This window comes from Indicator indicator, chromosome 4 (assembly GCF_027791375.1).
Source record: "Indicator indicator isolate 239-I01 chromosome 4, UM_Iind_1.1, whole genome shotgun sequence".
Classification (NCBI taxonomy): Eukaryota; Metazoa; Chordata; class Aves; order Piciformes; family Indicatoridae; genus Indicator; species Indicator indicator.
The window spans coordinates 13,508,439-13,647,876 of NC_072013.1; the positions used below are offsets into that span (position 1 = coordinate 13,508,439).

At 53.7% G+C, this 139,438-nt stretch overlaps 2 protein-coding genes across 3 annotated transcripts; one reads left to right on the forward strand and one right to left on the reverse strand.

Annotated features, from left to right (window-relative positions):
- The first annotated feature begins 20,745 nt into the window (after positions 1–20,745).
- PRR5L (proline rich 5 like) lies at positions 20,746–56,665 on the forward strand. 2 transcript variants are annotated; one of them, XM_054400585.1, is made up of 9 exons: positions 20,746–20,915; positions 22,636–22,716; positions 27,036–27,084; positions 41,085–41,142; positions 45,741–45,832; positions 50,555–50,695; positions 52,629–52,762; positions 55,378–55,406; positions 56,283–56,665. In XM_054400585.1, the coding sequence occupies exons 1-9, from the start codon at positions 20,746–20,748 to the stop codon at positions 56,663–56,665; spliced, it is 1,137 nt and encodes a 378-aa protein (XP_054256560.1). The 2 variants fall into 2 exon arrangements, with proteins under 2 accessions (XP_054256560.1, XP_054256561.1); XM_054400586.1 differs by lacking the exon at positions 55,378–55,406 and having other exon boundaries at positions 52,629–52,755.
- Positions 56,666–75,050: 18,385 nt separating this feature from the next.
- On the reverse strand, positions 75,051–100,189 carry CD82 (CD82 molecule). The gene is made up of 9 exons (XM_054400272.1): positions 100,186–100,189; positions 100,027–100,128; positions 98,104–98,228; positions 95,246–95,320; positions 82,646–82,681; positions 81,967–82,050; positions 77,435–77,626; positions 75,890–75,973; positions 75,051–75,128 (listed from the first exon to the last, which is right to left on the reverse strand). Exons 1-9 carry the CDS (start codon positions 100,187–100,189, stop codon positions 75,051–75,053), a joined length of 780 nt encoding a protein of 259 aa, XP_054256247.1.
- Between the last annotated feature and the right edge of the window lie 39,249 nt (positions 100,190–139,438).

A 139,438-nucleotide genomic window follows, 5' to 3' on the forward strand; every position in this document is an offset into this window, starting at 1 on the left:
AGTGCCATGGCCTATTAAAAGTGAAGGGCTCTTTAAAACAGAATTGATTTTCCATTATTTATCTGCTGTTGCCCTGGTGGCTTCCTGGGGCATAAGTAGTAAATCCCCAGTGAGGTGTTTCATGGGCCCTATAAATGTAGCTGAGATTCTTTGCCTCTGGCTTTTTAGAACAGCACCACTGCAGCTGTGTTTGTGCATCTGTGATCTCAGGACATGAGCCAGCCTCTTAGAGAAGCTTCCTCTTGGCAGCCTTCTCTTCACTGCCTTATAGAATCACAGAACCATGGGATCCTTTCCGTTGGAAAAGACCTTTAGAATCATGAAGTCCAACCATTCTCTAACTCTGCCAGGGCTGCTGCTGACCTCTGACCCTCAGCACCACGTCTCTGCCTCTTTGAAGCACCTCCAGGGAAGGGGATTCAACCACATCAACAGGCAGTTGAGAACCCTTCCAGTGAAGAAGTTTCTGGTGTACTGTTTCCAGTTGTGGTGTCCCCAGCATAAGAAGGACACAGAGCTGTTCGAGAGTGTCCAGAGGAGGCCACAAAGAGGCCAGAGGCTGGAGCAGCTCTGCTGTGAGGACAGGCTGAGGGAGCTGGGGGTGTTCAGACTGAAGAAGAGAAGGCTCTGGGGGGACCTTAGAGCTGCCTTCTAATACCTGAAGGGATCCCACAGGAAGGCTGCAGAGCGACTTTTCCTGAGGGTGTCCAGAGACAGGAGAAGGGGGAATGGTTTGAAGCTGAGGGAGAGCAGGGTTAGACTGGAGCTGAGGAAGAAGTTCTTTGGTACGAGGGTGGGGAGACTCTGGAACAGGCTGCCCTGGGAGGCTGTGGATGCCTCCTGCCAGGGGGTGTTCAAGGCCTGGCTGGATGAGGCCTTGAGCAGCCAAGTCCAGTTGAGAGTCCTCCCTGCCCTTGGCAGGATGTTGGAGCAGATGATCTCTGAGGTCCCTTCCAACCTGAGCCCTTCTATGATTATGATTAATAGCCAACCCACACCTCCCCTGCTACAGCTTGTCCATGTTGCTCTTCTCCTACAGGAGGCAGCACAAGTTCCCTCTTGCCTGAGAAACAGAACAGCCTGACAACAGCAAGGTGCAGCAAGATCAAAGCCTCAACATATCCTCAGAGCTGCCAGGACCTTAACTCTGCAATGGCAACCAGCATGGAGTGGTAAGGATGAGAGAGGTGCTGTCTGGAACTGGAAACAAACAGAAGTGTTTTCCAGCTCTCCTTTGGTGGTGCTGTGGCACACACAGCTGTGTTGTGCCAGTGTCCAGCAGCTCTGCTTCTGTGCAGGATGCAGAGCTGTGGCAGGGATGCTGAGCACATGAGGTGTGAACCCAGCTGTGGTGTGGCAGCAAGGAGCTGTCACTGCTGTGACTCTCACACCCCAGCACATGAGGTGTGGCAGTTCTGGTTTGGAGGAAGGCAGGATAATGACAGGTGCTGGATACTAGGAGGAAGTTCTTCACAGAGTGATTTGCCATTGGAATGTGCTGCCTAGGGAGGTGGTGGAGTCACCATCCCTGGAGATGTTAAAGAAAAGCCTGGATGAGGCACTTAGTGCCATGCTCTAGTTGATTGGATAGGCCTAGGTTGGACTGGATGATCTTGGAGGTCTCCTCCAACCTGGCTGATTCTGTGATTCTGTGGGCAAGGGCTGACAAGCCACCACCCTGGGCAAGGAGACAGAGGCAGCTAGCAGCTGAACTGCCCTCTGCATTGGCTGCTTACCTCTGAAAGCACAGAGATCTTGGGTTTGCATCCTAGGTACTCCATTGTTCAGATTAATTTAATTTAACTGATTTTATGGCTCTGGTGATTTGTGGTTGTTGCTGAGCAATAAACTGCAGAATGGAGCTTGCAATCAATCCTCAGCCCCTTAGGGCATGCTGTAGTTAACGCTGGCACCCAGGACAGAGTAGCTTGATGTGTGAGCTGACTCTTTCAGCAGGTTGAGAAGATCACCTAAGCACTGGCATCCCTCTTGTTTTGTTTCCTCCTGACCAGCACAGCCAGCACACGGAGTGACTTCATTCCTTGTCCCCACAATGACAGCATTGTACAGTGCCACAGAGCACTGTCAGCTGGTGCCTCATGGTACCAGAGGCTGAACTGAGATTCAGACATTCACAGAATGGGTTGGGTTGGAAGGGACCTTAAAGACCATCTAGTTCCAACTCCCCTGTCATGGGCAGGGACATCTCCTACTAGCCCAGGTTGCTCTTTGCGTGAGGCTATTTTTTTGCTGCATTGAGCAGCTGGACCATCACAGGATGCAGTCTCCCTATACAGAAAAGGCATCAGGAGGGAGTCCTTTGAGAGAACTATCACAGGCCAGATGAAGCAAAATATAGACCCAGAGACTCATAGAATGGTTTAGGTTGGAAGGGATCTCAAAGGTCACAGAAGGGTTTGGGTTGGAAGAGATTTCCAAAGCTCATCCAGTCCAACCCCCTGCAGGCAGCAGGGACATCCTCCACTACAGCAGGTTGCTCACAGCCTTCTCCAGCCTCACTTTGAATAGCTCCAGGCATGGGGCCTCAACCAGCTCTTTGGGTAGCCTGTTGCAGTGTCCCAGCACCCTCCTGGTGCAGAACTTGTTCCTCACATCCAATCTCAATCTGCTCTGCTCTCATTTCAAACCATTGCCCCTGGTCCTGTCCCTGCAGCCCTTTGCAAACAGTCTCTCTCTAACCTTCCTGTAGCCCCCTTCAGGTCCTGGCAGGCTGCTCTTAGGTCTGCCTGGAGCCTTCTCTTCTCCAGGCTGAACACCCCCAGCTCCCTCAGCCTGTCCTCCTAGCAGAGCTGCTCCAGCCCCTGATCATTTTCAGGGTACAACTGGTAAACACTTCAATTGTTGCTGAAAATGCAGCCACTTACAGAATGAAATATGTCAGCTGAGTCAGCACACAAAATGACAATGCAGCTATAGGAAGAGGGTCAGGAAAGGGGAATTGTGTAAAGAATCCCATTTCCTAGGTAAAAATCAGCTCACTGCAGTTCCCATTGGACTTGGACTAGCATTTGCCTCTGCTTTTATGCTAAGATCCAATGTGATTTTTAAGTTCTCATCTTTCAGCTACATTTTATTGAAAAATAGAGTACAAAAATTACAGAATGTCAGAGGTTGGCAGGGACCTCCAGAGATCCTCCAATCCAACCCCCCTGCCAGAGCAAGAGCACCCAGGGCAAGTCACACAGAACACAGCCAGGTGGGGTTGGAAAGTCTCCAGAGAAGGAGACTCCACAACCTCTCTGGGCAGCCTGCTCCAGGGCTCCAGCACCCTCACAGTCACAAAGTTTTCCCTTCTGTTCCTGTGGCACCTCCTCTGCTCCAGCTTGCCCCCAGTGCCCCTTGTGCTGTCCTTGGACATCCCTGAGCAGAGCCTGGCTCTGTCCTCCCCTCACTGCCCTGCACATCTTCATCCCCAGCAATGAGGGCAGCCCTCAGGCTCCTCTGCTCCAAGCTCCAGAGCCCCAAGCTCCCTCAGCCTGTCCTCACAGGGAGATGTTCCACTGCCTGCAGCAGCTTTGTGCCTCTGGGCTGGACTCCCTGAGGTCCTTCTTGAACTGGTCACAGGACACAATATTCCAGATGTGGCCTGACCAGGGCAGAGTAGAGGGGGAGGAGAACTTCTCTTGCATGCTCTAACTCAGTGAACTGAGGCAGGGACAGAAGTCAAGAGAAAAAGGGTTTCTACAGCTAAGCAAAAAAGAGTTCTCAGACCATCCTTGATGTTCTCCCTGTCTGCATTTCTAAAAAGAAAGGCATTTGAGATGTTTCTTAATGTCATGGCTTGCACTGATCAGTAGATATTACACAGCCTTTGGAGAAAGTGGGGTGTGAATTAGCTACAAAAAAAGTGATGTTGCATTTTCAACAGTTCATGCTAAAGTTTTTTTTTCCTCCTGAGGAGAAGCAAACAGGAAGCATAACTCTTCCAGTATCACCACTGATTCAGATTTGATTGAACTAGGAAAGAAAAGCCTGTAGTAAGAAAAAATAATTTAAAAACCCCTCTTTCCTTCCTGGACCAGGAAATGTAAAAATAGGAATAATCTGCTTCCAAATCCTGCTCAAAGAGGTGAAAATATCTCTTTTCTTGGCCAAGAAAAGAGCTCTACCTTTGTTTTGAAAAGGCAAGTATCATAGAATCATAGAATTACAGAGTGCCAGGTTGGAAGGGACCCCAAGGATCACCTGCTCCAAGCTTTCTGGGTGACAGTACAGCTGAAATGAGCTGACCCAGTGCCCTGTCAAGCTGAGTTTTCAAACTGTCCAATGGAGGGGACCCCACTGCTTCCCTTTGGAGAGGATTCCACTGTCCAGCTGTTCCCATGGGGAAGCTTTTTATTCTGGAGTCCCATGGGAATCTCCCAGCAGTCACTTGTCCCCATCCCCCCTTGTCTTCTCCATGGGACTCCTTGTACAAAGGGAGTCTCCATCCTCCTGGTAGCCATCCTTTATGTCCTGCTTCATGGCAGTAAGGTCTGCCCTAAGCCTTCCTTTCTCCAGGCTGAACAAGCACAGCTCTCTCAGCCTCTCCTCACGTGGCAGGGCTGCCAGCCCCCTGACAGGACCAGGGGCAATGGCTTCAAACTAGAGCAGAGCAGATTTAGATTGGATGTTAGGAAGAAGTTCTTTACTCTGAGGGTTGTGGAACACTGGAAGAGGTTGCCCAGGGAGGTGGTTGAGGCTCCTTCCCTGGAGATATTCAAGGTGAGGCTTGACAAGGCCCTGAGCAACCTGATCTAGTTGGGGCTGTCCCTGCTGACTGCAGGGAGGTCAGACTGGATGACCTCTGGAGGTCCCTTCCAGCCTGGAGTTACGATTCTATGATCACTCAAGTTGGCCTTTTTCTGGACTCTTTCCAGCCTGTCCACATCTTTGGGGTTTTTTTGCACAGCAGGGACCAAAACTGCACTCAGTGCTCAAGGTGTGTTGTGACCAGTGCTGAGCAGAGAGGGACAATGACTTCTTTATCTCTGCTGGTGATGCTCTTGTTGATGCAGCCCAGCATCCTGGTGGCTTTCTCTGCCCCTGCAGCTCACTGTTCACTCATGTTGAGCTTGTCCACCAAGACCCCCAGGTCCCTTTCCACAGAGCTGCTCTCCAACCAGGTGGATCCCAGTCTGAGCTGCACTCCTGGGTTATGTATTCCCAGGTGCAAGACCCTGCACTTCTCCCCATTGAACTTCATAAACTTCTTGCTAAGTCACTCCTGCAACCTGCCCAGATCTTCCTGGAGGGTGGCTCTCCCTCCTGGAGTGTCAGCCTGCCCACTCATCTTGGTGTCATCTGTTGTGGAAGATAATCAGACACCTTTCCCCTCAGATCCTGGGCCATGTGGTGCATCCATGACTCCTGTGCTGGTTTATTCTCAGTCTTCCATGGCTCTCCTTTCTCCAGCCCCCTGTGTGGTGTGCTCTGTCTGGCTATTCCAAAGCACATCTTTCTGATGTCCTTTTGTTCCATCCAACCCCTCAGCTGTTTCTTTATTTCAGGTATGAATATGTCACTTTCTGAAGTGACATTAGAAACACTAAAGCACACCACAGATATGCTAACCACCTGGATTTTCACCACTTCTATCACAGAATCCAAAACACTTTTAGGGTTTCACCCCCTCCCAGAAAACTATTTGTTCTGTTAATTACAATAGGCTGAGAACCACTTTTCTAACAGCCCAGGTCTGGCCTTGGATATTAATTCTCAGTTAGAAACTTCCTGTCTCAACCCTCTCTTCTCTTGGTCAGCTTAAATTCACAGCTTGAAAAATGGATGCCTTAGTTTTTCACAGGTTGAAGAGAAGCTTCACTTTCAGAAAGCTCACAGACAGGGAAACCTCAAACATGATGCAGCTCAAACCTCAGGCATCTCAAAGTGAGAACTTCAGAGTCTAAAAGTCTCTTTCTGCTAGAGTCTTGAGAACTTGGGTGAGTCATGAGGTCTTGGGTGACAGGTTGGACTTTGATGATCCTTGAGGTCTTTTCCAACCATATTGGGTCTGTGATTCCGTGAACTGCTGTGCTGGCACAACCATGCCCATTCCCCAGGAGAAGGAGGCTAGAGAAGAGTTTTGAATTTCTTAGGTCTGATGCATGGCTGTCGACTTGAATCACATTCAGGCAGACTTGAACAGGAATACAGAATGTTAGGGATTGGGAGAGACTTCGAAAGATCATCCAGTCCAGCTCCCCTGCCAGAGCAGGATCACCTGGGACAGGTCACACAGGAATGCATCCAGGAAGGTTTTGAAAGTCTCCAGAGAAGGAGACTCCACAACTTCCCTGGGCAGCTTATTCCAGGAGTCCAAAACTGGACACAGTATTCCAGGTATGGTCTCAGCAGGACAGAGTAGAGGGGGAGCAGAACCTCCCTAGCCCTGCTGGCCACACTTTGCTTGCTGCCCCCCAGGATGCCATTTTCCCTCTTGGCCACAAGGGCACATTGCTGTCCCATGCAGAACTTGTCCACCAGGACTCCAAGGTCTTTCTTCGTGGAGCTGCTTTCCAGCAGGATGACCCCTGGTCTGTACCAGTGCCTGCTGTTGTTCCTGTCCAGGAGCAGGACTCTGGACTTGTCATTATTGAACTTCATGAGGTTCCCCTTTGTCCAGCCCTGCAGCCTGTCCAGGTCACCCTGGATGCCAGCACAACCTGACAGGGTGTCAGCCAACCCCAACTGTTTTGTATCATCAGTGAACTTGCTGAGGGTCCTCTCAGTCCCCTCAGCCAGGTCCTTGATGAAGATCTTGAGGAAAACTGGACCCAGTTCTGATCCCTGGGGAACACAGCTGACCACAGGCAGATGAACCTGTCTCAAAATGCTGAGACCAACTTTCATCTAGAGTAGGGAGGTTTCCTCCAGCAGACTTTCTTGGTTGCACCCAGCAGCCTCCTCCTCCAAATACGATTAGCTGGAAGCGAGTCAGCACCCCCAGCCCAGGGCACAGGATACAGGAGGATTTTATTGCGAGCTGGGCTTCCTGGAGGGAAGTCCAGCAGAAGAGGAGGCTCACATTCTCCCCACTCTATTGTTCAGACAGACCTGGACCCTGGCCTTTTCTGGTTCTTTATTCAGCCAGCCCATCTCCTTGCACACCACTCTGGATGTGTACAGTAAGCACTGGCAGCGTGCTGCAGTAGCAATAACTCCTTGCAGCTACAGGAACCCACATCTTCCTGGAGCAGCTGCTCAGCTGGCTTCTTTCTGCCCTCTTTTCTCTGCTGCCAGGCTCACACAAGAAGGTAGCTGTGGGCAGCCTGTATCCTCTGCACACAGCTGGCATTCCCCTGAGCAGTGCTGCATGCCCACAACAAAAATACCTCGATCTCAGCAAAGTGTCTTTGTCAAGGGTGGTGGAGGTGTCAGTGTTTTGTTGCTTACAATCACATATTTATAACAGAGCAAGGCTTTTTCTTTGGTTAATTTGATGACCACTGTGTGTAGAGAACATGGAATCAGATTATGGCTAATTAGGATTGACTTCACCAGCTCTGCAGCTCAAGCTGTGGCTACATATCTGGCAGCAGCTACGGGGACAGGCTGAGGGAGCTGGGGTTGCTCAGCCTGGAGAAGAGAAGGCTCCAGGTAGACCTAAGAGCAGCCTGCCAGGACCTGAAGGGGCTCCAAGAAGGCTGCAGAGGGACTGTTTGCAAAGGCCAGCAGGGACAGGACAAGGGCCAATGTTTTGAAATGAGAGCAGAGCAGATTGAGATTGGATGTGAGGAACAAGTTGTGCACCGGGAGATGGAATACTGCAAGAGGTTGCCCAGGGAGGTAGTTGAGGTCCCATCCCTGGAGATGTTCAAGGTGAGGTTGGCCAAGGCTGTGAGCAACCTTCTGTAGTGCAGGATGTCCCTGCTGCCTGCAGGGGGGTTGGACCTTTGGAGGTCCCTTCCAGCCCAAATCATCCTGTGATTGTATGATTCTATGAAATGACAATGACCTCTTCTTCAGCTGCAGCCCTCAGCTCTTGGAAAATTAGTCCCAGAATGAGGAAAACTCTTCAGAAATGATAACAACTCTCCTCGTTGTCCTCTTCATAGACCACTCCGTGGGTCTTCTCCCACAGCTCATTTCTGGGAAGCAGATGGTGCTGAGGACCTCTTGGCTCATGCAGCCAAAGCAGAGGTGCTGTGTTGTGGATTCCCCCACCATGGAGTGCACTATGAAGCAAACCAAGAAAAGGTCACATCTGTTAGTCATAGCTCTTGTGGTTTGGCTCTTCTTGAACACCAGGCTGTGTGAGAGCAGGACCTGCGTGTGCTCGGGGCTGCCCTGCTACCAAGTGGGCTGCAGAGAGGATGTGTGGGGTTGAGACAGTGTCAAAAGCCAAGTTAAGGCCCTAGCTATGTTTGACACAGAATTCATTGCACAGATATCTGTAGCAACATCCTTGGGGGTGTCAATCTGCCTGCTTTCCAGTTCTCTGAGACCACGTTGTGGGCTTGGGCACAGACATGGAAGAGTGGATTCCTCTCATGCAAAGCTCACAGCAGTCTATTTGCACCATGTTTTGGCTTTGGTGCTGAGAGCAGATGTCTGTAAATTATCACTTGCCTGTGCAAGGCAAGGAGCTTTCTTTGGAAACCACAGGCTTCTCTTTTTGCTCTAACCACAGCTAAATGGGGAGAAAAAAAAAAGAGCTACCAAAGGTCATTTTTCTCATCTGTCAACCTAAACAAAACTCTTTCCTCTTCATATGCCTTCAGCTGCAATCCTGTTCCACCCAGTTAAGATTTAGGGTAGGATTTGCCTCACCTAACTTTGAGAGCAGGTGTGCTTTGCACAGATAGCAGATAGCTACAGCCAAGTAAGATGAATCCCACCTGAATCCTTTATCTCTTTCTGCTGGGCCAGTGCTTCAAATTGTCTGTCTTCTCTGTCCCTGCTCTGTGTTAAAGTCTTCCCAGCACCTATGCTGCTGCATAATGGGGCCCTCACTCCCAGCACCGTGCTGAGACCACACCTGGAATACTGTGTCCAGTCTTGGACTTCCCAGTTCAAGAGAGACAGGGATCTGCTGGAGAGAGGACAATGGAGGCTATGGACGGGGGATGGAGGATGATTGGGGGACTGGAACATCTCTGCTATGTAGAAAGACTAAGAGACCTGGGGCTGTTTATTCTGGAGAAGAGAAGGCTGAGAGGTGGATCTTACCAAGGTTTATGAATACCTGAGGGGTGGGTGTCAAGAAGAATCACAGGATGTTAGGGGCTGGAAGGGACCTCTAGAGATCTTGGAGTCCAAACCCCTGCCAGACCACAGAATCTAGTGCAGGTAACACAGGAACACATCCAGACAGGGGTTGAAAGGCTCCAGAGAAGGAGACTCCACAACCTCTCTGGGCAGCCTGTTCCAGTGCTCTGTGACTCTTACACTAAAGAAGTTCTTCCTCATGATGAGGAGGAACTTTCCTGTGCTGGAGTTTCCATCCATTGCTCCTTGTCCTATCACATGGTGCAAGTGAGCAGAGCCTGTCCCCTCCCTCTTGACCCCCAGCCCTCAGATATTTATAAACATTTATTAAATCCCCTCTCAGCCCTCTCCTCTCCAGACTGAACAGCCCCAGGTCTCTCAGCCTCTCCTCCCCAGGCAGTGCTCCAGGCCCTTCAGCATCCTTGGAGCCCTCCCTTGGACTCTCTCCAGCAGATCCCTGTCCCTCTCGAACTGGGGAGTCCAGAACTGGATGTAGTATTCTAGGTGGGGCCTCACCAGGGCAGAGTAGAGGGGGAGGAGAACCTCCCTGGCTCTGCTGGACACACTCCTCTGAATGCACCCCAGGACCCCACTGGCCACATTGCTGTCCCATGCAGAACTTGTTGTCCACCAGCACTCCCAGCTCCTTCTCCTTGGGGCTGCTCTCCAGCAGATCCCCTCCCAGCCTGCCCTGCTGCAGTTTATTCTTCCTTCCCAGGTGCAGGACTCTGCACTTATCCTTGCTGACCCTCATGAGGTTCCTCTCTGCCCAGCTCTCAGCCTGTCACAGTCTCACTGAATGGCTGCACAGCCTTCAGGTGTCTCAGCCAAGCCTCCCAGTTTGGTATCCTCAGCAAACTTGCTGAGCAGACACTCAGCAACTCTGCCTTCTCTGCATCCTGAACTCTCAGGTTGCCACCTTATTCAGCAGTGGGCCCACAGGTTCCCTTTTCTTCCTTTTCCTACTGACAGATTTGAAGAAGCTCTTCTTGTTCTCTTTAAATTCCTTTGCCAGTTTTAGTTCCAAGAGGGCTTTGGCCTTCCTACATGCCCTGGCAACTACTGTATAGTTCTCCCATGTGACAAGTCCCTCATGAATTTCAATAAGGACAAGGGCAGGGTCTTGCATCTGGGGAGGAATCACAGCAGGCACCAGGACAGGTTGGGGGCTGCCCTGCTGGAAAGCAGCTCCATGGAGAAAGACCTTGGAGTGCTGGTGGGCAGCAAGTTCTGCATGGGACAGCAATGTGCCCTTGTGGCCAAGAGAGCCAATGGGATCCTAGGGTGTAGCATGAAAAGTGTGGCCAGCAGGGCTAGGGAGGTTCTGCTGCCCCTCTGCTCTGCCCTGCTGAGACCACAGCTGCAATCCTGTGTCCAGTTTTGGGCTCCCCAGTTCAAGAGAGACAGAGGCCTGCTGGAGAGAGTCCAAGGGAGAGCCAGGAGGATGCTTAGGGGACTTGAGCGTCTCCCCTGGGAAGAGAGCCTGAGAGCACTGGGGCTGTTTAGTGTGGAGAAGACTGAGAGGGGATCTAATAAATGTTTAGAAATGTCTGCGGGCTGGGTGTCAAGAGGGAAGGGGCAGACTCTTCTTGGTTCTACCCTGTGATAGGACAAGGGATGTAAACTGCAGCACAGGAAGTTCCACCTCAACAGGAGGAAGAACTTTTTTACTGTAATGGTCACGGAGTACTGGAACAGGCTTCCCAGAGAGGTTGTGGAGTCTCCTTTTCTGGAGACTTTCAAGCCCTGTCTGGATGTGTTCCTGTGTGACCTGTGCTGGATTCTCTGGTCCTGCTCTGGCAGGGGGGTTGGACTCGAAGATCTCCAGAGGTCCTTTCTAACCCCTAACATCCTGTGATCCCTTAACCAGTGTCTCTCCACAGGTCAGCATCACTGGCTGGGTTACACGTTCCATGCCATTGCTTGCTGATTGCAACTAATTACAGCCTTTAGCTCTCTTTCAGCATCCTGAATTCCTGATGATTTTGAGGTGTTGGGGTTTTTCTTCTTCCCCTCCACCCCCTCCCCCCCCCCCCCCCCCCCCCAGTTTCCTGATACCTGCTGCAGGCTGTGACAGCTTAAAGAGAGAGAACTGGCACTGGAATGGAGCTGCCAGAGGAACCTTGAACCATGACATCAGAATAATATGAGCCCTGTCTTAGAAGCATGAAGTTGTTTGGGTTGTAAAAGCCCTGCAAGATCACCCAGTCCAACCATCGACCTAACCCCACCATGGCCATTAAACCAAGTCCCTAAATGCCACCCTCCATACGTTTCTTGAACACCCCCAGGGACGGTGACTCCGCCACCTCCCTGGGCAGCCTAAAAAGGATTTAAGGGGCAACCCTCCTGCCTCCGTCCCGTCCCTTTCCCGTTTCTGTATCTCGAAGCGCGGAGCCGGCGGCAGGCCCAGCATCTCCCGCCCGAGCCGGCGAGACCCCGGGCCGGCCTCCCTGGCCCGGGAAGGGCCTCTGCAGCTCCCCTATCCCTTCCCTTCCCTTTCTTGCGCTAAAGGTCAGAAGAATTTAAACTTCCTGACTCTCCGCGACGGGACGGGGAACGCTTCCCCCACCTCACTGCGGGGGCGGGAGGCCCTTGGGAGGGCAGCCCCCAGCTCGGCTCGACTGGGCTGTGCCCGGCCGCCTTTTGTCTCTGCTGGGAGGAGCCAGCGAGAGGCAGTTTGTAAACGAGAGAGGCTGGCGGGGGCCCGGCAGCGCCAAACCGCGGCTCTGGCCAGGCTGGCGGGGTGGCTGCAGAGCGGCAGCGCGGAGAGCCGAGCCGAGCGGAGCAGCCGGCCCGCAGCAGCCCGGAGGGGTGAGTGCGGGCAGGCTCTGGTGGAGGCTAGCTCCGCTGGGTAGCCGGCGGCGGGGCTTGGGCGGAGATGCTGGCAGCAGAGGGGTGGTTTTGGCTGTGCCCGAGGGGATGTTTCCCGGGGTGGGGGGGCTTGCGAAAGGGTGAGCCGGCTCCTCTCGCGGTGCCTCCGGGGCGAAGTGCAGGCATCGAACCCGGGTGAGTTCTGCATTTGAAAATATTAAAAATAGACCCTTCGGCTCCCTAGCGCTGCCGAGTGAGTCATTTCTAAAGCAAATGGCTCGGTCTAAGCCTTCCGCCCCCTTTCAGGAGACACGGTAGTTCTGAAGGAGGAGGTGAAGGGAAAGGGGTTTTTCTCCCCGCGCTCTCGAAGTACATCGCATTAGTGCGGAGCTGCTGCAGCAGGAGACAAAAGCTGCGAGGAGCAGGCCCCCCGCTCAAAAAACTGAATTGTAGCCCCATGGAATCACAGAATGGTTTTGAGTGGAAAAGACCTCTAAGAGCGTTGACTCCAACCATTCTCTAACTCTGCCCAGGCTGGTGCTAACCCACGTCCCTCAGCACCACATCTGTTTCTCCGTGAAACACCTCCAGCCGTGGGGATTCAACCACTTCCCTGCGGTGCCGTCCTCTTCCCTCTTCCCCCTTCCCCTCAGGTGTTTTCCCCGTGCAGATGCCACCGGTGTTCCCTCAACCAGCGCTCAGAGCTCTGGCAGTATTTACAGTGCTTTCCATTTGCATGACCATCATCTGGTGTTCGAGCCCTTTGACTGCCAAAAGTGTCCCCTTGCCACCTTCTTCTCTACGAGACAGCCACAGCCACGTGTCATGCCAGCAGTGACCCCCCCAAAGTCAAGGCAGGTGCTGGCTGGCAGTGCTGAAAAGAATAGCTCAAAGCACAGCTATTTATTTATTTTTTTACCCCCCCCTCTGCCCTTTTCCAGTCATATGATGATTTGGCTGTCTCGACAAGAGGGATATTTTTGTTTGTCAGCAACAAGTGTTTAGAAGCAGCGCTGCAGTTTGCGGTAGGGATGGTTTCGGTTGCTGCAGGCTCCTGGGTAGCTGCAGCAGCCTGCAAGAGCTGCCTCCAGCTTGGCCCCCTTGCTCTGTGTGTGTGTTTGATGTATACACCCACTGATCTTCGTGGGGGGTGCAGCACACACGAGCTGAGGTGTTTGCTACCCAGTGTTTTTTCCTAAGCCCACAGCCCAAGTGTGCAGTAGGCCTTCGTGGTATAGGTAGATGAGTGGGATGTGAGTTTGTGCTTGCCCCAACTTAGGAAACTGCCTAACTGGGGATAAAATCCTGCCCTCTGACCCCTACCAAGAAGTTTGATAGTGTTTTGGCAACAAAAAAAGCAAGACCTGTTGCTGAAAATAATGTGCAGGAAGTTATGCCAGCTGTTCTACAGCCGTGGCAGTGAATCATTTCAATTGGAAAAGACCTTTCAGGTCATCCAGTCCAACGAGGACCTAACTGTGCCAAGACTGGTAGAGTACCATGTCCCTCAGCACCACATCTCTGCCTCTGTGAAACACCTCCAGAGACGGGGATCCAACCACCTCCATAAGCAACCTATGCCAGCCTTTGAGAACCCTTCCAGTGAAGAAATTTCTTCTAATGTCCAACCTGTTGTAACTTGAGGCCATTTCCTCTCTTCCTATCACTTGTTAATAGAAGAGACCAACCCCCACCTCTCTCCAGCTTCCTTTCAGGGAGCTGTAGAGAACCAGGTCTCTGCTCAGCCTTCTGTTTTTTCTCCAGGCTGAACAACGACAGCTCCCTCAGCCTGTCCTCATAGCAGAGGTGCTCCAGCCCTTGGATCATCTTTGTGGCCCTCCTCTGGATTCTCTCCAACAGCTCTGTGTCCTTATAATTGATGAACTTTAAAGTGCTACCTGAGTACTAGATGGAAAAAAAACAAAAGAGGATTCTCCTGTGTTCCAAAACACAAGAGACTGCACATCCCAAGGCAGGGAAGGCTTCACAGCAATCTTAAGCCAGTGCAGGCTCTTGGTACACAGCTCATAGACAACACGTGTCATCCTTGCTGAGACTGGAGTGTCATGGACTTCTGTAACCCACCAGAGGGAGGAAAACTCTTGGGCTTGGATCAAAAAGCAGCTGGTTATTGCTTGAGTCAAGAAGAAACTTTTCCAGCCACAGATTATTTTGTAGTTTCTCTAATGGAGTCGTCCTGAAGCTGACTGAAAGAGCTGTCAGGTCAGGCAGGGTGTGTCACACAGGGTTCTGTGTGGATGGTCCCTCAAGTTGGCAGTGCCAAGAGTGGGCAGGGAAGTCCAAGCGACCTCCAGGCCATACAGGAATCTGGTTTGCTATTTCAGGTTCATAGCCATACTTCCTTGTGACAGTTGACAGCAGTGCTAAGGTGGCAGTTTCACGTTTGTCTTCGGCCTTCAAGATAAAATTCCTTGTCAGTGTTTCCCTGTGGTGTGCTCCTGTCTGATGTCACCTGAGGCTGATAAGATTCCCAGTGTGCACTTTCAAAGTCCAGCTGGAGCACAGGTACTGTTTACTGCCTCCTCAGTCCCTTCTGGAAGAATTCAATTCCTTACATTTCCAGTAACCAAAGCCACAGAATTCAGTGATGTATTTAACCTTTGCTTTGAGAAATAAGTCCCCAGGTAGCTTCCATTCTTATGGAAAGAGTGGAGGAATGGGACTTGAGTGCATCACCAGTGGCATAGAAGGAGCAAGGAAATAAACACTAGAATGTTATCCTTTTTGTATCTGCTTTTCACTGAGTTCAGTTTCCATATGTGACTGTTGCAGGCACCTGTACTATTTGTGGGGGCTTAGCACAAGTACATGAAGGAGGCTGCAAGAAAGCTGGGAAGGGACTTTTTACAAAGAATTATAGTGATAGGATGAGGGCAATGGCTTGAAGCTGGAAGAGGGGAGATTGGTACTGGAGGTGAGGAAGAAATTCTTGACAGTGAAGGTGGTGAGGCACTGGAACAGGTTGCCCAGGCAGGCTGTGAATCTCCCTCCCTGGAAGTGTGGAAGTTGAGTGACCTGGCCTGGTGGGAGGTGTCCCTGCCCATGTCAGGGCGGTGGGAACAGGATGATCTTTAAGGTCCTTTCCAACCCAAACCATTCTATGTTTACTTACAGTGTCTGGCCTTTTGTGCTCCTTGTTTCTGCTGATGTGAATTCAAGCCTAAGTATACCCTGAAAGAGCACGTACTGGGTTCCAGGCCTGATGCAGTAGGGCATAACAACCTGTTCTTACTATGCAAGACAGGGCTGAGTGCAGCTCAGGGGGTGGAAAACTGTGCTGAGGACTTCAGCAAAAACCAACTTGTATTAGAACTGGCTAAGGCTGGCTCCTGAAGTGTAAGCAGACCACTTAACTGCCCTGCTTTGTAGCCCCAGGGTTAAAAACCCGGGGTATGCTTTTGTTTGTAATAGCAACAAGGGGGCTGTGAAAACAGAAAGCAAGTAAAGGAGAAGAAGTGTGAAATGCAGGACAGCACAAAGATGATCTCCTGCAAGGGCAATGGGTGGAAGCTGAGGCATAGAAAGTTCCATGGAAACATGAGGAAAATTTTTTCACTGTGAGGGTGATGGAGCCCTGGAACAGGCTGCCCAGGGGGATTGTGGAGTCTCCCTCTCTGGAGACCTGCCTGGATGTGTTCCTGTGTTCCTGTTCCTGCTCTGGCAGGGGGGTTGGACTGGATGAGCTTTCGAGGTCCTTTCCAACCCCTAACATTCTGTGGTTCTGTGATTCTGTGACAGGCTGAGGGAGCTGGGAGTGTTCAGCCTGGAGAAGAGAAGGCTCCAGGCAGACCTAAGAGCAGCCTGCCAGGACCTGAAGGGAGCTCCAAGAAGGCTGCAGAGGGACTGTTTGCAAAGGCCTGCAGGGACAGGATGAGGGCCAATGGTTTGAAATGAGAGCAGAGCAGATTGAGATTGGATGTGAGGAACAGGTTGTGCACCAGGAGGGTGCTGGGGCACTGCAACAGGGAGTTTGCCCAGGGTGGTGGTTGAGGCCCCATGCCTGGAGCTATTCAAGGTGAGTCTGGAGAAGGCTGTGAGCAACCTGCTGTAGTGGAGGATGTCCCTGCTGCCTGCAGGGGGGTTGGACTGGATGCCCTTTCAACCCAAACCAGTCTATGATTCTATGATATTACAATGTATTCCTTTTTCTGCATGTTCTTTACTCCAACCTATCTTATTTTGGTCATATTTAATGGGCTTGCTCTGGTTCTTTGCTGATTTCTCACCATGCAGTTGTGCAGTAGCAGCCTCATTTCAAACTGGCCATCAACTCCAAAGGGTTTGAGGTGGTCTCTGAATTGCAGAGAAGCTTCTCAGACCATGATGGTAAATAATCAGAGGTTTTTTCCCCCTCTTCATTTATTTCCTCTTTCTCTGAGCAGAACTTTGCTATGAGTTTCAGGTTTGCTTTCTCCTCAGGAACTCAAAGCATAACTGAGGGGAAACCACTGAGTTTTTTTTTTCCAGAGGTTATATGTAAACTTGTTGGAGATGTATTGTGAATAAACACATGATATGGGGCTAGTTTGAAGAGAGAACAGGCAAGAGGTGGAGAAGAAAGGCAAGGATGATAGGCTCTCCTTGATGGAGGTGGGTATGTACTAGGGAAGGTGGCATCATGTTTTGGGAATCCAAGAGCATCAGTAAAATTTTTGGATATACAGAACCATAGAAGGTGGTGTCACATCTTCTTTACAAATTTCAAGCAAATTCCTCCTTGACCTTGGGCAAGCTCCCAGCAGCCTTCCATCAGTGCTGAGGAAGAACATCCTTCATTTAGCACACCCCCCCCCGGACTGTGATGGCTGCTGAGGCTGCATGGCACACATTAACAAGGCCCAGTGCCTGCATCAGCTTCTGCAGAGAAACAAACCTGAATCACAGAACAGTTTGGGTTGGAAAGGACCTCCAAAGGTCACCCAGTCCACCCCCCTGCAGTCAGCAGGGACATTCTCCACTACAGCAGGTTGCTCACAGCCTTCTCCAGCCTCATCTTGAACAGCTCTAGAAATGGGGCCTCAAACACCTCCCTGGGCAACCTGTTGCAGTGTCCCAGCACCCTCCTGGTGCAGAACTTGTTCCTCACATCCAATCTCAATCTGCTCTGCTCTCATTTCAAACCATTGGCCCTGGTCCTGTCCCTGCAGGCCTTTGCAAACAGTCTCTCTGCAGCCTTCTTGGAGCCCCCTTCAGGTCCTGGCAGGCTGCTCTTAGGTCTGCCTGCAGCCTTCTCTTCTCCAGGCTGAACACCCCCAGCTCCCTCAGCCTGTCCTCACAGCAGAGCTGCTCCAGCCCCTGATCATCTTGGTGGCCTCCTCTGGAGCCTCTCCAATCAGGTCCATGTCCTTGCTGTGCTGAGGGCTCCAGAGCTGGACACAGCACTGCAGGTGAGGTCTCAGCAGAGGGGAAGAATCCTCTCTGTCCATCTGCTGACCACACTGCTTTGGATGGAGTCTTAATATTAGGAGAAGGAGTCTTTAGATGTGGGGGAGTGTGGTCTGCAGGATTTTGGGAGGACAATTTCTGTTTTTGATCATTTCTGTGTAGTTCTCTCTGAAATTTCACAGCAAAATGGAAACTGTGCCTTGCTGTACTCAGCATTTACCTCAGTGCTGTTCATTCCCAAATAGCTACAACAGCCTGAAGACCACCAGGACTCCGTACCAACCTGTAACCACAGTCATGCTTTTCTTACCACAAGGGCAGTTTCTCTCAGAAGCTGCTGACTGCAGGGAGGTTGAGCTAGATGACCTTTGGAGATTGCTTCTGGTCCAGACCATGCTATGATTCTATGGTAAAAGCCCAAACTTTACACCCTGCAGAATGCAGGCCATGGGCGTTGCCAGCAAACTGCCAATGCAGCTTCCCTGCCAGAGCAGGGCCTTGTTGGCAAGGCTGCCTTGCCTTGGAGAGAGCTTGGAGTGCAAAGCAGTTGTTGGGAAAGGCCAATCTGCTCTGATGGAAGTGCTCAGGTTGAGTTTTGGTGCTTTGTTGCTCACCTTCCCCTTGTGCAGGATCTGCAAACTAACTGTGCCTGAAAAGGTTTCTAGCTTTACTCTTGCTCTGTTCCTGTGAGGTTTATGAAACTCAGGAAATAGGGTGTGGGCATAGGCAGAATCTCACAGACTTTGGCGTTTGGAACAGGTTGCCCAGGGAGGTGGTTGAAGCCCCATGCCTGGAGATGTTCAAGGTGAGTCTGGAGAAGGCTGTGAGCAACCTGCTGCAGTGGAGGATGTCCTTGCTGACTGCAGGGGGGTTGGACTGGATGCCCTTTGGAGGTCCCTTCCAAACCCAAACCATTCTGTGATGGTATGATTTCCAGGTCTGATAAGATGAGGGTCTGCTATATTTGGACACCATTTGGTGGCTAGCCTGCCTTCAGAGCAGCAGGTGGCTGAAACTTCCATTCAGTACTTGCCTGCTTAGATAAGACAGATTTGTGTCTCTGAATCCCCAAGAAGTGAAAATAAGACTCTGAGTCTGAAGTGGAAGATCTTATCCTAAATTCCTGATGAGGTTGACTTGACAGTAACAGAGGATTGCAGGCTGGGGTAGGGGGAGGAAGGACAACAAGGGATGTCTTATCTGCTCTTTACAGACAAGAACCTGTTGATTTTCTGTCTGTGTGCCTTTAACAGAGATTAAGGAGAAAAGCTGTGTTTCCATGAGCAGAAACAAGCCCATTCCATTGGTGAGATGTGCTCAGGACCTTTGTCCTGGGGCCTTGTGTAATGCCATGGTTCTACTGCTGTGGAATCGGTCTTGTAAATCCATAGCTCAAGCTCAGGAGACATGAACAATGCCATGGACCTGATGGAGAGGGTCCAGAGATAGGTCCAGGCCACAAAGATAATCAAGGGGCTGGAGCACCTCTGCTAGGAGGAGAGGCTGAGGGAGCTGGGGGTGTTCAGCCTGGAGAAGAGAAGGCTGCAGAAAGACCTAGGAGCAGCCTGCCAGGACCTGAAGGGGGCTCCAGGAAGGCTGCAGAGGGACTGTTTGCAAAGGCCTGCAGGGACAGGACAAGGGACAATGGTTTGAAATGAGGGCAGAGCAGATTGAGATTGGATGTGAGGAACAAGTTGTGCACTAGAATGGTGCAGGGACACTGCAACAGGTTTCCCAGGGAGGTGGTTGAGGCCCATTTCTAGCGCTGTTCAAGATGAGGCTGGAGAAGGCTGTGAGCAACCTGCTGTAGTGGAGGATGTCCCTGCTGCCTGCAGGGGGGTTGGACTGGATGCCCTTTGAAGGTCCCTTCCAACCCAAACCATTCTATGGTTCTGTTTGTAGAAAAAAGAAGGTTTTGCTCTGCATCTTTTGCATGCAGTTCAGTTACTCTTTTTTGTTTGGTTGGGTTTTTCCCTCCTCCCTCCTTTCTCCTACATCTCCATTCTCCAAACTGCCAGCTACATCTCCTCCTTGTAGTCGTCTCTAGAGGGATGATTTCGAAGTACAGAAGCTTTGCCAAAGCTGTGGGTTTTTTGTTTTATGTTTTTTTTTCTTTCTTTTTTTCTGGTGGATTTTTGTCCATGTTAAGTTCTTCTATTTCTGTGGTTTCCTTGGGACTCCATATCCATATGGAGATGATGGCCAGAGTGGAAAATAAAAGCATTTTGGTTTTGGCCAAGCAATTACTTCTCATTCTGTAGCAAATAAGACCAAGATAGAAGTCCTGTTTACCCTCAAAATATCTGGTTGTCAGAGCTCTTTTGCAGAAGCTCTCCCTGGTAGATCCTTTTTGTTCTGGCCTTGTAAAGTGTGGGGTTTGTTCTCTTGCACAACACAAAAAAAACATCCAAACCATGTTGTGTTTGTTCATCTTTTCTTCCACTGTTCAGCCTTTGCTCTTCTCTGCTGAAGTAATTTTCTTCCCCCCCACCAAGTTTCTACTCTTTTATACAGGCTGAGTGGCTTGCTGGATTTAAAGGTAATTGTGTATTTCCTCTACCAGAAGCTTAGGCACCTCCCTTCTTGCTTCTCTGCTCATGGCAAAGGAAAGAGAGACCATGCTTGTACTTCTGGCTGGTGGTGTGGCTCATTATTTAATGGGCATGTTGAGATAGGAGGCTGCTGTTGAAGAACTCTGGAAGATAGCCCAGAGAATCATAGAATCATAGAATCAAGAAGGCTGGAAGAGACCTCAAAGATCATCGAGTCCAACCTGTCACCCTAAACCTCATGCCTATCTAAACCATGGCACCAAGTGCCACGTCCAATCCCCTCTTGAACACCTCCAGGGATGGTGACTCCACCACCTCCCTGGGCAGCACATTCCAATGGCCAACCACTCTCTCTGTGAAGAACTTTCTCCTCATTCCTGGAAGCATGCATGGATGGGGCTCTGAGTGATGTGGCATAGTTGAGGATGTCCTTGCCTACTGCAGGATCCCTTCCAACCCAAAGCATTCTATGCTAAGATTTGCCAAATTTGCTCTTAATGGGATAGGATATTTTTTACCCCTCTCTTCTCAGTCTTCCTCTTCTCCTTTCTTTTTGCTTTGCAGGGCTGTTTCAGTTCCATCATCGTCTTGCAGTGCATGTCCCTGTCACAACTTGGTCCTGCTGGGAACGTACTGGTCCAAGCCTGGCTCTGCTTTTGCAGCAGTCTGAGCCCTTGGCTTTGAAGACTCATCACTGAGGTTGATCCCTGGATCTTCAGGAGAAGAGGTTTTCTGACGGCCCTGGCCCCCTCCACTTGACCCTATGACTGGAGGGTTCACCGTAGCTCCATCCTTTGCTCTCCAGTCCCACAAGATGGGTTCCTTCCGAAGGCCCCGACCTCGCTTCATGAGCTCCCCGGTCCTCAGTGACCTGCCACGCTTCCATGCAGCCCGCCAGGCCCTGCAGCTGAGCTCCAACTCTGCCTGGAACAGGTGAGCACCACCACATCTTCCTTTGGAGAGGAGACTGAGGCAGCTGGGGCTCTGTGGCTTGGAGAGGAGGAGCCTGAGGGTTACCTCATTCATATTGATCAAGATGTGCAGGGTGAGTGCCCAGAGGCTGGAGCCAGGCTCTGCTGGGTGATGCCCAATGACAGCAGAAGGGGCACTGGGGGGAAGTTGAGGCATAGGAAGTTCCATGGAAACAGGAGGAAAACGTTTTTCCCTGTGAGGGTGACAGAAGACTGGAACAGGCTGCCCAGGGGGGTTGTGGAGTCTCCCTCTCTGGAGACATTCCAAACCCACCTGGCTGTGTTCCTGTTGATCTGCTCTAGGTGCTCCTGCTCTGGCAGGGGGGGTGGACTGGGTGAGCTTTGGAGGTCCCTTCCAGCCCCTATAACATTCCATGATTCTGTGATTTAGGAAAACACATTCCTCATACCCTACCCAAGGGCAGCTTCTTACTGCCTGGCCAGCATTTCCTTGCATATCACAAAGCTTTTACCACATGCAGGTTCCTCTGAGGACTGCTAAGCTTGTGGCTTCTACCAGCATTTCCTATTGACAGCCAAACCCTGCCTGCAGTGATGTCATGCAGCAGTAGCAACTGGAGAATCAACGTGAAAGGCAGAGAGTGAGGTGTCCTAATCTGATCTAATGGCCTGCTGCTACCAAAAAGTGGCTGCTTCCAGCCTCCTTTCTGCTGCTCTACACCAGCTCTGCACTCTGCAGCCCCCTCTTCCTTGCTGACCTAGCTCAGCTTAGTGATGACACACAAAAGTAGCCCTTCAAAAACATCAGAGCTTTGTGGCAATGAGTGAGCTGAGGTCCATGAGGTGTACAGATGCCGTAACTGGCTCACAAAAGGGAGTCAGAGAATCCCAGCATGGTGAGGCTTAGAAGGGACCACTGGACATCATCTGATCCAGCAGGGTCACCCACAGCAGCTTGCCCAGGATCACAATGTCCAGGTGGGTTTTGAATGTCTGCAGAGAAGGAGGCTCCACAACCTCTCAGGGCAGGCTGCTCCAGGGCTCCAGCACCCTCACAGGAATGAAGGGAATGCCTCTTAAGAGGATAACAGCTCCTCTTATTAGCCATGGCAAGCCTTCAAACCTGCTAAATCAGCTTGTGTGCTGTCACTTTGTGACTTCCTCTCTGGTGGTGAGCAGAGTATGAATTAGAAGATCCTCTGACAGCATCTTACAGGCATCAACGAGGCTTTAAGTTGAGGCTGTTTGAGGTGATGCTGGCTGCAAGAACATCTTCCAGCATCCTGTCAGAGGCTGCAGATTAGGTGGTTCCTGCCAGCACCTCTAGATAATGCAATGTGGTGTGCTTGGCAGATACTGCCCAAAATCTGCCTCCAGCACACAGCAGAGATCCCCTAAACAGTTGTGTTGAAGACCTATCTGGTGTGAATGTGTTGTGTGCAACCAGTGCCCCTGCAACAACTTCCCCTCTCTGGGCACAGCTTCAGGCTGGTTCTGCTCTGCCTCCCATGGCAGATGTAGGTAAATAAGGGGAGGGGATGATTTCCAAGGGGAGAAAAAAGGAGTGGAAGTATTTAAAAGCAATTAACCTCTCCACCCCATAACAACTACTGAGCTCTCAGCAGCTCCCTCACGTTGTGCTCTGTGTTGCATCACACTGGTGGCTGTTATTTCTGGGTGTTGCAGTGTCTTATTTCTGGGTTTGTTTTTGTTTTTGGCAGTGTTCAAACAGCAGTGATCAATGTGTTCAAAGGGGGAGGCCTGCAGAACAATGAGCTTTATACCCTCAACGAAAATATCAGGTGGGTTGCTGGAAACAGGAGTTTTTTGCTGCTGCTCATTCAGGTTTTGCTTGCCTTCATTCCCCCCTCCCCCAAGAACTGTAGTTAGGTGCTGGTGGGATATTGGTGGGAGGAGCAGGGCTCAAAGTTATGTTAAGCACAGCTTTGAGGTTTCAGCCTGGCTAAGTTTGTGCTTCTCAGAACTGTGGAGGGCTTAAAAGGAAAGGAGAATGCAGCAATGCCTTGAAAAGCTTCATCCTCATGTGACAATTGCAGAGCAAGGCCTGAAAATACAAATCCCCAGGACAAAAAAACATAAAAAGCCTCAGAAACATTTTCTAACACTGATGCTAGTGGTGACTGAAAGTACCTTTTTTTTTTGTTGTTGTTTCATGGTCATCTGTGGTTTCATTCTGATTATTTGGAAAGTTTTGGTTAGCAACAGATAGGGCTGCAGAGCAGACAAAGAGCAACTTTTTCTCACCTTGTTTCTCAGTGCTGCTAAGAGGACTGTTGTAGGGTCTCCTCCCTTTCTTTCCCACTACATCACAGAATCACAGAGTGGTGGGGGCTGGAAGGGACCTCTGAAGATCATCCAATCCACCCCCTGCTGCTAGAGCAAGATCACCCAGGGCAGGTCACACAGGAACACATCCAGGTGGGGTTTGGAAGGAGAGAAGGAGACTCCACAACCTCTCTGGGCAGCTTCCTCCAGGGCTCCAGCACCCTCACAGTGAAGAACTTCTTCCTTCTGGTTCCCTGGCCCCTCTGTGTTCTAGTGTGTGTCCCTTGCCCCTTGTCCTGTTGCTGGACAACCCATCTGTATTCATTCCTCATGAACACAGTCACATAAGTCTCTGTTTCTCCTTTAATACACTCCCCCCACCCCTGTTGCATTTGTCCTGTGTGCCAAGATTGCAACAGCAATCAGGGCTAAGCATGTCCTAAACAGAACCACCCCTTCCCCTACTTTCCAAATCCAAGCAGCTTGCAGGGCAGGAGCCTGCTCTGTTTGATTTGCTCATGAAGGTGAAAGTTTAGCAGAATTCCTCTGGGGAGCTGGCTGAGGGCAGTGTCTGTGCTCTGAGGGTATTTTAGTGTGCTCAGGCTGGCAGGCCTCAAGGCTCCAGGGGGGACCTTATTGTGGATTTTCAGTACTTAAATGGGGGGCAATAAGAATAATAGGAGCAGGCTTTTGGGGAGAACCTGTTGGACAGGACAAGGGGTGGTGGTTTGAAACTAAAAGAGGGAGATTGGAGCTGGAGAGAAGGGAGAATTTGTTTCTGCAGTGAGGGTGGCAGAAGCCCCATCTCTGGAAACATTCCAGATCAGGTTGGATGTGACTCTGAATAACCTTTTCTGGCTACAGGGGGGTTGGACTAGGTGGCCTTTAAAGGTCTCTTCCAATCCAAACTACTCCATGATTCTGCTGGAGCAGTGTTAGTTTTCCATGGGATGAAGTTTCTGTACGTGAAAAGTTTTAAGTCCCCTTACCCACCACCTGCTGCAGACCTAGGGACCAGCTTTGTGTTTTGTGACTTAGTCTGCCAGGCTGTTGCCTACCGTGGGATCTGCTAGAGAACAGCCATATGGAGAAGGAGCTGGGAGTGCTGGTGGCCAACAAGTTCTGCGTGGCACAGCAATGTGCCCTGGTGGCCAAGAGGACAATGGGGTCCTGGGGGGCATTCAGAGGAGTGTGTCCAGCAGAGCCAGGGAGGTTCTCCTCCCCCTCTACTCTGCCCTGCTGAGACCTCCACTGGAATATTGCATCCAGTTCTGGGCTCCCCAGTTCAGGAGGGACAGGGATCTGCTGGAGAGAGTCCAAGGATGCTGAAGGGACTGGAGCAGTGCCTGGTGAGGAGAGGCTGAGAGCCCTGGGGCTGTTCAGTCTGGAGGGAGAAGACCGAGAGGGGATTTAATAAATGTCTATAAATCTCTGAGGGCTGGGGGTCAGGAAGGAAGAGACAGGGACAGGCTCTGCTCAGTCACATCCTGTGATACGACCAGGGGCAATGGATAGAAACTGCAGCACAGGAGGTTCCACCTCAACATGAGGAGGAACTTCTTCCCTGTGAAGGTCCCAGAGCACTGGAACAGGCTGCCCAGAGAGGTTGTGGAGTCTCCTTCTCTGGAGCCTTTCCAGCCCTGTCTGGATGTGTTCCTGTGTGCCCTGTGCTGGATTCTCTGGTCCTGCTCTGGCAGGGGGTTTGGACTCGATGATCTCCCTAGGTCCCTTCCAACCCCTAACATCCTGTGAGGCTGTGAAGAGCTGGGTGATGGAGCAGGAAATTATGTGTGAACTGTGTCCCTGCTTGTAAGCAGTGCTGGTGGTGGTGGGAGGGAAAATGCCATCTTCCTCAGAGCAGCATTCCCAAGCAGCATTGGATCCACTCACCTTGAAATGCATGATTAATGTTGCCACAGGTGCCCTGGGCATTGGTTACATCTCCAAATGTCAAGCTCTAAATAGGCCACTTTAACATTCAAATAGCTCATTCCTGTCCCTCTAAGGAGCAGGGGACATACATCTGCATGTGTGTGTGTGTCTGCACACCTGCAGCCTCCCCTTTGTCCCTTGCAAGAGCTCCCAACACAGCGTTGGCTCTGTGTGCTCTAGCTTGACCCTGGGCACCAAGCCAGAGCCGTCAGCCAGCCAACTCTTGTGGTGCATCTTCCTTGTTTGTAGCTCTCCACTCAGCTCCCTGGGTGGAAGCTGGTGAGTGCAGTGCTTGAAGAGACTCCCAGGCTTTGCAGGAGGTGGTAGTGACAGGAGCAGGGGGTGACATTCTGTGCTGCCACAAAGTTTTCACCTTGCTGCGATTGGATATCTCCTGACTGGAGACTGCTCTGGCAGGCAGTTGTCACAGCCAGAGGGAATGTAAGGAATGCCACTGGGAGATGGGATTTCAGGAAGCAGGAGGTGGTCAGGCTGTGATTAGGAGGAGACCCTTTCCTTGGGTTCTCTCGAGGGTGGTTTTCAGGGTTGGAACTTGTTCAGTGTAAGGTTGATTAACAACAAAAAGCGGGTGGCTGCTGAAGACCAGAAGGGTTTGCTTTGAGAAGAATAGGGTGATTGGAGGAGAGGTCAGGATGGATGAGACCTTGAGCAACCTGATCTAGTGGGAGATGTCTTTGCCCATGGCAGGGGGCTGGAACTAGGTGATCTTTAAGGTCCTTTCCAACCCAAACCATTCTGTGATTTTCTGAATCAAGGAATCATCCAGTCCAACCATTCTCTAACTCTACCCAGGCTGGTGCTAACCCTTGCCCCTCAGCACCACATCTCTGTCTCTTTGAAACACCTCCAGGGATGGTGAAATGCATTTCTTAGAGTGGCATGGATTTAAAAGACCTCTGATGGTATTTCTGTTAGATCTTTCTGGAAAAAATGTGACTTTTTCTTAATTTTATTGTTGTTGTGGTAGTCTTGGGGAAGCCACAGCTTCTGCTTGTTTGCTTACTTCAGAGACCTGCAGGGACAGGACGAGGGGCAGTGGTTTGAAATGAGAGCAGAGCAGATTGAGATTAGATATGAACAACAAGTTCTGCACCAGGAGGGTGCTGGGACACAGCCACAGGTTGCCAGGGAGGTGGTTGAAGCCCCATGCCTTAGAGCTATTCAAGGTGAGGCTGGAGAAGGCTGTGAGCAACCTGCTGTAGTGGAGGATGTCCCTGCTGCCTGCAGGGGGGTTGGACTGGATGGGCTTTGGAGATCCCTTCCAACCCAACCCATTCTATGATTTGTTTCTGCTCTGGTTATCCTCCTACCTTCTACTTAGAAGAGAAGAAGTACAGCCTTAAGGAGACAGACTATTGCCAGTGAAATGAGTGGGGATTTCACAGAATCACACAGAATCAACCAGATTGGAAGAGACCTCCAAGATATCAAGTCCAACTGTTAAACAAAAAGAATGAAAAAAAAAAAAAAAAGAGGGATTGCCAACTAAACACTTGAAGTCTTCTCCCCAGCTTTCTGTGCCTTCAGGGGGGTAAATACTAGGCTGGTTGTTTTGGTTGGTTTGTTTGTGTTTGGTTTGGGGTTTTTTTGGGGGTTGGGTTTTTTTTTTTTTTTCTTTCCTGCCTGTCCTAGATGTATGTTTTCTAACTAGAGGACTTCATTCCTGTTTCATGGGAACTTCAGGAAACTTGCAGTTGTTGCCTTCATTCATCAATTGAGAATAGCCTCTGTGAGCATTTTTAAAGCACTTACCTAAAGGCAAGGGCAGTGTAGGTGTGGGCAGAGTGACTCTGTGGTGTGATGGGCAGCAAAGTGTGACTGTACCTGTAAGTAATGACCAGCACCAGCTGTTACTTCATGGCTGCATTCCTTCTGTCTACAGACGGCTGCTGAAGAGTGAACTGGGATCCTTCATCACAGATTACTTTCAGGTATTACATGATTTGCTCACTTTCTTTGCAGGGTTGCTCTCTTCAGCTTTTTAAGCTATTAAAAAAAAAGATTAAAAAATGAGGAGACCTTTTTACATGCTGTGGTGGTTTGGCCCTGGCCTGGAGGCCAGATGCCCACCAAAGCCGCTCTATCACTCCCCCTCTTAAATGGACAGGGGGAGAGGGGAGGAAGAAAAAAAAAAATTGACCAAAGCTAATAATAAGATAGAAGCGAATTTAATAACAATAATAGTCAAAAGCAATAGACCGCGCGGAAGCAAGAGAGAGATGTTAGTCTCTACTTCCCATCAGCAGGACGATGGTCGGTCTCGGGAAGCAGGGCTCTCTAAGCTTGGTAGTTGCTTGGGAGGATAGACGCCATGGACCAATCCCCCAGTGCCTGCAGCTATAGAATCGCCGCTGCCGCTTCGGAACAGCAGGAGGGATTCCACGCCACGGCTACGCACCAGGGTGTCCCCTCGGAACCCATAAAACGCCCACACGGTCGCCCCAGCACAAAGCCTTGAGCCCAGCCACCAAAAACCAACAACGCCCAGATACCATTTTAACTTTTCCATCTCTGCACTTCTCCAATCCAATTCACAGAGTTCAGCACAGGAACCATCCTCTGCTACCAAAAAATCTGTGCTGGTTTGGGGCCAGACAGATCCTCTCTTGCCCCGAAAGGGACAAAAGAATGAGACTCACACAAATGGATTGGAGAGTGATGGAAAGTTTAAATGGAAAAGCAATTGGTGAAGCTACAGAGAACTACAAGCTACAAAGCATAGTGACAAAGAGTATCCCAAAGCGTACAGAACCCCTCACAGAATTCCCAAAGGCTTCCCAATCCTTCCCTTCTTCCCACCTGAGGGTAAACCCAAACCCCCCAGGGCTCTTTCTTCCCCCTCCCGCTGCGAGGCAAGTCTCAGGCTGGCCAGGTCTGAGACTGCCCCCCCTCCATTTTCCTCCTGGCATTAGGCCTAGACAGGCCTAAGAGGCCTTGAGGATACTCCCCCGGCATTACCCGATAAGAGAGGACATCTCCCATGGGAGCAGAGGGAAGAAAGAGGAAGAGAATGACTTTGCAGATGGCCTTATAGGGTGCAGGATTTATGGGTAGAAATACGTCGTTTCCTGTGTCCACCCCTGTGGGTGGGCACCCAGGACACCAGAGGTGTATCTCCTGCGGCAGTGGCAGGGGGCACCCAGCCTAAACTGCCACACATGCACACAGCCAACAAGCTTCATTTTGTATCTCTCAAGGCTCTGTCCTGGGACCAGAGCTGTTCAATGTCTTCATCAGTGACACAGAGAGTGGGATTGAGGCACCCTCAGCACGTCTGCAGATGACACCAAGCTGAGTGCTGTGGTTGCTAAGTCTGAAGGACAGGATGGGTGCAGCCAGAGGCACCTGGACAGGATGAGGAGAACCTCCTGAGGTTCAACGAAGCAAAGTTGTGATGGTTTGAAACTGTCTCTTTTTCACCCAATAGTGGCTTATTTACACTCTTTCACTTTCTCTGCTTGAACTTTGAGAAGAAAAATTAAAGAGACAGTTTCAAACCATCAAAAAAGTGCAAGGTCCTGCACCTAGGTCAGGGCAATCCTAGAGATCAGTCCAGGCTGGGGGTGATGAGAATGAGAGCAGCCCAGCAGAAAAGGACTTGGGGTGCTGGTGGGGCAGAAGCTGGACAGGAGCCAGCAGTGGCTGGCAGCCTGGGCTGCATCCAAAGCAGCATGACCAGAGATGGGGAGGGAGGATTCTGCCCCACAGCTCTGCTCTGCTCTGCTGAGACCTCACCTGCAGTGCTGTGTCCAGCTCTGGAGCCCTCCACACAGCAAGGACATGGACCTGATGGAGAGGCTCCAGAGGAGGCCACCAAGATGCTCAGGGGCTGGAGCAGCTCTGCTGTGAGGACAGGCTGAGGGAGCTGGGGGTGTTCAGCCTGGAGAAGAGAAGGCTGCAGGCAGAGCTAAGAGCAGCCTGCCAGGACCTGAAGGGGGCTCCAGGAAGGCTGCAGAGGGACTGTTTGCAAAGGGCTGCAGGGACAGGACCAGGGCCAATGGTTTGAAATGAGAGCAGAGCAGATTTGGATTGGATGAGAGGAACAAGTTCTGCACCAGGAGGGTGGTGGAACACTGCAACAGGTTGCCAGGGAGGTGGTTGAGGCCCCATGCCTGGAGATGCTCAAGATGAGTCTGGAGAAGGCTGTGAGCAACCTGCTGTAGTGGAGAATGTCCCTGCTGCCTGCAGGGGGGGGTGGACTGGATGGCCTTTGGAGATCCCTTCCAACCCAAACTGTTCTGTGATTCTGTGATTCAGGTTTGTTTCTCTGCAGAAGCTGATGCAGGCACTGGGCCTTGTTAATGTGTGCCATGCAGCCTCAGCAGCCATCACAGTCCTGGGGGGGTGTGCTAAATGAAGGATGTTCTTCCTCAGCACTGATGGAAGGCTGCTGGGAGCTTGCCCAAGGTCAAGGAGGAACTTGCTTGAAATTTGTGAAGAAGGTGTGACACATTTTCATAGCTGTCTTTCACCCTGTTTCTTAAGTCCAGAGAATTCAGGAGTAGGTTTTCTGTCCCAGGGTCCAGCAAAGGGGAAGAGATAATGAATGGCCTTCAGCGTGGGGCGGGAGGGGAGAGAAGGAAGTCCCTTATCAGCAGGAAATCAACCTGGCTACTGTTTGCCTGTCAGCCCCATGGATTTAAATGCAACCTGTGAAAGAGTGAAAGTTGAAGGGTGAGGGAAGACCTGCTCCATCCCCAATGTGCATAATTGTCATTGCCTGCTGCTGATACTGTCCAGATAGGCCAAGCTCCAGAAGTCAGCACATCAAGGTGTGGTGGATGGGTTGGCGAGCACTGATGGCTTTTGGTCTTGGAACTCGCTCAGTGATTCACAGAATCATAGAACTGTCAGGGTTGGAAGGGACCTCAAGGACCAGCCAGGTCCAACCCCCCTGCCATGGCCAGGGACACCTCACACTACAGCAGGTTGCTCACAGCCACATCCAGCCGGCTGCAAAAACCTCCAGGGATGAGGCTTCCACCATCTCCCTGGGCAACCTCTGCCAGTCTCTCACCACCCTCATGGGGAACAACTTCTTCCTAACATCCAATCTGAATCTCCCCACTTCTAGTTTTGCTCCATTCCCCCCATTCCTATCACTCCCTGACACCCTCAAAAGTCCCTCCCCAGCTTTCTTGGAGCCCCCTTCAGATCCTGGAAGGCCACAAGAAGGTCTCCTGGGAGCCTTCTCTTCCCCAGACTGAACAACCCCAACTCTCTCAGTCTGTCTCCAGAGCAGAGCAGCTCCAGCCCTCTGCTCATCCTCATGGCCCTTCTCTGGACACCTTCCAGCACCTCCAGATCCTTCTTGTAACAGAGGCTGCAGAACTTGACACAGTACTTTAGGTGGGGTCTGAGCAGAGGGGGAGAATCCCCTCCCCGGCCCTGCTGGCCACACTTCTCTTGCTGCAGCCCAGGCTCTGCTTGGCTCTCTGGGCTGCAAGTGCTCACTGCTGGCTACTGGTGAGCACCAGCATAGCATTGATTGCAAACAAAAGAAGGAGGCTGCTGGAAACAAGAGGGTTTGCTGTCCTGTGAGTAACAGAGAGAGGATTTCAGTGCTTTCTGAAACAGCTGATGGTGCTGTGCACTGTGCTTGGGAAGGGGAAACAGAAGAGTTGTGGTGTTTGTTTCCTATCTGTGTTACATGACATGGGTTAAAAACAATTCCCCTTGCTGTGCTATCAAGAGAGAAGCAAACTTGTGCCCCAGGGCTTGTTCTGTTTCACTTCTTGAGACTCTGTTTCCTGGACAGAGGCAGCTGCTGGTGCTGAGTGGTGTGGTGTTTGCTAGATGATGAGTGGGGTCTGGTGGCAACCTGGCAGAGAAGCTGTCAGCCTGTAACACAGAGTGCTTGGCTGCAGCTGGGAACCTCTTGCTGCTCCTGCTGGCTTCAAAGCTGCCAGTGAAAGTTTGGGCTAAATGTATGTGGTGAGTTGACACTGGGAAGGTCTTGATCAGGCACCCAGATGGGCATGGTGGGCAGGGCTGGAATGAGCAGAAAGTGTCATTGCATCACAGGATCCTTTTGGCTGGATCTTTAAGTCCAACCATTGACCCAGCACTGCTAGGACACCACTAAACCATGTCCAGAGGCAACTTCATGCACCTGTAAGCCTCAACAAATGTGGACCTGAGCAGGATCTTGAGGGATGTGAGGTGCCCATGTGTGACTCTGGTCTGGCTCTGAAAATGCAACCCCGGGTGGGTTCCAGAACCAAGTGGCACTGCTGCGTTGTGTCACTGAGCAAGATGGCTCCCCTTTGGATGTGCTCTTCTCCTCCCCCAGACTGCAAACCTCAGGCCTGTCATAGTCACACTGGAGCTAGTGGCATTAGCTGAGGCTCCTTGGATCTCTTGGAAGGACAGCTGATGACTCTAGTAGCAGAGCAGCTGGTCACAAGTGGTGCTTCTCCAAGCTCCCTCCTGAGCCCAGGCTTGTTTAAGGTCTGTACCAATGATCTGCAGGAAGGGACTGAGGGCACCCTCAGTAGTGGCAGTGTTGATCTGCTCACAGGTAGAAACACTCTGCAGAAGGACCTGGCCAGGCTGGATCACTGAGGTGAGGACAACTGCATGAAGCTCACCAAGGCCAAGTGCCAGGTCCTGTACTTGGATCACAACAACCCCATGAATGCTCCAGGCTTGGGAGAGAGTGGCTGGAAACTACTCAGCAGAAAAGGAGCTGAGGGTGCTGGTTGAGAGCAGCTGAACATGAGCCACGGTGTGCCCAGGTGGCCAAAAAGGCCACCAGCAGCCTGGCCTGGATCAGCAGTGGTGTGGCCAAGCAGGACCAGGATAGGGATTGTCCCCCTGTGCTCAGCACTGCTGAGGCCACACCTTAGAGTCCTAGGTTCAGTGTTGGCCTCCTCACTCCAAGAAGGACATTGAGAGGCTGGAGCAGGTCCAGAGAAGGGCAACGAAGCTGAGGAAGGGTCTGGAGAACAGGGCTGGGGAGGAGCAGCTGAGGGAGCTGGGGGTGTTCAGACTGCAGAAGAGGAGGCTGAGGAGAGACCTCATTGCTCTCTGCAACTCCCTGAAAGGAGGCTGGAGACAGGTGGGGGTTGGTCTCTTCTCTCTAGTAGGAGGTGATAGGAAGAGAGGAAATGGCCTCAAGCTGCCCCAGGGGAGGTTCAGGTTGGATGTTGGGAAAAAAATTTCTTCACTTCAAGGGTGGTCAGGCTACCTAGGAAGGTGGTGGAGTCCCCATCCCTGGAGGTGTTCAGGAAACCTGTGGCCATGGCACTTGGGGAATGGTTTGCTGGCCATGGTGGTGTTGGGGTGATGGCTGGACTCAGTGATCTCAGAGGGCTCCTCTGACCTTAATGATTCTATGAACCTGTCACTGCTTAGGTGGCTGCCTGGGGGAGGCTGGATATCTGTGTTGCATCCTTAGCAAGCCAAGGGGATCTGCTCTCATCCTGGGAGGAGAATCTGCTCTCCAGCAGCAGGAGCAAACCCTGTGCTGCCTCAGCCTGCTGGCAGGGCCAGGCTCCTTCAGGCACAGCCTGCGATCGATAGCTCAGTGCAGGGCTACTGCTTCACCTCCAGCTGCTCTGCTCCCACTGAAGCTCCTGGGGCTCAGGTTTAATTCCTGGGATTTTGTTTCCTCTGTGATGAAAGGAATAAGTTGGCATCCATCAGACATAGCCTGAAGTCAAACTCCTGGTGCTGGCAAGCCATGAGACAGAGTGGGAGATAAAGGCAGCTGGAGGAAATGGGCTCTGCTTCCCCCCTGTGAGCTAAGGCACAGGCTCACTGCAGCTTTTAGCCTGACAGCACATGGCAGTGACCACAGTATCAGAGTATATCAGAGGTTAGAAGGGACCTCCAGAGATCACCCAGTTCAACCCCCCTGCCAAAGCAGGAGCACCCAGGGGAGTCTGCACAGGAATGCATCCAGGTGGGTTTGGGAAGTCTCCAGAGAAGGAGACTCCACAACCTCTCTGGGCAGCCTGCTCCAGGGCTCTGTCACCCTCACACCAAAGAAGTTTCTCCTCATGTTGAGCTGAAACCTTCTCTGTTCCAGTTTGTCTCCATTGTTCCTTGGCTTATTGCTGTGCACCACCCACAAGAGCCTGGCCCCCTCCACTTGACCCCCAGCCCTCAGCTCTTGATAGACATTGATCAGATCCCTCTCAGCCTTCTCTTCTCCACACTAAACAGCCCCAGGGCTCTCAGGCTCTCTTCCCAGGGGAGATGCTCAAGTCCCCTAAGCATCCTCCTGCCTCTCCCTTGGACTCTCTCCAGCAGGTCTCTGTCTCTCTTGACCTGGGGAGCCCAGAACTGGACACAGGATTGCAGCTGTGGTCTCAGCAGGGCAGAGCAGAGGGGCAGCAGAACCTCCCTAGCCCTGCTGGCCACACTTTTCTTGATGCACCTCTCCCTCCTGAAGGTCTTTGCTCAAAACTCCTTTGGTCATGGCTTGGAGAAAGACTATCCCATGTGCCAAAGAAAGGCTCACAGCATCATTTCTTTTGTCCATGCCCTCAGTGTGGCTATGGATGCTGTTTATGGGCAATCCTGCTACCAGCAAAAGGAGCAGAGGTGAACCAGGCTGCTGACTTGGCTCAAAAATAACCTTGACAGAGAACCCAAAAGTTTTCAACTGACTTGTGCTCATCACCTCTGACAAGGGGGAGGTGATGGGAGCGAGGCAGCAGGGTTGGAAGTGGAGTGGAAGTTGCTTCCTTTGGCAGCAGCTTCCCCCTCCATCTGTTAAAGGCCATGGAAAAGCCATCACAAGATCCAAGTTTGCTGTTCTTGTAGGTTGAAGTGGACTCTGAAGGATCTGTTCCCATGTGTAACCAGGCAGTGCTAAATATCCTCACAGCAATTAGAGCAACTAAATTGGGTCATAGAACCACTGAATCGTAGAATAGAATGGGTTGGGTTGGAAGGGACCTTCAGGATCATCCAATTCCCACCCCCCTGCCATGGGCAGGGACACCTCCCACCAGCCCAGGTTGCTCAAGGCCTCATCCAACCTGGCCTTGAACATCTCCAGGCAGGGGGCATCCACAGCTTCCCTGGACAACCTGTTCCAGTGTCTGCTCACCCTCACTGTCAAGAATTTCTTCCTCATCTCCAGTCAAAATCTCCACTCTTCCAGCTCAAAAACCATTGCCCCCATTCTGTTACCCCCAGCCCTTGTTCAGAGCTGCTTGCTTTGTGTTTATTGACTCCAAACTCTCCTGAGGTCACAGACTCACAGAATGTTAGAGCTTGGAAGGGAGCTCTGAGTCCAATCTCCTTGCCAAAGCAGGATCAGCTAGGGCAGGTCAGCCAGGAACCCATCCAGACAAGGAGACTCCACAAGCTCTCTGGGCAGCCTGCTCCAGGGCTGCAGCACCCTCACAATGAAGCTTCTGCTCATGTTGAGGTGGAATTTCTTGAGTTCCAGTTTGTGTCTATTGCCCCATGTCCTATAACAGGACACCACAGAAAAGAACCTGGCCCCTTCTTCTTGCCCCCCACCCTTCAGATATTTATAGACATTGCTCAGCTCCCCTCTGGGGCTGCTCTTCTCCAGGCTCACCAGCCCCAGGGCTCTCAGCCTTCCCTCCTGTTCCAGGCCCTTCATCATCGTTGTCACCTCTGTGGGACTCTCTCCAGTTGATGCCTGCCCCTCTTGAACTGGGGAGCTCGGAACTGGACACAGTACTCCAGACGTGGTCTCACCAGGGCAGAGCAGAGTGGGAGGAGAACCTCTCTTGACCTGCTGACTACACTCTTCTTAATGCACCCCAGGAGACCATTGGCCTTCTTGGTGACTGAAGCACATGGCTGTCCCATGGATAATTTATTAACCTCATGGAATCACTTCCTCACCCTGCCTTAAGAGACCAAGTCCTTTAAGTCTGGCACTCCAAGGACCTTTCATTGCAGCCTAATTAGTTCTTAAAGTTCTGCATGGAACCTTGTTGGTGCCCTTCAGCACTCTGTGACCTGCCTGATGTCATCAGTGGAGGCAGCACCATTGTCCTCCTGGATATTCAACCTGTTGTAGTAAACTCATTAGGGAGAATTTTCCCATAGATTTGGATAGCTACAAAAGGAAGAAGCAGCAGCAGCAGTAATGAGGCAAGCCTGGGTCCATGCCAAGACTGCTTGTTGTCCTCTCTTTTCAGAGCAGTCAGGAGTGGGACTGGTGAAACCTGCTGTGGTCAGGGTTCCTGCTGCTGTGGTGGGGGGGAATGTGCACTTCTCCCTTCACTGTGGCACCCTAAAACTTCTGTTAAAGTCCCTGCTGCATGTGCTTCTGAGATATGTCTGCCTGGGTGATAGGACAAGGGGCAATGGGCACAAACCAGAACCAGGAGGTTTCATTTAAAGAAAAAATTCTTTGGTGTGAGGGTGCTGAAGCCCTCCTGGAGCAGGCTGCCCAGAGAGGTTGTGGAGTCTCCTTCTCTGCAGAGATTCCAAACCAGCCTGGGTGTGTTCCTGTGCAGCTTAATCTGGGTGAACTTCCTGGAGCAGGAAGGTTGGCACTGGATGATCCTCAGAGGTCCCTTCCAACCTTGTGATTCTGTGACTCCAGCCTATCCACCACTTCACACGACACTCTCCATTGCCCCACTGCTTTGTAAAGCCATCCCAACAGCTGAAAGGATCCTCTGCCCCATTTCCTGCCTGCTCAAAGAGAGAGACCTGCTGTGAGTGACATTTCTTTCCTTGGCACCAGGTTTCGCCTTCTAGTTGTGTAGGATACTGGGGTGATGGACAGTGGCATTGAGTGCACCCTCAGTAAATTCAACAACCACACCAAGCTGTGTGGTGCAGCTGACAGGCTGGAGGGAAGGGATCCATCCAGAGGGTCCTGGACAGGCTGCAGAGCTGGGCCCAAGCCAACCTCATGAAGTTCAACAAGGCCAAGGGCAAGGTCCTGCAGCTGGGGCAGGGCAATCCCAAGCACTGATATAGGCTGGGCAGGGACTGGCTGGAGAGCAGCCCTGAAGAAAAGGCCTTGGGGGTGCTGGGGGAGGAGAAGCTCACCAGGAGCCAGCAGTGAGCACTTGCAGCCCAGAGAGCCAAGCAGAGCCTGGGCTGCAGCAAGAGAAGTGTGGCCAGCAGGGCCAGGGAGGGGATTCTCCCCCTCTGCTCCACTCTGCTCAGACCCCACCTGAAGCTCTGGGTCCAGTTCTGGAGCCTCTGTTCCAGGAAGGAGCTGGAGGTGATGGAAGGTGTCCAGAGAAGGGCCATGAGGATGAGCAGAGGGCTGGAGCTGCTCTGCTCTGGAGACAGACTGAGAGAGTTGGGGTTGTGCAGTCTGGGGAAGAGAAGGCTCCCAGGAGACCTCCTTGTGGCCTTCCAGGATCTGAAGGGGGCTCCAAGAAAGCTGGGGAGGGACTTTTGAGGGTGTCAGGGAGTGATAGGACTGAGGGGAATGGAGCAAAACTAGAAGTGGGGAGATTCAGATTGGATGTTAGGAAGAAGTTGTTCCCCATGAGGGTGGTGAGAGACTGGCAGAGGTTGCCCAGGGAGGTGGTGGAAGCCTTATCCCTGGAGGTTTTTGCAGCCAGGCTGGATGTGGCTGTGAGCAACCTGCTGTAGTGTGAGGTGTCCCTGGCCATGGCAGGGGGGTTGGACCTGGCTGATCCTTGAGGTCCCTTCTAACCCTGACAATTCTGTGATTCCATGATGGTTGTTGGTGGCTGAGGACAAGCACTGTCTGATGCCTGCAGCCAAGGACTGCAGCAGCTGAGCTGCTGCACAAGGGCACAGGATTCACACTTGTGTGCCATGCAGAACTCTGCCGGGTGGCTGCCTTCCTCTTTTGGGTCAAGCTGCTCTTGGTTGTTGCATTTCTCTCCTCACTGGCTGGGATCCCAGGTTCATGCAGGTCTGCTAATGATTTCTGCTTCATCTGGCACTTTCTAGGTCTGAGCATTCATGGAGCAGCTCCAGAGACTCCATGGCAACTGCCCAGCTTCATTCTCACACAAAACATCCCCAGTCAGCTCAGCCCTGTTACTGTGAGCCCAGCAGAGGACCCAGCCCTGGGTGGCAGCAGCAGCAGCAGCAGCAGCAGCAGCAGCAGCAGCAGCAGCAGGGACACCTGCTTCGAGGCTCTGCATGCATCAGCGCTGCAGAGGTGTAGGATTCACCTGAAATGGTGCCCTGGTGCTCCTGTTTCAAAGCATAGCTTGGAATAAGGTGTCAGGCCCTGGCTAGGGAGCAGTGGCCTCAGCAGTGCAGAGCCAAGGGGCCCAGCCTTGGGGTGTTCCCACAGCTGCTGCGGTGCTGGCTCCTTGGTAGAGTCACAGGGGCATTGGTTTGGAGAAGACCTTTCAGATCATTGAGTCCAACTAGCACCCTCCTGCTGCAGAACTTGTTCCTCACATCCAATCTCAATCTGCTCTGCTCTCATTTCAAACCATTGTCCCTGGTCCTGTCCCTTCAGCCCTTTGCAAACAGTCCCTCTGCAGCCTTCTTGGAGCCCCCTTCAGGTCCTGGCAGGCTGCTCTTAGGTCTCCCTGGAGCCTTCTCTTCTCCAGGCTGAACACCCCCAGCTCCCTCAGCCTGTCCTCACAGCAGAGCTGCTCCAGCCCCTGATCATCTTGGTGGCCTCCTCTGGAGCCTCTCCATCAGGTCCATGTCCTTGCTGTGTGGAGGGCTCCAGAGCTGGACACAGCACTGCAGGTGAGGTCTCAGCAGAGCAGAGCAGAGGGGCAGAATCCTCTCTCTCCATCTCTGGCAATGCTGCTTTGGATGCAGCCCAGGCTGCCTTTGGCCTTCTGTGCTGCAAGCTCACACTGCTGACTCATGTCAGGTGTTTGTGTGCCACTGGCAATAACTTTGTAGAAAACATTTGCCAGCAAAGTTTCAGTGATGCTTTTTCAGTTGCTGTGACCCAAGTGCACTTGGCCTTGTTGAATCACATGCAGTTGACCTCAGTCCATGGATCCAGCCTGTAGAACCCTCTGTAGAACCTTCCTGTGCTCAAGCAGGTCAGCACTCCCTCCCAGCTTCATGTCATCTGCAAACTTCCTGAAGGATCCCCCTGGGGACCCAGGGAAAACTAATTTGGGGGTGGGAAGGATTTGCAGCCTCCTCAGGCACCCAGTTCAGCAGCAACTGCAAAGAGGTGGAAGGTGGCAGCTAAACTTCTCTCAAGTGACTGTGCCCTTCAGACTCACTTGCTCTGCCTTTATCTGGTCTTGCTTGCAAATAAAACACATTTATTTCTCCTCTCCCCTCTGTGTTGCCTCTGGCAACCAGGGGAAAGCAGTAAAATGAGACTTGTAATCTAGATAAGATCTGATAGAGAGCTGCACCACAAGCTGCCTTTATTGGATTGTATTGATTTGTCAGCAATCCCTGTGGGGCTTGGAAATGAAAATGGAGCTGTCTGGCTTCATCCAAGAGGGCAATGTTCAGACTGAATCCACTTCTAAGCCTGTGACTTTAGCAGGAAAGACAAGGGGGTGGCATTTCCAGATGTTTTCAAGCTGGAGGACAGGGGAAATGAAGTGTGCTTGTTGGATTGTTTGGTGGTTTTTATTCCTTAAGAAGTTACTCTGTTCCATGAGAAAAGGGGAAAAAATTTGGAGAGGGAAATGAAAACATCTGCTGCAACTTTGTGGAATGAGGCCTTCATTTATTTATTTATTCCTTCATTTAAAATCTTTAGGATGAGGTGATGCAATCTGTTTAGCAGAAGCACATTGCTGATAACACATTTGTGGGAGCATTGGGAAAATCTTGACTGCAGGGTAATGATTAATATATCTCTTTTTAATAGGTAGAACTGTTCTGCCTGCTGAGTGCACAAAGGAGTGTGCTGCCAGAGCTGTAAAACAGAATTCCTTCCCCCAGCCTGAAAGCAGAAGCCATCAATAATAGCCATTTATAAGCAAAGTTGCAGTGCTCAGGAAGCTTCTGTAAATTCATTCAATCATGGATTCATTCACAGAATGGGTTGGGTTGGAAGGGACCTTAAAGATCATCCAGTTCCAACCCCACTGCTGTGGACAGGGACACCTCCCACCAGCCCAGGTTGCTCCAACCTGGCCTTGAACACCTCCCTGGGCAAGCTGTTCCAGTGTCTCTCCATCCTCACTGTAAAGAATTTCTTTCTCATCTCCAGTCTCATTCTGCTCTCCTCAAGCCATTCCCTCTTGTCCTTGGGTTCCTGTCTCCACGTGGTCACCTGTGTCCAAGCAGTGACTTCAGCACGTTCCTTCAGTACACAGGACTGGTCAAGTCAGCTCTGATTGCTATGCTGAAGTTCCTAGGCTTGATTAATAGTGGAGTATTGATATTTGTTTGCAGCTGGATTGAACTGGAGAGGGTCCAGAGGAGGCCACCAAGATGATCAGGGGGCTGGAGAGGCTCTGCTAGGAGGACAGGCTGAGGGAGCTGGGGGTGTTCAGCCTGGAGAAGAGAAGGCTGCAGGCAGACCTAAGAGCAGCCTGCCAGGACCTGAAGGGGGCTACAGGAAGGCTGCAGAGGGACTGTTTGCAAAGGGCTGCAGGGACAGGACCAGGGATAATGGTTTGAAATGAGAGCAGAGCAGATTGAGATTGGATGTGAGGAACAAGTTCTGCACCAGGATGGTGCTGGGACACTGCAACAGGTTGCCCAGGGAGGTGGTTGAGGCCCCATGCCTGGAGACATTCAAGGTCAGATTCAATGTGGCCCTGGACAGCCTGATCTAGCTGGAGGTGTCCCTGCTGACTGCAAGGGGCTTGGACAAGATGACCTTTGAGGGTCCCTTCCAACCTGATGCAATCTGTGAACCTGTGAACTGCATGGACAAGATGACTTCTACCTTCTGCTAGAGCTAGGAAAGGTCAAAGTCTTGTGCCTTGGATGGGTGGGTCAAGCAGTACTGTTCCATCCTGCCTGTTGACCTTAAAATGCTCTGCCCTTTACCATGTGCCTTGTTTAAAAGGAGCCTAAATGTTGTGTTATTTTGGGGCCCAGACCCTGTATTTTTGGGGTTGGATTCTGGAAACAAAGCAGTCACCTAGTAGGGCCAAATTCCCTTCATTACAAGCCTGGCACTTAGTTATTTCTGCCTGGCAAACACCACACAGTGTTTAACTCTTACTAACACTGGATGTGAGGAACAGGTCCTGCACCAGGAGGGTGCTGGAACACTGCCAACAGGTTGCCCAGAGATGGAGTTGAGCCCCAAACCCTGGAGCTATTCAAGGTGAGGCTGGAGAAGGCTGTGAGCAACCTGCTGTAGTGGAGGATGTCCCTGCTGACTGCAAGGGGTTGGACTGGATGCCCTTTGGAAATCTCTTCCAACCCAAACCATTCTATGATCTTTGAGGTCCCTTCCAACCTAAACCATTCTATGAGTCTCTGGGTCTATATTTTGCTTCATCTGCTCTGTGATATTTTTCTCAAAGGACTCCCTCCTGCTGCCTCTTCTGCAGGTGGAGACTGCATGCTGAGATGATCCAGCTGCTCAATGCAGCAAAAAAATTAGCCTCATGCAAAGAGAATAGATAGGAAAAGAGAAATAAGGACTAGGGAGCTGAGCTGGCTTATTGTGCAACCCCTGAGGTAGTGCAAAAGAAGAGAAGAGTGGGGATGTTGTGGTAGCATTTGGCCTTTGATCACCTCCATCCTATGGCTGAGGTATAGCTTGCAGGGCTGCACTTATGGGAAGAGCCATTTCATTTTCTTGATGCCCTCCCTGAGACCCAGGACAGGTCCATTCTTCCCACTTCTGGCAAAAGGGTTTCAGCTCTCTGCCCTGTCTGTGGTGTGCTCGTGTCTGGCTGAGCAAGAGGGGAAGGTAACAGCTGCAGAGCACTCCTGGTGAGCCCAGGTCTGATGGTGGTGCTGGCAGAAAGGGCTGTGGCCTGACTCATCTTTAGGTCTCTGCATGCAAGGTGGCTAAGGCCTGACAGAAACTCTGCTGCTCTGCTTTGTTGAAAGGCCAACTCACCTCTCTCTTCTCTCTTGGCAGAACCAGCTCCTTGCCAAAGGCTTGCTGTTTGTAGAGGAGAAGGTTAAGCTGTGTGAAGGCAAGTATAGTAAGAATCCCATTTTGGAAGGGAGCTGTGCTTTGGTGCTTGGCCAGACCAGAGGCTTTGCGTGCCTGGCAAGCACACAGCCCTTCCTGCTACTGTCTCGGAGTGCCACACAGCCTCTGGGGAGCCAGCTTGTGCTGCAGCCCTTGGGACCCTTAGGGGATGGAGCACTGTTGGAGTAGCCACATAGCTGCCCCACTCTCACCAGTCACCTCTTTGTGGGGAGAATGGGAAGGGAGGGCTTAAGCCTGAACCCCCGGGCTCACAGGAGTTGAGGGCTGGATGTGCATCCTGTTGCAAAACAGCTGAGAGCTGCCTTCTGCCTTCTGTTTCTCAGTGTGATTTGCAACTCCACACAAGCACAGTTCTGGTTACCAGTTCTGCTTCTGGAAGCTGAACTGAGAGCTGTGTGTAAACCTAAAGGAAAACCAGGCACAGGAGTGGGAAGGAAATCCTTCAGGGAGGCAGCTGAGCACATGTGAAGCTGTGTTTTAAACTACTGGGGTGCAGACACTTGGTGCTGCAGAGGCTGTGCACAAAGGGCAGCATGGCACAAGCAGCTCTTGAGCCTTGTATGGGGTGGGAGGAAGTTAGTCACATTTCACAGAAACACAGAAAGGTAGGGGTTGGAAGAGACCTCCAGAGATCATCCAGTCCAACCCCCCTGCCAGAGCAGGAGCCCCCAGGGCAGGTCACACAGGAACACATCCAGGTGGGCTTGGAAGGTCTCCAGAGAAGGAGACTCCACAACCTCTCTGGCCAGCCTGCTCCAGGGCTCCTGTACCCTCCCCATACAGAAGTGTCTCCTCGTGTTGAGGTGGAACCTCCTGGGTTCCAGCTTGTACCCTGTTGTTCTTTGTCCTGTCACTGGGCACCACCAAACAGAACCTGGCTCCTTCATCCTGACCCCCACCCCTCAGCTATTGATAGACATTGATCAGATCCCTCTCAGCCTTCTCTTCCCAGCAGCCTGCTCAAGCAGAGTGAGCTGTCTCCAGCACAGGTCTTTATTCCAAGCTAGGCTGATTTGACCCAGCCTGGGAGCCTGTAGGGAAGCTCCCTTGCTAATCACTACCCTGCTGGATCTGGGGCATTAAATGCCAACAGGCACTCACTGTGTTGTGCCATTGTTGGCACTGGATTCCCCTGCACTGTCCTTCACCAAGTGGTTTCTCCACTCAGCCAGCAGGCTGTAGGACTCAGAGCCTGAAGGAGCTGGGCAGTTGGCAGCCTCCTGCTTGGTGCAAGCTCCTTCAGCACAGGCCCTGTAAGGGAGGAACAAAGGCAGACTCATGTGTGTTTCCCCACATGTGGGGGAAAACCTCTCTGCCAGCCCTTTGCATCTCTTGGAGTGCTGAGCAGTTTGTCAAAGGGTTTGGGTTCTGTAGTCATAGCATTGTAGAGCAGCTTGGGTTGGAAGGGAGCTTTAGAAGTCCCACCCAACCCATCTAGTCCACTACTGTGCAGTCAGCAGGGACATCTTCAACTGGAGTAGGTTGCTCAGAGCCCCAAACAACCTGCTCTGCAGTGGTCTCAGGGATGGGGCTTCTACCACCTCTCTGGGCAACCTGGGCTGGGGTCTCACCACCCTCAGTGTAAAGGAATTTCTTCCTTATGTCTACTTTAAATCTTCCTGTAGCTTTAAAACCATTGCCCCTTGTCCTGTCACAACAGGCCCTGTCTCCATCTTTCTTGCAGGCCCTCTCTAAGTATGGATGTCAAACTGTTCCAGCAGCTGGTTTAGCATTGTGGAAGTCAAGTCTCAGTCTGTAACAAGCTGAGAGCTGCCTGGCAGTACTTTGCAAGCTGCTCAGGGGGTTTGGGTTAGATGACATTCACTAAACAGACAGCACAAACTCTCTTCCTGTGCCTTGCTTTTTTCTCATCCCTAGTTTGAAGTGACACTGGAGCCACCTTGCCCATGCAGGCTGAAATCCCTGCAGGAGATGACTTGTGGACATCTTTTCTTTCATAATGTGTAGGCTCCTTGCAGGTCACAGGCTCACAGGATGTTAGGGGTTGGAAAGGACCTCCGCAGATCTTCCAGTCCAACTCCCTGCCAGAGCAGGAGCAGAGAATCCAGCACAGGTCACACAGGAACACATCCAGACAGGACTTGAAAGTCTCCAGAGAAAGAGACTTCACAACCTCTCTGGGCAGCCTGTTCCAGTGCTCTGGGACCCTCACAGGGAAGAAGTTCCTCCTCATGTTGAGGTGGAACCTCCTGTGCTGGAGTTTATATCCATTGCCCCTTGTCCTATCACAGCTGTGACTGAGCAGAGCCTGTCCCTGTCCCCTCCCTCTTGACCCCCAGCCCTCAGATATTTATAGACATTTATTAAGTCCCCTCTCAGTCTCTTCTCCAGACTGAACAGCCCCAGGGCTCTCAGCCACTCCTTCCCAGGCAGTGCTGCAGTCCCTTCAGCATCCTTGCAGCCCTCTCTTGGACTCTCTCCAGCAGATCCCTGTCCCTCTTGAACTGGGGAGCCCAGAACTGGATGCAATATTCCAGGTGAGGTCTTGCTAGGGCAGAGTAGAGGGGGAGGAGAACTTCCCTGGATGTGCTGGACACACTCTTTGAATGCACCCCAGGACCCCATTTGCCCTTTTAGCCACAAGGGCACATTGCTGTCCCAGCAACAGTCACAGTAAGAACTCCTCTTGCGTGCTTCTTGCTTAGCTCTGCCTTCCTGGAAAATTTCTGCTGCCCCAGTACTGAGAGACAGAGCAGAGTTCCTGCTGCAGGGCATGGCAATGCTTTACTTTTCACATCCCAGCCTCTTGCTGCAACGTGACTTTTTTCTTCACACAGGCTGTCACAATCTCTTTAATGCCTCCTGTGGGATTTCTGTTTCCTTGAAGAAACAAACCATTCCTCCTTTCTCTTCAGAAGGAGAAGTGATCTGTGACATTTCATTCTGGCTCCACACACCCCAAAGCCTTGCAGTTGTGGGGAGGAGGCAGAGGAGGGAAAACTTTAAGCATTCAATTAATCCATTTCCTGTTGTCTTTGTCACTTGCAACTGGCAGTTTCTGATAATGGGTAGCTGTTACGGAGGTGTTGGGTAGGTGCTCACCTGCCCCTGCAGTTCCTCTTTGGAAGCTGGCATCATACCTGACACCGTGAAGTCTCCCTCTGAACCTTCCTCTGGCCATCAGTGGGTTCCCTGCTTAGAAGGAAACCTCCACAGGATCTGATCTGATCTGATCTTGCTGGCTTCCTGCTCTCTGGCTGTCCTAAGCAGCACACTCCAGGAGCAAGCATAGTGAAAGCCCATGGGGAAGTGTTCAGATGGGGAAAGCACTTCAGTCATGGTGATGAGGCTCCTTGGAGTTGCTATTTCATGCATGTTCCAGTTTCTCATAGAAGGGTTTGGGTTGGAAGGGACCTCCAAAGGTCACCCAATCCAACCCCTCTGCAGTCAGCAGGGCCATGCTCCACTTCAGCAGGTTGCTCACAGCCTTCTCCAGACTCAACTTGAACATCTCCAGGCATGGGGCCTCAACTCCATCCTTGGGCAACCTGTTGCAGTGTTCCAGCACTCTCCTCATGTAGAACATTTTCCTCACATCTAATCTAAACCTGCTCTGCTCTAGTTTGAAGCCATTGTCCCTGGTCCTGTCCCTGCAGGCCTTTGCAAACAGTCCCTCTGCAGCCTTCTTGTAGCCCCTTCAGGTCCTGGCAGGCTGCTCTTAGGTCTCCCTACAGCCTTCTCTTCTCCAGGCTGAACACCCCCAGCTCCCTCAGCCTGTCCTCCTAGCAGAGCTGCTCCAGCCCCCTGATCATCTTGGTGGCCTCCTCTGGAGCGTCTCCATCAGGTCCATGTCCTTGCTGTGTGGAGGGCTCCAGAGCTGGACACAGCACTGCAGGTGAGGTCTCAGCAGAGCAGAGCAGAGGGGCAGAATCCTCTCTGCCCATCTCTGGCCACGCTGCTTTGGATGCAGCCCAGGCTGCCATTGGCCTTCTGTGCTGCAAGTGCCCATTGCTGGCTCATGTCCAGCTTCTTCCCTACCAGCACCCCAAGTCCTTCTCTGCAGGGCTGCTCTCAATCTCATCATCCCCCAGCCTGACATGGGATCTAGGATTGCCCTGACCTAGGTGCAGGACAGAGGCTTTGATGCTTGTCAGGATCCTGTTGCTGTGTCTGTGCTTGGGAGATGCCAGAGTGAGCTCAGCTCCTGTAAGTGGTCTCCCTGACACTGCTGCTACAGAGCACTTGCTGTTGGCTGTGACCTGCTGGCTTTCAGACTCAGCTGTGCCCCTGTGCATTTGAGCTGTGAGATCACACATCCTTGTCCTGTGGAGCTGAAGCCTCCAGTGGCAGAGGGGCTTTGCTCCTCTCTTGGAACTGCTCTCCTGTTTCGCACAGAGCTCTCTTCTTCACAGCACAGAGCAGTTCATCACCACAGCCTCCTGTCTCCATCAGTTAGGGCAAAGCTTAGCTGAGGGATGTCCAGTTTTGGATGGGATTGTGACTGTGGAGGGTGGGGTTGTGTCCCTTATTAGGGAATTAGAGAGAAATGGGAAAATCTCAGCTGGATTTGTAGTGGCCCTGGCACTAATGCTCTCTTACCATGCTCTGTTCTCACAGGTGAGGATCGCATTGATGTCCTGTCTGAAATCTGGGATCACTATTTTACAGAGACTCTCCCTACACTCCAGGCAATATTCTACCCAGTCCAGGTAATCTCAGTGTTACAATTCAGCCTTCAATCAGCTGAGGCAATGCAGCTGCTAATGGCACATGGAAACCTCTGTTCCAGCAGTGCTGTTCCACCAGCAGCTCAAAACCTTCAAACTGAATCTGGGGGGGAAGCAGAGTTTGCCCAACTCAGTATTACCTGTGTGTGAAGGGCTGCTGAGATCTACTGGGCAAGCACACTGCCTTGGGCTGACTTTATTCCTACTTGGCTGCCCCTCTGTCAGTGCCCAGCTAAGCTGAAGCTGTTGCCCTGTGACTTGTCCATGCTGAACCTCTGAGCCCTTTGTGTTTCTTGTTCTTCCGTTTCTCAACACTTGGGACTCCTGGTGCAGGTGGCAGTGCTGACAGCTTGTCTTCAGAAGGATGAATCTGAAGACCAGATCAGAAGCAAATGTGTTTTAACTTGCCCTAACCTACTTATAGAGGGTTTATATCCCACTTGTGCCTTTGGATAATCCTCTGCTGGGTTTTCTTTGAAGCTTTAATAAGGGGGGGGTGGGGGCCAAGTAAATGAATGTTTGTGTGGTAGCTGAATGAACAGGTCTGTGGAAGCCTTGTTTGCCCAGGGTGTTTTGAAAGCTGCATATCCTATCAGAAGTGCTGAGCTGAAGCTTTTTACTGATGCAGTTTAAGTCAGGGTTTCCATACAAGCAGTCTCATTACCTCCCCAGCCTATTCTGATCTTCTCTTCCATCAGAGGAAAAGAAAAATGCACCTCAGGAGGAGACTGACAGTCTTGGGCATGCTCCTCTTGACTTTTGCCTCTTCCACAAAACACTTTCCAGAGCCTTTTAGAGCTATTTTTCCCTTGCATGATTTGAAAGGCAGCAGGTAGAACTCAAAGGCTGCCTTTTTTCCTCTCCTCCTGCTAAAGTTGGCATTTCCCAGCAGAGCAAGGGCTCCTTGCACTGACAAGACACTAACTTTTCTATTGTGTTTGTTTTTTATTCTTTCCTTGCTGCTGCAGATGCTCTAAGGTAGGTGCTGGGCAGGTAAAACTGCCCAATTATAACATCCTCTCTCTGTCTCCTTTGTACCAGTTCATTTTCAGTCAGGCAGTGACCTTAATCTTAATTAGCAGGGGTTTGTCTGCACTGCAGCAGCTCTGTGTGCTGAGCTGGCTGTGTGTCACACACCCACTGATGATAATAATCCTGCCACTAAGCAGAAAATAAAAAATCTCAACCCTTGCTCTTAAATGCCCCTGCTGAGAAAAGGAACACAAATTACTGCACAGTGGGGACAGTTCTTGGCAGTGACCTGGTGGCAGTGGTGGAAGCACGACTGTGGAATGCTGAGGTTCTTTGAAAGCATAACTTTGGTACTGTGGGTGCCTGGTTGTGGTGCCTCAGTCACTCAAAATCATTTCAGAGAAGCTGTGGAGTTGTAGGGAAGTGTTGACATTTTGTAGATGAGGAACTGAAAGGTGACAGGCAGTGTGTTTAAAGCTCTGTAGGCACCCAAGTCCTACTCAAATGGATTTAAACCACTAGCCTGGAGAGAAGAGAGGAGAAAGGAGAAAAGAGAAGGCAAGGCAAGGCTCCAGGCAGACCTAAGAGCAGCCTGCCAGGACCTGAAGGGGGCTCCAAGAAGGCTGCAGAGGGACTGTTTGCAAAGGCCTGCAGGGACAGGACAAGGGACAATGGTTTGAAATGAGAGCAGAGCAGATTGAGATTGGATGTGAGGAGCAAGTTGTACACCAGGAGGGTGCTGGGACACTGCAACAGGTTGCCCAGGGAGGGAGTTGAGGCCCCATGCCTGGAGCTGTTCAAGGTGAGTCTGGAGAAGGCTGTGAGCAACCTGCTGTAGTGGAGGATGTCCCTGCTGAGTGCAGGGGGGTTGGACTGGATGCCCTTTGGAGGTCCCTTCCAACCCAATCCATTCTGTGGTTCTAAATGCTGCCAAGAACTTTCCTGTGCTACAAGAGAGAAAAGGAAGAAATAAGGAGTTGCTCTAATCCCAGGCCAGTCCCCTAATAACAAGACTGTGCTCTTCCTGCACATAGGGAACTGTCTGTGCCTATCGCTGTGGTGTGTCACCACATGTGAAGAGAGCTCACCTCGCAGATCTCTTACCCAGCTGTAGCTCCTCATGCACTGCTGTGCTGGATGGGAAAGTCAGTTTGTGGTGGGTCCCTCATCCTGTGCTGCAAATGCCACCATGATGATTTAGCTGTGCTTTTCTGTGACCCCCCCCCACCAAAAGTCAAGTGTCCATAAACCTAGCAGCCCCACTGAGGCAGCTGGAAGAGCTGGTCAAGCAGGTGGTCTCCCCATACCTGGGCCTGTGTGAGGATCACAGCTTCTCTGGTAGCACCTGCTTGCTTGGTAAGATGCACACAGTGCACAGGAGCTTTGGTGGAGTGACTCAGGACTGAGAGGACCATTGCTGCCCCAGCACTGCACACACACACACACAAAGCCTCCCCTCTCCCTGGATTTTAGGACTTTCTGGTGGGGGAGAAGCTGGACATGAGGCAGCAGTGTGAGCTTGCAGCACAGAAGGCCAATGGCAGCCTGGGCTGCATCCAAAGCAGCATGGCCAGAGATGGGAGAGAGGATTCTGCCCCTCTGCTCTGCTCTGGCAGGCAGAGTGTGGGAGCAGCTCACCAAAGCTAGCAGCTAGGAGCAGCCTCCTTGCTCAGCTGAGTGCAAACCTCAGGCTCTGAGCTGCTGCAGAAACACGACCTTTAAGCTGCCATTTGGTTAAATTGCTGTACAGAGGGGAACTATGTAAACAGGTCAGTGGCTTTTATATAGCTGCAGCTGTTGATGCAAGTACTCAGTGTGGAGGAAGGATAGCAAGTCTTGTTTTGTTTGGCACAGGGAGAGGTCTGCCTTTGGAAAATATGGATTGTGAACTGGGTAGATTTTAGGTAATGTATCTATGGGGAGATTCAGATTAGATGTTAGGAAAAAGTTCTTCCCTATGAGGCTGGTGAGAGACTGGCAGAGGTTGCCCAGGGAGGTGGTGGAAGCCTCATCCCTGGAGGTTTTTGCAGCCAGGCTGGATGTGGCTGTGAGCAACCTGCTGTAGTGTGAGGTGTCCCTGGCCATGGCAGGGGGGTTGGAACTGGCTGAGCCTTGAGGTCCCTTCCAGCCCTGACAGTTCTATGATTCTAAGTTAACAGGACTAAACTGCGTGACAGAAACAAAGCCTGGAGCTGCTGCCAGAGAGTGTAGGGACCTGCACTGGGGCTCTGCTGCACCTCCACCTTTCTAACCACACAGCAAAGGTTTGAGAAAACTAGCAAAGTGCTTTTGCTCATAGCCAAGCTGCTCTCCAGACTGTTGCCTTCTGTTTGTGTTTATGTGTTGATGATGCTGCTAATTATGGCATTAAACCTGTTAGGATTTAATGATTAACTGTGGTCAGTTCCATCCAGCTGAGTGTTTCCATGGGGAGTGTGTTATGGAGACCATGAAATGGTTCCTGAACAGAGATTAACATGCTGGGAAGAACAAGGGTAACTCTTCAGCCTGGAAAACTCTGGGCAGGGCTGAGGAGGAAATTTTTTGCTGTTAAACTGTACTGGGACAAGGGAAAGCCATGGAAACATTTAGCATAGAAGGGAGGAAGGTGGGAACACTTGCATGGCAACTGGAGTCCAGCTGTGCTTAAATGTCTTAAAATATGTCTTTAAATCATAGAATGGCTTAGGTTGGAGGAGATCTTAGAGATCCTGTGTTTAAATAGAAGTGTGGTCAGAGATAGGGAGAGAGGATTCTGCCCCTCTGCTCTGCTCTGCTGAGACCTCACCTGCAGTGCTGTGTGCAGGGCTGGAGCCCTCAACACAGGAAGGACATGGACCTGATGGAGAGGCTCCAGAGGAGGCCACCAAGATGATCAGGGGCTGGAGCAGCTCTGCTAGGAGGACAGGCTGAGGGAGCTGGGGGTGTTCAGCCTGCAGAAGAGAAGGCTGCAGGCAGACCTAAGAGCAGCCTGCCAGGACCTGAAGGGGGCTCCAAGAAGGCTGCAGAGAGACTGTTTGCAAAGACCTGCAGGGACAGGACCCCAGGGGCAATGGTTTGAAATGATAGCAGAGCAGATTGAGATTGGATGTGAGGAACAAGTTCTGCACCAGGAGGGTGCTGGGACACTGCAACAGGGAGGTGGTTGAGGCCCCATGCCTGGAGCTGTTCAAGGTGAGTCTGGAGAAGGCTGTGAGCAACCTGCTGTAGTGGAGGATGTCCCTGCTGCCTGCAGGGGGTTGGACTGGATGAGCTTTGGAGGTCCCTTCCAACCCAAAGCATTCTATGGTTCTATGAAAAAGGGATCCAACACAGACCAGAGGCAGGCTTAGGAATACTCTGTCCCAGTCCCTTTGCCTACCCAATCCTCCCTGGTTTCTCAACTCTGTGTGGCAAAACCCCATAACTTGCATCCATCCTGGGCTTTGGAGGCTTGTGACTGAATGGGATGGCAGTTGGGCTTCATGATTTCAGACTCTGTTGGTGAAATGCAGGCCCATTTCTGGCTTCCTTCCAAACCTAGGAGTGCCTCAAATACGATGTTACTCATTCCAGAGTTTGTGTGAGACAGAGACTGAGGGCAACAGGCAGAGAGTGCCATGAATCCTTTCAGCCTGAGCAGTTAGGGGGGTGCTGTACCACAGCAGCAAGGGGTAAGATGGACCTTTTCTGTCTCTGTGATGCTCACATGGCCATTTACCAACTCCTGGGTTTTGCCTTCTGTGTTTTCAGGGTCAGGAGCTGACGATCCGTCAGATTGCTCTCCTTGGCTTCAGGGACTTGGTCCTGCTGAAAGTGAAGTTGGAAGAAATTCTCCCCTTGGTGCAGACAAAGCTCCCAGCTTCCATTGTCCAGATGCTGTTGATTCTGCAGGTGGGCAGCCTCTTCCTTCCTTCATCTGACTCCACTTGGGTACCCCAACCTCCTCACCTCAATCCAAACCCTGGAGAGCAGGAAGGGTGCAGGGGGTGATGTGTGCTTAGCTGAGCAGCAAATGTAGGCTGAGAGCTGCATTGGAATGTGCTGAGCTTTTGTGGGAACAGGGGAGGATGTCACTGTGAAAGGGCTGGGTTCTGCTCTTCACTCTCTGTGTCAGATTTTCCAGGCTCACAGGATGTCAGGGGTAAAAGGGACCTCTGGAGATCATTGAGTCCAACCCCCCTGCCAGAGCAGGACCAGAGAATCCAGCACAGGTCACACAGGAGCACATCCAGACAGGGCTGCCAAGGCTCCAGAGAAGGAGACTCCACAACCTCTCTGGGCAGCCTGTTCCAGTGCTCTGTGACACTTAGAGTAAAGAAGTTCTTCCTCATGTTGAGGTGGAGCTTCCTGAGCTGCAGTTTACATCCATTGCCCCTTGTCCTATCACAGGGCACAAGTGAGCAAAGGCTGTCCCTTCCTTCCTGACCCCCAGCCCTCAGATGTTTATAGACATTGATCAGATCCCCTCTCAGTCTTCTCCAGACTAAACAGCTCTCAGTCTCTTCATAGGGGAGATGCTCAAGTCCCCTAATCATTCTCATGGCTCTCTGTTGGACTCTCTCCAGCAGATCTCTGTCTCTCTTGAACTGGGGAGCCCAGAACTGGACACAGGATTGCAGCTGTGGTCTCACTGGGGCAGAGTAGAGGGGGAGGAGAACCTCCCTGGCTCTGCTGGACACACTCCTCTGAATGCACCCCAGGACCCCATTGGCCTTCTTGGCCACCAGGGCACATTGCTGTCCCATGCAGAACTTGTTGTCCACCAGCACTCCCAGCTCCTTCTCCTTGGGGCTGCTCTCCAGCAGATCCCCTCCCAGCCTGTCCTGCTGCAGTTTATTCTTCCTTCCCAGCTGCAGGACTCTGCACTTATCCTTGCTGACCCTCATGAGGTTCCTCTGTGCCCAGCTCTCAGTCTGTCCAAGTCTCACTGAATGGCTGCACAGCCTTCAGGTGTCTCAGCCAAGCCTCCCAGTTTGGTATCCTCAGCAAACTTGCTGAGCAGACTCTGTCTGTCTGTCTGTCTGTCTGTCCCCTCATCAATGTCATTGATAAAGATGTTGAACAGGACTGGGCCCAGCACTGGTCCCTGGGGACTAGTTACAGCTCTCCAGCTGCACTTGGCACCATTGACCACCACAGAGACAGTTCCTGCTAGAGCTGCTCTGCTGGAATGACTTTACTGTAGGCATCAGCACAGCAACAGTATGATGCCAAATCCTCAGTGCAGACCCTCAGTGGGATCTTACCTTCTACCTTCCTACCCCCTGATCAGAAAAAAAGACAGCTTAGCTCTGCTCAGAATTCACAGGGTTCTGGCTATGCCTTGGACAAGGAGGTTGACTTGGATGGCAGCTGAACCTCTCTTCAGGCTTTTCAGCTGTGCTCATCCAAGTGCTCTACTGATACAAGAAAGAAATTTTGTTCCTGGAGAAGGGCACCCAAGCTGGTGAAGGGTCTGGAGAACAGGGCTGGTGAGGAGCAGTTGAGGAAACTAGGGCTGTTTATTCTGGAAGAGGCTGAGGGGAAACCTCATTGGTCTCTACAGCTCCATGAGGAGGAGGTTGGAGCCAGGTGGGGGTTGGTCTCTTCTCCCTATTAACAGGTGATACAAAGAGAGACATGGGTTAGTCCCAGCCTTGGCAGAGTTACAGAATGCTTGGACTCAATGACCTTAAAGATCTTCTCCAAGCAAACTGAAGCTATGGCTCTGTGATATGGTTGGGATATTCCAGTGCAGGGAGATTTGCCAGACCTCAGGCTTCACTCAAAACCCTTCCTCAGAACTACCTAAGGCTGATGTTGACTTTTTCTGTTTGAATTTCAGAGTGTCCATGAACCTAGCGGCCCCACCGAGGGCTACCTGCAGCTGGAAGAGCTGGTCAAGCAGGTGGTCTCCCCATACCTGGGCCTGTGTGAGGATCACAGCTTCTCTGGTAGCACCTGCTTGCTTGGTAAGATGCACACAGTGCACAGGAGCTTTGGTGGAGTGACTCAGGACTGAGAGGACCATTGCTGCCCCAGCACTGCACACACACACACACAAAGCCTCCCCTCTCCCTGGATTTTAGGACTTTCTGGTGGGGGAGAAGCTGGACAGGAGCCAGCAGTGTGAGCTTGCAGCACAGAAGGCCAATGGCAGCCTGGGCTGCATCCAAAGCAGTGTGGCCAGAGAAGGGGAGAGAGGATTCTGCCCCTCTGCTCTGCTCTACTCTGCTGAGACCTCACCTGCAGTGCTGTGTCCAGTTCTGGAGCCCTCCACACAGCAAGGACATGGACCTGATGGAGAGGCTCCAGAGGAGGCCACCAAGATGATCAGGGGGCTGGAGCAGCTCTGCTAGGAGGACAGGCTGAGGGAGCTGGGGGTGTTCAGCCTGGAGAAGAGAAGAGAGGCTCCAGGCAGAGCTAAGAGCAGCCTGCCAGGACCTGAAGGGGGCTACAGGAAGGCTGCAGAGGGACTGTTTGCAAAGGGCTGCAGGGACAGGACCAGGGACAATGGTTTGAAATGAGAGCAGAGCAGATTTAGATTGGATGTGAGGAACAAGTTCTGCACCAGGATGGTGCTGGGACACTGCAACAGGTTTCCCAGGGAGGTGTTTGAGGTCTCATGCCTGGAGCTATTCAAGGTGAAGCTGGAGAAGGCTGTGAGCAACCTGCTGTAGTGGAGGATGTCCCTGCTGCCTGGAGGGGGCTTGGACTGGGTGACCTTTGGAGATCCTTTCCAGCCCAAACCATTCTATGACTCCAGCTTGGTGTGGCTTGAGCTGCAGATGGCTTCTCAAGGACGTGGTTACCATCATAAGCCTCAGATATTCTTTGTACATCCTGCTGAACACCAAATGAACCATTCTGGGTGAATGTGCTCCTGGCAGAAGCAAGCTGAAGTGTTGTCATAGTGTGGCTGCTGCCAGTGATGGAGTTTTGGCTGCTCCTCAGACCCTGCCTAAAACAATCTAGGGTTTGTTTGCTGCTTTTCTGACTGATGCAAGCTTCCAAAACTCTTTTATCACCCTCAGTGATGACTGCTTTGTGTTGTGTTGCTCTGTTTTTTATGGTCTGCATAGAATCAGAGAACCACAGAATCAGTTTGGTTGGAAAAGCCCTTTCTGATCATCCTGTCCAACCATTCTCCAACCCCACACAGGCTGGGGGTAAATCATAGCCCTCAGCACCACATCTGTGTTCTTTCAAATACCTCCAGGGATAGGGATTCAACCATCTTCCTGGGGAGCCTCTTCCAGTGCTTGAGAGCCCATCCAGTGAAGAAGTTTCTTCTGATATCCAACCTCAACCTCCCCTGGTGAAATTTGAGGCCATTTCCTCTCATCCTATTGCTTGCAACTGAGGAGAACTACCTGGCTCCAGCCTCCTTTCAGGGAGTTGCAGAGAGCAATGAGGTTTCTCCTCAGCCTCCTCTTCTCCAGTCTAAACACCCCCAGTTCCCTCAGCTGCTCCTCACCAGTCCTGTTCTCCAGACCCTTCACCAGCTTCATTGCCCTTCTCTGGACCTGCTCCAGCACCTCCATATCTTTCTTGGAGTGAGGACCCAAAACTGAACCCAGGACTCAAGAGCTGAGCACAGGGGGACAATCCCTATCCTGGTCCTGCTTGGCCACACCACTGCTGATCCAGGCCAGGCTGCTGGTGGCCTTTTTGGCCACCTGGGCACACCGTGGCTCATGTTCAGCTGCTCTCAACCAGCACCCTCAGCTCCTTTTCTGCTGAGTAGTTTCCAGCCACTCTCTGCCAAGCCTGGAGCATTCATGGGGTTGTTGTGATCCAAGTACAGGACCTGGCACTTGGCCTTGGTGAACTTCATGCAGTTGTCCTCACCTCAGTGATCCAGCCTGGCCAGGTCCTTCTGCAGAGTGTTTCTACCTGTGAGCAGATCAACACTGCCACTACTGAGGGTGCCTTCCTGCAGATCATTGGTACAGACTCAAGGCCCAGGAGGGAGCCTTGGAGAGTACCACTTGTGACCAGCTGCTCTGCTCTTCTTGGAGTGAGGGGCCCAAACCTGAGCCCAGCATTCAAGGTGTGGCCTCCACAGGGGCAGTCATGGTGAAAATACTTAGTATTGTTAGGGTTGGACCAGATATTTTCTGTAAGGGCTTCTGACTTTCTGAAATGAGCCCCTGCACTCCTTTGAAGGTGGAGAGAAGCAGAGAGGCAGGGAAGAGCTTTATCAGCTGCTTCAGGATAGAGCCCATCAGATGTTCAACACCATCTGGCAAGGCTGCATGGTAGGAGAGAGCAGGTGAGGACTAATACTGCCTGCTTGCCCCTGCAGCAAGCCAAGGCACAGCCTTTAGCCCCTCACTGTTCTTGAAGCTTCCAGTGTCAGGTGGAAATGGTGCTTGGTGACCTGGGGCTGGGGACTGCTCCTGCACTTGCAGTTTGAAGCCAGATAAGTTTTCCCCTTTGTGCAGACCCTGCACCCTTCAGTGCTGTGCCACCACCTTCATCTGTGCTCTGCAAGCACTTCCTTCCCCTTCTGCAGCTTTCCCCTGGGCTCTTAGGTGTCCAGCCCCAGAGCCAGCTGTGTGTCCCAGTGGGTAATGCTGGCACCACTGGAGATGCAGTGCCACACCAATTTCCTGTTGGTGCCAGCTGGTGGCACCTCCTGAGAAAAGATTTCCAGAGAAAGGGATGGGAACTCAGGTCCTCACTGAATGTTTCTTGGAGGATTTGTGCCACTTCTATGTCACTGCTTTGAGTGAACCTGCACATGAGACATCCTACTCACTTCTCACTCCTCTGGGCAAGAGAAGTGACCATCAGGATGCTGAAGAAAGTCACAGAATCACAGAATATTAGGGGCTGGAAGGGACCTCCAGAAATCATCCAGTCCAACCCCCTGCCAGAGCAGGAGCACCTAGAGCAGATCACACAGGAACACAGCCAGGAGGGTTTGGGCTATCTCCAGAGAGGAAGACTCCACAACCCCCCTGGGCAGCCTGTTCCAGTCTTCTGTCACCCGCACAGTGGAAGAAATTTTCCACATGTTTCCATGGAACTTCGTCTGCCTCAGCTTCCACTCAGTGCCCCTTCTGCTGTCACCGGGCGTCACCCAGCAGAGCCTGGCTCCAGCCTCTGGGCACTCCCCCTGCACATCTTCAGCACCAGCAATGAGGTCACCCTCAGGCTCCTCCTCTCCAAGCTCCAGAGCCCTCAGCTCCCTCAGTCTCCCCTCCTGAGGAAGATCTTCCACTCCCTTAATCACTTTTGTGGCTCTGCACCGGACTCTTCCAAGTCCTTTTGCTGCTCTCATTACTTTGTGGCTCACTTCTCTTGCAGGTGGCAAGCAGGCTGGGAAGTGCCTCCTGGCTGGGGCAGGGGCAGAACTCCTTTCCAACCCCCCCTGGCAGCGTGCACGACCGTTCCCCGGTGGGACTCTGTGCTCCCCGAGGCCAGCCCAGCAGTTCAGCCGAGGCTCTGCCGGTGACCTCCTGCTCACCGCTGCTTTCTTTGTCTCTTGCAGACCGGCGGCACTCCAGGTCCCGCCCGAAGCCCGGGGCGCTGAATTACTCGTCCCTGGCGGTGGCCAGCAGGCAGCCCGGCGAGATGCCCCTGACCCCGCTGACGGAGCAGGAGGGGGAGGCCTACCTGGAGAAGTGCGGCAGCGTCCGGCGCCACACGGTGGCCAACGCTCACTCGGACATCCAGCTGCTGGCCGTGGCCTCCATGCTGCACACAGCAATGGTGGCCGAGGAGGCCGACAGCCCCGACAAACGCCTGCTCTTGCCCCCCAGCCTGAGCCACAGGCAGTGCTCCAGCGAGCCCAGCATCGCTGATGGGCCAGAGGCAGCGGTGGCAGCGGGCAGGCAGGAGCCTGCAGAGCTGAGCTGCACCTCCGTCAGCTAGGAGAGGGCCTGTGGGGAAAGGACTGGACGGTGTGGCGGCACGGAAAGGGAGACAAACGGGAGCTTTGCTCCTGGCATGGGAATGGCTTTGAGGGGCCTCATGTCTTTTGGGGAATGCTCTCCATGTTTCTTTTTCTTGCCTGTTTGGGCTTGTTGTGGATGGGAGGTACCCAGGCTGCTCCCAGAGGAGAGCTGAGGGCTGCAAAGGTTCCACTCTTGAGCAGCAGCATGCTGTCTTCTCTGAGCTTTCTTCCTCTACTAGTGCAAACCCTGACAGCCTCAGGTTTTCTTCTCTTTCCTTGGTAGCATGGAATTGTTAGGGTTGGAAGGGACTTCAAGGATCCAATCCCCCTGCCATGGGCAGGGATACCTCACTCTAGAGCAGGTTGCTCACAGCCACATCCAGCCTGGCTGCAAAAACCTCCAGGGATGAGGCTTCCACCACCTCCCTGGGCAACCTCTGCCAGTGTCTCACCACCCTCATGGGGAAGAACTTTTTCCTGACATCCAATCTGAATCTCCCAACTTCTAGTTTTGCTCCATTCCCCCCAGTCCCTGACACCCTCAAAAGTCCCTCCCCAGCTTTCTTGTAGCCCACTTCAAACACTGGAAGGCCACAAGAAGGTCTCCTTGGACAAATTAGCCTCTTTCTGCTTTTCTCTGCCTTTTCCAGCTTTGTGCTGCTTGTTTGCTCTTGGTTCCTGCCACAGAGAGCTGTGTGCTAAATGTTCTCTTTGCTTCTGGGGTCGTTGTGGCTGAGGGGGCTGCATTTTTCTCTTTTGAAGTTGAACTCAGGGAGGAAAGCATTTGCATCCTGCAAAAAGATCTGCTCAAGTGGCCTGTGAGAGAAGATCCTTGGGTTTTTCCTCCCATGGACACGGATGGAAAGTCCCAATCTGAAGAAATCAGACTTGGTTTTGTTCCCCAGACCTGAAGAGGACTGAGTACAGGTGGGGGTCCCAGCTGAGGACTTAATGTGTGCTTGGTGTGTAAATTGGGTGCAAAGGAGGGGTGGATCTTTAAATTGAGGACAAAATACAGTCCTGAGCATCCTGGCATTTGGCATCAGTTTGCTTTCAAATTTTCAGTGGTGGTAGGGCTACAGTGAAAGGAAAAGTCTCAATGGATTCCCTTGGGAAGGAGACTCTAGGCAGAGTCTGCAGGTGTGCAGGAGACATAAAGGTGCTTCTCAGCACTGGGCCATCACAATTCCAGATGGGAGGTGCCAAGCACGATTTCATCCTTGGGCTGTCCTGACACTTGTGCATTTTATAGAACCATAGAATGGTTTGAGTTGGAAGGGACCTCCAGATGTCATCCAGTTCAACCCCCCTTCAGTCAGCAAGGACATCCTCCACCTGCTTTGTCCACCCTCACCTTGAATAGCTCCAGGCATGGGGCCTCAAACACCTCCCTGGGCAACCTGTTGCAGGATTCCACCACCCTCCTGGTGCAGAACTTGTTCCTCACATCCAATCTGAATCTGCTCTGCTCTCATTTCAAACCACTGCAAGGACAGGTTCTGCTCCCCAGCTGTGCTTAGTGTTGAAAAGCAGAGATTGAGCTGTGTGGCTGCCTGCCTCTGAGAGTCCAGCAGAGGCTCCAAGCAGTCTTCCCTTCAGATGGATTAGAGGAGGGAGGTTCTCCTCCCCCTCTACTCTGCCATGGTGAGGCCTCCCCTGGAATATTGCATCCAGTTCTGGGCTGCCCAGTTCAGGATGGACAGGGATCTGCTGGAGAGAGTCCAAGGGAGGGCTCCAAGGATGCTGAAGGGCCTGGAGCACTGCCTGGGGAGGAGAGGCTGAGAGCCCTGGGGCTGTTCAGTCTGGAGAAGTCTGAGAGGGGATCTGATCAATCTCTATCAGTATCTGAGGGTTGGGAGTCAGGAAGGAAGGGACAGGGACAGGCTCTGCTCAGTTGCACCCTGGGATAGGACAAGGGGCAATGGATATCAACTCCAGCACAGGAGGTTCCACCTCAACATGAGGAGGAACTTCTTCACTGTGAGGGTCCCAGAGCACTGGAACAGGCTGCCCAGAGAGGTTGTGGAGTCTCCTTCTGTGGAGCCTTTGCAGCCCTGTCTGGATGTGTTCCTGTGTGACCTGTGCTGGATTCTCTGGTCCTGCTCTGGCAGGGGGGTTGGACTCGATGATCTCCAGAGGTCCCTTCCAACCCCTAACATCCTCTGATCCTGTGTGACAAATTCCCCTCCTATTCATAAACTGGACTGGCCAGGCCCACTCATTCATTGTCACCTGCCCCAGGGGGGGCATGGATTCTGCTGGAGCTTCAGAATCACTCTGGTGACAGGCAAAGCTAGCAGCCCACGCTGATCTCACCTCGGTACATGCCCTCTCTGTGGGGGCAGATGATGGCAGCCTGCTCAAAAGGAAGTTCTTGCAGAATCCCAGAATGGTTTTGGTTGGAAAAGCCCTCTCAGAGCATCGAGCCCAACCTTTACCTCTGCCAAGGCTGCTGCCAAACCATGTCCCTCAGCACCACATCTCTGCCTCTTTGAAACCCCTCCAGGGATGGGGATTCAACCACCTCCCTGGGCAGCCTGTACCAGTGGTTGAGAGCCCTTTTTAGCAGCCCTTTGCAATGATCTAAAGCTTTCTCTTGCTCACCGTGAGGCCTGTGGAGAAATGATCAACCTGCAGCATTTCAGTTTGCTCTCACCAGTGCTTTTCTTCTTCCTCTTTCTCCTGTAACCCATCTGCCTGCTGCAAAAGCTCAAACTGCTTAGTGAGCAGTGCCCTTATTTTAGGGTGAAAATCAGAATGATTTCTTTATTTCCTGACCTATTCTTGGATTGCCTCTAGGGCTGACAGGCATCCAGTCCTGGTTTTGACTTGAATGTTGTTTTCCACAGATGCATCATTGGAATGATTTGGGTTTTGTGTCTGTTCCTTTGCAAAACTTTGCACCGAGCCACTTCTGAACCCTGCACTTCCCCAGCTGTTTTGGGTTTGGAGGAGAATTAAAGCTGCTGACTTTACTGTTGTTAACTGAAGGAATCAAAACCTCTGCTGTAAGCCACACACTGAAAGTCTTGCTCATGAGCACCACTTCTACAGACCTGGGGGGCCACTCTCTGCTGCTGCTGTTCTCAGCTTGCTGAGGCTTAGGCCTCGGGAAGGGAAGAGCAAAACCTCTGTCCCCAGGGCAAGAGCTGCAGTGAGACAAGTTTGGATTTTTGTAGAGTCATGGAATAGTTTTGGTTGAAAAAGACCTCCTAGATCATCAAGTGCAACCATCCACCCACTACCACCATGGCCATTAAACCATGGCCCCAGGTACCATGGCCACACACTTCTTGAACTCCTCCAAGGATGGAGACCCAACCACCTCCCCGGGCAGCCTGTTCCAATCCCTGACCACTCGTGCAGTGAAGATACCTTTCCTCATCTCCAACTTTACCCTCCTCTGGCATAATTTCAGACCATCTCCTCTCGTCCTGTCCCCTGATGCTAGGGAGAAGCTGCCCTGCTTTAGCTTTCTGCACTGAGGCAGACAGGGAGCTTTGCTAACAGAGGTGCCACCTGCACTGAACAGACCAGAGCAACACAAGGTGATGGCATCCTTGCTGAGGAGGACCCTTGGCAAAGGGGTGAGATTCCTAGGAAGGCAGTAGGATGCTCCTTGCAGGTGCATCTCCAGCAGTGTCAGCCTGTGGTGGGTTGAAAAATCAACCCCCAAATAAAATTGCCAGACCAGCTCAGATGGAAGCAAATGAAGCTGTATTTACAAGCAAAACTACAATCTAGAAATAGGAAATGCAATGAATATGCACAAAATAAACAATGTTTATATGTAAGTACAAGTTACAAACAACACAAGCGATCCCCAGCCCCAGCAGCGGTGTCCAGGACAGCATTTACCAGCCCCGCTCCGCTTGTGCTGAGGGCAGCCCGCAGCAAACATGGGGCTGTCCTGCGCGCCGTCTGTGCGTCACTTCCGCCCTGACTGCAGCGGCAACCCCCCAATTCCCTGCGCATGCGCTGTGGGGACCTTGCCGGAGCCGCCGGGGCGGCTCTTTGCGGACCCTGCAGGCGCTGGAACCGGCGCCGAAGGGCTGGGGTCTCCGTGCTGGGAGCCGCAGTTGCTGTCAGCCCCCAGCCAGCCAGGAGCCGTTGCGAGCCGGACGGGGCTGTGCCTTGCACACGGAGGCTGCAGGTGCCGGGTCCCGCAGCCAAGAGCCGCCGTGGGCAGAGCTCCGCTCTGGGTGCACCCCGCGACCGCTCACCGGTCCCGGCGTGGTTCTGGCTGCCCCGCGGCAGCTCCCCTGTCACACGGGGCTGCATCAGCTGCGCCCTGCTGCCTGCCGGGGTTTTGTCTGGGTGTTTTAAGGCCCTAGCAAAGGGAGTTTGCTCCAGCTGGGGCAGGGGTTAGGTTTGGGAAGGGTTGCTTAGGCTCTTCCTCCAATGCTGGGCACAGCAGCGGGGCTGAGCCAAGGGGTAGAGCTGGGGCCCTCTGCGTGCTTCGTGAGCCTAGGTGGCTGAAATAAACTCTTGCAGATGCTCCTGGCAAGTGGTGACCCCTTGAGTGCTGTAACTCGGAATTTGCACAGCCCCAACTCCTGCTGCTAGGTGTGCTGGTGTGGCTCCCTCCAGCTGATGGAGTTGGCTATGTCCAGCTCAGAGCCTGGCAACAGCAGCTGGAGATCAGCCTGGAGCTGAAATATGAGAGTTGGGATGCAGGGTGTGGAGCCAAGGAGAAAAAGGCTTTGGAGTCAAGGCATGAGCACGAAGAAACCTCAGCCTGGGTTTCTCCCTGGCCATCACATTTTGAGCTCCCCTGGGCCAGGCTCATCCTGCACAGTGAACTTATGCTTTGCTTTGGAACAGCTCTGTCTAGGAAAAAATGCTGCCTGTGCTTGGTGCAAGGTCTGAAATCTTGCTGGGTCTTACTCTAGATGGGAAAGCAGAGCGAAATAAGCACATGGGAATTGTCTCCCTGGGGAGATGGGGGCTGAGCAAGCTGCTCTTTGTCTGCTGATGAAGGGACTCAATGGCTGGGAAGAACTGCAGGTCCCACCTTGCCCTGCCGTTCCCTCTCTCAGTTAATGACTGTCCCAGCTCTGTAGCACTGTAAGGAGCATAAGGGGAAAAAAAACAATCAGATTGCAGCTGTGAGTGGGAGGAGGAGGAGCCCAGGTGGTGCTCATACTGAAGGCACCCCAGAGGGAGGCACCCCAGGGTGACTTTTTATTGTGTGCACCTGGATCTTGTTGCTCAGCCCTGGGTAGAGGCAGAACACTGAGCTGCTGGCAAACACCTGTGAGGAACCATTGCTGTGGCACAGGGTGGGTCAGCCTTGCCCAGAAGCTTGCTGCTGCCCAGGAGCACAAGGGAGGTGGTAGAAATGTCATCCCTGGAGGCTTTTAAGGCCAGGCTGGATGTGGCTGTGAGCAACTTGATGTGGTGTGAGGTGTCCCTGGCCATGGCAGATGGGTTGGAACTGGATGATCTTTGAGGTCCCTTCCAACCCTGACAGTTCTGAGATATTATGGCCACGCTCCCAAGGGAAGTACCCTGGTGACTGTGGGTCTTTGGGCTAGATGGTTAGGCTGAAGCCTTGTGGTTTGAGGGGAAGTGTGGGGAAGATGAACAGACAACACAGTCTTCTAGAGAATCATATCACACTTTGCCATCCCAAGGTATTGACCCAAGGCTCAGCTGGAGGTGTCCTGGCTGGACTGGAGTACTGCATCCAGTTCTGGAGCCTCTATTACAGGAAGGATCTGGAGGTGCTGGGAGGTGTCCAGAGAAGGGCCATGAGGATGAGCAGAGGGCTGGAGCTGCTCTGGAGACAGACTGAGAGAGTTGGGGCTGTTCAGTCTGGAGAAGAGAAGGCTCCCAGGAGACCTTCTTGTGGCCACTTCTGGTTTCCTAGCTGCAGAAGCATCTCTGGCCTTGAGATGAGTGTCTTGGGATCCGAGCAAAACTCAGCAAGCAGCGAGCTTGCCTTCAGCCCTGTGTCAGAGGGGCAGCGCTGGACGGAGGCACTCAGGTGAACTGCATCCAGACCACAGCCCAGCTGGAGCTCCTCACGGCGGGAGGGAAGGGAAGGAGCGGGAGCCTGGGCTCAGCAGCGAGCTCAGAGCTGGGTCTGCAGGGCTGTGCTGACAGGGGCTGGCTTCTCACGGTGCTGCCCTGGCACTGCTGTGGCTGGCAGCCCTGCCAGGGGAGCGGTGAGGTGCCCAGGTTCTGACACAGTGAGCGGGAGAGAAGAGCAGAGAAGCAGCATAATCACAGGATCGACCGGGTTGGAGAAGACCTCAGAGATCATCAAGTCCAACCTATTACCTAACACCTCCTGACAACTAAGCCATGGCTCCAAGGGCCACATCCAGCCTGGCACTTGGCACCTCTGGGGGTTGGTTGCATGCGACTCGATTTTTACCACATCTCGGAGTAAACCCTGCAGGAATTCCAGCCTCTTCCTTGCTTTCCAAAGAGGTGAGATGATTTTGTGTTGGGTTTGTGTTGGGTTTGTGTTGGGGTTTGTGTTGGGGTTTGTGTTGGGTTTGTTGGGTTTTGTGTGGGGTTTGTGTTGGGGTTTGTGTTGGGGTTTGTGTTGGGGTTTGTGTTGGGGTTTGTGTTGGGGTTTATGTTGGGTTTGTGTTGGGTTTGTGTTGGGTTTGTGTTGGGGTTTGTGTTGGGGTTTGGGTTGGGGTTTGGGTTGGGGTGTGTGGTGGGTTTGGGGTGGGGGTTGTGTTGGGTTTGGGTTGGGGTTTGTGTTGGGTTTGTGTGGGGGTTTGTGTTGGGGTTTGTGTTGGGTTTGTGTTGGGTTTTGTGTTGGGTTTTGTGTTGGGTTTTGTGTTGGGTTTGGGTTGGGGTTTGTGTTGGGTTTGGGTTGGGGTTTGTGTTGGGTTTGGGTTGGGGTTTGTGTTGGGGTTTGTGGTTGGGGTTTGTGTTGGGGTTTGTGTTGGGGTTTGTGTTGGGGTTTGTGTTGGGGTTTGTGTTGGGTTTGTGTTGGGGTTTGTGTTGGGGTTTGTGTTGGGTTTGTGTTGGGTTTGTGTTGGGTTTGTGTTGGGTTTGTGTTGGGGTTTGTGGTTGGGGTTTGTGTTGGGGTTTGTGTTGGGGTTTGTGTTGGGGTTTGGGTTGGGGTTTGTGTTGGGTTTGTGTTGGGGTTTGTGTTGGGTTTGTGTTGGGGTTTGTGTTGGGGTTTGTGTTGGGGTTTGGGTTGGGGTTTGGGTTAGGGTTTGGGTTGGGGTTTGTGTTGGGTTTTGGGTTGGGTTTGTGGTTGGGGTTTGTGGTTGGGGTTTGTGTTGGGGTTTGTGTTGGGGTTTGTGTTGGGTTTGTGTTGGGTTTGTGTTGGGTTTGTGTTGGGGTTTGTGTTGGGTTTGTGTTGGGGTTTGTGTTGGGTTTGTGTTGGGTTTGTGTTGGGTTTGTGTTGGGGTTTGTGTTGGGTTTGTGTTGGGTTTGTGTTGGGTTTGTGTTGGGGTTTGTGTTGGGGTTTGTGTTGGGGTTTGTGTTGGGGTTTGTGTTGGGTTTGTGTTGGGGTTTGTGTTGGGTTTGTGTTGGGGTTGTGTGGGGTTTGTGTGGGGTTGTGTTGGGGTTGTGTTGGGTTTGTGTTGGGGTTTGTGTTGGGGTTTGTGTTGGGGTTTGTGTTGGGGTTGTGGTGGGGTTTGTGGGGGTTTGTGTTGGGGTTGGGTTGGGGTTTGTGTTGGGGTTTGTGTTGGGGTTGTGTTGGGGTTGGTGTTGGGGTTTGTGTTGGGGTTTGTGTTGGGGTTTGTGTTGGGGTTTGGGTTGGGGTTGTGTGGGGGGTGGGGGGTGGGGGGTTGGGGTTGGGTTGGGTTGGGGGGGTGGGGTTTGTGTGGGGTTGGTGTTGGGTTTGGGTGGGGTTTGTGTTGGGGTTTGTGTTGGGTTTGTGTTGGGTTTGTGTTGGGGTTTGGGTTGGGGTTTGTGTTGGGTTTGGGTTGGGTTGTGTTGGGGTTTGTGTTGGGGTTTGGGTTGGGGGTTGGGTGTGGGGGGTGTTGGGTGGGTGGGGGGGGGGTGTGGGGTGGGGGGTTGGGGGGGGGGGTGGGGGTGGGGTGGGGGGGTTGGGGGTGGTGGGGGTGTGGGGGGGTGGGGGGGTGTGGGGGGGTGGGGGGTGGGGGGGGGGGGGGGGGGGGGGGGTTGGGGGGGGGGTGGGGGTGGTGGGTGGGGGGGGGGGGTGGGGGGGGGGTGGGGGGGTGGGGGTGGGGGGTGGGGGGGGGGGGTGGGGTGGGGGGGTGGGGGGGGTGGGGGGGGGTGGGGGTGGGGGGTGGGGGGTGGGGGGGGGTGGGGGTGGGGTGGTGGGGGGGTGGGGGGGGGGGGGTGGGGGGGTGGGGGGGGGGGGGGGTGGGGGGTGGGGGGTGGGGGTTGGGGGGGGTGGGGGGGTGGGTGGGGGGTGGGGGGGGGGTGGGGGGGGGTGGGGGGGTGGGGGGGGGGGGGGGGGGGGGGGGGGGGGGGGGGGGGGGGGGGGGGGGGGGGGGGGGGGGGGGGGGGGGGGGGGGGGGGGGGGGGGGGGTGGGGGGGGGGGGGGGGGGGGGGGGGGGGGGGGGGGGGGGGGGGGGGGGGGGGGGGGGGGGGGGGGGGGGGGGGGGGGGGGGGGGGGGGGGGGGGGGGGGGGGGTGGGGGGGGGGGGGGGGGGGGGGGGGGGGGGGGGGGGGGGGGGGGGGGGGGGGGGGGGGGGGGGGGGGGGGGGGGGGGGGGGGTGGGGGGGGGGGGGGGGGGGGGGGGGGGGGGGGGGGGGGGGGGGGGGGGGGGGGGGGGGGGGGGGGGGGGGGGGGTGGGGGGGGGGGGGGGGGGGGGGTGGGGGGGGGGGGGGGGGGGGGGGGGGGGGGGGGGGGGGGGGGGGGGGGGGGGGGGGGGGGGGGGGGGGGGGGGGGGGGGGGGGGGGGGGGGGGGGGGGGGGGGGGTGGGGGGGGGGGGGGGGGGGGGGGGGGGGGGGGTGGGGGGGGGGGGGGGGGGGGGGGGGGGGGGGGGGGGGGGGGGGGGGGGGGGGGGGGGGGGGGGGGGGGGGGGGGGGGGGGGGGGGGGGGGGGGTGGGGGGGGGGGGGGGGGGGGGGGGGGGGGGGGGGGGGGGGGGGGGGGGGGGGGGGGTGGGGGGGGGGGGGGGGGGGGGGGGGGGGGGGGGGGGGGGGGGGGGGGGGGGGGGGGGGGGGGGGGGGGGGGGGGGGGGGGGGGGGGGGGGGGGGGTGGGGGGGGGGGGGGGGGGGGGGGGGGGGGGGGGGGGGGGGGGGGGGGGGGGGGGGGGGGGGTGGGGGGGGGGGGGGGGGGGGGGGGGGGGGGGGGGGGGGGGGGGGGGGGGGGGGGGGGGGGGGGGGGGGGGGGGGGGGGGGGGGGGGGGGGGGGGGGGGGGGGGGGGGGGGGGGGGGGGGGGGGGGTGGGGGGGGGGGGGGGGGGGGGGGGGGGGGGGGGGGGGGGGGGGGGGGGGGGGGGGGGGGGGGGGGGGGGGGGGGGGGGGGGGGGGGGGGGGGGGGGGGGGGGGGGGGGGGGGGGGGGGGGGGGGGGGGGGGGGGGGGGGGGGGGGGGGGGGGGGGGGGGGGGGGGGGGGGGGGGGGGGGGGGGGGGGGGGGGGGGGGGGGGTGGGGGGGGGGGGGGGGGGGGGGGGGGGGGGGGGGGGGGGGGGGGGGGGGGGGGGGGGGGGGGGGGGGGGGGGGGGGGGGGGGGGGGGGGGGGGGGGGGGGGGGGGGGGGGGGGGGGGGGGGGTGGGGGGGGGGGGGGGGGGGGGGGGGGGGGGGGGGGGGGGGGGGGGGGGGGGGGGGGGGGGGGGGGGGGGGGGGGGGGGGGGGGGGGGGGGGGGGGGGGGGGGGGGGGGGGGGGGGGGGGGGGGGGGGGGGGGGGGGGGGGGGGGGGGGGGGGGGGGGGGGGGGGGGGGGGGGGGGGGGGGGGGGGGGGGGGGGGGGGGGGGGGGGGGGGGGGGGTGGGGGGGGGGGGGGGGGGGGGGGGGGGGGGGGGGGGGGGGGGGGGGGGGGGGGGGGGGGGGGGGGGGGGGGGGGGGGGGGGGGGGGGGGGGGGGGGGGGGTGGGGGGGGGGGGGGGGGGGGGGGGGGGGGGGGGGGGGGGGGGGGGGGGGGGGGGGGGGGGGGGGGGGGGGGGGGGGGGGGGGGGGGGGGGGGGGGGGGGGGGGGGGGGGGGGGGGGGGGGGGGGGGGGGGGGGGGGGGGGGGGGTGGGGGGGGGGGGGGGGGGGGGGGGGGGGGGGGGGGGGGGGGGGGGGGGGGGGGGTGGGGGGGGGGGTGGGTGGTGGGGGTGTGGGGTGGGGGGGTGGAAGGCTGGGGATCAGTTCTCTTCCTAGTTCCTCCCGTAGCCCACGTAAGGCTGAGAGGTGTCTGCCGAGGTCTTGGAGGGTCTGCTGGAGTTCTTCAGGGATCTGCTGGGGTTTGGAAGGGGCTGCAGAGGTCTGCCAGTGTTCTGCTGGGGTTTGGAAGGGGCTGCAGAGGTCTGCCAGTGTTCTGCTGGGGTTTGGAAGGGGCTGCAGAGGTCTGCCAGTGTTCTGCTGGGGTTTGGAAGGGGCTGCAGAGGTCTGCCAGTGTTCTACCGGGGTCTGAAGGGGTTTCCAGGTGTTTGTAGGGGTCTGTAGGTCTTGGCCAGGCTCTGCCAGGGTCCTGTAGGGCTCTGCTGGGGTCCACAGGGTTCTGTAGGTGTCTGTAGGGGTCTGCAGGACTCTGCAGGGGTTTCCAGGTCTTTGTAGGGGTCTGTAGGGGTTTGCAGGGCTCTGTAGGAGTCTGTTAAAGGTCTGCAGAGGTCTGGAGGGACCTTTTAAACTTCTGCAGGGGTCGGGAGGGGTCTGTAGGGGTCTGTTAGGGTCTCTAGGGGTCTGCAGAGGTCTTAAGGAGTCTGTAGATGTCTGTAGTGGTTAGTAGGGGCCTGTAAAGGTCTAGAGGGGTCTATAGAGGTCTGTAGGGGTCTGCTAAATGTCTGGAGGGGTCTGCAGGGGTCTGGAGGGGTTTGTAGGGCACTGCAGGGGTCTGGAGGGGTTTGTAGGGCACTGCAGGGGTCTGGAGGGGTTTGTAGGGCACTGCAGGGGTCTGGAGGGGTTTGTAGGGCACTGCAGGGGTCTGTTAAATGTCTGGAGAGATCTGGAAGTGTCTGCAGGTTTCTGCAGGGGTCTGTTAAGGGTCTAGAAAGGTCTGCAGGTGTCTGTAGGAGGCTGTAGAGGTCTGCAGGGGTCTGTACATATCTGCAGGGTTCCTTAAGGGCTCTGCAGAGTTGTGCAGGGGTCTGTTAAAGGTTTATAGAGGTCTGGAGGGGTCTGTAGACATCTGCAGTTGTCTGCAGGGTCTGCCCAGGTTGTAGAGGTCTGCAGGGTGCCTTAGGGGTCTGTAGAGTTGTGCAGGGCTCTGTAGGGGTCTGTAGGGGTCTGTTAAATGTCTGCAGGGGTCTCTAGAAGTCGACAGGGGTCTGGAGGTGTCTGTAGAGGTCTTGTAAAGGTCTGGAGGGGTCTGTAGGGATTGTAGCAGTCTGGAGGTGTCTGTAGGGGTCTGTAGAGGTCTTGTAAAGGTATGGATGGGGTCTGGAGGGGTCTGCAGGGGTCTGTGAAAGTCTAGAGGGGTCTGCAGGGGTCTGTGAAATGTCTGGAGGTGTCTGCAGGGGTCTGCAAGTGTCTGTAGGGGTCTCTAGAGGTCTGCAGGGGTCTGTCGAAGTCTGTAGGTCCCTCTAGGGGTCTGGAGGGGTTTGCAGGTCTCCACAGGGGTTTCCAGGTGCTTGTCAGGTGTGCAGGGGTCTGTAAGAGTCTGTAGGGTGCCTTTGGGGGTCTGTAGATTTGTGCAGGGGTCTGCAGGGATCTGTAGTGGTCTGCAGGAGCCTTTTAAACATCTGCAGGGCTCTGTAGTGGTCCATAGAGGTTTGTAGAGGTCTGTAGAGGCCTTGTAAAGGTATGGATGGGGTCTGCAGGGGTCTGTTAAAGGTCTGTAGGGCACTCCAGGGGTTTGTAGAGCTCTGCAGGGGTCTGTAGTGGTCTGTTAAATGTCTGGAGGGGTCTGGAGGGGCTGTTGCAGTCTGTAGGGGTCTCTAGAGGTCTGTAGGAGGCTGTAGGGGTCTGTTAAATGTCTGTAGGGGTCTCAAGGTCTGGAGGTGTCTGTGGGGGTCTGTAGAGGTCTCTTAAAGGCCTGTAGGGGACTCTAGGGGTCTGTAGGGGTCTGATAAATGTCTGGAGGGGCCTGCAGGGTATGGAAGTGTCTGCAGGGATCTGTAGTGGTGTGCAGGGCTCTGTAGGGGTCTGCAAGGGTCTGTGGAGATCTTAGGGTTCTGTAGGGGTCTGCAGAGGTCTTAATGGCTCTGTAGAGGTCTGCAGGGTCTCTAGAGGTGTGCAGGAGTCTGTCAAGCTGTGTAGGTCTCTCTAGGGGTCTGTGAGGGTCTGGAGAGGTCTGTGAGGGTCTGGAGAGGTCTGTGAGGGTCTGTAGGTCTCTGCTGGGGTCTGTAAGGGTCTGGAGGGGTCTGTAAGGGTCTGGAGAGGTCTGTGAGGGTCTGGAGAGGTCTGTGAGGGTCTGTAGGTCTCTGCTGGGGTCTGGAGGGGTCTGGAGGGGTCTGTGAGGGTCTGGAGGGATCTGCTGGGGTCTGTAAGGGTCTGGAGGGGTCTGTAGGTCTCTGCAGGGGTCTGTGAGGGTCTGGAGGGGTCTGCTGGGGTCTGTAGATCTCTGGAGGGGTCTGCTGGGGTCTCTGAGGGTCTGGAGGGGTCTGCAGGGCTCAGCAGGGCTTTCCAGGTGTTTTTAAGGGTGTACAGGGATCCGGAGGGGTCTGTAAGGGTTTGTAGAGGTCTGGAGATGCCTTTTAAACATCTGCAGGGATCAGCAGGGGTCTGTTAAACGTCTGTAGGGTTCTACAGGGGTCAGTAGAGGTCTATAGGGATGTGTGGAGGTCTGAGGAGCTCTGCAAGGGTCTGGAGAGGTCTGCAGGGTGCCTCAGGGGTCTGTAGAGTTGTGCAGGGCTCTGCAGGGGTCTGCAAGGGTCTGTAGAGGTCTGCAGGGGCTTTGGAGGAGCCTTCTAAACATCTGCAGGGGTCTGTTAAGGTCTGTTGGTCTCTGGAGGGGTCTGGAGGGGTCTGTTAAATGTCTGCAGGGGTCTGTAGAGCTCTGTAGACATCTGCAGAGGTCTGCACAGGTTACAGAGGTCAGTAGGGGTCTGTAGATGTCTGCAGGGTGCCTTAGGGGGTCTGTAGAGGTGTGCAGGGGTCTGCAGGGGTTTCCAGGTGTTTGTGAGGGACTGCAGGGGTCTGTAAGGGTTTGCAGAGGTCTGCAGGGGTCTGTTAAAGGTCTAGGGGGGTCTGAAGAATTCTTTAAAGGTCCAGAGGGGTCTGCAGGGGTCTGTTAAAGGTGTAGAAGGGTCTGCAGAATTCTCTAAAGGTCTAGAGGGGTCTGCAGGGGTCTGTTAAAGGTCTAGGGGGGTCTGAAGAATTCTTTAAAGGTCCAGAGGGCTCTGCAGGGGTCTGTTAAAGGTCTAGGGGGGTCTGCAGGGGTCTGTTAAAGGTGTAGAAGGGTCTGCAGAATTCTCTAAAGGTCTAGAGGGGTCTGCAGGGGTCTGTAGGGGTTGTAGCAGTCTGCAGGGGTCTCTAGAGGTCTGGAGGGGTCTGGTGGGGTCTGTAGAGCTCTGTAGGCCTCTTTTGGGGTTCTGCAGGAGTCTGTTAAAGGTCTGGAGTGGTCTCTAGGGGTCTGTAGGTGTCTGGAGAGGTTTGCTGGGTTCCTCAGGGGGTCTGTAGAGTTGTGCAGGGGTCCTTAGGGGGTCTGCAAGGGTCTTGAGGGGTCTGGTAAAGGTCTGAATAGGTTTGCTGGGGGCTTTTAAGGACCTGTTGTGGTCTGGAGGGGTCTGTAGAGGTCTCTAGGGGTCGGTAAGGGTTTGTAGAGGTCTGGAGGGGTCTCTAGGGGTCTGTAAGGGTTTGTAGAGGTCTGGAGGGGTCTCTAGGGGTCTGCAGGGGCCTTTTAAACATCTGCCGAGGTCTGTAGGGGTCTGTTAAGTGTCTGCAGGGGTCTGGAGGGGTCTGTAGAGCTCTACAGGGGTCTGGAGGGGTCTGTGGGGGTCTGTAGAGGCCTTGTAAAGGTGTGGATGGGGTCTGTTAAAGGTCTGTAGGGCACTCCAGGGGTTGGTAGAGGTCTGTATGGGTCTGAAGTGATCTGTTAAACGTCTGAAGGGGTGTGCAGGGGTCTGGTAAGGGTCTACAGAGGTCTGTACAGGTGAGAGAGATCTGCAGGGTTCCTTAGGGGGTCTGTAGGGGTCTGCAGGGGGTTGTAGAGGACTGCAGGGGTCTGATAAATGCCGGCAGGGGTCTGGAGGGGTCTGGTCATCCTCTGGAAGTGTCTGCAGGGGGTTGTAGGTATCTGTAGGGGTCTGTTGAGGTCTGTAGGGGTCTGTATGTGTCTGGAAGCGTCAGGAGGCATCAGGAGAGGCCTTTTGAGTGTCTGTGGAGGTCTATAGGGGTCTTTGGAGATCTGTAGAGGTCTGCAGGGGTCTCTAGAGGTCTGCAGCAGTCTGTCAAGGTGTGTAGGTCTCCACAGAGGTCTGCAGGGGTCTCCAGAGATTTGCAGTGAGCTGTAAGGGTTGGTGGAGGTCTGTTGGGGTCTGTTAAGGGTCTGGAGGGACCTTTTAAACATCTGTAAGGGTCTGCAGAGGGCTGCAGGATCCCTTCGGGGTCTGTAGAGCTGTGCTGGGCTCTGTTGGGGTCTCTGGAGGGGTCTGATGGGATCTGTACAGGTCTGTTAAATGTCTGGGAGGGGGCTGCAGAGGGCTGCAGGGGTTGTAGAAGCCTGTAGGGGGCTGTAGAGGTCTGGAGGTTTCTGCAGAGATCTGGAGGGGGTCTTCAGGTGTCTGGAGGGGGCCACAGAGGTCTGCAGGAGGCTGGAGGGGTCTGTAGTGGTGTGCAAGGGTCTGTAGAGGGCTGGAGGTGTCTTCAGGGGTCTGCAGGGGTCTGTTTGGGTATGTTAAATGTCTAGAGGGTTCTGGAGGGGTTGTAGAGGTCTGTAGGGGTCTCCAGGTGTGTGCAGAGGTCTGTAGAGAGCTGCAGGGGTCTGTAGAGGGCTGGAGGACTCTCTAGAGGTCTCCAGAGGTCTTTTGGGATCTGGAGGTGTTTGCATGAGTGTGTTAGATGTCTGGAGGGGTCTGCAGGGGGCTCCAGGGGTGTGCAGGGGTCCTCAGGGGTCTGTAGAGGTCTGGAGGTGGCTGTAGAGGGCTGTAGGTGACCCCTGCAGACCCCAGCAGACCTCAGCAGCCCCCTACAAAACCCTGCTGACAGCCACAGAAACCTGCAGCCCCCTGCAGAACCTCCACAGCCCCCAGCTGTCTGCAGGGGGTCTGTATGGCTTGACAGGGGGCTGCAGAGGCCTGGAAGGGTCCAGAGGGGTCTGTAGGGGTGGGTCCTTTGGACTCTCTCCAGCAGGTCTCTGTCTCTCTTGAACTGGGGAGCCCAGAACTGGACACAGGATTGCAGCTGTGGTCTCAGCAGGGCAGAGCAGAGGGGCAGCAGAACCTCCCTAGCCCTGCTGGCCACACTTTGCTTGCTTCACCTGAGTGCTGTCCTGATTTCCAGTCCCTCTAGCCCTGGTGCTGAGCTGGGAGCTTGGCAGAGCTTGCTCCAGGATCGACAGGACCATGGGGTCACCTCTCCTTGCTGGGCAGTGTCTTCCCAGGCCACTGAGCTCAAGCTTTGGGCAGGCTTTTGGCCACCCTGAACAAACAGGAGGCACAGGCTCACAGGGTGTGAGGGGCTGGAAGGGACCTCTGGAGAGCTTCCAGTCCAAGCCCCCTGCCAGAGCAGGAGCAGAGAATCCAGCACAGGTCACACAGGAACACATCCAGACAGGGCTGCAAAGGCTCCAGAGAAGGAGACTCCACAACCTCTCTGGGCAGCCTGCTCCAGGGCTCTGGGACCCTCACAGGAAGAAGTTCCTCCTCATGTTGAGGTGGAACCTCCTGTGCTGGAGTTTCTATCCATTGCCCCTTGTCCTATCCCAGGGCACAACTGAACAGAGCCTGTCCCTGTCCCCTCCCTCCTGACCCCCAGCCCTCAGCTATTGATAGACATTGATCAGATCCCCTCTCAGTCTTCTCCTCTGCAGACTGAACAGCCCCAGGGCTCTCAGCCTCTCCTCACCAGGCAGTGCTCCAGGCCCTTCAGCATCCTTGGAGCCCTCCCTTGGACTCTCTCCAGCAGATCCCTGTCCCTCCTGAACTGGGGAGCCCAGAACTGGATGCAATATTCCAGGGGAGGTCTCAGCAGGGCAGAGTAGAGGGGGAGGAGAACCTCCCTGGCTCTGCTGGACACACTCCTCTGAGTGCCCCCCAGGACCCCATTGGCCTTCTTGGCCCCAGGGCACATTGCTGTCCCTGCTCTGTTGAGGTGGAAGCTCCTGTGCTGCAGTCTCCACCCCTTGCCCATGATTTGCATGAAGGGGGGGAGGGGAAAACCCCTTGCAATGCAGAAGTTGTAGGCAAATAGAGAGAGAGAGAGAGAGGATTTTTGGTTTGTTTTTGGTTTTTCTGTTTTTGTATTGGTGGTGTTTTGTTTTTTTTTTAGCAAAGTCTTTATTACAGAAATCTCCACCCTCTAGAGACTTCTGTGTCTGTCCATGCACCTCTGCCAGGAGGAAGATGTCGCTAAAACCAGCTGAGAAGAGAGAGCAAACCCAGCTTGGGTTCCTCTTTTGCTTGCTCTGGGCAGTGGCAGCTGTAACCCAAGCAGAACCTGGCAGGAGCAGGGGGAGGAAGAGGCTCTGAGCTAGAGGAACAAGCCAGCAGTGCTGCTGAGGAGGGGGCTTCTGCTCTAGCAAAGCTCAGCTGGAAGGGGCTCTGCAGGAGCAGGGGAGAGGGGCAGGGGGGGCACAGGTGCCTCAGAACAGCAAAGCCTTAAGCAGACTCTACCCCAACCCAGCTGCCCACTTTGCAGCCCTCTCCCCTGCCCCTGCCCCAGGCCTTTCTCCCCAGAAGGGAAACACCAAGGAGTGAAGCCAGCCCCTGGCACGAGGATTGTGTCCACCAACCCCCAGCCCTGGCAAGAGAGCCCTGGGCCCACCTCAGCAAGGCAAAGGCTCCCTCCCCAAAGCCCTTGGAGCAGGGGCTGGGCCAAGGACCATCCCCTTCTCCCTCAGCCAGCTTCCTGCTGGCAGGGTGGTTGCACCCAGCTGCAGCTGGGCTGGTGGTGGCCAAGCCACCCCTGGGGAGGGAGGCTTTGCACCCAGCTTCCTCTTCCTCACCCCTGTCCTCCTCGCTGCTGGCCCCTGGCTGGAGAGAGCAGAGAGCTCAGGCAGTGGGCAGAGAGGGCACCCAGCCTGCAGCACTGCAGCCCCCAGCCCCTCAGCTGCTGCTGAGGCCACAGCCAGAAGGCTGCACAAGGGAAATAAAAGCAACTGCTGCCTGCAGCTGAACCCCAGGACCCCAACGGGGCAGCAGCAGCAGCCCCAAGCTGCAGCTCAGTGCTCCAGTCAGAGCCCTCCTTGTGCAGGGTTAAACCCCACCTCCAGCAAAGGGGCAGGGGAAGGAGCAAGCAGCTGGGAACCTCTGGCAAAGGTGGCAACCCGAGAATGCAACCAGCAGGACCAGCCTGGGGCTGGCTCCATGCTAGGGAGCAGCTTCTGAAGTGCCTCCAAGCTGAGAGGAGTGGTAGGAGGAGAGGGAGGCAAACAGGAGAAACATCCACCTGTCAAAGCCAGAAGGAACCCATCCCAGAGGCAGCTCAGCACCACCACCACCATGCTCTGCCAGGCCATGCCAGGACCAGGCAGGCTTGGCTCCATCCTCGTTGGTGGCTTCTCATCAGACCACCACCACCCTCCATGATCTGCCAGGCCCTGCCAGGCTTAGCTCCCTCCTGGTGGCTTCTCACCATGCTCAAAAGGGAGGAGCTTGCCTGAAGGCTGGCTCCAGAAGCAGAAGTGAGCATGAGGGCAGCAGTCAGCTGGAGGGGCACAGCAGCAGCTGGCTCAGGTGAAGTGCCAGGGAGGAGCAGGCCTATAAAGCACAACTAGCTCCCCAAGGCAGGGAAGGAAGGTGCAGCTACCAAAGCACTGCCACCTCAACAGCAATCCTGGCTCCTGGGAAGGGGGGAGGGGAAGAGAGGTGTGAGGAAGAGTTACTGCAGCCAGGGGGGGGCTGTAGAATGGAGCTCTGAAACAGCACTGCCATGGAGCAAGCAGCAAAAGCTTTGCCCTCCCCTCCCTGCTCAGGTTAGGTGGTGCCTCAGGTGCCCCCAGCCAGGGTGAAAGTTCTGCTTCTTGAAGGAGAAATAATCCAGAGGCTGGATGCAGGTGGCCTGAGGACACCCTGGTGCCAGCAAGGTCAGGCTGTATTGCAGGCTCTAACAAGTTGTTAGCAGAAAAAAAAAAATGGGATGTCACAGGACTACTGGTGAAGGTTTGGGACAGTCTGAGGGGAGGCAGGAATGTTCTTGTTGGCTCCTCTCTGCCCAGGGCTGCAGCTCTGGAGTCCACCAACTCAGGACTTGGGCACTTTGGTGTAGTCTTCACTGTGGATGTTCTTGCAGAGGGATATGGACAGTATCATCCCCACCAGCTGCAGGGGAGAAAGGGAGCAGAAATCAGCAAGCAGGCAGAGCAAGGGGAAAGGAGGGTGGTAGAGGGGAGCAGAACACAGTGGTCTCCTCTCAGAAGAAGGCTCTGAGCCTTCCAGTACCCAAAGGGGGTTGCAAGAAAACTGGGGAGGGACTTTTTGGCAAGGGCTGGGAGTGACAGGAGCAGGGGCAGTGGCTTTGAGGTGGAAGAGGGGAGATTGAGACTGGGGATGAAGAAGAAATTCTTTAGTCAGGGTGGTGAGAGCAGGGTGCCCAGGGAGGCTGTGGGTGTCCCCTCCCTGGAGGTGTTCAAGGCCAGGCTGGAGAAGGTCTTGAGCATCCTGGGCTGGTGGGAGGTGTCCCTGCCCATGGCAGGGGGTTGGAACTGGATGACCTTCAAGGCCCCCTCCAACCCAACCTAATCTATGACCTAAAGACACCACAGAGGTGAACAGATTGGTCCCCAGCTCAAGGAGAGGACAATAATGGGGGGTGGTGAGAAAGATATTTTTGCTGTGAGAAGTTGTGCTCTCACCTGGAATCTGTCTGTCTGGGCAAGAAGTGGGGGCCTCAGAAGGGGATGCTGCTTGGGGAACTGGCAAGTGTCACACAACAGCAGCAGGAACCACCAAATGGTTCCCTTTTGAACCCAGTGGATGAAACCAGCAGCTCAAAGCTCCAGGTGGACACAACCAAGAGCCATTAAACCAGCCTTGGCCTTCCCAAGGGTCCCTCTATGGCTTCACACCAGGGAGTGACTCACCTCAATAACAGCAACACCTGTGCAGACCCCCAGGATGATACCAAGGTTGTCCCTCAACCAGATCTCCACACCATCTGTGCATCCCTGGGGAGAAAACATGGATGGTCACAAGGGAAGGAAGCACAGAGCTGAGAATCCATGACCTACCTCCTAGTGGGGATGATCCCAGGGCCAAGCCACTCCAAGCTTCAGAGAGGCTGCAGCAGAAGAGGGGAGGATGATCCCTGCCCTTCTCTGCCTCAATTTCCACAGCAAGACTGATGTGAAAAAGTCCTCTAAGCAAATTCTCAGTCAGCAAAGATCACAGCATCCTCCTGAAGAAACTGGCTGCTCACAGCTTGGATGGGAGCAGGAGTGGATCTGTTGGAGGGTAGGAGGCTCTGCAGAGGGACCTTGCCAGTCTGGACAGATGGGCAGAGTCCAACAGGATGGCATTCAACAAGTCCAAGTGCCAGGTGCTGCACTTTGGCCTCAACAACCCCATGCAGAGCTACAGGCTGGGGACAGAGTGGCTGAGAGCAGCCAGGTGGAAAGGGACCTGGGGGTACTGGGTGACAGCAGCTGAACATGAGCCAGCAGTGTGCCCAGGTGGCCAAGAAGGCCAATGGCATCCTGGCCTGCATCAGCAAGAGTGTGGCCAGCAGGAGCAGGGAAGTCATTCTGCCCTGTGCTCAGCTCTGGTTAGACCACACCTTGAGTGCTGTGTCCAGTTCTGGGCTCCTCAGTTCAAGAAGGACATTGAGATACTTGAATGTGTCCAGAGAAGGGCAACAAGGCTGGGGAGGGGTCTGGAGCACAGCCCTGTGAGGAGAGGCTGAGGGAGCTGGGGGTGTTTAGCCTGGAGAAGAGGAGGCTCAGGGCAGACCTCATTGCTCTCTACAACTACCTGAAGGGAGGTTGTAGCCAGTTGGGGGTTGGGCTCTGCTCCCAGGCAAGCAGGGACAGGAAGACAGAGCCTCAAGCTGCACCAGGGGAGGTTTAGGCTGGAGGTGAGGAGAAAGTTCTTCCCAGAAAGAGTAATTGGCCATTGGGATGTGCTGCCCAGGGAGGTGGTGGAGTTGACCTCCCTGGAGGAGTTTCAAAGCTGTGTGGATGTGGGGCTGAGGGACATGGCTTTGGTGGTGCTGAGTTAGCAGTTGGGCTCAGGGATCTGAAAAAGATCTGAGGGCTGGGGGTCAAGTGGAGGGGGCCAGGCTCTTCTGGGGGGTGCACAGCAATAAGCCAAGGAACAAGAGGTTCAAACTTGAAGGTTTCAGCTCAACAGGAGGAGAAACTTCTTTAGTGTGAGGGTGCCAGAGCCCTGGAGCAGGCTGCCCAGAGAGGTTGTGGAGTCTCCTTCTCTGGAGACTTTCCAAACCCACCTGGATGCATTCCTGTGCAGACTCCCCTGGGTGATGCTGCTCTGGCAGGGGGTTGGACCTGGTGATCTCTGGAGGTCCCTTCCAGCCTCTGATATACTCTGATACTGTGAGGAAGGTTTTTCCCAGGCTGAACAACTGTGTGGCAGCAGCAGAGGCTCCTTGGGGCCCAGGTGCAGACACTCACCTGCTCATGCACAGGCCAGTCAGCAGAGGTGGCAGTGCCATTGACTGGCTCAGGCATGAAACAGAAGCCTTTGTTCTCCTCAGCATCCTTGGAGTGGTTGGAGCAGGTGCAGGGATACTTGGACAGACTTTGGTTGAGAAGAATCTCATTTCTTTCCCAGTCCTCTGCTCCATTCCAGCCACAGCAGTCCAGCTAATGAAAGCAAGGGAGAGAGAGATCAGGTCATGGGCTCAGGCTTTGCACTGGGGATGTGCCTGCAGGTGACAAAACAGCCAGGAAGGGGAGGTGGAAGCTCCACCACTCAGGCCATCCACTTTGTTCTACATGAGGAGGGAGCTGGGAATGTTAAGCCTGAAGAAGAGAAGCCTGAACAGGAGCCAGCAGTGTGCCCAGGTGGCCAAGAAGGCCAATGGCATCCTGGCCTGCATCAGCAAGAGTGTGGCCAGCAGGAGCAGGGAAGTCATTCTGCCCTGTGCTCAGCACTGCTTAGGCCACACCTTGAGTGCTGTGTCCAGTTCTGGGCCCCTCAGTTCAAGAAGGACATTGAGATACTTGAATGTGTCCAGAGAAGGGCAACAAGGCTGGGGAGGGGTCTGGAGCACAGCCCTGTGAGGAGAGGCTGAGGGAGCTGGGGGTGTTTAGCCTGGAGAAGAGGAGGCTCAGGGCAGACCTCATTGCTCTCTACAACTGCCTGAAGGGAGGTTGTAGCCAGGTGGGGGTTGGGCTCTTCTCCCAGGCAACCAGCACCAGAACAAGAGGACACAGTCTCAAGCTGTGCCAGGGGAGGTTTAGGCTGGAGGTGAGGAAGAAATTCTTCCCAGACAGAGAGATTGGCCATTGGGATGTGCTGCCCAGGGAGGTGGTGGAGTCACTGTCCCTGGGTATGTTCAATAACAGCCTGGATGAGGCACTCAGTGCCATGGTTGAGTTGATTGGATGGTGCTGGGTGAGAGGTTGGACTTGATGATCTCTGAGGTCTTTTCCAACCTGGTTAATTCTGTGATCTCCCAAGTAATACCCCAGTGGTCACCAGGTGCTAACTGCTAGGGGCATTGCCTCCAAGCAAAGAATGCCTCTGCAATCCACACAAGAGTTGAAGGGCCACTCCTACAGGCACAGCTCATCCATCAAGTCACAGTACCACAGAACAGTAGAGGTTATAAGGGACCTCCAGAGATCACCCAGTTCAACCCCCCTGCCAGAGCAGGAGCACCCAGGGCAGTCTGCACAGGAATGCATCCAGGTGGGTTTGGAAAGGCTCCAGAGAAGGAGACTCCACAACCTCTCTGGGCAGCCTGCTCCAGGGCTCTGGCACCCTCACACCAAAGAAGTTTCTCCTCATGTTGAGCTGAAACCTTCTCTGTTCCAGTTTGTCTCCATTGTTCCTTGGCTTATTGCTGTGCACCACCCACAAGAGCCTGGCCCCCTCCACTTGACCCCCAGCCCTCAGCTATTGATAGACATTGATCAGATCCCCTAATTTAATAAATGCCTATCAATAGCTGAGGGCTGGGGGTCAAGAGGGAGGGGACAGGGACAGACTCTGCTCAGTTGCACCCTGGACAAGGGGCAATGGATGGAAACTGCAGCACAGGAGGTTCCACCTCAACATGAGGAGGAACTTCTTCCCTGTGAGGGTCCCAGAGCCCTGGAGCAGGCTGCCCAGAGAGGTTGTGGAGTTTCCTTCTGTGGAGACTTTGCAGCCCTGTCTGGATGTGTTCCTGTGGGACCTGTGCTGGTCCTGTTCTAGCAGGGGGCTTGCACCTGAAGATCTCCAGAGGTCCCTTCCACCCCCTAGCATCCTATAAGCCTGTGCTGACAGCACATCATGCCCAAGTAGAGGCCTCCTAACAGCATTATGAGCTCCCCTCCCACTCCCGACACCATTTCCATTAGACTGAAATCCTACAAACTTCGTTTTTCTTGGAGCAACACCCACAGGCTGTGACCAGGCACGAAGCAGGAGCTCCTCATGTGCTGCTCCCCAGCAGCAAGGCAGCACCAGGTCTCCACCGTGGTCCAAGGGGACACTGGGAGCCACCACACGATGGCGTCCAGAGGCCACCGAGCCTCAGCCAGCTGCCACCCAGCTGGATGCCAAGGGGACTGGCTGGGGGAGGGCATCAGCAAAGCTTTCCATCCCCAGAACATTCCTACACTGCCAGCAGAGAAGGCTGCAGCTGCTGGAGGAGAAAGTCCAGCAAAGGCTGGGCAGGGACTGGCTGGAGAGCAGCCCTGAAGAAAAGGCCTTGGGGGTGCTGGGGGAGGAGAAGCTCAGCAGGAGCCAGCAGTGAGCACTTGCAGCCCAGAGAGCCAAGCAGAGCCTGGGCTGCAGCAAGAGAAGTGTGGCCAGCAGGGCCAGGGAGGGGATTCTCCCCCTCTGCTCCACTCTGCTCAGACCACACCTGGAGCTCTGGGTCCAGTTCTGGAGCCTCTATTCCAAGAGGGATATGGACATGCTGGAAGGTGTCCAGAGAAGGGCCATGAGGATGAGCAGAGGGCTGGAGCTGCTCTGCTCTGGAGACAGACTGAGAGAGTTGGGGCTGTGCAGTCTGGAGAGGAGAAGGCTCCCAGGAGACCTTCTTGTGGCCTTCCAGGATCTGAAGGGGGCTCCAAGAAAGCTGGGGAGGGACTTTTGAGGGTGTCAGGGAGTGATAGGACTGGGGGGATGGATCCAAGCTAGAGGATCCAAGCTCCTTCTCTGGAGCCTTTGCAGCCCTGTCTGGATGTGTTCCTGTGTGACCTGTGCTGGATTCTCTGGTCCTGCTCTGGCAGGGGGCTTGGACTGGAAGATCTCCAGAGGTCCCTTCCAACCCCTCACATCCTGTGATCACCAATCATTCTGCCTCCAAGGAGGAGAACTCCTGCAGGGCAGTGTTTGGAGGACTGAAGACCAAGCAGAAGAAAAAGGCTTTCCCTTTGTACTTCCAGCACACAGCAGTCCCATGCTGGGCATGTAGTTAACCACAACAGCCACCTCCCCAGCTTGTGGTTTGGCAGGCAACAGCCAGCATGACTCCAGCACGCCTCAGCACTGACCTACTTGCTCAAGTGCTGCCCCTGATGCTAAAAACAGCAACCATGAGCAGCTGGATGGCTCCCACCAACCCTGACACTTGCAGAAGAGCCATCACAAAGAAGCCAGCAACTAAGGAGTAAGGCAAACAGTGTCACTCACCCTGCCTGGCAAGAAGCTGGAGCTAAGACACTTCTCTGGAGGCCCTGCAGGCACAGAGAAGTGTTGGGTGCCACCTGAGGTTACACAGTCAGGGGAACAACAAGGGGGAGGGTGTTGGTTGAGGAGAAGCCATGGGGATGTGCTGCCCAGGGAGGTGGTGGAGTCACCATCCCTGGAGGTGTTCAAAGAAAGCTTGGATGTGGCCATTGGAGCCATGGTTTAGTTGTCAGGAGGTGTTAGGTATTAGGGAATAGGTTGGACTTGATGATCTCTGAGGTCTTGTCCAACCTGGGTGATTCTGTGACCTGGCAGTGCCCAGAAGGCAGCTGTGTGCTGGGCTGCAGCCACAGGAGTGCAGCCAGAAGGGCAAGAGAGAAGATTCTGTCCCTTGACTCTGCTCTGCTGAGACCTCACCTCTGATTCTGGTGTCCCCAGCAGAAGAAGGACACAGAGCTGGTGGAGAGAGTCCACAAAGATGACCCAAGAGCTGAAGCACCTCTGCTATGAGGACAGGCTGAGGGAGGTGGGGGTGCTCAGCCTGGAGATGAGAAGTCTCTAGGGAGACCTTAAGAGTTACCTTCCAGTACCTGAAAGGATCCTACAGGAAGGCTGCAGAGGGACTTCTCATGAGGGTGTCTGGAGACAAGACAAGGGGGAATGGTTGGAAGCTGAGGGAGAGCAGGGTTAGACTGGAGCTGAGGAAGAAGTTCTTCAGGATGAGGGTGGTGAGACTGCACAGCCCAGAGTGGCTGTGGCTGCCTCCTGCCTGGGGGTGTTGAAGGGCAGAGTGGATGAGGCCCTCCCTGAGCAACCAAACCTCCTTGAGAGGCATCACTGCCAGGATGGAGCAGTGAGCCCTGAGTCCTTTCCAAGCCATCCCATGATACCAGCCAGTGCCAACGGCCACTGTGGGCAGGGCTGGCTCATGGCCTTGCCTAGCCTACAGCAAGCAAGACACTTCTCCAGCCTGCAGGCACCACACCTGACTCTGTAGATCCACCAGATCAAATTGCCTCTTGCAGCAACTCCCTTCCCTGCCCTCAGCCCAGGTCCAAAGCCCACTGGGTGGGCTGACAAATACCAACCTGCCACTGGGCAGGTTTAGACTGGACAGTAGAACACTTTCTTCAGGGAAAGAGTGGTCAGGGATTGGAATGTGCTGCCCAGGGAGGTGGTGGAGTCACCAACCCTGGAGGTGTTTCAAGGTGGTTTGGATGTGGTGTTTGGGGATATGGTTTAGGGGTGAGCCTTGTAGAGTAGGGTTCTGGGTTGGACTTGGTGATCCTGAGGGTCTCTTCCAACCTGAATGTTTCTGTGGTGCTCTGCCTCTTGCTGTCTCCCCAGTGGGACTCACCTGTTTCTGCACATAGTCCCACACCTCCTGCAAGTCCTTCTTCTGCCCATCAGCTGTGGGGTCATAATCTTCAATCCAGTGCTGCTTTCACAGCATGCAGTAGCACTGCATTTTCTGAATACCTGTCATTGTATAATGGTCTATTGAGGAACATATAGGCTGCCAATGTCTACGCTTGATCATCCACGCTCTGATGTGAGTACTGGTGATAGATTACTCAGTGCATGTGTGTATGAGTCTGACCAGATGCTCGCATGGATTCCTCTGTCACCTCTAAGTTCTCATAGCTTCATCTTAACAATATCCTGATGGCCTGCATTGATTGATGTAGAGACACTTTGAGAGGACTGTTATGATCAGACTCATTTCATGTACAAGTAGCCTGGCACGATAGTAGCCTTGTCTAGAACTAGACTGTCTCAGTCCTTATTAAACTCATCTCTCGTGTGAAACAGAGGGGTCACAGATAACTACGTAAACGAACCGGCGAGAGACAACATCAATGTCTCTCCAGTGTCTTGCACGCATCGCCCTCGAGGCGCACATCATTTGTAGAATGAACATATTGATCTATGGCTTTCAGTCTGATACAGATCTGTGATCAATCATCTCTTTACATTTCACAAGCATGTCTCGCTCTACACAAGTCCACACACAGATGTATTATCTATCTCATAACAACGATTCGCGACACGTCAGAGGAAAGGTCACTATACTCTCACGGCTAAGCACGTATAATATCGAGAACTGGAATAGTGTACTCACTGTGGCCTTATCCTCTCATTGTGACTTCTCATTTCCGTCCTTAGAGGCGCTGCAACTAATTGAGATAGGTTTTTCAGTCGTTTGGTGTATCTCGCGAAATCACGTTGTCTATCTTGCGGCTGCACGCTGAGCTTACGAGTATCAGACTCTTTCTATCATTAGTGTCATAGCTCTCTCATGCTCTGCTCTCACTCTTAGCTGAAGATGCAATTAGACTCGCATATGAAATGATACATTAACAGAAAGCATGCATAATCTAAGAGTCATAGTGCGGTTCAAGACCCATGTTTCTTTTTATACCAAAGAAATCTCAAACAAAAAAAACCAACAGAAATTCATCATTACCTCGCAGTATCCTTGCATAAGTGAAGCACAGAGCAGTATCCATCGCTCACTAAGCGCACGCACAGTATGCTTGCACAGATTAGTTGAGCGAAGTGTGTACACCCCACTAGGATGATACTGAGTAACGTATCGCCATTGCATGTTGTCCTTTTGACCGTACGCCCCTTCTATCTGACACATGATTTTATTTGCAACCGAAACACGTATACTCCTCGTCCTCACTCGTGTTTCTCTGGCCATCTAATATGACTCTGGGAGAATGCAGTCAACATGTCTGCTTGACTTCTAAATATAGGAGTCACAGATGTCACATAGGCTCTGCACGTGCTTGTGTCTTCTAGGTCGCCATGTTCCTTACTCCTTGTCACATCTCATCAGACCTTTAATCGCCATCGATATTGAAGCCTTCTGGTTCTGTCAAGGTGTTTTCTGGACTCTCTACTACCAGTATCTGCTTTAATTGCTCGTCCGGCTGAGTCTCTCTCTTCTTATTGTGCACTTCATGAGATGTATGCAGTGGCATGGTTATGTAAATTGCCTCATCTTTATCATTCCAAGGTTAGAGGTGCTGTATAGTCTCGAATGATTTCGTGCACGCGCGCTCGCCCTTGATTTGTATAAAATTTGATACGTGGTTTAGCTCATAGATTGTTGGTGTAGCGGAGGTCTGCATTTTAGGACTAGACTCTAACAGCGATGATCACTTGCTCATTTACATGCTGGCCTCTTTCTTGTATGTGATGTCTTGAGATCTGTTGACGGTCATACACATGACGGCTTGTAGCTGTTGACTGTGCGCTTTCAAGCTCTCGCCTGACAGTAATAAGGAGTATGCTCGCGACCACTTTGTGTGTCTATCTGCTCAGTCACTCGTTTGATATATCTCCCTAAATCAGAAGCTCGCTGTATAATGTCCCTGTGTTTTGAGAGGGTCTAGTTGTCTTGGTACAGCTGTTGCAAGTGCTTTCTGTCCAGAGGACAAGTTATACCATGAGGCATAACATTTACACAAGCAGTGCGTGATATAGACTACCTATGCTTGATCGTGAGCTCGAGGAAGAGGTGAGCTGTCCAAGGATTTGATTCCAGGTGTGAACCCAGATTATCTCACCTCCGGAACGCTATTTATATGAGTGCTCAGATGCAAGGACATTCGATGTTCAGTGATTTCTAAAGACTCTCGCTCTCATTAGGATGTCGCCCACCGGAAGGATCGCGGAAGTCCGCTGTGATTCTTCTAGGAGAACTCGAATACTTCGGCATCCTTTGTGACTGCTCGCGCGGAAAGGGACACTCCAAGGGGAAGGGCTTCCACATCTTCATCTAACTGAGTCTGACGATCCTCGGTCGGTCGCGCTGCTCGATGTGGCCATCTATCTCATCGCACTCGCACTCGGAGCATCTAGTAGCCAGGGAGAAGTATCGATCTCTCGAATGTCATGCACTCATGGCGAGATCTACGAATCCCTCTCTCACATTGAGCAGCTTAACCAATGTGTCATCATGAGCTCTTTCGCGCTAACAGACGTTCCAATACTCTACGCTTCGCAGTGGACATACTTATATAAGAGGATGTCCCTCCTCTCTTCAGCGTATGGTGAACTAGGTCATCTCTCGATATCGATTAGACTAAATCTCTCATAACTTCGCACTGTGTGTGTGTAGAGCGGACACATGTAGAAGAGAGACAGGTCGAATGACTCATCGCACGGCGACTCATCTCAGACTGCAGTGATATGGAACGGCCATTGTCCTTGTGCACAGTGTTTGATTTCGGGTAGTAGAGAAGATACAAGACAGCGGAGTTTTGCAAGTTCTCACTCGCATCTTCACAGCAGGACAATATGGATCATAGTAAGTGATGGCCATCGTTTGTAATGATGCCCCCCCGTTGAGTTGCTACACATAGAAAATTGACTGCAGAGTGATGACCTCCTGATAGAAGGTAGCGCTTACAGGTGTTGATAAGAGAGTCTCAACCTAGGCAGAGGAGGGCTGGAAAATCATTTTAGTTGAGATGAGCTGTATCTATAGGTGTCAGGATGAGTTGTCCCCTTCTTGTAGCGTGACTGCACAAGAACAAGTGCTCAGATACATGATTGTGTGTGCAGCTAGAGTAGAGTTGAGCGCACGCGAGACCTTACGATCTCTCGCTGATGAATAGTGTCTGCTCTCATGTCTGCTGGCATCTGAGAGAGAGATGTAGAGGTAACTGTGCTCGTCGTGGACGCCGGTGTACCTATGAGGGTAGACGGAGTCTCTCGTGAACTAACTATACACTTTCATGCGCGGACAGTTGCTGGTGCTAAACGGAAGGTCGTTGGCTATTGACTGTCTCCCTGGCTCCCATGCTAGACTTCGTCTCTCCAGCTCATATCGCTCTGCTAGCCCTGCTCACTAGTTCTGTCAATGTTAGAGACTCTTTTTGGCTCGTCGCTTATATTTACCTCTGACACACAGCGACGTTTCTGTACTGGGCTGTATCCTTCGATCGACATCACAGTGTTAAAGACATCAGTAAATCGATGCGATTAGCCTCCTTACTCCTGTGCTCACCAAATGTCTTAGCCTTCTGCCGAACTCACTCCTTCGTTAGCAAGCATAGATGCTATGCCACTGCCTTCATCGTGATACTTTTCTGTTCGCGAGAGACCTGTCACACATGCATCTGTAGGAACGCAGACAAAACAAAATGTGATATGGAAAGAGAGCAACGCTCTGTTACCTTTCTAAGAGCCTCATGGCTCAGAGAATTTCGCCAGTTAACATGTATTGCATCCCAATACTCATGAGATCATAAGACGAGTCTTGGATGGGCCGCGAGAGCAGCTGCTAAATGTGAAATAGTATTGGATTTATAAATAGGAGAGAGATATATTGATGTGAGAACAGTGGTTTACGGCTTATAATTGCATGCTGTTGATTATCATTTAAGAATCGAAGAACTATGTCTAGATTGTCATCTCAGTTGCAGCTAATTCTGTTCTGTCCATTAGCAAACAGGAGTATCTTTTATGTCGACTCAGTCTGTACGGCTCCAAGACTCATATCTGTGTGTGTAGAAAAAAAAAAAAAGCCCAAGGAACAAATAAACCAGAAGGCTATCCCCCCCCCCCCCCCCCCCCCCCCCCCCCACCTTCCCCCCCCCACACCACCCCCCACCTCTTTTCTCCTCTCTTAACTCAAAGTGAGTTCTCTTTCAGTGTTGATGATTCTCTCATTATCTCTCCGTTACAGTAGTCAGGTGAGATGAATTTTAACAATGGGAAGGACTTGCATTATCGTGTGGAGCGCTGAAATATAGAAGCGTGCATTCTAAGTGTGCATCTATGCAGTATAGTGACTATCATCACTCATAGTTAATGGAACCAAGTATCTGATATCGCGCAATCATAGAGTCTGCACTGTATCCATTCCTGCTAGGAGACGCGCCTCTGAGGAAATAGCTCTAGATACTCAAAAGGCTAAGGACTTATGCAACTACTGTTCATAGCTACTTATTACATGGAGATAAGCATATTCTAGGGAGGCTAGAGCCTGTCGCACTGGCCTATAATATGTATTGCACTCTTGCACGCAGTTCCTCATGACTTTGATTTTTTAACTTAGTCTGCTTTCATCCACACCTGCATGTATCTTAGCCGCAGCTAAGATTGCATGAGACATTGCGAGGATACAGGCCTCACTGCTTTATCCACAATGGACGGTAAATGGAGTCTTCTGTTTTCAGAACCGTAGTGAGAGTGTACCGGGCGGAGAAGAGGTCATGGCTTGTATGTGAATGATAATCTCACTACCTATGGCACGTCAATACTGTAGTCTCTGGTGCGCCATTACGACATTGGGTTCATAAGACTCTACGTTGAGATATGCAGCTCATGGAGGTTAGTGCTGGAATGGTCATATCCACATGCCACGTGTATTGAGCCATATCAGTCTCATCATGCGCATGCACATCGCAGAAAATTCGATAATGATGACGCAAACCGTCACTGCAACAGCAACATGCAGCGTGTGCCTGGAGCCTCTCTCTATAGCTAGCACTGCTCTACAGCTCGAGAGTCATATCAGCTGCCCAATGGAATCTGTTGTTCAGACACTGAGTCTATCAGCGCGGAGCCTCTGCACGCTCTGTTTCCGAACAAACAACGACCAAGAGTATTCTCGAGCACTAAACGTCTCAAGAGCTTGTACGACTATCTCGCTGTCTCCTCAGCTCCTCAGGCAATATCGGATCACTCGCTCGGGTGGCACGTCTGTGTGTCAACTCTTTCCCCTTAGTCTCTTTACTCTGGATGCATGTTCGACTAGACACCTGCAGCGCAGTGACGTAGAGGGTTATCTTGATCGAATCAGCGCGCAGCTTGCACCTTCTACGTGCCACTAGGGCTGAGATGAGCTGGTATGTGTGAGACTTTGACGCTCGTGCTTATATGGAGCGAGTGTCTTTTAAAACTTTAGAGAATCAGTCCCTCCAGTAATCAGGAAACAACCATTACACAAAACAGCCAGAGTATGCATATAAGAAATTTAATTAAGTGCGGAAATCACTTTTATGGATGCTACTTAGTTGAACTGAATGGCTGTAAACCAGGTATCCAGGCCAACAACCCTTAAACTATCCTTACTCATCGTGCTGCCAGACGCAAGAGTTGCCCCATTTAGAGACCTATGACCCAGCCAGCCCTCAGGGTCTCAGGTAAGTCCCATTGCACACAACCACTAGACAGCTGCCCCTCATCAGCTGTTCCCTTCCACATGCTTACATTTTCACCTTTTTGGCCACGTGAGAGAACCATTCAAACAGTTGACCTCGTTAGACGGTAAGATTGATTGGGGCATAGAGTATGTGCTGTTGAGAGGTGTTGAGCACTCTTCTTTATCACATCTTAGGTGTAATGACAATCGCTCATAGAGAGAGAGTATGCGCTCGTTAATTAAATCAAGGTTGCCTCGCTATGCTCTCTTGATGTCATGTTATGAGAGTCATGTGTCTCATGTAGAGATGTAATGCCTCTATGTGTGTATCAAGACAATTACTATCACAGAGTTATTGTATATGGTGAGACTAAGCCACATGAAGAGAAAGGCTCAGTTATAGCTTGCAGTGGTATTGTGCTTAAACCCCATTTTGTGTCTGTACTACATCGCGCAGTGAGCGTGTGCATCGAAGCTTGCATAGTCTGTGTGTGATAGAAGAGAGTTATGAACGTTAGAGTGAGACTCAGTTCTAGCTATGTATCGCTTCGATGTAGACCGCAGTTAAGCTTCCGCTGTTCACCGTAGAACTGCAACAATGTATCTTTAACTACTAAGTTAATTCGCTTTTTCAGACGCAGTCCGTTGCTTGTTACAGGATAGAAGAATGCGCTCTAAGATGCAGAGTGTCAATAGAGAGAGACGCGATGTGATGATTATTGCTCTGTGCATGTGTCATGTGCATGGTTGGCCCCACTATACCTCATCCCTTTCGTGTTATGTTAGCGGCTAAGTAGCGTTCTTAATAGAAGATAATCTAAGTGATTCTTACAAGTAGGAGCTCACACACAGTCATCAGTTCTGTCTCGCAATGAGAGAAAGGCTGTGTATCATCTGTGCACACATTGGCTATAGACTTGGGCACCTTTCAAAAGTGTAGGGTGTTGAGAAGCGACATGTTCTCCTGGAGTACCTCTCTCGCAGTCGCCTAGGATATATTGTGGCACCATTTCTGTGCACCTCTTTCCAACACCTGGTTTAGATGCTCCTCTATTGCTCTCCTCATGGTGACTCTTATGCAATCGGACTGAAGCTCCTGAGAATAGTCAGACACAGACTGATCGGGACTGCAGCTCTGAATTCCTGTACATACATCTGTGGCTCCAGCAGGGTAGAGTCGCGTCAGGTTGCGTAATATGGCACTCGATTCCCTACTCTCAAGCGCTCTACCATGCTCTGATTGTTCTCACTCTCCACCCACTGCTTGTTTACTGTTCCACTCGCCCGCGCCTTACTTACGCTCTTCGCATCTCTCTATTATCACAGTACGCCGCACACCATGCAATTTAAGTTACATACTGCACCCAGTTAAGGCAGACAGATTTATGTGCAGCTATCGCTACCAGCAATTGAGGGAGCTGGCTTAGACTAGCTCTCAGGACTGTTGTGGCGTTCCTGTGATAAGAATCCAATCATGCAATCGATGTATGTTCTACAGTTTTGATGTCTGGAGATTATTCTGCAGGGTAGTAAGATAGAGACAAGACCACTGTTCGATTCTAGTGTGCTAGAGATTGATTTGAAAGCGCGCCAAAGGTTGATGACTCTCCCACCCCATGTCGTGCACTACATAGATTACTCTCTAGATGCTTAGACTCGTTGTATAATTAGGTTTAGCGACAGAGATTAATCGCGTGCACGTACTGTTTAAGAAAAAAAATCTAGATGTGTGAGATAGATGTCTGCATGGCACGAGCGCTTGATGTAGTAAAGTGAGCATCTACTTGAACGTAAGTGTATGATGTGCGCTTGCGTCGAGTGTAGTAGAGAAGTGAGTTTGGTTATATACGTTCTCAATTCAAATAAGAGTGTATTGGTGGAGATTGCGCTCAGCAACAAAGCCGAAATTGAATCCACGCCAACTTAGGCAACCATGCATTTTACACTGGGTTGAATGCCGTGCCCAGTGACAGCTTCTCACATTAGACCCTAGGCTTAACGCCATTGCAAGAGTGCAGAGCATTCTCGGGTGTGAGATGTCTAGGCCGCTTCTGGGGGAGAAGACACTCAGGGAGGGACATGCAATGTCCAGCAAGCTGAGGCTCTTCATCATCAGCAACGTCCTAGAAATGAAGAATGTCAACCTAGCATGATACAATAGTCAGCTGTGCCAAGTCAGGAAGGCGTACTCTGGCAGATATGCGTACTCTGTAGTACTCATCGTGTACCGCATGTACCTCATAAGCATCTAAGTACGCTATGGCTGCTGGATTCATGCTCAATCATCAAGGGTGAGAACATGACGCTCATTATGTCTAGGTTCATGAACGGAGCGACCAGGCTATCGGTTCTCTGTCTGTTACTCGGGAGCTCGATTTGCTTGCTCTTCGCTAAAGATTCTATCGCAAGAGCATGTACCAACCCGAGCACTTGCCATCAGTATAGCCAGTATAGACACCTGTGCAAGAGAGCAAGCAGGCGTGGTCGCTATGGCACATATAGATGTGACATTCTCTCTATACTCGGAATACTCCACTAACATCATAATCACTCGCTGGGTGATTTTGGGCAGTAGGTATTATGCTTCTCGTGCCAGTCTTGAGCAGATGCGGCACTCGAGACCGCATAGAGTTAGCGAACTGGTGTGTCACCAGCTGCGGGCGTCCACGTCGGAGGACCTTAAACACGAATAAATGCCCTAGCCATGAGATCCAACCAAGCCTCCCCGCCGACACACTCTCATCACCCAATCACATCCAGCTCATCGACACACAGATCATCTCAGAGCCACCTACACTAACGACTCCCAGCCTCCCCGCCAGCACTACAGCACCACGCGCACACGCCGCCCTCGCTCACACCCGCACCCGTGTGCAACCCGGGCAGAGCGAAACCCCACCCACAGCCCCGCCCACCCCGCCGATACGGCACAACCCACTCCCCTCCAGCAGCAGGCTGGCCCCCTCCTCACCACCCTCACACACATCTAAGGCCTCTCAGGACTTGCTGGAGCCCAGCTGCTCCCCAGGCAATGGCCATCCATGCTCCCTGGGCTCCCAGCTGCTGCCCAGCCTGGCGTCAGAAGACACAGAGGCACTCAAAGCCCAGACACCAAAGCCATGGACTGCTGCCAGAAAAAGCAGCAGGACTTTGTCTCCCCTTCACATGAGCTGGGGACAGCTGAACACCAGGCACAAGAGCACAGCTCTTGGCTTCCAGTCTTGATCACTGCAGGCTTCTGTCAACCACCTATCACAGATTGGTCCAGGCTGGAAGGGACCTCCAAAGCTCATCCAGTCTGACCTCCTGCACTCAGCAAGGACAGCCCCAACTAGATCAGGTTGCCCAGGGCCTCATCCAGCCTCTACCTTGAATACCTCCAGGGAAGGAGCCTCAACCACCTCCCTGGGCAACCTCTTCCAGTGTTCCACCACCCTCCTGATGCAGAATTTGTTTCTAACACTCAATCTCAATCTGCTCTGCTCTAGTTTGAAGCCATTGTCCCTTGTCCTGTCCCTGCAGCCCTTTGCAAACAGTCTCTCTGCAGCCTTCCTGTAGCCCCTTCAGGTCCTGGCAGGCTGCTCTTAGGTCTCCCTGGAGCCTTCTCTTCTCCAGGCTGAACACCCCCAGCTCCCTCAGCCTGTCCTCACAGCAGAGCTGCTCCAACCCCCTGATCATCTTGGTGGCCTCCTCTGGCCCCTCTCCATCAGGTCCATGTCCTTCCTGTGCTGAGGGCTCCAGCCCTGCACACAGCACTGCAGGTGAGGTCTCAGCAGAGCAGAGCAAAGTGTCAGAATCAGCTCTCTGGCTCTGCTGGCAATGCTGCTTTGGATGCAGCCCAGGCTGCCCTTGGCCTTCTGTGCTGCAAGCTCACACTGCCTGCTCCTGGCCAGCTTCTCATCCCCCAGCACCCCCAAGTCCTTTTCCTCAGGGCTGCTTTCTCTCCCCTCCTCCCCCAGTCTGTATTGACAGTGAGGATTGTTCTGGCCCAGGAGCAGAACCCTGCACTTGCACTGTCCTGTCCCCTGCCTGAGCCTCCAGCTAGGAGCTTCCCCCAGCATTTATTAGCATCTAAGCAACACATGAAACCAGGAGGAGGCTCTCATCACCCCAGGCACTTCAGATCCTGGAACTAACCCCCAGTCCCTGGCCCTCAGGCAAGTGCCTGCAGGCCTCATGCAGATCTGTTGGCTGCAAACAGCAGCTAGCAAGGAGGACAAATCCTCAGAACAACCAGGGCTCTGCAGAACAACCTCCAGCACTTTTATTCCCTTGCTAGAGTTCTGCAGAACAACCTCCAGCACTTTTATTCCCTTGCTAGAGTTCTGCAGAACAACCTCCAGCACTTTTATTCCCTTGCTAGGGCTCTGCAGAACAACCTCCAGCACTTTTATTCCCTTGCTAGGGCTCTGCAGAACAACCTCCAGCACTTTTATTCCCTTGCTAGGGCTCTGCAGAACAACCTCCAGCACTTTTTATTCCCTTGCTAGGGCTCTGCAGAACAACCTCCAGCACTTTTATTCCCTTGCTAGGGCTCTGCAGAACAACCTCCAGCACTTTATTCCCTTGCTAGGGCTCTGCAGAACAACCTCCAGCACTTTTATTCCCTTGCTAGGGTTCTGCAGAACAACCTCCAGCACTTTTATTCCCTTGCTAGGGTTCTGCAGAACAACCTCCAGCACTTTTATTCCCTTGCTAGGGCTCTGCAGAACAACCTCCAGCACTTTTATTCCCTTGCTAGGGTTCTGCAGAACAACCTCCAGCACTTTTATTCCCTTGCTAGGGTTCTGCAGAACAACCTCCAGCACTTTTATTCCCTTGCTAGGGCTCTGCAGAACAACCTCCAGCACTTTTATTCCCTTGCTAGGGTTCTGCAGAACAACCTCCAGCACTTTTATTCCCTTGCTAGGGCTCTGCAGAACAACCTCCAGCACTTTCATGCCCTTCCTAGTCTGACTGAGGTTCAGATGAAGAGCTACAGCTCCAGAGCTGGCCTTTACAAGAGCAGAGGGACAGCTGGTGGAGAAATAGCAAGGGAGGCATGGAATTTCATGGTCAGAAAAGCCCTGTTTGCCCATGGCAGGGGAATGCCCATCCCCTCCCCTCCTCCCCTGCATTAGTCAGAGCTGGTTGAGAATCAGCAGCTTGTTCCAAGCTGTGACTTTGCACACCAGCTACCCACGTCTGGGTTTCCTCTCCAGCTCCAGCCAGCTCTTGAGAGCAAGCTGTGTTCACACCACATCTGGCAAGGAACCCAACCCACAGCTGCTCACAGTCAGCACAACCACTTCTCCAAAGCTCACAGCAGCTATGCTGGGGGCAGGCACCTGCCCCCCAGACTTCACCAGCAGGCCCCATCCATCTCCTCCTCGACCCCCTGCTTGCTGGAAGCACCTAACAGGAGGCTGGCTCAGGAGAAGCCAGCACTGCCATGCAGGGGGATATATACACAGTTATTACAGAACTCTTTGGGTTGGAAAAGCCCTTGGAGATCACCCAGTCCAACCATCACCCCAACCCCAGCCTGGCCATTAAACCATGTCCCCAAGTGCCATGGCCACAGGTTCCTTGAGCACCTCCAGGGATGGGCACTCCCTGGGCAGCCTGTTCCAATCCCTGACCACCCTTGCAGCAAAGAACTTTCTCCTAATCTCCAACCTAACCCTGCCCTGGCACAATTTCAGGCCATTTCCTCTCCTTCTATCCCCTGCCACTAGGGAGAGGAGACCAACCCCCACTCACTGCAGCCAGAGGACAGGGTTACCTAGGACAGATACCTGCAGACCAAGAGAGAAGGCAGCAGGAACTGCAGGGTTAGGACTTACTCCACTCCCTGTTTAGCTGTCACACAGCTGGAGAGCTGACTGGGCACTGTCTCCATCAGAGAACCTACAGCCAGGCTGCAATGAACTTCAGTAGCACAACAGTTATTCCTTTTACATCACCAAGTGCATTGGAGCTCTAGAAGCTCACCCTGGGGAGCTGCATTCCTGGCCAAGAGGTCCACTCCAAAACATGAAACCACTTGGCTCTGAGTTCAAACTGGAGTACAGGAACTGCCAGACACTTGGGTTTGCTCTCAGGGCAAAGAGGAGACTTCTTGTAAGGAGAGCTTTACACAGAGATGTGGGACTGAATCCTGGAACCCCAGAGCTCCACCAGAGGTTTGATTGCCTTCCATGCTTGGTATATACCCCAGGGTGAGCACAGGGACCCATGCTCAGGAGAAGATCATAGAATCACAGAATTGTCAGGATTGGAAGGGACCTCAAGGCTCAGCCAGTTCCAACCCCCCTGCCATGGCCAGGGACACCTCACACTACAGCAGGTTGCTCACAGCCACATCCAGCCTGGCTGCAAAAACCTCCAGGGATGAGGCTTCCACCACCTCCCTGGGCAACCTCTGCCAGTCTCTCACCACCCTCATGGGGAACAACTTCTTCCTAACATCCAATCTGAATCTCCCCACTTCTAGTTTTGCTCCATTCCCCCCAGTCCTATCACTCCCTGACACCCTCAAAAGTCCCTCCCCAGCTTTCTTGGAGCCCCTTCAGATCCTGGAAGGCCACAAGAAGGTCTCCTGGGAGCCTTCTCTTCTCCAGACTGCACAACCCCAACTCTCTCAGTCTGTCTCCAGAGCAGAGCAGCTCCAGCCCTCTGCTCATCCTCATGGCCCTTCTCTGGACACCTTCCAGCACCTCCAGATCCTTCCTGGAACAGAGGCTCCAGAACTGGACCCAGAGCTCCAGGTGTGGTCTGAGCAGAGTGGAGCAGAGGGGGAGAATCCCCTCCCTGGCCCTGCTGGCCACACTTCTCTTGCTGCAGCCCAGCCTCTGCTTGGCTCTCTGGGCTGCAAGTGCTCACTGCTGGCTCCTGCTGAGCTTCTCCTCCCCCAGCACCCCCAAGGCCTTTTCTTCAGGGCTGCTCTCCAGTCCCTGCCCAGCCTATATCAGTGCTTGGGATTGCCCTGACCCAGCTGCAGGACCTTGCCCTTGGTCTTGTTGATCCTCATGAGGTTGTCTTGGGCCCAGCTCTGCAGCCTGTCCAGGTCCCTCTGGATGGATCCCTTCCCTCCAGCACTGGTTGGAAGAAGACAACACAAGGAAGGTGGCCAACCAGAAAAGCAACCACTCAGGCTGGTGATGCCTTGAGGCCCCACTGATGGCAGCTCCATGCCCAAATAACAGTCTGCAGCAGAGAGGAGCTGTGGCCAAAAGCTTCCCAGGAATTTCTTTTTGCTCTTCCCACTGCCCAGAAAAGTGAATTCTGCATCATCAAAGAGAGTTTCAGAACCCTTGAGAAAGCAGCACTGCTGAGGTGGGCACCACAGCAGCAAAGTGCCCAGCTGGTAGCTTGGGGCAGAGCAAAGCAGAAGCCAGTGGTGCCTGCTAATGCTGGAGTGCAGTCTGGAAGAGAGCATTTCCAGCTCTCTCCTGTTCCCTCAAAGCCAGACCATGGAGAACACACTCACCATCTGCTTCTGGAAGTAGATGACCAGTCCAGCAGTAACTTGAGTTATGAGGATTATCATCAGGCAGCTGAAATACTGGGGAGAACACACAAGAAAACAAGAGACCCAACAGGTGAGCACCTCTCAGCCTTTGCCAGCAGAAGGCTTAGCAACATTTCACACCACAGGAAGGCACAAGGTTGAGCCACCAGCTTGGTCCAGCAGACAAGCTCTGCTCTCAGCCATGCCCTCCTCAGTAACAAGCATCTGCATCACACCAGGGAACTTCAGCACTTCCCCCACCCACCAGGCCAAGAGAAGACTTCAAAAGGGAGGTGGTTTACAAAGCAGCCTTGCCACCTGTCATCCCAGCTGGGACTCCCTCTCCCACCTCCAGCCCAATTCCCACTCCATTCAGGCCTCTATCAGTTGGATTCTGCCTCTGGGATCTGATCAATGTCTATCAATAGCTGAGGGCTGGGGGCAAGTGGAGGGGGCCAGGCTCTTGTGGGTGGTGCACAGCAATAAGCCAAGGAACAATGGAGACAAACTGGAACAGAGAAGGTTTCAGCTCTGGAGAGGAGAAACTTCTTTAGAGTGAGGGTGACAGAGCCCTGGAGCAGGCTGCCCAGAGAGGTTGTGGAGTCTCCTTCTCTGGACACATTCCAACCCCACCTGGATGCATTCCTGTGCAGACTACCCTGGGTGCTCCTGCTCTGGCAGGGGGATTGGACTGGATGATCTCTGGAGGTCCCTTCCAACCTCTGATATACTCTGATACTGTGTGATACTCCACACCTCCATGGCAAGAAAAATCCATTTGGGTTTTGTTGTTCTTTTTCCTCACTTACACCTCATTTGTTTCAGAGGCTCAAGTGAAGATTCACCAAACCAACTACTTTTAAAGGAGCCAGAGACAGAATCATAAAATGGTTTGGGTTGGAAGGGACCTTTCAAGGCCATCTAGTCCAAACCCCTCTGCTGTAAGCAGGGACATCCTCCACTAGAGCAGGTTGCTCAGAGCCCCAAACAACCTGACCTGAAATGGTTCCAGGGATGGAGCTTCTACCACCCCTCTGAGCAACCTGGGCCAGGGTCTCACCACCCTTATTGTAAATTCCTCTCTTCTCTCCAGTCTCAATCTCCCTCTTTGAGTCCAAGCCATCATCCCTTGTCACATCATGCCCTGTTCAAAACTCTGTCCCCACCTTTCTGCTCAGCCCTTCAAGCACTGAAAGGCCAGAGAGAGGTCTTCCTGGAACCTTCTCATCTCCAGGCTGAACAAGCCCAACTCTGTCAGCCTGGCCTCACAGCAGAGGGCTTCCAGCCCTTGCATCACTGTTGTGGCCTCCTGTGGCCCTGCTGCAAGAGGTCCATGTCCCTGCTGTGCTGAGGACTCCAGAGCTGGACACAGTACACCTGAGGCTGCTTTTCATCAGTGGCAGCTCCCACCATGACATCAGGAAACATTCCTCATTCCAGGACACAGTGTGGCCACACTTGGTGCCTACCCAGATATGCTGTGGAGGAGAACTCCAAGCAGCTGTCTGAGGTGTACCAAGCTTGGGTCACATTATCCATCCCAGACAGAAAACCTCCTTCAGCTGAAACTTTGGAAGAGGTCCTGCCAGAGGACATTCCCATCTGAGTCTCTCTCAGCTCTTAGGCTTTTCACAGCAGCTGCCCTCTGCACCACAGCAGGACACTGTCACTCTTCCTTTTCTCTCCCTCTGCCCTTAATGCTTGGCACTGTGCTCACAGGGGTGGAAAAGACAACTGGCTGCTGGATGGTGGGGGTCACCTGGGACAGCTTTGCTCTGCTGGTAATACTAAACTCACTGTTTGCAGAAAGCATTGGTGACATCACAGGCTCACAGGGTGTGAGGGGTTGGAAGGGACCTCTGGAGATCTTCCAGTCCAACCCCCCTGCCAGAGCAGGACCAGAGAATCCAGCACAGGTCACACAGGAACACTTTCAGACAGGGCTGCAAAGGCTCCAGAGAAGAAGACTCCACAACCTCTCTGGGCAGCCTGTTCCAGGGCTCTGGGACCCTCACAGGGAAGAAGTTCCTCCTCATGTTGAGGTGGAACCTCCTGTGCTGGAGTTTCCATCCATTGCCCCTTGTCCTATCCCAGGGCACAACTGAGCAGAGTCTGTCCCTGTCCCCTCCCTCTTGACCCCCAGCCCTCAGCTATTGATAGACATTGATCAGATCCCCTCTCAGTCTTCTCCTCTGCAGACTGAACAGCCCCAGGGCTCTCAGCCTCTCCTCACCAGGCAGTGCTGCAGTCCCTTCAGCATCCTTGGGGCCCTCCCTTGGACTCTCTCCAGCAGATCCCTGTCCCTCTTGACCTGAGCAGCCCAGAACTGGATGCAATATTCCAGGGGAGGTCTAAGCAGGGCAGAGTAGAGGGGGAGGAGAACCTCCCTGGCTCTGCTGGACACACTCCTCTGAATGCCCCCCAGGACCCCATTGTCCCTCTTGGCCCCCAGGGCACATTGCTGTCCCATGCAGAACTTGTTGGCCACCAGCACTCCCAGCTCCTTCTCCAGGGGACTGTTCTCCATCAGATCCCCACCCAGCCTGTCCTGCTGCAGTTGATTCTTCCTGCCCAGTGCAGGACTCTGCATTCAGCATCCTTTCTTACTCCCCAGAGCTCTTAGCTCCTCATCACTAACACCTGAGCAGCCTCTGCCACAGCCCTGCTGACCACTGGAGAATTTCACACACGCACACGAAGCGAGGACTGGATCTAAGCTGACCTAGCAGCAGCAGCAGCATTGTCCTCCCCCCTCCAGGGAGACCTGAGCCCCAGGTGCTTGGCTCCAGGAGGAGCACTGAGGGTTGGGTGTGAAAACACAGCAAGACTGCTCTCACCAGCCCCAGGAGACAGCGGATTTCTTTGACGGCTCCCAGGCAGCCCAGGAACCCCATCAGCATGGTGAGAAACCCAATGCCAATGAGGATGCCTGCACCAGTCTTCAGGTTAGCAGATGACATCTCTGTGGGGGCAAGAGGGGAAACACAATTCAGCTGCTGACAAACCAACCAACCAACCCACCCAAACAAACCTGCAGCTGCCACCACCGCTCAGAGCTCCTCCAGACCCCCTCATGACCGCCTGGGGTCTGCCGCCAGGGACTGCACCAGGGGCAAGGGGGGGCAGCAGGGGCAGGGGAACAGGGACTCTCACTGGGCAGAATCCTGCTCTTCCTTCCTCCCCATTCCTGGGACTCTCACTGTGCAGAATCCTGCTCTTCCTTCCTCCCCATTCCTGGGACTCTCACTGTGCAGAATCCTGCTCTTCCTTCCTCCCCACCTCTGGGACTCTCACTGGGCAGGATCCTGCTCTTCCTTCCTCCCCATTCCTGGGACTCTCACTGTGCAGAATCCTGCTCTTCCTTCCTCCCCACCTCTGGGACTCTCACTGTGCAGGATCCTGCTCCACTTCCTCCCCACCTCTGGGACTCTCACTCTGCAGCTTAGGTGCTGATGTATCAAAGCACCTAGTGCAGGATCATCCTTCTTGGAGTGGCCTTCACCAGACTGCACTTCTCCCTCCCCCAGCATCTCCTTGGCCATGATAGAAACCATTCAAGTGCTCAGGCTGCTGCACCTCTGCAGCTGCTCACTCAGCTTCTCACTGAAAGAAGGACTAAGGTCCTTCCAACCCAAAAGACACTTCAGAGAAGTGCCAGTGGGACTGAGCCATGCCAGAGGAGGCTCTGCTGGCCAGAAGCTCTGTGCTGGGAGTGCTGTGGCTCCCTGTTTCCCTCTGTACTGGGCAGGTGGCCAAGCAAGCACAAGAGGCTCCTTTGGCAGCGGCTGTGCCCTGCTGTGCTGAGCTCCCCTCCCAGAGCCTGGGTTACTGAAGCAGAGGGAAAGAGGGGCAAGGCATGGGAAAGGAAGTGAAGGGGCAGGGAGAAAGAGCTGATGCTGGAAATCTCCAGGAAGGAAGCTAACTCCTGAAATGCTCCCTTTGCAGAGAGCTTTCTGGGTAAAACGAGAAGCAGCAGAGGACGAGGAGGAAGAGGAGGAGGAGGAATGCTCTGCCTCCAGGGCTGCTCCTTCTCACCCTGTCCCTAAGGTCTCATCTTGCCTCTAGGGCTGCTCCTTCTACCCTGTCCCTAAGGTCTCATCTTGCCACACCCCCCGTGTGGTAGCTTCAGGCTGTGCCTAGAGATTTTTCCACAGATCTTGAACAGAAAGTGGTGGAATGTGAACAAATTACTATTGGGTGTAAAAAGGAAAAGAATGGCTAAAGTCTAAAGCAGCCCATTGGACAGGCTGCTAAGAAAGTTGGTCTCTATAGTCCAACTTTCTCTCTTTTTGGCTTCCTTACTCTGGCAGACACTAACTTGTGCTCTCTGCTGGCTTTTGCTGACCTTGGCTGTGTTCTTTGCTGTGGGTGAGTACCTGAACAAGCAGCTCTCTGCTCTTTCTCTCCTCTATGGTGTACAAGAGGGTAGGGAACAGGGAGGAGGAAGCTGTTTCTGGCCCCCCTAGTTTTGCCCAGGGTGGGGGTTTTTGTGCTGTTTATCAGTTGTAAATCCCTGTAAATCCCTGTAAATATTGTCTATTTTGTACACACCCATTGCATTCCATGGTGGATTGCAGTTTTGCTTGTAAACAACAGCTTCATTTGCTTCCAACTGAGCTGGTCTGGCAATTAAATGTTGGGTAGGGGGAAAACCTTCAACCCACCACACCATGGGTCACAGGCCATGCACAGAGGCATTGCCATGGGCCACAGCACAGAGCAGAGAGAGAAAAGAAGGGGACCAAGCAGGGTGGCCTTACGTAGGATTGCAATGAAACTGGTTTTGTCAGCCAGAATCCATATCCCAAAGCCCAGGATCACAGCACCCAGGATCTGAAAGGGCAAAGACAAAACACACAGAGCTGATTTTCAGGCAAATGACAAAAAAAAAAAAAAAAAAAAAAAAAGGTGGCACTCACCCATTCTCCTAAGCTTCAAGGCAACCATCCTTTTGCTGTTCTCACCCACCCACCCTCTCCCCTCAAAGGCTGCTCCTCCCAGAGTAAACAGGATTAGTCTGACTCCAGGAAAAGGTGCCTCAGCCAAACTACACAGGAGTCCCAGGTTCTGCTTGGCAAGCCTTCAGACAGGATTTTAAGAGCCTGCCATGGGGTTTGCATAGGTCAAAAAGGGTCCCAAACAGCCTGAGGAAGAGATGCCCTGCTGCTCGAAACTAAAGGTAAGGGCACAGCTCCTGCGAGGAGCTGAGGGAGGACAAAGGCACCCAGCACGGGATTGTTAACAGACTGTTTGGTTTGGAGGACTAAAATCCCTGACCCTGTGGGACCAGGCTGGGAGCCAGCTGCCAAAGGATTAGATATCTGACAGCTGGAACCTTCCCAGGGAGGAAATCTTCAGCTCTTCAGGCTCTGTAATAGCTTCGACCCACAAGTGCCAAACCCAAGCAGCGCTTACTTTCTGGAAAAGAGGTTCTGGTTTTTTTGGTTTTTTTTTTTTTTGCCCCTTCCAAAGCCAAGCTTTGGCCTTTTGGCTTGGCCACTGGTTGTATGCCAGAACACTCCCTCCTTCCCCCACCAAACCAACACAATCTCAGCACCAAGAGAGAGCCAAGTGTTATGAAACATCAGGCACGGTCTCTGCCTCACTCACCACACTCTTATCTAGGGCAAGGATTAGCAGAGCAATGTGGCCCTGGGAGGACCTGGCTGACCCCAGACACTGAGCTGAGAAGGCAAGAGAGGGTTTGTTTTGTTGTTTTCTTTTTGGTGTTTTGTTTTTGTTTTTTTTTTTTAGTTGGTTGGTTTTTTTTTTGTTCCCCCCTCACTTTGCAGGAGAAAACAAAATAAGGCAAATAAATAAATAAATAGACAGATAAATAAATAAATAAACTCAGCATGCTCTTTCTTTGGCTTCCAGGCCATCACCATGGTTTTTAGCAGCCTGTGAAGCTGCTCTCAAAGGTGAGGCCAGCTCTCAAAAGGAGCATGGAATCATAGCATCATAGCATTGTCAGGCTTGGAAGGCACCTCAAGGATCATCCAGGTCCAACCCCCCTGCCAGAGCCAAGGACACCTCACACTAGAGCAGGTTGCTCACAGCCACATCCAGCCTGGCTGCAAAAACCTCCAGGCATGAGGATGGTGCTGCCATGAGAGCCCTAAGAAAGTGACTGTGTGCTGAGAACCTCTGAGCATGGCAGCACCAGGAGAGCCCTAAGAAAGTGACTGTGTGCTGAGATCCTCTGAGCATGGCAGCACCAGGAGAGCCCTAAGAGAGTGACTGTGTGCTGAGATCCTCTGAGCATGGCAGCACCAGGAGAGCCCTAAGAGAGTGACTGTGTGCTGAGATCCTCTGAGCATGGCAGCACCAGGAGAGCCCTAAGAAAGTGACTGTGCTGAGATCCTCTGAGCATGGCAGCACCAGGAGAGCCCTAAGAGAGTGACTGTGTGCTGAGATCCTCTGAGCATGGCAGCACCAGGAGAGCCCTAAGAAAGTGACTGTGTGCTGAGATCCTCTGAGCATGGCAGCACCAGGAGAGCCCTAAGAAAGTGACTGTGTGCTGAGAACCTCTGAGCATGGCAGCATCAGGAGAGCCCTAAGAAAGTGACTGTGTGCTGAGAACCTCTGAGCATGGCAGCACCAGGAGAGCCCTAAGAAAGTGACTGTGTGCTGAGAACCTCTGAGCATGGCAGCACCAGGAGAGCCCTAAGAAAGTGACTGTGCTGAGATCCTCTGAGCATGGCAGCACCAGGAGAGCCCTAAGAAAGTGACTGTGCTGAGATCCTCTGAGCATGGCAGCACCAGGAGAGCCCTAAGAGAGTGACTGTGTGCTGAGATCCTCTGAGCATGGCAGCACCAGGAGAGCCCTAAGAAAGTGACTGTGTGCTGAGATCCTCTGAGCATGGCAGCACCAGGAGAGCCCTAAGAAAGTGACTGTGTGCTGAGATCCTCTGAGCATGGCAGCACCAGGAGAGCCCTAAGAAAGTGACTGTGTGCTGAGAACCTCTGAGCATGGCAGCACCAGGAGAGCCCTAAGAAAGTGACTGTGTGCTGAGATCCTCTGAGCATGGCAGCACCAGGAGAGCCCTAAGAAAGTGACTGTGTGCTGAGATCCTCTGAGCATGGCAGCACCAGGAGAGCCCTAAGAAAGTGACTGTGTGCTGAGATCCTCTGAGCATGGCAGCACCAGGAGAGCCCTAAGAAAGTGACTGTGTGCTGAGATCCTCTGAGCATGGCAGCACCAGGAGAGCCCTAAGAAAGTGACTGTGTGCTGAGATCCTCTGAGCATGGCAGCACCAGGAGAGCCCTAAGAGAGTGACTGTGTGCTGAGATCCTCTGAGCATGGCAGCACCAGGAGAGCCCTAAGAAAGTGACTGTGTGCTGAGATCCTCTGAGCATGGCAGCACCAGGAGAGCCCTAAGAAAGTGACTGTGTGCTGAGATCCTCTGAGCATGGCAGCACCAGAAGAGCCCTAAGAAAGTGACTGTGTGCTGAGATCCTCTGAGCATGGCAGCACCAGGAGAGCCCTAAGAAAGTGACTGTGTGCTGAGATCCTCTGAGCATGGCAGCACCAGGAGAGCCCTAAGAAAGTGACTGTGTGCTGAGATCCTCTGAGCATGGCAGCACCAGGAGAGCCCTAAGAAAGTGACTGTGTGCTGAGATCCTCTGAGCATGGCAGCACCAGAAGAGCCCTAAGAAAGTGACTGTGTGCTGAGATCCTCTGAGCATGGCAGCACCAGGAGAGCCCTAAGAGAGTGACTGTGTGCTGAGAACCTCTGAGCATGGCAGCACCAGGAGAGCCCTAAGAAAGTGACTGTGTGCTGAGATCCTCTGAGCATGGCAGCACCAGGAGAGCCCTAAGAAAGTGACTGTGTGCTGAGATCCTCTGAGCATGGCAGCACCAGAAGAGCCCTAAGAAAGTGACTGTGTGCTGAGATCCTCTGAGCATGGCAGCACCAGGAGAGCCCTAAGAAAGTGACTGTGTGCTGAGAACCTCTGAGCATGGCAGCACCAGGAGAGCCCTAAGAAAGTGACTGTGTGCTGAGATCCTCTGAGCATGGCAGCACCAGGAGAGCCCTAAGAGAGTGACTGTGTGCTGAGATCCTCTGAGCATGGCAGCACCAGGAGAGCCCTAAGAGAGTGACTGTGTGCTGAGATCCTCTGAGCATGGCAGCACCAGGAGAGCCCTAAGAGAGTGACTGTGTGCTGAGATCCTCTGAGCATGGCAGCACCAGAAGAGCCCTAAGAAAGTGACTGTGTGCTGAGATCCTCTGAGCATGGCAGCACCAGGAGAGCCCTAAGAGAGTGACTGTGTGCTGAGATCCTCTGAGCATGGCAGCACCAGGAGAGCCCTAAGAAAGTGACTGTGTGCTGAGATCCTCTGAGCATGGCAGCACCAGGAGAGCCCTAAGAAAGTGACTGTGTGCTGAGATCCTCTGAGCATGGCAGCACCAGGAGAGCCCTAAGAGAGTGACTGTGTGCTGAGATCCTCTGAGCATGGCAGCACCAGGAGAGCCCTAAGAGAGTGACTGTGTGCTGAGATCCTCTGAGCATGGCAGCACCAGGAGAGCCCTAAGAAAGTGACTGTGTGCTGAGAACCTCTGAGCATGGCAGCACCAGGAGAGCCCTAAGAAAGTGACTGTGCTGAGATCCTCTGAGCATGGCAGCACCAGGAGAGCCCTAAGAGAGTGACTGTGTGCTGAGATCCTCTGAGCATGGCAGCACCAGGAGAGCCCTAAGAAAGTGACTGTGTGCTGAGATCCTCTGAGCATGGCAGCACCAGGAGAGCCCTAAGAAAGTGACTGTGTGCTGAGAACCTCTGAGCATGGCAGCACCAGGAGAGCCCTAAGAGAGTGACTGTGTGCTGAGATCCTCTGAGCATGGCAGCACCAGGAGAGCCCTAAGAAAGTGACTGTGCTGAGATCCTCTGAGCATGGCAGCACCAGGAGAGCCCTAAGAGAGTGACTGTGCTGAGATCCTCTGAGCATGGCAGCACCAGGAGAGCCCTAAGAAAGTGACTGTGTGCTGAGAACCTCTGAGCATGGCAGCACCAGGAGAGCCCTAAGAAAGTGACTGTGTGCTGAGAACCTCTGAGCATGGCAGCACCAGGAGAGCCCTAAGAAAGTGACTGTGTGCTGAGATCCTCTGAGCATGGCAGCACCAGGAGAGCCCTAAGAAAGTGACTGTGCTGAGATCCTCTGAGCATGGCAGCACCAGGAGAGCCCTAAGAAAGTGACTGTGTGCTGAGATCCTCTGAGCATGGCAGCACCAGGAGAGCCCTAAGAAAGTGACTGTGTGCTGAGATCCTCTGAGCATGGCAGCACCAGGAGAGCCCTAAGAAAGTGACTGTGTGCTGAGATCCTCTGAGCATGGCAGCACCAGGAGAGCCCTAAGAAAGTGACTGTGTGCTGAGATCCTCTGAGCATGGCAGCACCAGGAGAGCCCTAAGAAAGTGACTGTGTGCTGAGATCCTCTGAGCATGGCAGCACCAGGAGAGCCCTAAGAAAGTGACTGTGTGCTGAGATCCTCTGAGCATGGCAGCACCAGGAGAGCCCTAAGAAAGTGACTGTGTGCTGAGATCCTCTGAGCATGGCAGCACCAGGAGAGCCCTAAGAAAGTGACTGTGTGCTGAGAACCTCTGAGCATGGCAGCACCAGGAGAGCCCTAAGAAAGTGACTGTGCTGAGGACCTCTGAGTCTGCAGAGCCTGATAAGAAGCTGACTCTTGTGCCAACTAGCAGTGGCAAAGGCTGGAAAGCACTTGTACAAAGATCTAAGTGAGATCTTAAAAAAAAGAAACAAGGGAGGGACAAGGAAATGCTTTCAGAAGATAGGACCTGCAAGCAGGAGGTCTTACACCAGGCAGGATTTCAAGATAGGATGAGAGGAAAATGTTAAGCAAACCAGAGGCTGGGAATCTGTGCTTCCTCAGAGAATGCTTGGAGGGGAAGGGAAATGCCAAAGCACCACCTGAAGGAAGCTGGCAGAGAGGGTTGTGCAGACAGGCACTGGCTCCATGCTTTGGAAGTTTGCTCTGTGCTTCAGCTCCTCACAAAGCAGCTTTTCTGAGCAAAGATAAAACAGCTGCCTGAAATAAGCTGCTTGCAAGCTTTCCTGGCTTGGCAGAGAGGGCACAACACAGAGTTAGATCTAGGAAACAGGGTTAGAAAGTCACCAGGAGAGTTCTCACCTCTGCAGAAGACTGACTCAGCTGTAGAAAGCATGGAGCTGCTGCAGCCCAGGGGAAGGAAAAAAAAAACCAAAAAAACCTAAGATGGCTGCATCAAAATCAGTGTGAGCAGCAGGACAAGGGAGGGGATTCTGCCCCTCTGAGACCCCACCTGCAGCACTGCCTCCACTTCTGGGGACCCCAGCACAGGAGGGACATGGAGCTGCTGAAGTAAGTGCCAGAGGAGACCACCAAATGATCAGAGGGCTGGAGAACCTCCCCTGTGGGGACAGGCTGGGAGAGTTGGGGCTGTTCAGCATGGAGAAGAGAAGGCTCCAGGGCAATCTTAGGGCAGCCTTCCAGTACCTGAAGGGGGCTACAAGAAAGCTGGGGAGGGACTTTTGACAAGGATGAGAGGGAATGGATTGAAGCTTGAGAGGACAGACTGAGACTGGAGATTAGGAAGAAGTCTTTGCAGTGAGGGTGGTGAGACACTGGAACAGGTTGCCCAGGGAGGCTGTGGATGGAGGTGTTCAAGACCAGGTTAGATGAAGTCTTGAGCAACCTGGGCTGCTGGGAGGTGTTCCTGCTCATGGCAAGGGGGTTGAAACCAGATAATCTTCGAGGTCCCTTCCAACCCAACCCATTCAATGCACCTCTGGCAGTTAGAATTCCCCCCTTGCCTTGTGTCCTAACATGCAGCACTCTGCTGACCAGGCAGCCCCTTGGAACACCCAAGAGCTGGGGAGCCTAACAGAGCCCCTCTGCAGCTCAGTATTGCCAAGAACTGCACAGCTTCTTGCACTTAAGCTACAGTCTAAGATGTTTGTCTGAAAAGATGCAAAGCAGGCTGGATGTGACATCTCTTGGCTTGCTGACCCTGAAGTGTCACCACAGTGGCTGACAAACCCCCAGAGCTGCCACAGGGCCTGAGCTCCTGGGAAGTTATTTGTGATGAGGTGCTCCAGCTCTCCTGTTTTCACTCTGATCTTTCCTCTAACTCATTCTAGCTCCTGGGCTTGCCAGCAGCTGCTGTGGGAAACCCTAAAGAGGGAGAAAATGAACCAGAAGGATAGAATGCTGCCCTGCTAACAGCAGCATGTTCAGATGCTTAGCAGGATTGTGCCTCTGCTCCACATCTTCTGGAGCTTGCATAGAGAGTCACAGAACTGCAGAGGTTGGAAGGGAGCTCCAGAGATTGAATCCAACCCCCCTGCCAAAGCAGAAGCACCTGAGGTAGTCCACACCGGAATGCATCCAGGTGGGGTTGGAAAGGCTCCAGAGAAGGAGACTCCACAACCTCTCTGGGCAGCCTGCTCCAGGGCTCTGTCACCCTCACTGGAAAGAAGTTTCTCCTCATGTTGAGCTGAAACCTTCTGTTTTCAAGTTCATGGTTCCTTGGCTTATTGCTGTGCACCACCCAACAGAGTTTGGCTCCCTCCACTTGACCCCCAGCCCTCAGCTATTGATAGACATTGATCAGATCCCCTCTCAGCCTTCTCTCCTCTCCCTTCTGCCACTGCTCTGCCTCACACCCATCACAGTAGGAATCCCATCTGACTTCCCTCATGCTGAATTCCCCTGCTCCAGCCTTTAAGCTTCTGAACTGGGGGGATAGGTGTTCCCAACTCCACCTCAGGAGTGGAGATTTCACCTCCAAGCCAGAAGGGTGCAGGGTCAGCAGTTTCCCACAGCAGAGCCTGCTGAAGATGGGCATGGAAGAGCTAAGCCCTGATGGAGCTGACTCACAGAATTGTTTGAGTTGGTAAAGATCTCTAACACGGAGTCCAACCACCAGCCTAACACCACTGTGGCCTTCAAACCATGCCCCCACGAGTGCCATGGCCACAGGTTTCCTGAGCACCCCACCACCTCCCTGGGTCACCCTATCCTTCCCCCTGCCACCCCAGCACTGCCATCCTTCACACTCAGCCTGGCAGAGGAGCCAGCAGAGAGATTTCTCTTGAACTCCAGGCTTTGTTTTTGGGCAGCAGCCTCCTGCTCCATGTAGAGCAGGGTTAGAAGCAGGACAGATGCTCCCCAGAGACTGTGGAACTGGTCTCACAGAGCTGTTCTGCCCTCAGGGAGAGAATTTTAACTCTTTAGGCTTTGCTGAGTGAGAAACTGGCTGCCTGGCCAAGCCCAAGGAGTGGTGAAGGGTCTGGAGAACAGGGCTGGTGAGGAGCAGCTGAGGGAACTGGGGGTGTTCAGTCCAGTTCCATTCTCCAAGGAAAAGAAGGCTGAGGGGAGACCTCCTTGCTCTCTACAACTCCCTGAAAGAAGGTTGGAGTGAGGTGGGGGTTGGTCTCTTCTCCCGAGAGCAAAGTGCTGGGATGAGAGGAAATGCCCTCAAGTTGTGCCAGGGGAGGTTTACATCGAAAATGAGGAACAATTTCTTCCCCAGAAGGGCTGTCAAGCCCTGGAACAGGCTGCCCAGGGCAGTGGTGGAGGCTCCATGCCTGGAGGGGTTTAAAAGCTGGGGAGATGTGGTGCTGAGGGACATGGTTTAGCAGCAGACTTGGTAGTGTTGGGTTAATGATTGGACCCAATGGTCTTAAAAGGTCTTTTCCAGCCTAAACAATTCTATGATTGTGGCCAATGTCTGGCACCCAAGAAGGTGGAGATCTGTTAATCTCTGTGTAGAGAACAAAGCTTATCCAGTAAGATCATGCTCTTCAGAATCACAGAATGTTAGGGGCTGGAAGGGAAATCATCCAACCCAACCCCCTGCCAGAGCAGGAGCCCCTAGAGCAGATCACACAGGAACACAGCCAGGTGGGTCTTGAGTATCTCCAGAGAGGGAGACTCCACAACCCCCCTGGGCAGCCTCTTCCAGGCTTCTGTCACCCTCAGAGGGAAAAAGTTTTTCCTCCTGTTTCCATGGAACTTCCTCTGCCTCAGCTTCCACCACTGCCCCTTGTGCTGGCATTGGGCATCCCCCAGCAGAGCCTGGCTCCAGCCTCTGGGCACTCCCCCTGCACATCTTCATCACCAGCAATGAGGTCACCCTCAGGCTCCTCCTCTCCAAGCTACAGAGCCCTCAGCTCCCTCAGGCTCTCCTCCTAAGGAAGATCTTCCACTCCCCTCATCATTTTTGTGCCTCTGGGCTGGACTCTCTCAAGCAGTTCCCTGAGGTCCTTCCTGAGCTGAGGGGCCCAGAACTGGACACAAAACTCCAGATGCAACCTCAGCAGGGCAGAGCAGAGGGGCAGGAGAACCTCTCTCCACCTACTCACCACAGCCCTTCTAATCTCCCCCAGGATGCCATTGGCCTTCTTGGCCACCAGAGCACATTGCTGGCTCATGGCCAACCTCCCATCGTAGGCAAGAAGTCCAAATCTCCTCCTTCCCTTGAATCAAAGCAGGTCACAGCTACAGAGCACCAGCAAGGTCCCAGCTATAGCCTGGAACCCTCTGAGAGACCTTGAGAAAAGTGTTCATTCACTGACTGACTGCCAAGAGAGACACTAGCACCTCTCCACAGGCTTCCTCCACCAGCCCAGGGCAGGCTGGGGAGCACACTTCAGACAGCAAGGGCTGGCCTGCACGGGGTGCAAGCAGAGAGGCTCAGCTGAAGGGCTGAGAAGGCACAGAGAGAGCTCCAGCACCAGCTCACAGTCATGCAAGCACTCTGCTAAGCAGGACTCAGCATGAAGAGCCTCACCAGCAGCAGTTTCTCTGCTAGGTTAATATTGAGCTGCCACATGGCCTAAGCTCAAGAATCCTCTCCCCACTCCCTTTCTGACCTTTGAACAAGCATAAAGGAAAAAGCTTCTCATGTCAACTGCTTCCTGAGCCAGCAGAGAGCCATGGACACCACCTTCCTCAGCAGCTGGCACCTGCAAGCAGCCTGCCTTTGCTCAAGACAGAAGCAGGCTCCACAGCCTCCCTCCAGAGGAGGATCAAGCAGCCCAGCAGAGGACACCCACTTCAGAGACTTCACTTCCATGGAGCAGTGCAATGGGAAGCTAGAACCCAGGCAAAGAGCTCTTTAAAGCAGCTTCTCCCCTAGGTTGGCACAGACCTGCCCACGTCCCACCTTCAATCTCCTGCTCACCAGGCCCAGCTCAGCTTGCCCCATGAGGGAGAGGTTCTGGCTGCTCCCCCAGAAGGGCTGGTGGAGCTGAGATGCCAGAGTGACCCCTGCTAGCATCCAGCAGCAGTGTTTCAGGCTGTGGTCTTCCCCCTTCCCTCCCATTCCAGGCTGAGAGCTTCCTCTGTGCAGACATTAGCTACTGAGCTTGGACCTGGGCTGGAGGGATGTAGGAACATCAGACAGTGCCCAGGTATTGGGCTTCAGCAAGACTGAATGTTGCCTTAAATGCAGCTCTGCTTCCCACTGAAGTCACCTGCTGCTTAAAAAGCATCACCTCTTCCAAAGAGGAGATGTGGCCTGGGTGCTAACATCTTCAGAGGAGTCCTGCACAAATAGCAGGACAGGCCCTGAGCTCATCCCTGCAGGTGTTTGAAAGATGTGCTGCAAAGGGACATGGGTTAGCACCAGACTTGGTAGAGAATGTTTGGACTGGATGGTCTGAAAGGTCTTTTCCAACCAAAATGATTCCCTGATGGATCTTTCCTGTCCTTAAAGTGGACCAAACCACCCTCTGAAAGACCTGGTGACACTTGGAAACCTCTCCTTCCCCTCCCTCTCAGGAGTCTTCCCCATGGATGCCCTGAGCACCCCTGCTTAGACCTTAGCTGCTGTTAGGGTGGAAGCAAAAGGCAGAGAGGAAAGATCCAGCAGAGCAAGGCAAGGGAAACCAGATCCAGATGTGCCACAAGTTCAAGCCTGTGTGCCAGCAGCAGGAAGCAAAAGCAAAGCCATGTGCAGGGACAGAGACCAGAAAGACCTTATCATGGTCCACTTCCCTCCCTGCCTGGCCCTTCCTTCCCCTCAGAGGCTGCACAAAGGGTGATAGCATCAGGCAGGCTGTTTGCCTGCTGGATATGTGGAACTCCCATCCAAAAGGAGCTCAGCTCTTGCTGAGCCTCATGCTTGAGAGCAAACCACATCCACAGTGGGCTGCCTCATCCCCCTCCTCCAGACAAGCCTGCCCCAGCCTCCCCCAGCTCCCACCTCCATCCCAAACAGGACTAATTCCTCTTGGTCACAACCAAAAGCAGCCCTTGGGGCCTGAACACAATTAGGAGCAGTTCTTTGAAGCCTGCCTGGCCTATTTAGGAGGGGCACTGCCACTACTTGGCAGGTCTAGAGTTCTGTTTGCTGCTCAGGAGCAGTTCCAGCTGCTGCTCCAGATGGAGCAGAGAAAGCAGTGACAATTCTTCTCCTTCCAGAAAGGACTTCCAGAACCCATGCCTCTTGGTTTCCCTTCTCACTGCAGGAGTGGAGCTGCTCAGCACACCTGGGAAGCTCTGGGGTCCCTCACCTGGGGGGATTCCCTCCCTCCTTCCAAAACTCTGACCACTTTATTTAATGAACACTCTGGGTGGGCATCCAGAGGATCCCCACCTCTCAGAGGTGAGTTGAGTCCAAGCCTCCCTTTCTACTCTTGCAGATACTTACAAGGAACAGGAGATTGAAGAGGAAGAGGAAGTACTTGGTGACTTTTAGGCAGCCAGACCCCATCTTTTTTCACTTACAGGACCTAAAGGGAAAGCAGACAAACAATTATGTTAGTGACAGGTCCTACCAGACAGCTTTCAGAGCAACCATCCTCACCCTGTGCAGAGCTCTGGAGCATCTGGAGAGTTTCAGAGCAGACACACAGGAAGCAGCTACTCCCCAGACCACTCCTCAGGGCAGCAGAAGGAGCCAGCACCATCACTACAAAGAGCCACTGCTGCCAAGATCTCCTGGAGACTGGCAGAGGGGCTACCAGCAGCTACAGAAGGAATTTAATCACAGGGCTAATCCCATCACTCTTTATATGGGCTCTGCATCAACAGCCACCAAAACACCAACTCCACCTACCACTGCCAGCAAAGGGAGGCACTTATCTGAGGAAAGAGATCCCAAGGCCAGCTCCCTCCCCTGGAAATCTCTCCCTGTGATCCCTAAGCAGCTGAAGGAACACGGAATAATGAAGCCAAGGCGTCAGCTGAAAAGGCAGCATCAGAAGAGGCTTCCTGTGCATGACCTGAGACTTGGAGAGAGCACAAGGGACAGGGAGGCTGCTCCACAACACACAACCAAGCCCGCTGCAAGATCAGGACAGGCAGAAGAAAGCACCACAAGGTCCACTTTCCAAAGCTGACCTTCCAAGGCAGTGTGGGAGCAGTGGGTTTAGTTTGCTGGTACCAGTCACAAAGATACACATCTAAGGAATGACCAGGAAGCAAGAGAGAGAGAGAGGACACAAGACAAAAGCAAGGCAAAGTACTTGCACCACAAAAAGTATTTCACAGAATCCCAGCATGGAGGGGTTGGAAGGGACCTCCGGAGGTCATCCAGTCCAATCCCCCTGCTAGAGCAGGGCACCCACAGCAGCTTGCCAGGACCACAATGGCCAGGGGGGGTTGGAATCCCTCCAGACAAGGAGACTCCACAACCTCTCTGGGCAGCCTGCTCCAGGGCTCCAGCACCCTCAAAACAAAGAAGTTTCTCCTCACATTCAGATGGAACCTCCTGGGTTCCACTTTGTGCCCACTGCCCCTTGGCCTGTTACTGGGCACCAGTGACGAGAGCCCAGCCCCATTCTCTTGCCCCCACCCTTTAACTCTTGCTGAGCACTGATCAGATCCCCTCTGGGACTGCTCTTCTCCAGGCTCAGCAGCCCCAGGGCTCTTTGAGATCATCCAGTCCAACCTCTCACCCAGCACCATCCAATCAACTCAACCATGGCACTGAGTGCCTCAGCCAGGCTGGTTTTAAACACTTCAGGGATGGTGACTCCACCACCTCCCTGGGCAGCACATCCCAATGGCCAATCTCTCTGTCTGGGAAGAATTTCTTCCTCACCTCCAGCCCAAACCTCCCCTGGCACAGCTTGAGACTGTGTCCTCTTGTTCTGTTGCTGGTTGCCTGGGAGAAGAGCCCAACCCCCACCTGGCTACAACCTCCCTTCAGGTAGTTGTAGAGAGCAATGAGGTCTGCCCTGAGCCTCCTCTTCTGCAGGCTAAACACCCCCAGCTCCCTCAGCCTCACAGAGATGCTCCAAGCCCCTCAGCATCTTTGCAGCCCCTGCTGGGCTCTCTCCAGTAGTTCCCTGTCTCTCTTGAACTGGGCACAAGTCAACTCTGCTCAATCCCAATGGCTGCAGCCTGTGTAAAGCAGGAGGAGAGATGCCAAGGTTGCTCTCAACACTGCAAATGGAACATCCTACCAGCAATGGATCCTCAGCAGGTCCTGTACAGCAGAGGATCCAGGGAGTAAAGAGATGTGTGTTACTGCAAGCTACTCCAGTTCTCACTTGTGTGACAACAGAAGTCACACAGACAAGGAGCAAGGCTCCTCCTGGAGAAGCAGCACAGCTGAGTGAGGCAGAAGGACCCAGGAGGCAAGATCTCAGGGGTCAGCCTTCCTCCTTCTCCTCCCTCCCCCATGCTCACCTATGTTTCCTGCACAGGCACCAGAGAGACTTAAGTCCCTGCTCTACCAAGCTTCTGTCTCAAAACAGAACAAGCTAGCAGGGTGGAAGAGCAATGCAAGGCTGGCATCACCAGCCTGGCTTGAGAAGAACCAGCCCCAGCAGCCTGGGTGTACTGGGGGTCACTGGAGCCCAGCACAAGCTTTTGTTTCCATCAAAGGCTTTCGCTTAATCCTATTAAAGATTTAGGTTAACTCCAGAGCTCAACTGCTATGTGGGCCTTGGGCTAACTGGCTGGTCATCCCACCAGGCAATGGACACCCTCCAGCTACCAGGCTGGACCCTGTGGCTTAACACAATGAATCACAGAATTGTCAGGGCTGGAAGGGACCTCAAGGATCAGCCAGTTCCAACCCCCTTGCCATGGCCAGGGACACCTCACACTACAGCAGGTTGCTCACAGCCTTCTCCAGACTCACCTTGAATAGCTCCAGGCATGGAGCCTCAACCACCTCCCTGGCAACCTGTTGCAGTGTCCCAGCACCCTCCTGGTGCAGAACTTGTTCCTCACATCCAATCCAAATCTGCTCTGCTCTCATTTCAAACCATTGTCCCTGGTCCTGTCCCTGCAGGCCTTTGCAAACAGTCCCTCTGCAGCCTTCCTGTAGCCCCCTGCAGGTCCTGGCAGGCTGCTCTTAGGTTTCCCTGGAGCCTTCTCTTCTCCAGGCTGAACACCCCCAGCTCCCTCAGCCTGTCCTCACAGCAGAGCTGCTCCAGCCCCTGATCATCTTGGTGGCCTCCTCTGGAGCCTCTCCATCAGGTCCATGTCCTTGCTGTGTGGAGGGCTCCAGAGCTGGACACAGCACTGCAGGTGAGGTCTCAGCAGAGCAGAGCAGAGCAGAGGGGCAGAATCCTCTCTGCCCATCTCTGGCAATGCTGCTTTGGATGCAGCCCAGGCTGCCATTGGCCTTCTGTGCTGCAAGCTCACACTGCTGGCTCCTGTCCAGCTTCTCCCCCACCAGCACCCCAAGTCCTTTTCAGCAGAGAAGAAAACCCCACTTGAAGAGGGCTACAGGAAGGCTGCAGAGAGACTGCAAAGGGCTGCAGGGACAGGACCAGGGGCAATGGCTTCAAAGGAGAGCAGAGCAGATTGAGATTGGATGTGAGGAACAAGTTCTTTACTATGAGGGTGGTGGAACACTGGAAGAGGTTGCCCAGGGAGGTGGTTGAGGCTCCTTCCCTAGAGATATTCAAAGTGAGGCTGGATGAGGCCCTGGGCAGCCTGATCTAGTTGGGGCTGTCCCTGCTGACTGCAGGGAGGTCAGACTGGATGAGCTTTGGAGGTCCCTTCCAGCCTGGACCATTCTCTGATTCTATGATTACTACATGAAGTTTGCATCTTCTGAATTCCACTGACTGTCCCCAACTTTGTTTCCTCTTTTTCCTCTCCTACCCTAACAGCTTTGACCATTTGAGTTTTCCTCCCCAAGCAGCTACCATCCTTCTTTTCCAGTCCTGCCCACACACTTCCAGCTTTTCCCTGCCATTCTCCAGCCTGATGCAGCTCTGTAGGGGATTTAAGTAGAGACCACACTGCCAACTTGCAGAATGGCCTTTCTCCCAGCTTCTCATTTCCCATCCCATAAAGACACACAGGGTTATTTATGCACACCCAGCAGCTTGCTGCCTGGGGGCATTACTGCCATAAAACCTTGGCTGCCAACACAGTTAGTTGATCCTGGGTCTTCCTAAGGTCACCTTCAGCCTCAGGACCTGGAGAACTAACTCCAGGAATCACAGAATCATAGAACTGTCAGGTTGGAAGGGATCATCCAGTTCCAACCCCCCTGCCATGGGCAGGGACACCTCACACTACAGCAGGTTGCTCACAGCCACATCCAGCCTGGCTGCAAAAACCTCCAGAGATGAGGCTTCCACCACCTCCCTGGGCAACCTCTGCCAGTCTCTCACCACCCTCATGGGGAACAACTTCTTCCTAACATCCAATCTGAATCTCCCCATTTCTAGTTTTACTCCATTCCCCCCAGTCCTATCACTCCCTGACACCCTCAGAAGTCCCTCCCCAGCTTTCTTGGAGCCCCCTTCAGATCCTGGAAGGCCACAAGAAGGTCTCCTGGGAGCCTTCTCCTCTCCAGACTGAACAGCCCCAACTCTCTCAGTCTGTCTTCATAGGAGAGGTGCTCCAGAAAGGCACCAATGAGTCCAAGACCTCAGTGTTCCCCATGGGAAGGGAATGGGACAAGTCCTACACCACCATCACAGCTTGGTAGGGGTTGGAAGGCAGCTCTAGAGACCATTGAGTCCAACCTCCCCCCACCAAGGCAGGTTCACCTAGAGAAGGTCACACAGGACCATTACCAGGTGGGTTTTGAGTACTTCCAGAGACAGACATCCCACCATGTCTCTGGGCAGCCTGCTCCAGTGCTCCATCAGCCTTGAAGAAGCTCCTCCTCACATTTAGATGGAGCTTCTTATGTTCCAAGTTCATGCCTGTTACCCCTTGTCCACAGGATGGCTTCCTGCCCCACTCCACCACCTTGTTCTTCCTTGTTCCTCGTGTTCTTCCAGCACCAGTGATGACAGCCAGAGGGGTATGTGGAGCACCAAACCCAGGACCTTTGTGCCTGAGGAGAGGCAGGCAGAGGGCTGCTTTGTTAGAGCCAGCAGGAGACATCCTGTCACCACTCCCAAAGCCCTTCTCCCCTCCCCGAGGTGACCGTGGCAAAGGACAGGAGCTATAGGGGCAGCCAAACACCTCTGCCTCCCAGTCCCCCCAGCCAGGGCCACTGGTGCATGGACCTTCTAAGCACATCAGCCAAGGGGCAGAGAGACACACAGGTCATTTGTAATTGCCATTCTCCTCCCTCCAGCTGGATCCTCCCCACCTGGCAAGTGCTGCAGGTCTGGTGCTCGCTGGAGCTGACCACCCTCAGCTCAGGCTCGGTGCTCTCTGTGGCCACACCACACAGATCTGCCCTCCTCTCCTGGGAGGGGTTTCCTGCTGGAGACCTCTCCCCAGCCTCCACCACCTCCATGGGCAGTACACTGGGCCAGTTGCTCCCTACTAGCACCCCTCAGGGGATGCCAAACAAAGGCAGAACCTACAGGAAGTACTGCTGGTCACAGAATCACAGAATCAAGCAGGTTGGAAAAGACCTCAGAGGTCATCCAGTCCAACCTATCACCCAGCAACTAAACTAAACCATGGCCCCAAGGGCCACATCCAAGCTTTTTTTGAACTCCTCCAGGGATGGTGACTCCACCACCTCCCTGGGCAGCACATCCCAATCACCAATCTCTCTCTCTGGGAAGAACTTTCTCCTCACCTCCAGCCTAAACCTCCCCTGGCACAGCTTGAGACTGTGTCCTCTCTTTCTGTCCCTGCTTGCCTGGGAGCAGAGCCCAACCCCCACCTGGCTACAACCTCCCTTCAGGCAGTTGTAGAGAGCAATGAGGTCTGCCCTGAGCCTCCTCTTCTGCAGGCTAAACACCCCCAGCTCCCTCAGCCTCTCCTCACAGGGCTGTGCTCCAGACCCCTCCCCAGCCTTGCTGCCCTTCTCTGGACACATTCAAGTATCTCAATGTCCTTCTTGAACTGAGGAGCCCAGAACTGGTTGTGAGACACTGGCAGAGGTTGCCCAGGGAGGTGGTGGAAGCCTCATCCCTGGAGGTTTTTGCAGCCAGGCTGGATGTGGCTGTGAGCAACCTGCTGTAGTGTGAGGTGTCCCTGGCCATGGCAGGGGGGTTGGCTGATCCTTGAAGTCTCTTCCAACCCTGACAATTCTATGATTCACCAGGTCAAACCAGCACCAGAACTGGTGCCTAGTCCACTAGCTCCATAAATACAGCAGGCAAACACCACCATTTCCACACCTACCCACTACCAAGGTGGACTTTGGATGTCTTTGAAGCTCTCCTGGTTTCAGCTCCCTGCCTTCTTTGCCCAGCACAACAGTGCCCAAGGTCAGGCCAGGCTCCTCTGTAGACAAACTGAGCAAGAAGCCCTGGAGAAAGAGGAGCCTGCACTGCCCTACTCTGGAGGCAGAGCTGGCTCCCTCTGACCAAAGCAATGAGCTCCTGTCTCTAGGAGGGGGTCAGCAAGCTGGTGGTCCCTTCAAGATGTTGGTCCCACGAAGATGTTTACCTGCACACTTCTTGAGGCCAAGGCCATTCTGAAGGCTAGTGCAGTTTCTTTGTGCAGTGATATCCCAACCCAAACAAAAAAAAACCTTGAAGCTGATCAGCTGCATACCAGCCTGGAGACCCACAGAAGCCAGCTGGGGACCAGAAGTTGCACCTTGAGTGGTCACTTCTCCTTTCAGCTCCAAGCTGAACACCCACACTCTGGGGAGGCTGAGGAAGGGGCACCCTAGAAAGCCACAATCTGAGGAAGCAGATCCCTCTTCCACAGGATTGAGAGCCCTAGCACCACCATAGCCAGCTGGCAGGGATGCTTCTCCCTCCATGCATGTGAGGAACACAACAGCTGGCAGTCAGAAAGTCTGCTGATCACCATCAGACAGGAGAGTTTCACACACCCCCCACCACCACAGGTTAATGACCAGTGAGAAGGGTGCTGAGCCTCCACCTAAGCAGGCACAGCACTGCCCTCAGGGGCAGAGGCTGCAACTTACAGCTACACTCAAGGAGACCACCCTGAGGAACTCATCTTGTTGACCTTAAATCACCAAAGCTCTGGCACTTCTGGGTACCCCTGGGAAATAGCATCTTGGCTCTGGCAAGCAAAATAACTGCAGAGCAGTGAAAGACTCAGGGCTGAATTCACTCAACTTCTCCTGAAGCTCCCCTGGGAGAATACCAGCTGTGCAATGACCTGGAAAACAGCAGCAAGATCATGTTGGGCCTGGAGATCTTCCAGAAAGAAAAGCACCTCAGCAGAAGGTACAAAGGGACCAAAGGGGATCCCTGGTTTGGCATGGGCCACACTTGGGGGACATGGAGAGATTTATGGAGAAACATTTCAGCTGGAAAAGACCTCTAAGATCCTCCAAAGTCCAACCAACATCTGACTCCACCAAGCCTGGTGCTGCTGCTAACCCATGTCCTGCAGCACCACATGTGTGTGTCACTGATTCAGTCACAGGGTCTTTAGGAAGGAAAGTTCCCCATGAGACTGCAGTGTGCCCTCATGGCCAAAAAAGCCATTGGTCTCCTAGGGTGCTGTAAGAGGGTGACTAGCAGGTCAAGAGAACAACTCATCACTCTCTACTCTGCCCTGGGGAGGCCACACATGGAGTACAGCTCTGAGCCAGCCAGTTTAAGAGAGACAGAGAACTACTGGAGGCTATAAAGGTGCAGAGGGGCCTGGAGCATCTCTGTGAGGAGGAAAGGCTGAGAGCCCTGGGGCTGGTGAGCCTGGAGAAGAGCAGCCCCAGAGGGGATCTGAGCAATGCTCAGCAAGAGATAAAGGACCTGTGGGGGGCAAGAGGCTGGGGCCAGACTCTTGTCAGTGGTGCCCAGGTACAGGACAAGGAGCAGTGAGCACAAACTGGAAACCAGCAGGTTCCCTCTAAACATGAGGAGAAACTTCTTTGTTGTGAGGGTGCTGGAGCCATGGAGCAGGCTGCCCAGAGAGGTTGTGGAGTCTCCTTGTCTGCAGAGATTCCAACCCCCCCTGGCCATTGTGCTCCTGGGCAAGCTGCTGTGGGTGCCCTGCTTTAGCAGGGGGGTTGGACTGGATGACCTCCAGAGGTCCCTGGCCAACCCCCACCATGCTGGGGTGCTGTGAAAGAAAAGGTTAAGGTAAAGGAAAGGGAAGGCAAAATCAAACTGTATTTCTGTGTGACACACACTTTGGAAAGAGAGGGGAAGGAAAGAAGGTAGGTGGGACAGGCTCTCTCTTATTCTATCTGCTCTAGAGCCAGTTGGTTATCTTCAGCAGCAGCACAGCCTCCAAGCTAGCCTGAGATGCTTTGAGGGCTCAGCACCATGCCAGAGCAAGCAGCAGCCCTTAGGTCAGACAGCAGCTGTAGGAGAGCCTAGGGTGGGAGAGGTTCTTCAGCACACTGCACCACATGTTGTGCATGCTGCACAAGGGAAATGCCTCTGCTAGAAGCATGCTGGGAGGGGAAGCCAGAAGAGATTTAGAAACCACTGTCAGCCTGCTGAGAAGAAACCAACTCCCAGCGCAGCACCAAAGCCCACCCCAGGGTTTTACAGGTGCCTGGGTTTGCTTCTCCCTCTCTTTGCAAGGGCTGCAGTCAGGCTTCAAGAAGAGCTGGACTTCACACTTTGGTTTGAAAGCCAAAGTTTAAGCAGGTCTTCAGCCCCTCTAAGGAGCAAAGGGAGAAAGTCCTTTGCTGGTTTCCTGCCTGCACAGCAGGAGAGGACTCACAGGACATAGTTTCTCTGATTTAAGCAAACCTTCCCACTCTGGGAGGGCAAAGGCAGAACCCTGCCAAAAAACACCCTGGAAAAAACAAAGAAAACACAACCCCCTCCAAAAAAAAAAAAACAAACCCCCACGACTTGTCCCAGAAATGCTTTGGTTTTCCTCTTCCCCTAAAAAACAAAACAAAACCCAAACCAACCAACCAAAAAAAAAAAAAAAAAAAAAATACAACCACCAAAAAACAACCCAAACCCACAGCTTACCAAAAATAGCAGACAGGAGAAAGAGCCAAAAAGTACAGTTTAGAGGAAAGAGCCAAAAAGTACAGTTTAGAGGAGTTGTTCTCTTCTCCACAGACTAGAAAGGTATTTGGGCAATGAAACACTGCAGGTAGGCTCCAGAAAAAGGTCTCCACTCTGACTAAAAAGCAGCACAGAGAGCACAAAACAAAACAACACAACCCCCCCCCCAAAAAAAAGCTTTCACAAAACTGGTTGGGCAACTCTGTCACTTGACTACAACCCAGAGCAGCTCAGCTTTGTTTTCTCTTCTGGGAGCTCTTAGGCTGAAAGCTGAACCTCTGAAATGGATTCCCCTCCCCTCCCCCCCCCCCCCAGCCCCCCAAGCTGGCTTGCCCCATGCCTCCTCACACAGACAAGCAAAGCCCAGGAGAAGGTCTTCCACCCCAAACTGGAGCAGGAAGGCCAAGCAGAGATGAGCAGCACCTTGCTTGGGGGGTAAGCTTTTGCAGCAGGCAGAGGATGTTACCAAGCCACCAGACTCATCAGCCTGGAAATCCCCAGCACACAGGATGAGCTCCACAGCCTCTTTTCTTGTGCAAGCAAAGCTTTGGAGGTCAACAAACCCCTCCTGAGGAGTTGCACAATAAAACTCCCAACGTCACTTGGCTTGGAGATACCTTCCTGACATCTAGCAGCCTTCTCTCCCTGCTGAAGCACCCAAAAGCTGACAAAGTCCAGGCAGGAAGAAAGCCTTAACACCAATTTCTCCCCCTCCCCCTCTGTCTTAGGAGGTGGCAGCAGCAGAGATTGCCACACTGAGATAGGAGCCAGGCAGTACCACTGATTGTCATCTCTTCCTCTTCCCCTCAGATAGAAGAGGTCAAGGTTGAGGTAGAAGCCTCATCCCTGGAGGTTCTTGCAGCCAGGCTGGATGTGGCTGTGAGCAACCTGCTGTAGTGTGAGGTGTCCCTGGCCATGGCAGGGGGGTTGGACCTGGCTGAGCCTTGAGGTCCCTTCCAACCCTGACAATTATTCTATGACTTCCCACTGTCAAGTTCCCTTTCTAAACAAGCTGGTTTGCAGTTCCTTCCATCTTCTCAGCTGCCAGAGCAGATACCCAGGGGGTGTTTAGGTTCAGCACACCCATGCCAAGGGTGGTTCTGAGAAGCTACAGCAGCTGCCCCAAGCAGGAAATGAGACTTCCTCCTCTCTTGCGTTCTTTCCAGGAATCAGCCAAGGATGTCATCAAGGTGCAGAGGGAAGAGTTTTACTTCAAGGGTAAGAAGTTTTCCCCAGCTTAGTGACTTGAAAACATCCTCTCTCTGTCTCTCTCTACCTCCCCTCTGGCTCTGGAGCCTTGGGACCATCACCACCATTCTGCCTCCATGGACACACAGGAGCTGAGCGAAACCCAGGCACAAGCAACCAGCTTGGGAAAGCAGCTGAGCCCAGCTGGGCTTATCCATCAGCATTCCCAGCAACAGCAGGCTTTCCAATCCACAGCTGAAGCCAGGTGCTGCTAGAAGCCAAGTGCTGGAGACTGCATCTCCAGAAGAGTGCAGGAGGACAAGCACTCCCTCATGCTTCTTGGGATAAGCCCCTGGAGGAGCTCTCACCTCTCCCCAGAGTGTTTAAGTCCCATGCTGCTGGGGGACCAGCTCACTGGAGAATATCTCCTGGCACCAGACTTCTCCTCAAGATCTCTTCCCCTCTGGGGTTCTATCCACATGATATTAAGTGGCAGAAAGGAATTAACAGGAATAAATAAATAAATGGCATCACAAAACAAAGAGAGAAGAGACCTCTGGCTCGGTGCTCTGACTGTGAAGCTTCAGCACTAAGGCAGCTTCCTGGAACAACAAAGGAGACAGAGTCTGCTTCACAGAGTCCACTTTAATCATGTAATCATGCAACAGAGTCTACTTTAATCCTATCACATGCTCTGGATCAGATCCTTTGCTGATAGCAAGGCACTGATCTCAAGAAACAGAGTTTTTAACCCTTTAGCCCCACAGATCATGCAGAGCTGGAAGACCCCTGCAGACCCACTACAATCAGGAAGCCAAAGTCCTGCTGGCATGGAAAAGTGTCTCTTGGCCTGTTCACAGAAACATTTCGTCTGCTGTTGGTGACCTCAGGAGTCTTAGTTTCACCAGGTGCACCATTTGCTCCTTGCAGCACCCTCACCATTCACCAGCTGTGTGCCTGGGGCTGCTGAACTGCTCCTGTTCCCCTCCTACCATGTGGGCACTGTTAAGTGTGATTCTAGAGCAGAAAACTCCAGTCCAGCAGTTGTCACCATCACAGAGAATCACAGAATTGTCAGGGTTGGAAGGGACCTCAAGGAGCAGCCAGTCCCAACCCCCCTGCCATGGCCAGGGACACCTCACACTACAGCAGGTTGCTCACAGCCACATCCAGCCTGGCTGCAAAAACCTCCAGGGATGAGGCTTCCACCACCTCCCTGGGCAACCTCTGCCAGTCTCTCACCACCCTCATGGGGGAAAACTTCCTAACATCCAACCTGAATCTCCCCACTTCTACTTTTGCTCCATTCCCCCCAGTCCTATCACTCCCTGACACCCTCAAAAGTCCCTCCCCAGCTTTCTTGTAGCCCCCTTCAGATGCTGGAAGGCCACAAGAAGGTCACCATGGAGCCTCCTCCTCTCCAGACTGAACAACCCCAACTCTCTCAGTCTGTCTTCCACTCTACAATCTGAAGGATCCCACTGCAGGCTTGCCAGTAAGCAGAGTTTCAAGCACAGGATTGCCACAAGCTTCTCAGACAAAAAATCCCATGGGCTCTCCCAGACACACAGGGAGAGGGAGGACATGGAAAGCAACCCAACAAGCAGACAGAGACCTCCAGACTCAGTGGCATGAAGCCATTTCACAACAGTGGTGACAGAGGCACGAGAAGCTGCTGCTGGTGCTGCTGGACCCAGCCTCTGTGCTCACTGCTCTCAGGCTCTAGGGGAAGCTAGGTCCCAGCAGACCCTCCCAGGGGGACACAGAGCTACACATTGCCCCCCTCCAGAGCCCAGCCTGGCTGCTGGCAAGATGGGCAGCGTTTGCAAGACATTCTGAGGACAACCATTTCACAACATCCTGAGTTTCACACCACAGATAGCAGCAGGCAGAAATTGAAAAGAGAGAGTCAGGACTATAAATAGCTTTAAGAGGAAGGGCCTCTGTTTCAAGCAAAATGGTAACTTTGAGAGGGCAGAAGGGCAAGAAAAACCCTGAAGTACAAGAGTTCAAAGCGTGGCTGGTTGGAGTTATCCCCTTCGATGCAGAGATTCCACCCAAACCCACGTTTTCCCTTCAATACCAATGCAAGCAAAACCAAACCCTGGGCTGGTTACTCTGAGGACACACTTTAAAAAGCAAATTTCATGCTCTGTGGAATTCCAGCATGGTGAGGGTTGGAAGGGACCTCTGGAGGTCATCCAGTCTAACCCCCCTGCTAAAGCAGGGCACCCACAGCAGCTTGCCCAGGATCACAATGGCCAGGAGGGGTTGGAATCTCTGCAGACAAGGAGACTCCACAACCTCTCTGGGCAGCCTGCTCCAGGCCTCCAGAACCCTCACAACAAAGAAGTTTCTCCTCATGTTCAGGTGGAACCTCCTGGGTTCCAGTTTGTGCCTGTTGCTCTTTGTCCTGTCCCTGGACACCACTGACAAGAGTCTGGCCCCAACCTCTTGCCCCCCACCTCCAGCACTGCTCAGATCCCCTCTGGGGCTGCTCTTCTCTGGGCTGAACAGCCCCTGGGCTCTCAGCCCTTCCTCCTCACAGAGGTGCTCCTGCACTCTCCAAGAATCAGTCCTGGCAGAGGCTGTTGCAGAATCTGAGATGTATGGCAGCATTGTCTGGCACTTTTCCCTCCCACCTCTCCTCTGGAGACTCCTCTTGCAGTCTCCTCACTCCCTCCAAGCTCTTCCTGCAGCAGGAGCAAAGTGGGCAAGGGAGCTGCATTGTGCAGCTGTGCAAAGGGCAGCACTGTGAGGAGCAAGAAGAACCCAGCACAAGCTGTTAGAGAAGCTGCAGCAGAGCTGCTTGGTGCCCAGCAGGAGCATCTTAGGAGGCTAAATGAGAAATCATCATCCTGGGCAACCTGCTCTAAGTGCCCCTGCTTTAGGAGGGGGTTGGACTAATGATCCCCAGAACTCCCTTCCAACCCCCACCCTTCTGTCATCTCAGCAGACAAAGCTGGAAAACAAAGGAAGCCTCTAGAAAATGCTTAGCCAGCTGGAAGAGACCCTCAGAATCTTTTGCTTTTCCTTTTTGCTGAAGATGGTCCTGGAGGGCACAGGCCAGCAACGCTCTGAGTGCCACATTACCAGGCAGGTGATCCCAGCAGACTGAATTGGAGCAACTTAATTAGAGCAATGTGAGAACATGCCTCAATTATAGACCTGCCACCTGCAGTTAAGATCAACCTCCCTTCCTCCAAACACCACCCAAAACAAAGCCCAGGAGAGCCATCTGCCCACCCTTCCCAGCACCAAGCACCGAGGCTGCAGGCAGGGCAGCTTCCAGCCAAGGGGAACAGACATATGGGATAAGTTCCCCAGGAATTTGGCAGCGAAGACAGACAGCAAAGCTTTGGGAAAAGGAGGGGCCTCCTTGGAGCCTGAAGCAGTCTGGAACAGGGGCTCAGCTGAACCCAACCCCAGGGAGGCTGGGGGGTGCTCTTCCACCTTCTTGTAAGGGTCTCCTAAATGTAGAGCGCAAGGCTCTACATCAGGTTTGATGGAATGATGCTAGGAGAAGGAGGAGGGGGAAAGAGAAGTCCAGAGACACTCATTTTAAAGACTTTTTGTCCAGGAGTTCACAGGATGTGAGGGGTTGAGAAGGGACCTCTGGAGATCAAGTCCAACCCCTCTGCCAGAGCAGGACAAAGAATCCAGCACAGGTCACACAGGAACACATCCAGACAGGGCTGCAAAGGCTCCAGAGAAGGAGACTCCACAACCTCTCTGGGCAGCCTGCTCCAGTGCTCTGGGACCCTCACAGGGAAGAAGTTTCTCCTCATGTTGAGGTGGAACCTCCTGTGCTGCAGTTTCTATCCATTGCCCCTTGTCCTATCCAAGGGTGCAACTGAGCAGAGCCTGTCCCTGTCCCCTCCCTCTTGACCCCCAGCCCTCAGAGATTTATAAGCATTTATTAAATCCCCTCTCAGTCTTCTCTTCTCCAGACTACGAAGAGTTATATTTATTTCTTAATTCCCTCTGTGCCCCCAGAGCTGCTCTTGAGAGGAAATGGCCTCAGGTTGCCCAGGGGGACGTTTAGGTTGGACCAGCAGGGAAAAAAAAAGGTTCTTCCCCAAAAGGGGAAGCCCCAAGGCCTGGCGCAGGCTGCCCAGGGCAGTGGGAGAGTCCCCATCCCTGGAAGGGTTTCAAAGCTGTGTAGATGTGGTGCTGAGGGCCATGGTTTAGTGGCAGTTGGACTGGATGACCTCAAAGGTCTCTTCCAGCCTAAACAACCCTGTGGCCCTTCCTACCTCCTATCAGTTTGATCATTTTTAATCAAGCCAAGCTCACTAATGACATCAAATTACAGCAAGGGGCTCACCCTTGCTATCTGGGCAGGGCTTGGCTGTGACAGGAGGCTCCTTCTGCCCTGAGGATCTGTGTTCACTCCTCCTAGTGCAGCAGCAGCTTGACATCCAGCCCAGCAAAGCCCCACTGCCTGCTCCTCTCCTGCCAGGAGGAGAAGCCCCCAGGCCCTCAGCAAGACTGTGGGCATGGGGGCAACCAGCAGCCATCCCAGCAGGAACATGACTGCTGACCTGGCTCACAATCAGAGAGTCACAGAAAAATCCAGGTTGGAAGAGACCCTCAGGATCACCAGGTCCAACCCAGAACCCTCCTCTACAAGGGTCACCCCTAAACCATATCCCCAGTCATAGAATCACAGAAACATTCAAATTAGAAGAGACCCTCAAGGATCACCAAGTCCAACCCAGAACCCTACTCTACAAGGCTCACCCCTAAACCATCTCCCCAAGCACCACATCCAAACCACCTTGAAACACCTCCAGGCTTGGTGACTCCACCACCTCCCTGGGCAGCACATTCCAATCCCTGACCACTCTTGCTGGGAACAAATCTTTCCTACTGTCCAGTCTAAACCTGCTCAGTGGCAGCTTGAGGCTGTTCCCTCTTGTTCCATCACTAATGACCTGTGAGAAGAGACCAGCACCAACCTCTCCACAACCTCCTTTCAGGTAGTTGCAGACTGCAGTGACCATGTTGGCTTCACCACCTATTCATGTTCTGGAAGCTACTACTTCTACAAGCAAGCAAGTAAGCATGCATCATTGCCACATTTAGCCATCATATTAATAAGATGTTTGAATTTAAAGCCTGCTGTGGAAGTGTGACTAAAAGAGCAGAAATAATTTTTTTTTTTTTGGAAGAAGTTTAAGCTGGGTGTGAGGAAAAAATTCTTGCCAGAAAGAGAGATTGGGCATTGGAATGTGCTGCCCAGGGAGGTGGTGGAGTCAGCATCCCTGGAAGTGTTTAAAAACAGCCTGGATGAGGCACTCAGTGCCATGGTTGAGTTGTTTGGATGGTGCTGGGTGAGAGGTTGGACCTGATGATCTCAAAGGGCTTTTCCAACCTGGTTAATTCTGTGCAAAGAAGCATCTAAACTACAACTATGCAAAACAGCTGCAAAAAGAGTTCTGCCACTGCAATCCCCTCAACTACAGCTCACACACTGCTCTTCAGAGGAGGCTCTTCTTCCTCCTGAGTGCAAACAGCCTGGTGGAGAGGGCTGTCCCTCTTCTGGGCAAACAAGGAGCAACTCTTTAGGGTCCCACAAGACACCACTGAGCACAGGGTGTTGCATACAGGCTGGTAGGTCCTGCTCTCAGCTGACTGCTGGGCTAGGAAGAGATTTCCCACCTGCCTGAAGCTCTGCAAAGTGAGGACTTACTGCTTGACTACAGGGTCAGACCTTAACCACCATGACAGCCTGAAAAGCTGAGACATAGCTTGGGTATGAATGCAGGAATGCACCCAGGCTCCCAGCCCACCAGCAGGACTGAAGCAGCAGCTCAGAGGAGCCTTTGAGGGCATGGCATTGAGTGCAGCCTCAGCAGGTTTGCTGATGACACCAAGCTGTGTGGTGGTGCTGCTGACAGGCTGGAGGGAAGGGATCCATCCAGAGGGACCTGGACAGGCTGCAGAGCTGGGCCCAAGCCAACCTCATGAGGATCAACAAGGCCAAGGGCAAGGTCCTGCAGCTGGGGCAGGGCAATCCCAAGCACTGATCTAGGCTGGGCAGGGACTGGCTGGAGAGCAGCCCTGAAGAAAAGGCCTTGGGGGTGCTGGGGGAGGAGAAGCTCAACACGAGCCAGCAGTGAGCACTTGCAGCCCAGAGAGCCAAGCAGAGCCTGGGCTGCAGCAAGAGAAGTGTGGCCAGCAGGGCCAGGGAGGGGATTCTCCCCCTCTGCTCCACTCTGCTCAGACCCCACCTGGAGCTCTGGGTCCAGTTCTGGAGCCTCTGTTCCAGGAAGGATCTGGAGGTGCTGGAAGGTGTCCAGAGAAGGGCCATGAGGATGAGCAGAGGGCTGGAGCTGCTCTGCTCTGGAGACAGACTGAGAGAGTTGGGGCTGTTCAGTCTGGAGAAGAGAAGGCTCCCAGGAGACCTTCTTGTGGCCTTCCAGTATCTGAAGGGGGCTACAAGAAAGCTGGGGAGGGACTTTTGAGGGTGTCAGGGAGTGATAGGACTGAGGGGAATGGAGCAAAACCAGAAGTGGGGAGATTCAGATTGGATGTTAGGAAGAAGTTGTTCCCCATGAGGGTGGTGAGAGACTGGCAGAGGTTGCCCAGGGAGGTGGTGGAAGCCTCATCCCTGGAGGTTTTTGCAGCCAGGCTGGATGTGGCTGTGAGCAACCTGCTGTAGTGTGAGGTGTCCCTGGCCATGGCAGGGGGGTTGGAACTGGCTGATCCTTGAGGTCCCTTCCAGCCCTGACAATTCTCTGATTCTATGGACTCAGACACTAGAGCAGTTTGCTGCTCCTCAAACCTCCCTCCCTTCCCACAACCTCTTCTTGGTGAAGCAGCAGCCAGGTCCATGCCACTTTTGACGTTAAGGAATTTCCACACACTTTCAGCAACAGCATTTTGGTCACCTCAGTTTCATTCCAGGAAGCCATGAGTCACACAGACACTATCTGCTACTCCCCCAGGAGCGGGGGCAAGAGGAAACTTTGAGCTGTTGGGTCCCCTCATGTCAGGCTTCACCTCCCACCCCTCAGGAGGAGTCTCATGGAGAGCTTAGGGCTCACTTTCAAAGCTGACCTGCCCCACAGGGCTCCACTCCTCCTCACCCCCAGCCTCTGGGAACCTCCACTGCAGCCACAGCTTCCCCTCCAACTCCTATGCACCATCTCCAGGGAGGTACAGCAGATCCCTTGGGAGCAGAAGGGCTGAACCTCACTTCACATGGCTCACCACAGTGATCCAGCAGTGCCCTGCCCAGCAGTTGCTGAGCAGAAGTCTCCTCTAATTCAAAGAGCTTCCTTGGGCAAGGAGCAGATCCACTGCACAACCCAAAGGGCTCTTTAGCTATTCCACAGGCAGTGTCACCACAAACCTGCATTAGAAAGGGACCTGAATGCAAAGAAGAGCCCAGCAGCTCCTTAGACTGTTGGGAAGGTACAAGTAGGCTGCTGGGGTATTTGTGTGGTTTGGGGTTTGTTTTTTTTTTTTCCCCCTCCCTGCCCAGAAAAGGCTTCAAAGATGAGCACAAGTAGAACTCTGGACACCCCAGCTTCTTCCAAGCATCCAAGGCAGATGCTGCACAAGAGTTCCTGCCTATGCTTGGACAGCCTGCAGGTCAGCAGACTCCTCAGTCCATGTCCAGCACAACCTTTTAGATCCATGCCTGTGTATGAAAAGGGAGCCTAGCTCCAGGCTTCCAGGCTCAGAAGACACAGAGGAATGGGAGTGAGGGATGGGAGCCAGAGCTGACTTGGTAAAGCACAACGGGAAGTTGAGGACCTTCCAGTGAAGCCACTCAAGACTGACTCACCCCTAGCAGCTTCATCCCCACTGACACACTCAGCAAGCTCCACTCAGGTCAAGAGGACACTTTGCACCACACCAGAAGCATGAAACCAGGCCCAGGAACACAGAATCCAAGCATGGTGGGGGTTAAAAAGGGACCTCTGGAGATCATCCAGTCCAATCCCCCTGCTAAAGCAGGGCACCCACAGCAGCTTGCCCAGGAGCACAGTGGCCTGAGGGGGCTGGAATCTCTGCAGACAAGGAGACTCCACAACCTCTCTGAGCCTGCTCCATGGCTCCAGCACCCTCACAACAAAGAAGTTTCTCCTCCTGTTCAGATGGAACCTCCTGGGTTCCAGTTTGTGCCCATTGCCTCTTGTCCTGTCTCTGGGCAACACTTGCAAGAGTCTGGCCCCAGCCTCTTGCCCCACACCCTTTATCCCTTGCTGAGCATTGCTCAGATCCCCTCTGGGGCTGCTCTTCTCCAGGCTCACCAGCCCCAGGGCTCTCAGCCTTTCCTCCTCATAGAGATGCTCCAGGTCTCTGATCACTTTTGTAGCCCCCACTGGACTCTCACCAGCAGTTCCCTTCCCTGAACTGGCGAGAGTCCAGAACTGGATCCAATACTCCAGATGTGACCTCACCAGGGTAGAGGGGGAGAAGAACCCCCCTTGACTTGCTGGCCACACTCATTTCATGCACCCCAGGAGACCATTGGCTTTCCTGGCCACAAGGCACATTGCTGGCTCAGGGTGTGCTTGTTGTCCACCAGCACTCCCAGGTCCTCCTCTGCAGAGCTGCCTTCCAACAAGTCAACCCTAAACTGTACTGCTGAAGGGGGAGATTCTGGAGAGTTCTGGAGATTGTCTAGAGAAGAGAAGGCTCCCAGGAGACCTTCTTGTGGCCTTCCAGGATCTGAAGGGGGCTACAAGAAAGCTGGGGAGGGACTTTTTAGGATCTCAGGTAGTGACAGGACTGGGGGGAATGGAATAAAGCTGGAAGTGGGGAGATTCAGGCTGGATGTGAGGAAGAAGTTCTTCACCATGAGAGTGGTGAGAGCCTGGAATGGGTTGTCCAGGGAGGTGGTTGAGGCTCCATCCCTGGAGGTGTTTAAGGCCAGGCTGGATGAGGCTCTGGCCAGCCTGATCTAGTGTGAGGTGTCCCTGCCCATGGCAGGGGGGTTGGAACTGGGTGATCCTTGAGGTCCCTTCCAGCCCTGACTGATTCTATGATTCCTCCCCAGGTGCAGGGCTCTACAGTTGTCCCTGCTGTACTTCCTGAGGTTCCTCTCTGCCCTCCTCTCCAGCCTGGCCATGACTGGCTGAAGGGCAGCACAGCACCTACACCGCGTTAGCCTCTCCTCCCAGGGTGGCTCTGTCAGCAAGCTCCTCTCTTTCCTTTCTTTCAAGCTGCCTCCATGGCAGCAGCAGCAGAAAGGACCAAGGGCAGTGCTGGATTCCAGCTTGTGGGCAGGTCAGCAGCTCTGATGGCTCATCCCTTCTTTTGCTTGCCTACAAGACACCTCCCCTCTGCCTGAAGCAGAACTGTTTTTCCCTGTGAGGGGAGCTCTGTGTTATGTAACTTCAAATCTCCAGGCTGCTGGGTCTCCTAATGGACACAGCTTGCCCCAGATCAGCATCTCTCCAGTACAGAGGGCTATGGGATTATCATCATCATCATCATCCTGGGAGGGATGAGGGAGCCGCTTACTGCCCAGAAACCATTTTGCAGCAAAGGGGAGAAGAGTGCTTTTGTCATCTACCTGTCAGCTGCAGAGAAGCTGCTGCAGAGAAGCTACAGCAGCAGCTCAGCAGCAGCTTTAAATGCCACCAGTGCTCCTGGTGGCACAGGAGAGCTGGATCTAGAACCATAGAATTGTCAGGGTTGGAAGGGACATCAAGGATCACCCAGCTCCAACCCCCCTGCCATGGCCAGGGACACCTCACACTACAGCAGGTTGCTCACAGCCACATCCAGCCTGGCTGCAAAAACCTCCAGGGATGAGGCTTCCACCACCTCCCTGGGCAACCTCTGCCAGTCTCTCACCACCCTCATGGGGAACAACTTCTTCCTAACATCCAATCTGAATCTCCCCATTTCTAGTTTTTCTCCATTCCCCCCAGTCCTATCACTCCCTGACACCCTCAAAAGTCCCTCTCCAGCCTTCTTGTAGCCCCCTTCAGATCCTGGAAGGCCACAAGAAGGTCTCCTGGGAGCCTTCTCTTCCCCATACTGGATAGCCCCAACTCTCTCAGTCCTTGTCCTCACAGGAGAGGGTGCCCCAGCCCTCTGCTCATCCTCCCAATGACCTACCCAGCTCCTGAGCTCCTTAGGCACAGTCAGGCCACCTACCTCAGCAGCAAGTAGGTAGAAATGAAGCAGAGACAGCACACTTAGATTTGACTTGCTTTTAAATGGTGTTGTCCCAGTTCTGAAGCTTCAGCAAGGAGATAAAAGAACTGGAGCAATCAGCCAGACAGCCCATGCCTGTGCCTCTTCCCACAGGACCAAACCTGCCTTCAGCTCAGCCTCCTTCCCTCTCTCCTCTTGACTTACTCTGGGTGACCCCAAACCATCCAGCACCCTCATGCCAAACAAGTTTCTCCTCACGTTCAGGTGGAACCTCCTGGGTTCCAGTTTGTGCCTGCTGTCCCATGTCCTGCAGCTGGCCCCAGAGGACACACACACACAGAGGTACTGTGCTGGCAGCCTCTCCCATCCCAGTAGGCTATACTGGTTTATTCCTTTCTGCTGCTGTCCCCTCCCAGGCAGTCCCTTTCGCAGCACTGCCCACAGGGACCCTTCAGTCTTTGCTCCAGCGAACCAGCTGGCTCTGAATCCATCAGCACACCTCCAGCTGTGACTGAAGCCATCTCCAGCACACAGCTCCTGGTGCTTCCCTGCTAAGTCTAGGTAACAGTCAGCCTTGGGGTCTCCCAGCCCCGAGAGCTTGTGGCAAAGAGGCTGGGATGCAACCCACTGACCCTCCTCAAGGAGCTGCCGGTGCTGCCTCTGCCTCCCCCACCATTCCTTTCACTATGCCAAGAAGTTTGGAGTCTTTCCTGCATTTCTTTCCCTCTTTAAGAGCACAGAGGAGCTAGGAAGAGACAGAGGTGGTTGGGTGATGACTGCAGCTCGTGGCACAGCTCCTAGAGAAGGTGGCTCAGGCAGCCCTCCCCTCCCGTAGGTTAATCATTTTCCAGGGGGAAGTTCCGCATTCCTCTGACACAAGCAGGGGTGCAAGAACAAGCCTGCTCCTTTGCCCACCAAAGCTGACAACCACAGGGCAGGACTCCACATCCCAGGATGTCATGATCCATGTTCAGAGGCAAATGAAGCCAGGGAAGAAGGAGGGAGACCTTCTCATTCCCTACCACACTCTGAAAGGAAGGTAGAACAAAGCTGCTTCTCCCAAGGACAAGCGGTAGGACAAAAGGAAACAACCTCCAGGTGTGCCAGGGGAGGCTTAGGCTGGACATGAGGAACAATTTCTTCCCTCAAAGGGTTGTCAAGCCCTGGACCAGGCTGCCCAGGGCAGTGGTGGAATCCCCACCCCTGGAGGTATTTAACAGCAGTGTAGGTGTGGTGCTGAGGGCCATGGTTTAGTGGTGACCTGGCAGTGCTGGGTTAAGGGTTGGACTCAGTGATCTTAAAAGGTTTCTCTTCCAACCAAACCAAGTCTGTGATTCTAAGGAGGAGACACAGAGGTAGTGCTCCTACTGCAGAGTGGTGAAGTTAAGGCACTGCCTCTCTTGACCTGGGGAGCCCAGAACTGGACACAGGATTGCAGCTGTGGTCTCAGCAGGGCAGAGCAGAGGGGGAGCAGAACCTCCCTAGCCCTGCTGGCCACACTTTTCATGCTGCCCCCCAGGATGCCAATGGTCTTCTTGGCCACAAGGGCACATTGCTGCCCCATGCAGAACTTGCTGTCCACTCCTCAGTTAGTGAGGTGAAGAATTTCACACAAATCCTCCCCCTGCACCTCCTGGAGTTTGAGGCAGAGATGAGCTTGGGCAGCATGAGTGGGAAAGCTCCATGGATCAGGGTAGGAAGCCTCCATGGAGGTGCGGGAAGGCCTTGTTAGAGTTCATGGCTGTAGGTCACGTTCCACCTGCCTGTCCCCCCCACCTCCCCAAGAACTAAAATAGAGACAATAAACAGGAATGAAGAGTGTCCAGATGAGCTGCATCATTAAAGCTGCTAAATCCTCTTAAGGGAGGAGCTTCCCTGCAGCAGGACAGAGATCTCCCATGGGGAGAGCTTTCTCCAGGCACCCAGCTTGCATCTTGCTCTATTTCTGTCACACGAGGGTAAGGAGCTGAGTGAATGCTGCAAGACTTCACCCAACCACCCCTGCCCTGCAGCAAAGGGACAAGGATGTCATCCTTGGGGTGCATTCAGAGGAGTGTGTCCAGCAGAGCCAGGGAGGTTCCCCCTCTACTCTGTCCTGGTGAGACCTCCCCTGGAATATTGCATCCAGTTCTGGGTTCCCCAATTCAACAGGATCAGGGATCTGCTGGAGAGAGTCCAAGGGAAGGCTCCAAGGATGCTGAAGGGCCTGGAGCACTGTCTGGGGAGGAGAGGCTGAGAGCCCTGGGGCTGTTCAGTCTGGAGAGGAGAAGACTGAGAGGGGATTTAATAAATGTTTATAAATATCTGAGGGCTGGGGGTCAGGAAGGAAGAGGCAGGCTCTGCTCAGTCACACTCTGGGATAGGACAAGGGGCAGTGGATATAAACTCCAGCACAGGAGGTTCCACCTCAACATGAGGAGGAACTTCTTCCCTGTGAGGGTCCCAGAGCACTGGAACAGGCTGCCCAGAGAGGTTGTGGAGTCTCCTTCTCTGGAGACTTTCAAGACCCATTTGGATTTGTTCCTGTGTGACCTGTGCTGGATTCTAGGTCCTGCTCTGGCAGAGGGGTTGGACTTAATGACCTTTGGAGGTCCCTTCCAACCTTTAACATCCTGTGATCCCAGTGGTGCCCAGAGCTCTTGGCAAGGACAGAGAAGCCCAAGACAAGAGGGATTCGTGCCCAGAGCAGCTCCAGTATTTTGGAAGCAAGATACTTCTATGAGAGAAGTGTGAAATGAAAGGACCTTAAGAGTGATAAGCTGCTCACTTCCCTGGCCCACTCTAAACCCACACATTGGCTTGCAGAGTAGCTGGCAAAGGTCCTTTCCACCCATGTGCCAGCCCAACATACCCAAGTACCTATGGATTGCTTAAGAAGCACAGCTGTAGGTACAGGAGTCCTTGCTCCAGCCAAGGGACCAGAAACAAGCATGAACATTAAAAACCACCAGCTGCAACTGCAAAAGAGATCCTGTGAGGGGACAGCAGCAGGAGTGTCACCACCCCTGCAATGGGACACCACAGAGCAGGTCATTGCCAGCACTGCCACTGCCCTTCTCGCCCATTAGCACCTTCTTCCTACTCATGACCAAGTTTCCTAAGGTCTGAGTAATCTGTCACTTTCACAGCTCGTTTGTCAAGATAAGGCTCTATGACATCAGCACAGAGCAGCACTCCTCCAAGACTGCTCCTCCCTCTAGATTGGCAGAGTTTTGAACCTTGGGGTCCACCAGAAAGATCCTACCCACGAGCTCTGCTCGACGAATTCTCCTGCAGCAAGCCAGCTTCACAGCAGCAGCAGCAGGCTCAAGCCTCAGGCTTGGACAGGGATTTTTTTTCCCCCAAGCCCAAGCTGCCTGAGAAGGTTAAAAAGAAAAGCCTTCCATGGAGAGGATGTGTCACTGATGGCAGACTTCAAGCCTAGCACCCCTGCCCAGGAGCACACGGTGGGGCGGGAGGGAGGTTCAAAGAGGCTTCACTACACTGGCACAGGTTAGGTCCCTGCAAACCCCTCCTGCCAGCAGCAGCAGCACAAACATCTCCAGGAGCTGCTCTGCTCACCACCACATTTGAGAGCACTGCAGCAGGGCACTGGGGCCCTCCCTTGCACAGCTCTCATCTCATGCACAAGATGGAAACACCAGAGCTGGTCCAAGACACAGGAACAATTCCTCCTGAACTAGCTTTACTAGTTCAGGAAGCCAACAAATTTAGATTCCAGGATGGCTGGGGGTTTTCCATCCCCTCTTTTTTTTTTTTTTCCCCTCTCTGTACTGAGTGCCCCATTTTCTGTTGAAGCACACACAGAGCAAAGCTTTTCTGCTCTGGGGCAGAAAGGCATCCCAGGTTGTAACAAACCTTTACCCCTGCACCCACAGATTTTGTTAGCTGATCTAGAAGATCCAACCAAAGATACTCTGTTAACAGCCACACTGCAAGGCAGCCAACATCAGAAAGGCTCTGACCGACCAAAAGGTAACTCTGTGATTCTGCAAGACCCGTTCACAGCCAACATCTACTCTTGAGAAAGGCTCTCAACTGGGACCTCAAAAAGGGGGGGGGGGGGGGGGGGGGAAACGAAAGAAGAAACACAGCAGGCTGGGCCAGCACCAGATTTCTGTCACCCTAACAAGGGTATAAGATTGCTAGAAGGGGCATCTGATCTCCAGTTCAGCCACCCCTCCAGACAGCAGCACTGCCCAGTTTTGCCAGCCTGCAGGTGAGGAAGATTCTGCCTTGCCAAAAGCACCTTCCAAGCAATTTATCCAGCCCCTGGGAACCACTCCTGCCCGACACCGGTTCCCCCACACCTGGGGAGGAGTTGTTCAGGCCTGACACCAAACCTCACCCATCGAATGCTGTTCGAAGGGACACACACGTCAGCTGCAAGCGGCGGGGACCTGGCTCCCCTCCGCCCCAACCACCCACCCCAGGGGTCCCCAGACTGCGAACCCAGGCGACGCCCGGAGGAACTGCACTACCCCTGGCCCCCCCAATACGACCCCCAGGGAGAGCTGCTCCTGTCCCGGCCCCCAGCACGACCCCCGGGGAGCACAGGGAGAGCTGCTCCTGCCCCGGCCCCCACCACAACCCCTGGGGGGGCACAAGGAGAGCTGCTCCTGCCCCGGCCCCCATCACAACCCTCGGGAGGGCACAGGGAGAGCTGCTCCTGCCCCGGCCCCCAGCACGACCCCCGGGAGGGCACAGGGAGAGCTGCTCCTGCCCCGGCCCCCAGCACGACCCCCGGGAGGGCACAGGGAGAGCTGCTCCTGCCCCGGCCCCCAGCACGACCCCCGGGAGGGCACAGGGAGAGCTGCTCCTGCCCCGGCCCCCAGCACGACCCCCGGGAGGGCACAGGGAGAGCTGCTCCTGCCCCGGCCCCCAGCACAACCCCGGGGGGGGAGGGGGTGCCGGGTGAGGCGCTCCGGCCCCCAGCACGACCCCCGGGGCCGCCCTGCAGCGCACCCACCTGTCTGGCTGGCTGGGCACAGCTCTCGCCGCCTTCCCCCTCCTTCCTCCGCCGCTGTGGCCCTTGCTCTGCTCCGTGCTCGGCGGGGCGGAGCCGGCGGCTGCGCTGCGCCGGCCCCGGGGCGGGCGAACCTCCGTCCCCGGCCTGTCCCCCGCTGCGGGGGGCTGCGGAGAGCCGGCGGCTCAGCCCGGGACTGGCGGCGGTTAGCTGCCCTCATCCCGAGCGTTTCGGAGCCCGCCCCGGGTTCTAATCACCCCTCAAAGCAAGTGAGTGTGTGAGGCCGGGCTGAGAGGGTTGGGGCTGTTCAGCCTGGAGAAGGGAAGGCTCCAGGGAGACCTCCTGGTGTCTTTGCAGTGCTTCAAGAGGCTGATCGGAAAGCTGGGGACGGACTTTTTGGGCAGGGCCTGATGTGACAGGACAAGGGGGTGATGGTTTGAAACTAAAAGAGGGAGATTCAGAGTCCACCGAGGGTGGTGGGAGCCGGGCCCGTGTTGCCCAGAGAAGTTGTAGAAGCTCCGTCCCTGGAACCACTCCAGGTCAGGCTGTTTGGGGCTCTGTGCACCCTGCTCTAGTTGCAGATGTCCCTGCTGGCTGCAGGGGGATCGGACTGTATGGCCTTGAAAGGTCCCTTCCAACCCGAACCACTCCGTGATCCTACGATTTCCCACTCCTCACCAGGGCTAAGCTCTTGTGGCCCTTCTCACCTGCTTATCCTCTGCAGCTGGAACCAATTCTCCTTCCTCCTGTCCTGCAGCTAGCCCAGGTGCTGCTCCAGAGTCTATTGTCCCCACCTGGCTGTGCTTGCTGGTCACCTGCCCCACATGATGCTCTCCCTTTGTGACCTATCAAGCAGGCAGACGCACACCTTCATAACTGAAGCTGCAGGCAGCTTGCCTGCTCCTGCGGGATCACAGAATCATCAAGGCTGCAAAAGACCTCCAAGCTCATCAAAAGTTCAACCACCTACCCCACAACTCTGTGGCTCTCTGCCAAGTGGAAGCAGGCCTGGTGACCCACTCACAGACTTTTTTTTCCAGTGGGCCATTTTGCTGCCCTGGGGAAGCCTGTAAACACCAGCAAGGCTTCTGCATTGTTCCCCGTCCAAACCCCGTGAAGCTCTGGCTTTGCCCCAGTGATTACAGCAATGTGACAGGCAGGTGCTGACGTGCTGTGGCTGCTCTTTGCCCTGCTGAGTGCTGCTATTGCATTGTTCCCCTGGCTTTGCCCCTTGTGTGCAGCGGGCAGCAAGCTCACAGCAGCAGCTTGTTGTTCCTGGCTCCTGGCATAACGAGCTCCATGGGGTCCTGCCTCTTCTCTCCTGGCAGGGAAGGAGTGAAAAATAAATCATAGCAACAAGGCTCTGGTAGCAATAACGTGATCCTCTTGGAAAACCTCATTTCAAAGATACTAAGTCACAGAATGGTTTGGGTTGGAAGGGAACTTTAAAGGTCCAACCCCATCTGCAACTAGAGCAGGTTGCTCAGAGCCTCAACCAACCTGCCCTGGAATGGTTCCAGGGATGGGGCTTCTACCACCTCTCTCAGCAGCCTGGGCCAGGGTCTCACCACCCTCAGTGTCAAACATTTCTCTCTTCTCTTTCCTATACTTATTCCTCTTTTGTGTTTCCCACAGTGCTGGGAGGAGAAGGAACATCAAGTTCATGTAGCTCCTGGAGACTGCAAAACCCAGTTTGGCCTTTTTCACTGAGACAGGTGCACAATGGCCACCTCTGTCCTTACAGGATGCCTCTCAGTCATCTTTCTGTGCCTGCAGGATGGTTCCTCACTGTGCCACCAGACTTTGAAATAAACCTTTCTGAAGCCCTTTTCTGTGCTGTCTTTTATTCGTTGCATTCAGAATCCCATCCAGCACAAACTTTTCCCTGCAGCTCCCATTCTTGCCCTCTGGCACCAGGACTAAACACATCTTTCTTCCCTCTTGCAGCAGTGGTGTTCACCAGCCTTCACACCAACCCATACATCATCCTGCAGACAGCTCTGGCAGGATGTGCCTAGAATCATAGAATTATTTCAGTTGGAAAAGCTCTCCAAGATCATCCAGTTCAACCATCACCCCAACACCACCATGGCCATTACACCATGTCCCAGAGTGCCATGGCCACAGGTTTCTTGAACACCTCCAGGGATGGGGACTCCACCACTTCCCTGGGCAGCCTGTTCCAATCCCTGACCACTCTTGCAGCAAAGAAATTGTTCCTAATCTCCAACCTAGCCCTCCCCTGACACAATTTCAGGCCATTTCCTCTCCTTCTATCCCCTGATACTAGGGAGAAGAGACCAACCACCACCTCACTGCAACCTCCTTTCAGGGAGCTGTAGGCCATGTGCAATGGGTAAGCACAGCTCACATAACCAAGTCCTCCTTGTAGAGGATCTAACCCTGGCAGTGTGCAAAGCCAGCTTGGATAGGGCCTTGAGCAACCTGGTGGAAGGTGTCCCTGCCCAGGGGAGCTGGAACTAGATGACCTTTAAGGTCCTTTCTAACCCCAAGCCATTCCAGGATGCTACAATTCATGCACCTTGGATAGCACGGGGATCTGCGGGAGGGGGCTGCATGGCTTCCTCAGTGCCACCAGCAGGTCACTGCAGGCCCATCAGCTGCAGCTGGCCCGTGGAAGAGGTGGTTGAAACCTGGGCACTGAAGCAGAACAAGAATGATAAGGTGGAAGTGAAACAACTGGTTCTGCACAGGGGCTTTTCTAGGTGTGGTTCCACCACCTGTTTCTGCAGCTGGCCACAGCAAGACCAGGCTCCTCCTGGCTTGCAAAGGAACCTGACTTTGCTCAGGCTCCTCTCTCACACCAGAGAGTTGTAAGGCCAGGCAGCTGTTAGTGCCTGAGATGAGGACAAGTTTTGCATCAGAATCACTGGGGGCTAAGCTGCAGCAGTTGTGCTATCACCCCATGACCCCTCCCCAGCAGGGAAGGGGGGAATCAGGAAAAGGAGAGGAGACCTCATGGGCTGAAATGAAAACAGGTTTCATGAAACAGCAAAAGTCACACCAATATGAAGTCATACCCAGGAAACCCTATGGCAGTCACAACAAAGAGGAAAGCAGCCCTCAGGAGCTGGATGGTGAGCAAGACCTTCCAAGGCTGGGGAGAAGCAGGAGGAGAAGGAGTAGGCATCCCTCTAACACATTCCCCTTTTATACTGAGCATGACATTTATGGGATGGGATAGAGCTGAGCCAGCTCAGGGCAGCTGCCCTGGCCTGTGCCCTTCTCAGCTTCAACTTCAAACTGCTAACAGCCTCCACACCTGGATTCCACCCCAGTCAAACCAGGACTGGGATAGGCAGTGCCTGAAAACTTACTTGCAGCCAATCTTAGAATCAGAGATTTTTTTTTTTAGTTGGAAGACCCCTTTAAGGTCATTGACTCCAGCCTTCAAGACCACCATGGCCACTAAAGGATGTCCCAGAGTGCCATCTCCACACATTTCTGGAACAGCTGCCTTGGGGACCTTGTGTCTCTCTGGAAGCAGATCACACCCCCTGGATGTGTTTAAAGGTTGTTCAGATGTGGTGCTTGGGGATATGGTTTAGGGGTGAACTTTGTAGAGTAGGGTTAATGGTT

What these genes read in the sequence shown, in the direction of transcription:
- PRR5L (XM_054400585.1), top strand. Translation starts at nt 20,746, where the DNA reads ATGACTGGAGGGTTCACCGTAGCTCCATCCTTTGCTCTCCAGTCCCAC. An exon ending in TCCAACTCTGCCTGGAACAG is followed by an intron (nt 20,916 to 22,635) that starts GTGAGCACCACC and finishes TGTTTTTGGCAG; the next exon opens with TGTTCAAACAGCAGTGATCA. An exon ending in ACCTGCTTGCTTGGTAAGAT is followed by an intron (nt 52,763 to 55,377) that starts GCACACAGTGCA and finishes GCACCACTGGAG; the next exon opens with ATGCAGTGCCACACCAATTT.
- CD82 (XM_054400272.1), bottom strand. An exon ending in TCCGCTGTCTCCTGGGGCTG is followed by an intron (nt 95,321 to 98,103) that starts GTGAGAGCAGTC and finishes TGTTCTCCCCAG; the next exon opens with TATTTCAGCTGCCTGATGAT. An exon ending in GGGACTATGTGCAGAAACAG is followed by an intron (nt 77,627 to 81,966) that starts GTGAGTCCCACT and finishes TGCTTTCATTAG; the next exon opens with CTGGACTGCTGTGGCTGGAA.